Source organism: Erythrolamprus reginae, chromosome 4 (assembly GCF_031021105.1).
Source record: "Erythrolamprus reginae isolate rEryReg1 chromosome 4, rEryReg1.hap1, whole genome shotgun sequence".
Taxonomy (NCBI): Eukaryota; Metazoa; Chordata; class Lepidosauria; order Squamata; family Dipsadidae; genus Erythrolamprus; species Erythrolamprus reginae.
In genome coordinates this window covers 34,771,773-34,884,879 of record NC_091953.1, presented here as the reverse complement: position 1 = coordinate 34,884,879, position 113,107 = coordinate 34,771,773, and the positions used below count along the sequence as shown (strand labels likewise).

General features: G+C 41.2%; 2 protein-coding genes across 7 annotated transcripts; one reads left to right on the top strand and one right to left on the bottom strand.

Moving 5' to 3' along the window:
* Nucleotides 1-4,708: 4,708 nt before the first annotated feature.
* On the bottom strand, nucleotides 4,709-87,197 carry CFAP44 (cilia and flagella associated protein 44). Of its 5 annotated transcripts, none has more exons than XM_070750030.1 (35): nucleotides 87,091-87,195; nucleotides 85,809-85,880; nucleotides 82,491-82,574; nucleotides 79,503-79,677; nucleotides 74,827-74,989; nucleotides 70,355-70,457; nucleotides 68,836-69,052; nucleotides 66,883-66,997; nucleotides 65,030-65,194; nucleotides 64,302-64,457; nucleotides 62,868-62,915; nucleotides 61,077-61,176; nucleotides 59,845-59,939; nucleotides 57,265-57,474; nucleotides 56,236-56,346; nucleotides 53,623-53,775; nucleotides 51,245-51,472; nucleotides 50,356-50,498; nucleotides 47,780-48,050; nucleotides 45,990-46,045; nucleotides 43,508-43,670; nucleotides 40,311-40,441; nucleotides 38,949-39,151; nucleotides 34,928-35,117; nucleotides 28,853-29,030; nucleotides 26,716-27,231; nucleotides 21,860-22,063; nucleotides 19,545-19,740; nucleotides 19,021-19,131; nucleotides 13,744-13,874; nucleotides 12,207-12,323; nucleotides 9,884-10,085; nucleotides 8,176-8,336; nucleotides 6,677-6,811; nucleotides 4,709-5,145 (listed from the first exon to the last, which is right to left on the bottom strand). In XM_070750030.1, exons 1-35 carry the CDS (start codon nucleotides 87,128-87,130, stop codon nucleotides 4,960-4,962), a joined length of 5,529 nt encoding a protein of 1,842 aa, XP_070606131.1. In that variant the 5' UTR covers nucleotides 87,131-87,195; the 3' UTR covers nucleotides 4,709-4,959. The 5 variants fall into 5 exon arrangements, 3 of the variants coding, with proteins under 3 accessions (XP_070606131.1, XP_070606132.1, XP_070606134.1); XR_011558956.1 differs by having other exon boundaries at nucleotides 4,946-5,145; nucleotides 9,884-10,012; nucleotides 87,091-87,196; XM_070750031.1 differs by lacking the exon at nucleotides 53,623-53,775.
* A 1,193-nt stretch (nucleotides 87,198-88,390) lies between these two features.
* Nucleotides 88,391-105,045, top strand: ILDR1 (immunoglobulin like domain containing receptor 1). Of its 2 annotated transcripts, none has more exons than XM_070749950.1 (8): nucleotides 88,391-88,524; nucleotides 92,464-92,634; nucleotides 95,579-95,728; nucleotides 96,257-96,376; nucleotides 97,134-97,280; nucleotides 99,982-100,086; nucleotides 100,762-101,579; nucleotides 104,690-104,912. In XM_070749950.1, the coding sequence occupies exons 1-8, from the start codon at nucleotides 88,416-88,418 to the stop codon at nucleotides 104,729-104,731; spliced, it is 1,662 nt and encodes a 553-aa protein (XP_070606051.1). In that variant the 5' UTR covers nucleotides 88,391-88,415; the 3' UTR covers nucleotides 104,732-104,912. The 2 variants fall into 2 exon arrangements, with proteins under 2 accessions (XP_070606051.1, XP_070606052.1); XM_070749951.1 differs by having other exon boundaries at nucleotides 88,490-88,808; nucleotides 104,690-105,045.
* The last annotated feature ends 8,062 nt before the right edge of the window (nucleotides 105,046-113,107 follow it).

Here is a 113,107-nt window from a genome sequence, read left to right as displayed (position 1 = left end):
CGCCTAAGAATATGGGAAAAGACAAATTTCCCATGGTATTAGGAACTAAAGCTTCTATTCTGGCACCTTGGAACATATTTTTACAATCCAACCAACCAAGTAGGGGTGTCCCTCTGACCTTCCTGCCAATCAGCTTAAAGCTCTGTTGGGAGAATTTGTGCTAGACTTATGGCTGGGGGTCACCACAACATAAGGAACTGTATTAAGGAGTTAGAAAGGTTGAGAACCACTGATCTAAGGGATTTATTTTGGGATTAGTTCTCCCACCATGCTAAAGTTGCTCCCTTTTTCTGCCCCACTGCCTCCCAATACTTGATTGGCTTGTTAGATCTATACCAGTGATAGTGAACCGTTTTTTGCTTGGGTGCCAAAAGGGTGCACACATACACAATAGCACATGTGCACATGCACAGGCCCATAATACAATGGCTTCCCCTCACGCATGTGCAATACACACACACACCACTTCCCCGCCCCCTGCATGTACACAGGGCTCAATGAAGCCTCCAGAGCCTGTGGATGGTGAAAAATGGATTCCAGCTGATTTTCAGACTTCTAGAAGGTGGAAGAGAGGGTAAAAAATGGCCCAACAGCCCAACCGGAAGTTCATTTTTGAACTTCTGGGTGGCCCGTTTGCTTCGCTTTTAGCCATCCACAGGCTCCTGAGGCTCAAAATCATCTGGCCAGCTCGCTAGAGTTGACATAGGGTGACACACCACAAGTCCTCAGATATGGCCCCATGTGCCACCTTGACATGCGTGCCATAGGTTCGCCATCACGGATCTATACTATCTCTATCCCTCTATGCCATTTCAATTCTCTAAGTTAGTTGATTTCCTTTCCAAGTGTCCCCCAACATCAGCTACTCTCCTCTCTCCTTCCATGCCCTTCCTTTCAAGGAACTTGAAAAAACAGAGCTCTGGCTTCCACCTTTCCTCTTTTTCTGAAAAATATTCTAGACCATGTACTGCTCAGCCTAATCGGATCGGAACAATGGGAAAACACGCTGAAATTTCAAATCAAACACTTTTATATGAAAAGCAGGATTTATACAAGCAAGTTCAGGCTTTTTAGTCCATGTTGGCAGCTATCCCGGTTAAATTGGCTTAGAGATAAAGACCCAGGCTGCCGAGAATCAAAGCCAATTAACATTCCTCAGTCAGATAATTGTTTTTTTCAGTCACACATGTGTTATGCCGGGTTTCACGTTAGGAGCCCCCAATTAAGTCCAAAGTAGAAATTCAAACACACACAGTTGTAAACAAAGTTGGTTTATCAAAAGGAAAATATTGTCCAAACGCACTTTAATCAGCCAAAGTGCTCTCCCACAAACCACAAGCTTTGAATGCTGTGAAAAACATAAAACAAAAACAAAGCAGATAAAAGGCAGCTGTGAAGTCGTCACAGCCACCCCCCCTTCAAGAGTCCTCACGCTGCACTTAACTGTGAATTGTTCCACAAAGTCCTTGAAAATCCTGAAGCAGTTCACAAAAGTCTTTGTAAATCCTGAAGCAAACCACAAGTCTCTCCCTCACAAAACGGATAATCTCCCATGCCGAGAGGCAACAACACTGGCAATTTATCAGCAGCCCCATTAGCCTAATTGCCCCAGCCACAGGTATTTCTATACTTCTGCAGTTGTTCCTTCCTTGTCATAAACCTGCATCTGCACGCATCTATGAATCCTTCTTTTTCTGAATCTAATGATGATGACTCACTAATGGGGTAATTAGCTAATAGCCTGTAATTACCTCCTCATCCGATCCTGCTTCACTCCCAGTATCTTCCCCTGACACAGAAGCTTCACTGTCTGAAGCTGTTGGCAGTAAAACCGGCCTCTGATAATGTGAAGATTCTCCCACACCAACCCCAGTCCTTGGAGCAGGAGCTGGCCCAGAGCCAACCACAACATGCATACTCACGGATCTCCATGGTTTCCTCATACAGCTACATCTGGGCTCAATGAATTTAGAAGGATAAGAGCATTTCTGGAACCCCGACTTCCATCATTACAAACATTGGAACTCCACACCTTTTTACCCATGATTCTTCACTCATATACTGTATGAGTGTGGTCAACTGTTTCCTAGAGCTATAACTGTGTAGACTTTCTTTTATAGATTCACCTTCTGAACCTTTTCCCAGAAAGATATTCCTGTCTGCTGCGTGTCCTTCTGACCCGGGCATCTAATAGGGCCTCCTGATCTTCCATGTCTCCCTCCTCCTCTGACATTACCATCATTGGGGTTTCTAGTCTCTGGAGGTTCCTCGGGTTTCTCAGATTCCAAGTCTCCCTCACTCTGACTCTGTCAAAAACATGGCCTAGGGTACCAAGACAGACCTGGTTCATCCTCCTCAGAATCTGTGACTAACTGAGCTGGTCATGGACCACTCACAACAGACCTGGGGGGTCAAATTTGTGGTGTCACATTGACATCACCTGATATATTGTGACTTTACCCTCCTTCACTAAACCAGGCCTGGGCTTGGCCAGTGTGTGACACATCTGGCCTATAGGCCGTGAGTTTGACACTCCTGCTCTAGACCAACATGGAACCAGATTTGCTCCGAAAAGGGAAAGAAATATTGTCTACCAAGATTATTTTTATTTTATTTATTTTTTAAATGGGACTGAGAAATGAGACACCCAAGAGTTAACTGCTTAAAAGTCAGATTACTATAGAGAAGAAATATGGTGAGACTCCGGCTCAACAGTGTGTTTAAAATTTAATTACCCCCATATGCTTTATTACATGATATAAAAGTTAAATTAAAATATTTCCATATGTTAGCTATGAAAATGATAAGCAGTTCACATAGCTGAGCAGCCAGCAAGTGACACTGCCAATTTCAAAGTCTGCAATAGTTTAAGACACTGTGGAAGGACTAGTGATGACATGAGAATCTGCTGATAATTTTTTTCTCAGTGAACTGCATCTCGACAGAATGCCAAGGCATGCCTCCATTTTCCAGGTTATTGGTGCCTTACTTTGGGTCTGGCTTAGTCCAAAGTTTCTAAATGTGCAGCATGCCACCAGGTAGTAATACAGTGATACCTCGTCTTACAAACGCCTCATCATACAAACTTTTCGAGATACAAACCCGGGGTTTAAGATTTTTTTGCCTCTTCTTACAAACTATTTTCACCTTACAAACCCACCGCCGCTGCTGGGATGCTCCGCCTCTGGACTTCTGTTGCCAGTGAAGCACCCGTTTTTGTGCTGCTGGGATTCTCCTGAGGCTCCCCTCCATGGGAAACCCCACCTTCGGACTTCCATGTTTTTGTGATGCTGCAGGGGAATCCCAGCAGGGGAATCCCAGCAGTGCAAAAATGGGTGCTTCGCTGGCAATGGAAATCCAGAGGTGGGGTTTCCCAGCGAAGGGAGCATCAGTGAAATCGCAGCATCGCAAAAACACAGAGGTCCGGAGGTGAGGTTTCGAGGACTTCGCTGTTTTTGCGATGCTGCGATTTCACTGATGCTCCCTTCGCTGGGAAACCCCACCTCCGGACTTCTGTTGCCAGTGAAGTGCTTGTTTTTGCGCTGCTGGGATTCCCCTGCTGGGATTCACCTGCAGCATCGCAAAAACACAGAAATCCAGAGGTAGGGTTTCCCATGGAGGGGAGTCTCAGGAGAATCCCAGCAGCGCAAAAAATTGGCGCTTCAGCTGGCAAAAGGGGTGAATTTTGGGCTTGCACGCATTAATCACTTTTCCATTGATTCCTATGGGAAACATTGTTTCGTCTTACAAACTTTTCACCTTAAGAACCTCATCCCGGAACCAATTAAGTTCGTAAGACAAGGTATCACTGTATATCAGTAATGGTGAAGCATTTTTTGCTAGGGTGGCAAAAGGGTACGGCTGCCCATATCCATAAAAAAATGCCCTCTCCCCAAGCATCCACACAACTCCCCTCCTGGCTGCCCCCTTGTGCATGGGCACAGGCCTCCCTGAAGCCTTCGGACTTCTGGTATGGCTGTTGGGCTGTTTTTTGCTCTCCCCGGGATTCAGAAGCGTCTCCTGAAGCCAGGGGAGAGCAAAACCTGGCTCAACGGGCCAACAGAAATTTGGAAACAAACTTCTGGTTGGGCAGTTGGGCCATTTTTCACTGTCCCTGGGGTTCAGGAAAGCCTCCTAAAGCCTAGAGAGAGAGAAAAACTGCCCAACAGGCCAACCGGAAGTTCAGAAATGAACTTCTGGTTGGGCCGTTGGGCTGTTTTTCACCGTCCCCAGGTTTCAGGAGGCTTTCCTGAAGCCCGGGAAGAGCAAAAACAGCAGAAAAGAAGGCCAAAAATCAGCTGGCCAGCATCGGAATATACACTGGAGCTGATGTAGCTGAGCCTCAGACAAAGCTCCGCATGCCACCTGTGGCATGCATTACTGTTTCAAATTTAATTTAATTTAATTTAATTTAATTTAATTTAATTTAATTATTTATCTATTTATTTATCTATTTATCTATTTAGTTAGTTAGTTAGTTAGTTAGTTAGTTAGTTAGTTAGTTAGTTAGTTATTAGATTTGTAGTATGTATCATAAGTAGTTTTACCATCAAACTGGGAGAACAAATTCCCATTTGCAGACTATTGCTTGTTTGGCATGTTCAGATATGTATGTTGGGTTAGGAAATAGAATTATTTGTAGATTTTTTGAGACCCTTCATATATCCGCAGGAAACCAACTGATTAGTAGAATGAGAGATACAATCTATTTTATCAAGAATGGTTCTATATCTTTAATAACTGTCTTTCAAATGGTACAGGTTTTCTCAATCGCTGTATCTCCAAAGAAGTTATAATCTTAAAGTTCAACCTAAACAATAGTTCAAGGCAGGGCATTTCTTGCAGAATTAAAATAAACAAGGGTAACCACTTGAGAGCACTTAGCTGGTTATATACATGAAATGAGACTAATTTTTTTATTTAAAAAACAACAACAACAACCCAATACTAGGATATTGTTTAATCGATAATCTCATCTCTCTGGAAAAGACTTGGAGAGGCTGGGAAAATACGACCATCCTTTCGACTCAGGAGAGTTATTTCTTCTTTCAAGACTTCAGCTTCTTGGGCTTGCAGCTGAACCAGTGCAATTAATTTTTCCTTTTCCTCAATATCTGCTCTGCGAGGTCCTTGAAATTCTGCTCCCTGTAAAACAAAATCCAGAAACTTTTCTAAATCTCAGTAATAATTATTCGGATTGGTTGTTGTCCAGGACAACAAAGATTGCATTAAAGTCTTGAGTTCCTGAATGTCTGGTGACAAGTGGGCTATGGGACATAGGATTGTTGGCTGACCAGCCAGTGCCAGAAGCTACTGGAAGAAAAGTTGTTTAGTGGTCATAAGCAGATTTTCATAAATCAGAAATACTAATACTGCTAATCATAGTTCCCTCTAAGCTGAGCAGTGAGCAATCGCTCACTTAAAAATCATCATCAACTCAGAGTTTTCCAAACCTGCCCAGAAGCCGAGAGGGAAAGTGTGAGAGGGAAGGAGAGAGAGAGGAAGAGAGGAAGAGAGAGAAACAGATAGAAAAAAGAGAGGAAGGAAAAGAGAAAGAAAAAATGGGAGTAAGGAAGAGAGAAAGAAAATCAAAATCTAGTTTGAAACTAGCTCAACTATTTAAGTGGCATTTTGATATTGATAGAGTTGCCCTATTATGAGCTCACTGTTATAGACACACAGTATTTTATTTTGAAATTCTCTGAGACAAAACAGGGTGGGTTTTTAATTTGTTTGTTTGTTTATTTATTTATTTATTATTTCTGTGCCGCCCAGTCCCGAAGGGACTGCCGCTCAGACACTATACTTTTCCGCCCACCCCCCAAAAAAATTAGAGGGAACACTGCTGCTAATACCAATAAAGTCCAATGAGAAGGCAATATCTGGGGGGGGAAATCTGCACAATTCTGGAAAGAATCACATCCAGAATTAAAAGCAAAGAACAAAAGCTAGAAAATCAATGTTCTTTTACTATATATGTATAACACCAAATAAATATTTACAGGAGTAGAATTGAAAGAACACTTAGGAAATATGAACATTGACAAAATTTCCATCTGTCAATTAAAAAAAGGTATTGGATCTACACGTATACTATACCAATACAGTATAATATGCTAGGTTCTTTGGAAGAACTCAGTGCAAATGAAGGCCAACAGCAGCTAAAGAACTGCCAGTTATAATTTCACATTGCTAAATACACATTTTTCACAACAAAACAATGCAAGTATGCGACCCCCTTTTTGGCTTGATGAAAACTATGTTTTTGTTTGCTTGCAACCTAGATAAAAAGTGCAATGTGTAACTAGATTAAATATCTTAATTATGGTGATTAAACAGTCATATATACGTACAATAGTCTTATATACAATGGTCCTAAATAGTAATAATAATAATAATAATAATAATAATAATAATAATAATAATAATAATAATAATTTATTAGATTTGTATGCCGCCCCTCTCCGAAGACTCGGGGCGGCTCACAACAAGCGATAAACAGTGTTATATAAAATTATAGATCATATATCAATTTGAGAATCTCGAATAGTAGCCGCATCTACAGAACAACAAATAATGGTCAGCCTCTTGTTATAACCATATAGAAATCTTTAAAAATAAAAGAAAATGCTTTCAGGCTTACTACTCATGAATTTCTAAATAAAGTAACACATACCAAGGTGTTCTGCAGTGCATCCAATGTAGCTTCAAGTTTCATCTGTTCCATGCAAAATTCATTCATTTGCTTTAGTTTACTAGTATTTTCTTTTGTCACCATCATCAGCTGCTGACGTATCTCAAAGATTTTATCCTGGAAGAAAGCCAGCATATTAATAAATTTATTAATAACTGCATCCGTATCTCATATTTCCACTTGGGAGCTCAAGATTTCCCTTCACTTATCATAACAGCCAATTTAGTACTGAAGGAGAACTCAGTCACTGTGCATTACTGGTTAGGTAGGGATCTGAAGATGTACCAGATATACTGCTTTTAAAAGCAGTATAAATATTTTTAAATTACACTTAAGTTGACTTCTGAGAAGATCTGTGCAATTTTGGCAATAGGGCAAAGCTCAGAACCTTTGCCTTTCTTGATATTTTTTATTTTATTTTATTCATTTGTCCAGTACACAAATACATAGGAAGAAAAATAGACATGTAGTAATATATATAAGGGTAAAAGTGAACTTAGAGGAGAGGATATATAAAAGAAAGAGAATATATATGATAAGTGAGAGAAAGGAAAGATAATTGGACAGGGGACAAAAGGCACAACAGTGCACTTATGTACGCCCCTTACTGGCCTCTTAGGAACCTGGAGAGGTCAATCATGGAGAGTCTAAGTGAGAAATGTTGGGGGTTAGGGGTTGACACAATTGAGTCCGGTAAAGAGTTCCACGCTTCGATAACTCGATTGTTGAAATCATATTTTTTACAGTCAAGTTTGGAGCGGTTCCTATTAAGTTTGAATCTGTTGCGTGCTCTTGTGTTGTTGCAGTTGAAGCTGAAGTAGTCATTGACCGGTAGGACGTTGCAGCATATGATCTTGTGGGCAATAATCAAATTTTAAGAAATTTATCTTTTTAAATAAACTGTTACAGATTCACAGTCAAATAAATCAGGAAAAACATGGGAAGACTTATGTATTATATTTAATTTAGTAATTGTAGTATTTAATTTAATTTAATTTAATTTAATTTATTGATTATCATATGTATGATTAGGGAGAATTCCTGCTATTGGTGCAAAGCTGGACCCAATTTGGCTTCCTCTCCAGCCGCTGCCTCACACTTGAGTTCTAATTTCTGACAGACCTCAAGTGGGCCAGACAAGGGACAGTTTCGCTCCATTTTTTCAAAAGGTAACAACAACAAATAAAAATTCTTCAAAAAGTTTCTATTCCTATTGTCTTTCACTTTCCTATCAACAGTTCTAACAACTTCTCTGAGCCAATAGTTGACCATTATTATTTTTTTGCTCATGTCATTTCCACCCTTTGCACATAATTTCTGCAAAATAGGAAAATTGCAAATGAAATACAGTTTGTGGTTTAATGCAGAATGAAGTCTTTTTTGACTCCATTTTTTAACCGTGCCTCAAGCTTCTCCCAAGGCCAATCCCTCTGATACTTTTAAAGACTGATTCAGAGTGTTGCTTCAATATCAAGTCATACCTCCCAATGTTTTAATTCTGCGGCTTGAATTCGCTCTTTCTCCATTACTTTCATCCTAAGTTCTTCCAGGTTTGTGTTAACAGAAAGAGTCTGAAGGGCTTCCAAGTCTACAATCCGGCCAAATTTCATCATCATTAACTGATTGCATTTCTCTTCCAGTTCTAAAAGATGAAAGCTTTAGATTGAAGGTATTTGTACATGGTATGTATACAGTACATTGAAATACTGAAGCCCGATATTACATTTTCAATAAGTACAGCAAGCATGCTCATTAACATATCATGCCTAAAATACAGCAAGCATGCTCACTAACATATCATTTATTTATTTATTTATTTATTTATTAGATTTCTTTGCCGCCCCTCTCCGCAGACTCGGGGCGGCTCACAACAAGATACGGCGAATCATAACAAATCCAAATAGCTTTAAAATATTTTAAAATATTTAAAAGGAACCCCATTTACTAACAAACACACACACAAACATACCATGTATAAATTGAACATGCCCGGGGGAGGTGTCTCAGTTCCCCCATGCCTGACAGCAAAGGTGGGTTTTAAGGAGTTTACGGAAGGCAGGGAGAGTAGGGGCAGTCCTAATCTCTGGGGGGAGTTGGTTCCAGAGAGTCGGGGCCGCCACAGAGAAGGCTCTTCCCCTGGGGCCCGCCAACCGACATTGTTTAGTTGACGGGACCCGGAGAAGGCCCACTCTGTGGGACCTAATCGGTCGCTGGGATTCGTGTGGCAGAAGGCGGTCTTGGAGATATTCTGGTCCAGTGCCATGAAGGGCTTTAAAGGTCATAACCAACACTTTGAATTGTGACCGGAAATTGATCGGCAGCCAATGCAGACTGCAGAGTGATGGTGAAACATGGGCATACCTAGGTAAGCCCATGACTGCTCTCGCAGCTGCATTCTGCATGATCTGAAGTTTCCGAACACTTTTCAAAGGTAGCCCCATGTAGAGAGCATTACAGTAGTCGAACCTCGAGGTGATGAGGGCATGAGTGACTGTGAGCAATGAGTCCCGGTCCAGATAGGGCCGCAACTGGTGCACCAGGCGAACCTGGGCAAACGCCCCCCTCGCCACAGCTGAAAGCAAAATAATCATGTCTAAAACAATCCTCAGTTCTCTTTGTAAAAGTAGGAAAGAATGCTTACTATGTGCTATACCATTTTACTGTCTGAGGCAAACTACAAAATGGCATCTTTTCCTGAGCCTCATATAGAAATTGATTATCTTTCTTTGAAAAAGTGAATTCAGCAAGTTTGATGAGAGAGTTAAGTTAGCTAGCAATTTGAGGGGAAACAAAATCACCCAACATCTTTTATTCCTTCAGAGAGCAGTAGACAGTGCAAGACCTGCTAAGCTCAAATTAGATCTAAGCGATTCCTCTTTTTTTAAAAAAATTGAATAAGTGAAATTGACATGCTTGATTAGAAAGTGCAAGGCAGTCCAGAGGATACATAGCCCTGTGCACCAATGTCTTCTCTGGATCGCAAATTAAATATTGCTGGTATTTGCTATCTCATTTTTCTAATGGTTAAGTAAGCCTTAGTGGTTCAATAGCTAGGCTGTATTGAACTGTAGAAGCAATGTTATAAGACATTTCCACCATCCTGTGTCAACATCTACATTTCTAGAAAACAGACCCCGGACCAAAATGAAAAGTCTTTACATACTAATTAATTTGAAATCAGCAACTCACGCTCAATCGTATGTGCTATTTCTCTTCTGTCTCGAATTAGTTGTTTATGCTGTTCCCGTGCCTTCTTATAAAGGGCCCTCTGTTCTAATTTCTCCTTATGCAAAGTTGTAATTCTTTGCTGCAAGTTCACTAAAGATAGATTAGTAAATACCAAAGACTGTGAGAGGTCAGAGGGAATTTCTCCATTTGATATAAATTCCACCTGCAAATAAAAGTAGAATGTACAGTACATAAATCTGGAGAACTCTGTGATATTTTGCTGATTCTCACTGGTTTGCTACAAGAGCGTCCAAGAGTTGCTCATATGCTTCTAGCTGCACAGTGAGTCTAGAGTAGGGGTGTCAAACTAGATTTCATTGAGGGCCGCATCAGAGTTATGTTTCACCTAGTAAAGGGCTGCAAATTTTTTTACTATGACACTGTGGGCGTGGTTTATTTTGTGGGAGTGGCTTGCCAGCCATGTGACCAGGTGGGAGTGGCTTGACGATCATGTGGCCAGGGGTGGCTTAAAGGTCATGTGACTGGCTTAAAGATGGCCAACTTAACATCACTCACGTCAAGGGTTGGGTTTATTTATTTATTTATTTAATTGGATTTGTACGCTGCCCCTCTCCAAGGTCTCAGGGCAGCTCATAGCATAAACACACAATAGTATAGTAAGCCAATTAATATACATAAAAATAATCTTTAAAAATTCTAACTTTAAAAACTTTCCTTAACATTCATTCAATAAAATCATACTAAAAACATTTATTGGTCAGGGAGGAGATCTAATAACCCCAGGCCTGGTGACAAAGATTAATTTTTAAACTCTTTCTAAAGGTTAGGGTACCTGGCCTCACCTGAAAGAGATACAATTTCCATTACTATTACTGAACATCCAAAATATACTATTTAATTTTATGTATATATGCCATATGTGTACATACATTTTATTTATTTATTTTTATTTATTTATTTATTTATTTTGTCCAATACAAAATAATACACAATGAAGGTTATAAAGGATATAATAGAGAAGAAATACAAGATAAAGGAGAGACTATAGGACAGGGGACGGAAGGCACTCTAGTGCACTTATGTACGCCCCTTACTGACCTCTTAGGAATCTGGATAGGTCAACCATGGATAGTCGAAGGGTAAAATGTTGGGGGTTAAAGGATGATACTACGGAGTCCGGTAATGAGTTCCACGCTTCAACAACCCGATTACTAAAGTCATATTTTTTACAGTCAAGTTTGGAGCGGTTAATGTTAAGCTTGAATCTGTTGTGTGCTCTTGTGTTGTTGTGGTTGAAGCTGAAGTAGTCTTTGACAGGCAGGACATTGCAACATATGATCTTGTGGGCAATACTTAGATCATGTTTACACACAGGCGCACAAAAATATACATTATCTATTATAGAAACTGTATGTACACACACGCACACACAGCTCTTCTAAAATTATACACATTCAACCTTATTTACTGTGATAGGAAAAACAAACCCAGAACCCAGAAGGGAAAAAAAGGGAAAAAAAAATCAAAATTTTTCTACCGGTTCTGCGTACTTGACCATAACCATAGGAGCCCATTACTGGTTTGACCTCAGGAGATAGGGTGGGCATGGCCAGTTCAATTCACTCGTGTTGGGGACACCTCTGGTGGCCTGAGCGCTCTGCTAGTAAAAATGGGCTCCCAAACTCCATTTTTAACTGTGACAGCCTCCAGCAATCTTCTACCAGCGAAAACAGAGCTGTGGAGGGCAGCCTGCAGCCCTCCTGAGCTCTGTTTTCATTGACAGAGGCATCATGGGCCAGACCTTTGCTGATTCCAGGGCGGCCTTGCATGCCAGATCTAAGCACCCAGTGGGCCGGATCTGGCCCCCTAGGCCTTGAGTTTGACACCCTTGGTCTAGAGAAGGGGTAGGCAAAGTTGTCTCTTTTATGACTTGTGGACTTCAACTCCCAGAATTCCTGAGCCAATCATGCTAGTTCTTGAATTCTGGGAGTTGAAGTCCACATGTCATAGAAGAGCCAACTTTGCCTACCCCTGGTCTAGAGAAACAAAATAATCATGTTCAATTATTGAAGAAGCTTCTTGAATGAAAAGCAAAATATCCTGAAAGAAAAACAAAGTTTTTCCAAAAGGTGCCTTTTGAAAAAGCACCTTTGGCATAATTCTGTGCAATATTTAAAATAGATCGGCTATGAAGATGGATTGAAAAAGGCTTCAACTGTAACACCAATAGCAATAAAGAAAAAAAAATACAAGCCATCATATACAAAAACAAGGATTTATCAAAAGTTCAATTAGCAGCAGTAAAATCCATCTTAGTCATCACCTGGTGAAGTTTTAAAGGCACTACGACATGCAGCTCATTCAGCCTCTGTTGCTTTTCTCTCTGAAAGGCCTCAAGTTCCCATTCTGCAGCATCAAGGCTGGCTACTACTACTTTCACCTGTTAAGGAATAGCCATATTAGAAAAGAAAGATCTTATAATTTAGGTACTGACCACCACAAAATGATTTACAGTAATACCGCATCTTACAAACTTAATTGGTTCCGGGAGGAGGTTCGTAAGGCGAAAGTTCGTAAGACGAAACAATGTTTCCCATAGGAAACAATGTAAAATAAATTAATACGTGCAAGCAAAAAATAATAATCGCAAAAACGCCCAGCTGTCACCTTTTGAAACAGCCGGGTGCTTCTCAGGGTTCTCCCGAATGCCGAACCCGGAAGTTCAGCAAAAGTTTGGGTTCGGGAGGCTGCCGAGAAGCCCCGCCGCCCGGCTGTCACTTTGCCAGAAGAGCCGCGGAGCTGTCGGCCGGTCGGGAGGCTCAAACGGAAGTGGGTAATTCCAATAGGGAATTCCATGGGTGGAGCTTTGACGTCACGGAGATGTCCTTCCTGGAGTCCACGTTTCGGCCGGCGACAGGGGGTTCTCGACGGCCTCCCGAAGTCAAACCCAGAAGTTTGGCAAAAGTTCGGGTACAGCATTCGGGGGAATGCCGAGAAGCCCCCCAGCTGTTTCAAAAGGCGACAGCCGGGTGGCTTCTCGGTGGCCTTACGAACCCGAACGCCAAACCTGAACTTCCGGGTTCAGTGATCGGGCGGCGGGTTCGTAAGGCGAAAAACATTTGTAAGAAGAGACAAAAATTTTCCGAAGCCCGGATTCATATCTCGAAAAGTTCGTATGACGAGGGGTTCGTATCACGAGGTACTACTGTATTAGATTTAAGGTTAAGCAGGAGGAAGTGATCCATTATTTTTCTGCTATAGAAAACCTTTTTTCCCCTTTTTGTCAGTTTTTTAGCCCTAACGAGTTGCTAACAATCTTCCCCACTTGCAGAATTTTTTATTTCCTATTCCCTCCCAAGAAGTTTTTTTCAGACTAAAGATGTTAGCCAGATGAATACATGGTATGTAGATTCCCCCCCCCCCTTATTTTCCTCCCCCAAAACTAAGATGAATCTTATAGTCCGGTGCATGTTATACTCTGAAAAATATGGTAAGTCTAAGTGCTATTTCTATTTGTTTTCAGAGTCATTTCCTGATTAGAAAGAAGCATGTTGTCACGTAGTCCAAATAGATGTTTACTCTATTTCTAATATAGACCATATTTTTTAAAAAATGTTAATTTAGGCAATAAACATATCAATGATAACTTTGAGGACATCTCATCTGTTATTTCAAATTATGATTCCAAACTTCAATGAGTAGAATGAATAGCGTCCAAAATTTGGTTCATAGAATTGTTCTTTCCATAATATTCTAGTCCTAATATTTTAACCCACATATAAGTAAACAACAAATGTGGGCTTTCAGGAATGTATTACTAGCTAGGGTACAAGCCTAGCTAGTTGAAACAGTCATTGTACCTTCTTTGTCAATGCTTCATATTCTTTCCTGGCATTTTCAATAGCTTTTTTCTCCTCAACTAAAGCCTCCTCAATATCTAGTCGTTTCTCTCGAAGCTGCAGTGTGTTCTCAAAGAGTGACTCATCACAATCTGACATAAAAAATAATTCAAGTTAAATAACTGCTGCAATTTTAACTCAGTCCGAAGTTTAGTTATCTTAAAACAACAATCTAAAAGCTAGATGGCTTAAACATGTAAACTGTGTATAGTTATTTAGAACTGTGCAACCAGGGGTAGGCTGCTGCCCGGAGGGGAGTGGGGGGAATGCCCTGGCCCTCTGGAATCAACTCCCCCTGGAGATCCATATTGCCCCTACGCTCCTTGACTTCCGCAAGAGTCTCAAGACTCACTTATGTCGCCAGGCCTGGGGTCATTAGATTCTTACCCCCTGGCCGATGAATGGACTGAGAATGACTGGTTCTTTAGCGTTTTTAGTTTTAGATTATACAGTGATCCCCCGTTTATTGCGTCCCCAACCATTGCGAACAGGGTACTTCGCTATTTTTCAACCCGGAAGTCAAAAATACCATCTACGCATGCGTGCCGGGCACGCATGCGTAGATGGCAGCGACTTCCCTGGGTCTTCCCCCTCTTGCTGGCGTCAGCGAGGAGTTTCCCCACCGCCCACGCAAACTCCTCGCTGCCGCCCGCCCTTCGCCCGCCCACACCGTTCATTCTCGCGGCCAGAGCGAGCGCGGACAAGCTGTTCGCTGGCGCTAGCTCTCGCCTGCCTGCCCGCTAGCGAGGAGCCGCCTGCCTGCCCGCTAGCGAGGAGCCGAAGATTGGGGGCGGCGCGACGTCGCCACCGGCATGGGGGGCTTACCAGCACCCCCCGGACCCCCAACCCGGGTTTGGGGGGCTGCTAGGAAGCCCCCCATGCCGGCGGGGACGTTTTAAAACACCCGCGCGACTTTCCAATGAGTCCCGAAGACAAACGCGTTGTCTTCGGGACTCATTGGAAAGTGGCGCGGGTGTTTTAAAACATCCCCGCCGACATGAGGGGCTCGCTAGCACACCCCCAAACCCGGGTTGGGGGTTCGGGGGTGTGCTAGCGAGCCTCCCATGTCGGCGGGGATGTTTTAAAACACCCGCGCGACTTTCCAATGAGTCCCGAAGACAAACGCGTTGTCTTCGGGACTCATTGGAAAGTGGCGCGGGTGTTTTAAAACATCCCCGCCGACATGAGGGGCTCGCTAGCACACCCCCAAACCCGGGTTGGGGGTTCGGGGGTGTGCTAGCGAGCCTCCCATGTCGGCGGGGATGTTTTAAAAACACCCGCGCGACTTTCCAATGAGTCCCGAAGACAAACGCGTTGTCTTCGGGACTCATTGGAAAGTGGCGCGGGTGTTTTAAAACATCCCCGCCGACATGAGGGGCTCGCTAGCACACCCCCAAACCCGGGTTGGGGGTTCGGGGGTGTGCTAGCGAGCCTCCCATGTCGGCGGGGATGTTTTAAAACACCCGCGCGACTTTCCAATGAGTCCCGAAGACAAACGCGTTGTCTTCGGGACTCATTGGAAAGTGGCGCGGGTGTTTTAAAACATCCCCGCCGACATGAGGGGCTCGCTAGCACACCCCCAAACCCGGGTTGGGGGTTCGGGGGTGTGCTAGCGAGCCTCCCATGTCGGCGGGGATGTTTTAAAACACCCGCGCGACTTTCCAATGAGTCCCGAAGACAAACGCGTTGTCTTCGGGACTCATTGGAAAGTGGCGCGGGTGTTTTAAAACATCCCCGCCGACATGAGGGGCTCGCTAGCACACCCCCAAACCCGGGTTGGGGGTTCGGGGGTGTGCTAGCGAGCCTCCCATGTCGGCGGGGGTTTGGGGGTGTGCTAGCGAGCCCCTCATGTCGGCGGGGATGTTTTAAAACACCCGTGCCACTTTCCAATGAGTCCCGAAGACAACGCGTTTGTCTTCGGGACTCATTGGAAAGTCGCGCGGGTGTTTTAAAACATCCCCGCCGACATGGGAGGCTCGCTAGCACACCCCCGAACCCCCAACCCGGGTTTGGGGGTGTGCTAGCGAGCCCCTCATGTCGGCGGGGATGTTTTAAAACACCCGCGCGACTTTCCAATGAGTCCCGAAGACAACGCGTTTGTCTTCGGGACTCATTGGAAAGTCGCGCGGGTGTTTTAAAACATCCCCGCCGACATGGGAGGCTCGCTAGCACACCCCCGAACCCCCAACCCGGGTTTGGGGGTGTGCTAGCGAGCCCCTCATGTCGGCGGGGATGTTTTAAAACACCCGCGCGACTTTCCAATGAGTCCCGAAGACAACGCGTTTGTCTTCGGGACTCATTGGAAAGTCGCGCGGGTGTTTTAAAACATCCCCGCCGACATGGGAGGCTCGCTAGCACACCCCCGAACCCCCAACCCGGGTTAGGGGGGTGCTAGCGAGCCCCCCATGTCGGCGGGGACGTTTTAAAACACCCGCGCCGCCCCCAATCTTCGGCTCCTCGCTAGCGCTGCGGAAGTAAAAACACCATCTGCACATGCGCAGATGGTGTTTTTACTTCCGCAGCGCTACTTCGCGAAAACCCGCTCGTTGCGGGGGGGTCCTGGAACGGAACCCTCGCAAACAGCGGGGGATCACTGTATATTTAATTAATTGGACCCGAAATATTATGTTTTGTTTTATTATATATTGTGAGCCGCCCCGAGTCCTCGGAGAGGGGCGTCATAAAAGTCCAGTAAATAAATAAATACATACATACACACATAGATACATAAATGACGGGGAGGGGGGGTCTCCTGATTCAAGTTTCAAGTTTCAAGTTTTATTGGATTTATATGCCGCCCCTCTCCGAAAACTCGGGGCAGCTAACAACAATCATGAACAATATACAATAAAATCCAATACTAAAAGCAAATTAAAACCCCTTAATATATAAAAACCAAACATACATACAAACATACCATGTATACAGTTGTAACGGCTCATAGCTTCTACTAAAAGAATAAAGCTGCCACTGGCTTATCTTTAGTTGCGCTCCTACCTGGACCACAAATATGATGGTACCGATAACTAATGTCTTGATCATCACACATTGCAAACTTAACACAACTCACTATACTTGGGCAGTCTTTGGAGGTGATTTTGAAGGTTCAATTGATCTAGCATCTAGTGGTCGAATTGCTGCAAAACAATCCAGCCGCTGCAAGATATTACTAATTTTGAGATCAGTTAATGGTTAGCAATAGTCTCCTGGGCCCAGTTGAAGCCCTATGTGGCAAAGCACTGAGTTACATTGTGTACTGCTTTGCCAGCATTAATTTTGCCAAGTCTTAATATCTTAGGCTGCTAAAATCTCTCCTCCCCAGAAACTTGGGTCAGGCAATAAGCTTTCTCTATAGTGGCCACATGCCCTGGAACATTGTACTTATAGAGTAGTAGAATTACTAACAATGTCCTTTGTCCTAATGTACTACAAGGCAATGTGGTTTATATATATAAAATTATTCTAGAGAACGTGTTTTTGCAATATAAATATGGCTCAGGCTCTTGCTATCCTTAGTTCACATTATGGAAATTTCTGTTTAGGAAGTTATGGATTAAACTCACAAGATGGCAGCAAAAGGCTTAGTTTGAATTTTGACCTCAAAGGGGATTTAGAATTTAGAATAAAACCCATTACAATATGGATTTTTTCCCCAGGGGCTATTCTGTACTCTTAGAAAAAGCCATCAGCAAAATATATATACAGTGGAACCCCGACATAAGAGCTGCTCTACTTAAGAGCAACTCGAGATAACAGCTGGGAGGGGAGAGATATTTTTGTTCTACTTACAAGCCCAAATTCGAGATACAAGCGCCAAGGAGCTGTCTCCTGAAGCCAAACGCTAACTTCCGCGTTCGGCTTCAGGAGACAGCTGCGAAGCGGCGCGCGTGTTTTAAAAGGTTGCAGCCGGCCTGGGGAGCTCGGGGGGGTGCTTGCAGCTTTCTTTCTTGCTCTTTTTCTTTCTCTCTTTTACCTTCCCTTCCTCTATTTCTTCTTTTCTTTCTCCTTCCCACCTTCTTCCCTCCCTCCCTCCCTTCACTCATTCCTCTCTTACTCTCCCCTTTCATAAGTTTCCTTGCTTCCTTCCTCTGTTCCTGTCCCTTCCCTCTTTCCTTCCTTCCTTCCCACCCTCCGTCCATTCATTCACCCATTCCTCTCTTGATCGCTTAAAGCCGGTCCCTGGTGCAAAAAGGGTTGGGGACCTCTGTCCTACAGGATTGGGTGGCAGAGAAGTTGAACATATGTAAATTTAAAAGTTTAAGAAAGTTTACAAGTTAAGTGAAAGAAACTTCATTATTCATTTATATGTACATGTACATTTCTTCATTAAAAACATGTCTTTCTGCATAATTTAGACTAACTTTGTGAGTTTTTTGAGGGCTGGAACCAATTAAAATTATTTACATTAATTCCTATGGGGAAAAGTCGTTCGAGATAAGAGCTGCTCGACTTAAGAGCCCAGGTCCGGAACGAATTAAACTCGTATCTCGAGGTACCACTGTACACTAAGCAAGCAGGGATACAATCTGTGTTGCAAAGGATAAATGAAGCTATGTTTTGGGACTGTTATTTTTTTCTTGTTACATAAGAACATTCTGACAATATGGATGGAGCTGGCATATATACAGTGGTATTTCTGCTTACAAACTTAATTCATTCCGTGACCAGGTTCTTAAGTAGAAAAGTTTGTAAGAAGAAGCAATTTTTCCCATAAGAATTAATGTAGAAGCAGATAATGCCTGCAATTGGGGAAACCACAGGGAGGGTGGAGGCCCTGATTCCTCCCAGGAGATTCCTAGAGAGACCTCACGGAGGCTTCTCTCTGCCTTTCCCCGCCCTGTTTCCTCCCAGATTCCTAGAGAGGCCCCATGGAGGCTTCTCTCTGCCTTTTCCAGTCCTGTTTCCTCCCAGATTTCTAAAGAGCCCCATAGAGGCTTCTCCCCACCATGTCCGGCACTGTTTCCTCCCAGGAGATTCCTAGAGAAGCATCACGAAGGCTTCTCCCCGCCTTTTCTGGTTACAGTTTCGGAGCCCCGGGTTTGTAAGTGGAAAATGGTTCTTGAGAAGAGGCAAAAAAATCTTGAACACCTGGTTCCTATCTTAAAAAGTTCGTAAGTAGAGGCATTTGTAGGTAGAGGTACCACTGTACTATCAAAATTTGAAGTTTCTGCTTTTGAAAAAAAAAAGTATTTTATTCTTTCAAAATATTGTATTTGCAGAAGAGATTAAGATATTTACTTTTTGGGCAAACAGAATCATCAAAGACTTCATCCTCAGATCCTGATTCTTCTTCATCACTCTCTAAACTAGACTCCTCTTCACTTTCTTCCTCACTTTCTTCATCTTCATCTGGAATTAAACAATGTGATCACAAAACAGAACATCAACATCTAATTTATTGATTATAGTTTGACTAACCTTTCAGCTAAGACAAGTTCAAAAAACATGGCAGATATTATTAAGAATTGGGGTGGGGGAAACCAGGACATACACAATTTGGTATAACCTGGATTATATTAATTTCCACTAGCAGTACATGTAAGTGGATTTGGGTAAGAGAAAATAATAATAAAAAGTAAAGTTATAATAATAATTACTATAATTTATCTAACTTTTCTCTATAGAAAACAGTACAGACGCTCTTTCTTAATAACTTAGACACACAGAAGAATGGTAGGTGGAACATGCAGTGTTTACTTTCATCTGCACTGTAATGTGGAATTTTCTAAAAAGTAAAAAGATAATCAAGATACTATGCTTACCTCCTTCACCTTCCACTTCTTTCTTCTTAACCCGTTTGATCTTCTTCTTGAGAACTTTAGTAAGGAATGCAGCAAACTTGTTATTTTCTCCCAAGGATGCTTGAAAAGTGGCATAGAGGATTTTTTCTCGTTCTTGGAGCTTTGCAATTTCTGTTTTTTTATTCTCTATTAGCGCAAGCCAATCATTTAACCTGTTCTTTTATTTATAAAAAACATTGAAAACAACAAAGCTAATTAATATTGTTATTAGTACAGTGTTCCCTCGATTTTCGCGGGTTCAAACTTCGCAAATAACCTATACCACGGTTTTTCAAAAAATATTAATTTAAAAATACTTTGCAGTTTTTTTCCTATACAGTGATCCCTCTATTATCGCGAGGGTTCCGTTCCAAGACCCCTCGCGATAATCGATTTTTCGGGATGTAGGGTTGCGGAAGTAAAAACACCATCTGCGCATGCGTGCCCTTTTTTCTATGGCCGCGCATGCGTAGATGGTGGAGTTTGCGTTCCCCGCCGCCCACGCAAAGGGGAAACCCCATTCGGCTCCTCGCTGCTGCTGCGCTACCGAGCAGATCAGCTGCTGGGCGGCCGAAGGAACCTTCCCTGGGTCTTCCCCCTCTTGCTGGCGGGTGGGCGAGCGGCGGGCATCAGCGAGGAGCCGGGGTTTCCCCTTTGCGTGGGCGGCCGGGAAGACCCAGGTTGGGGGTTCGGGGGGGTGCTGGGAAGCCCCCCAGGCTGGCTGCGACCTTTTAAAACAGCCACGCCGCTTCCCAGCTGAGTCCTGAAGCCAAACGCGGAAGTTCGCCTTTGGCGTTTGGCTTCAGGACTCAGCTGGGAAGTGGCGCGGCTGTTTTAAAGGGTCGCAGCCGGCCTGGGGGGCTTCCCAGCACCCCCCCGAACCCGGATTGGGGGTTCGGGGGGGTGCTGGGAAGCCCCCCAGGCCGGCTGCGACCTTTTAAAACAGCTGCGCTGCTTCCCAGCTGAGTCCTGAAGCCAAAGGCGGAAGTGGTTTTTTTTTTAATAAATATTTTTTAAAAAATCGCGATATAGCGTTTCGCGAAGATCGAGATCGCGAAACTCGAGGGATCACTGTACCACGGTTTTTCCCACCCAAGGACATCATTCGTCATCACCAAACTAATAATTTTTGCAAATAAAAAATAATTATTATTCTTAATAAATAATTATGTTTATAAATATCAGGATCACTAAGTGTCTTATTCAATGGTGAGTACCAGTAATAATGGTGAGTAAATGGTTGTTAAGGGAATGGGAAATGATAATTTAGGGGTTTAAAGTGTTAAGGGAAGGCTTGTGATACTGTCCATAGCCAAAAATTGTGTATTTACTTCCGCATCTCTACTTCGCGGAAATTTGACTTTCATGGGCGGTCTTGGAACGCATCCCCCGCGAAAATCGAGGGAACACTGTATTAACAATATGATATATATGGAACTTGTTTTAAATTCTTAAAGTGAAAATGTCATTGCTATTCTCCACCCCAAAATATTAACACAAGGAATGGAAAACTGGAACAAATTCCTCCATCTTCAAATTATTTTAGTCAGAATGCATTAAGGAAATAAATCCAGACAGTGTTTGTCCAACACTTCCATTGATACACTATCTCCATCTTTCCAGACTATATAAGAACAGCCTATGTACATTGAATCTTCAGAATGTAAACCATGACACAAGAGCTAAACAGTTTCACCCCAATCACACAATTATCTTTTGGAGTAAGTAATGCTAGACAAACCTCATAAAAAGTAGGGAAGCAAAAGAAATTAAATAAAAGAGAAAAGAAAAACACCTCAATCTATTTTATATGATGCTATTTGCTACCGTATCTTTCCAAACCATTCTTGCTTCCAGTATGTCCATATACCAAATTTTAAATCACGTTTAATCAACTTTACCCAATCTTCCTGTCTATCTTTTTACTATTCCTTACATTTTGCAACACAATCCTTATTCAGCTACCCAGACTTGGTCTGGAGTTGTCTGACACCAAAACCAAACCAAACCAACCAACCAACCAACCAACCAACCAACCAATCCTCTTTAAATTAATATTTCTTCCATACTGATAATTCACTTTTGTGTTCAGTCTACATTCATTCGACACCCACCCATCCTAGGATTCTGTCTTTAAGTATCTCAAGTATTCTATTCTGATTGTATTCTATTTATTTATTTATTTATTTTCTGACAAGAGTTCCAATAATATTTCTCAACAAAACACATTTTTGTAAGTATTTCCTACTTAACAATAGGCTAGTATGAGGACCTATATTCATGCATATATTACATACTTGCATTTCGTCTTCTTCACTGACAAGGGCATTGACACGTTCTTGGAGAATGTCCTCATGTTTTTCAAAATTCTTCAGGAGAAGCAGTTCTTCGAACCAAGTGATGTGGCGCAGATCAGCTGTTTTCATTAGTATGTCAAGTTTCATCTTTTGGTGACGGAGAAGGCAAAGCTCAGCATCAAAAGTGATCATCAGCTCATCTATCTGTAAAGCAAATAAAGAAAGAAATCATGGGACAAAAACAATTGTATAAATTAGACAACACACACTCTAAAAACTCTATTCTGAGTCATTCCATGTGAAGTGGACCTGTTTTTTTTGCAAAGTTTGAGCCCGAACCATATAAAAAGTAAGAGGACTAGGTACATGGGTTTTGCCAGTTTATAAAGCCTTACAAGGTGTGCACGTTCTCCAAATATATCCAACATACTACTGAAACTGCCGCGTTTACAGCTTCTAGAATTTGGCCCAAAATGTCATTTTTGCCGACTCAGCATTTTGCAACCCTTTATTTGAGGTCTCCTAGAACTCCCAACTTTTAGTCTTTTGAACTAAAATTTTGCACAGCATAGTTTTATATCATAAAGAAACTATGTGCCAAATTTCCTCAAAATCTGAGATGGTAAGGTGGGGACCATTGGTCCACTTGACACGGAATGACCCTTCTATGAAGGTAATAATTTCAGATAGTGTTATTTGAATTTAATTGGGAGCCACCCAGAGTTGGTTGAAAGATGGGCAGCTGTATAAATGTTTTAAAATAAATAAATGGCATTAATATTGTATTTATTATTTGTATTTATTTATTTGAATTATGTTTATTACTTGTATTTATTATCAAAGTATAATATCTTTAATTTTATTATTTTTTAATTATTTATTTATCTAGTAAATTTGTTTTCCACCCATCTCACCACGTTGTGAAACTGGGCAGCTTACAGTGATCAAAAGAATAAAACAATATAAAACATGTACAGTGATCCCCCGCTCGTTGCGAGGGTTCCGTTCCAGGAGCCCCCGCAACGAGCGGGTTTTCGCGAAGTAGCGATGCGGAAGTAAAAACACCGTCTGCGCATGTGCAGATGGTGTTTTTACTCCCACAGCGCTAGCGAGGAGCCGAAGATTGGGGGCGGCGCGGCTGTTTGCCGCCGGCATGGAGGGCTTCCTAGCAGCCCCCCAAACCCGGGTTGGGGGTCCGGGGAACGCTGTCTCTTGGCGCTTTCGAGCCGAGTCCGGGAGCGAACTCGCTCACGGACTCGGCTCGAAAGCGCCGAGAGAGAGCGTGGACAGGCCCGTTCCTTGGCGCTGTCTCTCGCCGCCTTCGAGCCGAGTCCGGGAGCGAACTCGCTCACGGACTCGGCTCGAAAGCGCCGAGAGAGAGCGTGGACAGGCCCGTTCCTTGGCGCTGTCTCTCGCCGCCTTCGAGCCGAGTCCGGGAGCGAACTCGCTCACGGACTCGGCTCGCAAGCGCCGAGAGACAGCGTGGACAGGCCCGTTCCTTGGCGCTGTCTCTCGCCGCCTTCGAGCCGAGTCCGGGAGCGAACTCGCTCCCGGACTCGGCTCGAAAGCGCCGAGAGACAGCGCCAAGGAACGGGTCTGTCCACGCTGTTTCTCGGCGCTTTCGAGCCGAGTCCGTGAGTGAGTTCGCTCCCGGACTCGGCTCGAAAGCGCCGAGAGAGAGCGTGGACAGGCCCGTTCCTTGGCGCTGTCTCTCGCCGCCTTCGAGCCGAGTCCGGGAGCGAACTCGCTCACGGACTAGGCTCGCAAGCGCCGAGAGACAGCGTGGACAGGCCCGTTCCTTGGCGCTGTCTCTCGCCGCCTTCGAGCCGAGTCCGGGAGCGAGTTCGCTCCCGGACTCGGCTCGAAAGCGCCGAGAGAGAGCGTGGACAGGCCCATTCCTTGGCGCTGTCTCTCGCCGCCTTCGAGCCGAGTCCGGGAGCGAACTCGCTCACGGACTCGGCTCGAAAGCGCCGAGAGAGAGCGTGGACATCGCCCGTATCTAGAAGAAGTTGCCACCCGAGCGCTCTTGCCCGGCGGGAGGCGAAGCATATGGGTGGGGGGGCTGTCAGGACACCCTCCCACCCCAGCACTTTGCATCCCGCCGGCAAAGAGCAATAAGGCAGCAGCTTCTGCCGGACACGGGCAATGGGCGGGACAGAGAAGCGGGAAGAATCAGGAGGTTCCTTTGGCGGCTGGAGGCTGCCTGGCACCCGCTGCAGCCAAAACAACAAAGCCAGGCAGCCCCCAGCTGCCAAAGGAGCCTCCTGATTCTCCCCGCTTCTCTGTCCCGCCCATTGCCCATGTCCGGCAGAAGCTGCCTCCCATGCCGATGTTCCCCGCCAACCCCAGTTCGGCTTCCCTGGCTGCTTGGCCGGAGGGGGGGGGCTCGGCCAAAAGGGGCTGGAGACGCAGCGATTTGCCTCCCGCCCCTCGCCCCTGTGCCACCGGCACGTCATCTTCCCTCCCAGACAAAAAGGCCGGCCTTTGGGGATGAAGGGGTGTGTTCAGCTCTGCGTCTCCAGCTCCTTTCGGCCGAGCCCCCCCCCCGGCCAAGCAGCCAGGGAATCCGAGCCAGGCTTGGCAGGGAACATCGGCACGGGAGGCAGGAGACGATCGGGCGACCGGAGCAGCAGCCAGGGAAGCCGAGCAGCGGGCGGGACCAGGTGGGGGCTGGAATTTCTCCGCCAGGGCGAAGGGCGGGCGAGCGGGTGCTGGGGAGGGCTTCTCGCCCTCCCGACAGCAAGAGGGGGGAGCGAACGGCGTGGGCAGGCGAAGGGCGGGCGAGCGGCAGCGAGGAGTTTGCGTGGGCGGTGGGGAAACTCCTCGCTGACGCCAGCAAGAGGGGGAAGACCCAGGGAAGCCGCTGCCATCTACGCATGCGTGCCCGGCACGCATGCGTAGATGGTATTTTTGACTTCCGGGTTGAAAAATAGCGAAGTACCCTGTTCGCAATGGTTGGGGACGCAATAAACGGGGGATCACTGTATACCATAAGAATAAAATACTATAAAAATACAGCTTAAACTAAAAAGTTGTTTTTAAAAAGGTACAAGTTGTTTAATTTGTCTGCAAACATTTTATTTTCTCAAGGAAAAATAATATGAAAGTTTCAGTTACGGTATTCTAAAACACTAATTGATGTTTGATGCAATATTGATTGAAAATATTGATGCAATATTACAAATTCTGTCAGGTCTAATCACAAAAGTGGTATAGGGCAGCCTTTTTCAATATGTTCATGCTCTGTAGAATTTCAGCTATTGTAATCCTTCCCAGAACTCCTTTCTAATAATGATTATAGGTGCTCCAACTGTATACATCTTAGGGAGGTCTGTGTTAAGACCAAATTTAGGTCCAAATGTTGTTAATGAAAAACAAAATGCACAGGGATAGTATATGTGAAACCTTGCTCAACCTTGCATCGGACCAGAATATCTCTGGGACCGCCTTCTGCCGCACGAACACCAGCGACCGGTTAGGTCCCACAGAGTTGGCCTTCTCCGGGTCCCGTCGACTAAGTAATGTCATTTGGCGGAACCCAGGAGAAGAGCCTTCTCTGTGGTGGCCCCGACCCTCTGTAACCAGCTCCCCCCAGATATCAGAGTTGCCCCCACCCTCCTTGCCTTTCGCAAGCTCTTTAAAACCCACCTCTGTTGTCAGGCATGGGGGAATTGAAATTTCCCTTCTCCCTAGGCTTATAGAATTTATACATGGTATGCTTGCATGTATGAGTGGTTCTTTAAATTCGGGTTTTTTAGATTATTTTTAATATTAGATTTGTTTACATTGTCTTTGTATATTGTTGTTAGCCGCCCGAGTCTTCGGAGAGGGGCGGCATACAAATCTAATAAATAAATAAATAAAATAAATAAACAGTAGTAACTGTGAAATGGACCCTGGAATACTAGTGGATAACCATTTAAATAGGAGACAGCAGTGTCCAGCAACTGCCAAAAAAGCCAACACAGTTCTAGGCTGCATTAACAGAGGGATAAATCAAGATCATGTGAAGTGTTAATACCACTATATAATGCCTTGGTAAGGCCACACTTGGAATACTGCATTCAGTTTTGGTCGCCACGATGCAAAAAGGATGTTGAGACTCTAGAAAGAGTGCAGAGAAGAGCAATAAAGATGATTAGGAGATTGGAGGCTAAAACAAATGAAGAATGGTTGCAGGAACTGGGTATGTCTAGTTAAATGAAAAGAAGGACTAGGTAAGACATGATGGCAGTGTTCCAATATCTCAGAGGTTGCCACAAAAAAGAGGGAGGCAAACTATTCTGCAAAGGACCTGAGGGTAGAAGAAGAAGCAATGGTTGGAAATTAATCAAGGAGAGAAGCAACTTAGAACTAAAGAGAAATTTTCTGACAGTTAGAACAATTAATCCGTGGAACAGCTTGCCTCCAGAAGTTGTGAATGCTCCAATACTGGAAGTTATTAAGATGTTGGATGACCATTTATCTGAAGTGGTGTAGGGTTTCCTGCCTAAGCAGGGGTTTGGACTTGAAGACCTCCAAACGTCTCTTCCAACTCTGTTATTCTATTCTATTCTATTCTATTCTACTCTACTCTACTTTACTCTATTCGTATTTTCTGAGCTGCATAAATGTGAATATTGCATACAAAGACATGAATGTGATACTATATGAACCTTGATTTCAAAATCTTACCAGAAATGGACCAGTTGCTGACATCATATAAGATTTCTTCATTTTAAAATATTGTTTGAAACAAGTCTGCTTCAAAATATATACAATAGATATTGCTACTGTAATATTTTAATTAGCAGAAACAAAAATATAGAAACAGGAAATAAGTTTGTACGTATAATATCTTCAAAGCAACTTCTCACCCTCTTGATCAAAATTTCCTGCAGATGTACATTTCTTATCTCCTCCCTCTGTCTGATTTCCAGTTCAAGATCTGTTGGTTCTGCCTGCTGAATTTCAGATGGTTTAGCTGATTCCTCAGAAATTCCAGACGGTTGTCTCCCTGGCCTTAAAGGTGCAATCCGACCACTGTCTACTTCCTTAATTGAATGACTATGAATAAATCTTCCACCAAATCCTCCTAAACCTCCAAACTCTACAGAAGGAACTGATGACGTTATTTTTTTTAACTTTTCTTGGTCTTCTATTTCTTGTTTGAACTTTAAAAGCACATCATGGTCATACTGGAAATTTTTTTCTGGTGTCTCTTCTGGAAGTAGTTGAGGAACCGAAGGTATTGGCAGATGTTTGGATGTATCCAGAGATGACTGTATATCTTTCAATTCTTGTACTACACACTGAATCTCTTCTATAATAGCAACTTTAAGATCTCGGAGAGACACAATCCATTTGTTCATTGTTAGCTTTTTCTCATGTATCTGCAGAGAACAAGTCATTTTATTAGGTAGCATATGCTTTATTAGGTAGTTATTTTTAATTATTTAATGCAATAATTAAAACGTAAGCTGCTCCGAGTCTGCGGAGAGGGGCGCCATACAAATCTAATAAATAAATAAATTAATTAATTAATTTAAAAATAAATAAATAAATAAATAAAATAATTAACTAATTAAAAAACACTAGGCAAATGAAAACCCTGTTGCTTTCAGTTATCTTTTAATGGATATCATAGAAAGTCAAGTACAGTGATACCTCGTCTTACAAACGCCTCGTCATACAAACTTTTTGAGATACAAACCCGGGGTTTAAGATTTTTTTGCCTCTTCTTACAAACTATTTTCACCTTACAAACCTACCACCGCCGCTGGGATGCCCCACTTCCGGACTTCCGTTGCCAGCGGAGCACCCGTTTTTGCACTGCTGGGATTCTCATGAGGCTCCCCTCCATGGGAAACCCCACCTCCGGACTTCCATGTTTTTGTGATGCTGCAGAGGAATCCCAGAAGGGGAGTCCCAGCAGCACAAAAACTGGTGCTTCGCTGGCAACGGAAGTCTGGAGGTGGGGTTTCCCAGCAAGGGGAGCCTCAGTGAACACCTTCTCGGTGTTCTCCCAAATGCCAAATCCGAAAAGTTTGGCAAAAATTCGGGTTCACAAGAACGCTGAGAAGCACCGCCGCCCGTCTGTCACCTTCCGAAACAGCCAGGGGGCTTCTCAGCGTTCTCCTGAACGCTGAACCCAGAAGTTTGGCAAAAGTTCGGGTTCGGCGTTCGGGAGAACATTGAGAAGTACCGCTGCCCGGCTGTCACCTTCGCAAAAGAACCGTGAAGCTGTTAACCGGTCGGGAGGCTCAAACGGAAGTGGGGAATCCCAATAGGGAATTCCAGGGGCGGAGCTTTGACGTCACAAAGACGTCCTTCCTGGAGTCCACGTTTCAGCCGGCCATGAAGGACATCTCCATGACATCAAAGCTCCGCCCCTGGAATTCCCTATTGGTATTCCCCACCTCGGTTTGAGCCTCCTGACCGGACGACAGCTCCACGGCTCTTCTGCGAAGGTGACAGCCGGGCGGCAGCGCTTCTCGGCGTTCTTCCGAACCCGAACTTTTGCCGAACTTCCGGGTTCTACGTTTGCGGCGGTGGGTTCGTAAGACGAAAAAAGTTTGTAAGAAGAGGCAAAAAAATTCCGAACCTCAGGTTCGTATCTCAAAAAGTTCATATGATGAGGGGTTCATATCACGAGGTACTACTGTATGTACTGGAAATACATACACATGAACAACTGCAAAATGTTTGCGTTAGGTAATTATATATAAGATTGTAACTGTTCACTTTTGCAATAAGATACAGTATATACAGTATATTTAAATGTATTAATTTTTTCCTCTTGTATTTTTCATTGATTTTTAAAAATAATCTCTCTTTCTTTTTCGTTTTCATGTGTTCTTCTCTTTTCCTGTTACTACATTAAGAGAAATTTTTTAAAATATATGAAAAAACAGTCAATAAACATACATGTGTTACAGTTTAATTTCACCACAGTAAATGCTTTCCTGGGAGAAGAAGAGAAATCATATGATTCCGATCAATTCTTCTACTTACAGCTGCTTCTAAAGCTTGCAGTTGGCTTGATTTTTTATCAGCATTCATCCTCATATGCTCAGGAATTTTGTAATTAGTGGCAGTTTTTAATTTAAAGTCACCCATGTTCTCTTGAGCATCTTTGATATTGGCTACATCTTGAGGATCCTCATAGTTATCACTTGGTTTGCCCTTGAACCTGCCAAATTACAATAAAAAAGGGGGCTGTGAAAATCTCTACAGACCCCTCACATCCTGGACATAAACTGTTTCATCTTCTTCCTTCAAGGCACTATACGCCAAAACAGCCAGGCACAAAGACAGTTATTTCTCCCATAGAAAGTACTCCCATAGAGTGCTATCACTCTGCTAAACAACTAATTCCCACAATGCCGTCTATGTCCTAGGAGAGTGATGGCGAACCTTTTTTGGTTCACGTGCCAAAAGGGGCTATGTGGGTGTGCTAGCATGTGTGCATGTGACCACACCCCTTCTCTCCCCCATGCATGCGTGCGCGCACACACACACACACTGCCCCTGCACATGAGCACAATCTCCCCCTCCTCATGCATGTGCATAGGCCTCATCGAAGCCTGGGATGGTGAAAAAACAGGCAAACTGGAAGTTTGGAAAACGCACTTCCAGTTTGGCCATTGTGCTGGGTTTTTTTCACTCTGGAGGGTTCAGGGAAGCTTCCTGAAGCCCCGGAGTGCCAAAAACAGTACAACAGGCAAACTTCCGGTTTGCCCGTTTGGTATATTTTTGCACTCCGGGGTTTCAGGGAAGATTCCCTGAAGTGTCCGGCAGTCGAAATGGCCTTCCCCAAAAGCCAAAAATCAGCTGGCCAGCGAGTGCATGCATGCTGGAGCTGACATAGGGCAACATCTTGCGTGTGCTCCGATATGGCTTGGGGAAAGTGATATACCCCTCAGCTATTATGATTTATGTATGGTTTATGTGGGTTGTATGTTTTTTATTATAAGGGTTTTAAATGCTGCTTTTAATATTGGATTTGTACTCTGTATATTGTTTGTTGTGAGCCGTTCCGAGCATACAAATCTAAATAATAATAATAATAATAATAATAATAATAATAATAATAATAATAATAATAAGCGGCACAAGAACAGGCCATTAAAACAAATGCTGTCAAAGCCAGAATTGAAAAATCAACAGACGATCCAAAGTGCAGACTCTGTAAAGAAACAGATGAAACAATCAATCACATACTCAGCTGCTGCAAAAAGATCGCACAGACTGACTGCAAGCATAGACATGATGCTGTGGCACAGATAATCCACTGGAACTACCATCTACCAGTGGCAAAGAACTGGTGGGATCATAAGCCCGAAAAAGTGGTCGAAAATGAGCAAGCAAAACTACTGTGTGACTTCCGACTTCAGATTGACCGAATTCTGAAGCATAACACACCAGACATCCTGATCGTGGAGAAAAAGAAAGTATGGACCATCGACATCGCAATCCCAGGGGACAGCAGAATTGAGGAGAAGCAGCTAGAGAAATTAGTGAAATATGAAGATATAAAATTCGAGCTGCAACGGCTCTGGCATAAGCCAGTAAAAGTTGTCCCAGTGGTACTTGGCACACTGGGCGCAGTGCCAAAGGATCTTAGCGGACATTTGAAAACCATCGAAATTGACAAAATCTCCATATGTCAATTGCAAAAGGCCGCTTTTCTGGGATCCGCAAACATAATTTGCCGCTACATCACGCAATCCTAGGTGCTTGGGAAGCGCCCGACTGGTGATGAAATAAGAAATCCAGCATAGTGATCTCGTTTGTTGTGTTGTATTGACATAATAATAATAATAATAATAATAATAATAATAATAATAATAATAATAATAATAATAATGGCTCCATGTGCCACCTGTGACACATGTGCCATAGGTTCACCATCATGGCCCCTAGGATGTCAAACCACCTAGTAGGACTGCATTACTGATTATCCTCTTATCTGTTCTATGACCTATTTCCTTAGATTCTTATGAGAATAGAACAGAACAGAACAATGGAAGGGACCTCAGAGGTCTTCTAGTGCAAACCCCTGCTTAGGCAAGAAACCCTATTCCATTTCAGACAAATTATTACCAAAATATCTTGTTTAAAACTTCCAATGTTGGAACATTTACAAGTTCTGGAGGCAAGTTGTTCCATGACTAATTATTCTGTCAGGAAATTTCTCCTTAGTTCTAAGTTACTTCTCTCCTTGATTAGTTTCTACCTATTGCTTCTTGTCCTATCCTCAGGGCCTTTGGAGAATAGCTTGACACCCAGGGGTGGGCTGCTGCCCAGACAGGGGGGAACGCAGTGGGGTAGCAAAAATGGAGCTCCACCTCAGAGCATCCAATTTGCACTGAAAGATGTTGAAAGAAAATGCAGGGCGTCCTGCATAAGCCACACCCAGTGTGATAGTAAAAAATTTGGTAGCCCTTCACTGTTGACACCCTATTCTTTGTTGCAGTCCCTGAGTTATTGGAACATTGCTATCATGTCTCTCCTAGTCCTTCTTTTCATCAAACTAGACATATCCAGTTCCAGCAAACATTCTTTATATGTTTTAGCCTGCAATCCCCTAACATCTTGTTGTATCTCATGATTTATGTTGATTACTCCTATTCAGTATGCTATTATGATTTAGGTTGATTGCTTATGTTGATTGTTACCGTGTGTTGTATATATGATTTATGATGATTGTATTTTATGATTATGATTATCATTGATTGCTTGTATATAAACTGACAGCTTATGCACCAGAGACAAATTTCGTGGGTATATCACATGGTCAATACAGAATTAAAATTCTAATTCTAAAAGTATTACATAATAATAATTGATCTGTTTTTTATGTTTCAATCATCCAAAAAACAATACTAGCATAATTACTTAGCTCCTTTTTTTGTCTCTATGAAAACATATTCAAATTTCAAATTTCTTCAAATTTCTAGGTCCTACCATATCTCAAGAACTAAATTGGATACCCAATATCAAAAAAGCACAACAATGAATGTTGTTTCCCTGCCAATTCAGAAAGCTCAAACTGCCCAAGGAGCTGCTGATTCAGTTCTACAGAGGAATTATTGAGTCTGTCATCTGCACCTCTATAACTGTCTGGTTTGGTTCTGCAACCCATCAAGTCAGATACAGACTTCAGAGGATAATTAGAACTTCAGCAAAAAACAATGACTACCAATCCGCTTTCCATTGAGGATATGTATACTGCATGAGTCACTAACTGAAAATATTTACAGACCCCTCATATTTATTTATTTATTAGATTTGTATGCCGCCCCTCTCCGTAGACTCGGGGTGGCTAACAATAATAATAAAACAGCGTATAACAAATCTAATATTTAAAATAACTAAAAACCCTTATTAAAACCAAGCATACATACAAACATACCATGCATAAATTGTATAGGCCTGGGGGGAAAGGAGTATCTCAATTCCCCCATGCCTGACGACAGAGGTGGGTTTTAAGGAGCTTACGAAAGGCGAGGAGGGTGGGGGCAATTCTGATCTCCGGGCAGAGCTGGTTCCACAGGGTCGGGGTCGCCACAGAGAAGACTCTGGGCATAAACTATTTCAACTCTTACTCTCAAAACAACACTATGGAACAGTGATGGCGAACCTATGGCACATGTGCCACAGGTGGCATGCAGAGCCATATCTGAGGGCACACGAGGCATTGCCCTATGTCAGCACCACCAGCTGATTTTTGACCTTCTTTTCAGCTGTTTTTGCTTTCCCTGGGATTCAGGAAAGCCTTCTGAACCCTGAGGATGGCGAAAAATAACCCAACCGGAAGTTCATTTGTGTGCTCAGCCCCAGCCTCCCTTTCAGTGTCAGAGGTCTTTAAGAACTTCTTCTCCTTTGGACAATTGCAGCCAGGCCTCTCACACCTCAGCCCATTTCTTCTGTAGCCAGCAAGCCTTTCCTGAAGGCCACTGCAGCTGATAACAGAGCTCTGGATTGCAAAATGCAGAATAAATGGGCTGAGGTATGCTAGACAACTATTTAAATAGTAGGGCAGCTCTACTGAAGGTAAGTAGTTGTTGTGGCCAACCAGCAGCCTGTGCAGCTCATAGCTGATTCCGACAATGAAGAGGCTGATGTGGTGATGCGCCAGTGGCTGTTAAGCTGGCACCCAAGTCAGACAGTGAGGAGGTTGAAGATGACTCAGCGCCACCCCCAGCCTCTTTCACTGCCAGAGGTCTTCACGAACTTCTTCTCCTTTGGACAATTGGAGCCAGGCCTCTCGCACCTCAGTGCCAGAGGCAGAGATTCAGCCAAGGCCTTCAGAAGCTCCAGAAGCTTCCATTAGTGATGAAGAAGAAGAGGAGGAGCCTATTCTCAATGCATCGGCATGCAGTGCTGCTAAAAGGCAGGAATGGTTCCTCAGGAGGAGGTCTCCTTGGGAGTAAGGTTTGGGGCTAATTTGCCACTCCCCTTGCCTATTTAAGGGAGCCAATTTGCAGGAAATAACTTTATTCATATTCCTTTGTGTCTTGACTCCAGAAACATCTGACTGGCTCTTGTTCTCTCTCTTGTCATTTTTCCTGCAATTGCTTTTGGGCGTTTTGCCAACCACCGTAAGATTACTGTTATCTACAAGTCTGTTTACTCAGAATTGAGTTATTATTTTGTGGACTCATGTTTTAAATTGTATTTGTGTTTGACAACTACTAAGAAAGCTCATTAGTAGTCCTTAATTAGTAAACTAAGGTTTGTCCAGACTTTGTGGTTCGTACCTGGAATAGAACAGTAGTAGGGCAGCTCCACAGCGTGGAGGCATTGTGCGAATGCATCGGGGAGGGCACTACATTATGTGAATGGGCACCCATGTGCATGCTATTGTGCACAAGTACACCCTTTTGGCACCTAAGCCAAAAAGGTTTTGCCATCACTGCTATAGAGCACTGCACTCCACAACAACTAGACACAAGAACAGTTTTTCCTTGAACGCCATCACTCTGCTAAACAAATAATTTCCTCAACACTATCAAACTATTTGCAAAGTTTGCACTACAAGTAATCTTCTCATCATTCCTGTCACCCATCTCCTCCGAGTTTTGACTGTATGACTGTAACTTTGTTGCTTGTATCTTTATGATTTATACTGACTGTATTCTAATGTGATTTGATTGCTTATTTGTACCCTATGACTATCATTAAGTGTTGCACCTTATACATTCTTGATGAATATATTCTTTTTTATGTACATTGAGAGCAAATGTATCAAGACAAATTCCTTGTTCGTCCAATCACACTTGGCCAATAAAGAATTCTATTCTATTCTGTTCTGTTCTGGTCTGGTCTGGTCTAGTCTATATTAATGTTCAAAGCAGAAAGTAGTTGAAAATATTCAAGTATTTGTAGAATCTACTGCCATGAGCATGTAGAAATCTTCTGCCAGCACTATGGAAATAACAGAGAAATTCCAACGAAGCCTGTATGGCCAAATCTTTGTTAAATTCTGTTTTATTGGAACTGTCTATTCTCACCCAAAATCTATTATCACCCAAAATATACAGCTTGATGTGATACGCTACTTAGGATGCTCAACTGCAACATCTAGCCCAATATAGATTTTTAACCAGAGTCAAAGACTTCTCTATGATTTCCCATGCTCATTTTTAATTTATGTTAATGCAAAATGTTGGCCATTCTTCATTGAGTGATATAAATAACCATAAAGAATTTTTCAAACTTGGTTTAAGACTTTGTTTCTTGCTTAAGTGAACTTTCAGTGGTGGTTTAGCATGTTATACATTTTGGCATTTACTTATAATTTATTTTGTCCTATTGCTGTTGTTTTCAATTATGAGCCACCCAGGGTAACATATACAAATCTAATAAATAAATAAAATCTAAATTACAGAGATTAGCTCTGTGTTGAAACAGAATGCTTTCAGTCTTTAAGTGCTTCAAATCAAATAACTTCAGATCAAATTGCCAAGTTGGGAACCACTGTATTTCGATATTATTATATACAATTCATAATTCATAAACTATTCCTATTTTAAGAAACATGTTTTTAATCATGCCTCAAAGAGAAGATTGTGCTTGACTCACAATTCATCCCACTCCATCTTTCTTTTTTCGATTTTAGCTTTGGCTTTGTCTGCTTTTTCAATAATTTTCCTAAGTTTTTCCATTCGATTTTCAACAATACGGCTTGCTGCTGAATGAGGTTGGGATTTTTTCCTTGTTTTATCAGGTTCTGGTTCTTCATCAATGGCAGCCTGGGCTGTAATTATTGATCCTGGAAAAATATATATTTAAACAGAATATAAGGTGCTTTTGCAGGCATCCCCAAACAAGATACCATTTTAGCATTATATTAAACAGTAAGGAGACTTTCTTTGAATTCATCTTAAAAATAAATCAATGAAAAGCCTACTAGGGTTCCATTACTGCTTTCCCTATTTCAGAGATAGTACTATCTGGATCGTGTTTCTTTGCAGAAGAGAGCTCTGGAGAATTTGTGAATTTGTATAATGCATATTAAATAACCCAAGCTTTGTGGGGTCATTGTTTTAGAGATATTTCCTTACCTAAACAGGATGCCCATGGTTGGTTTAAAAAAATGTGCAAGTGACTTCAGATTCTCTGGCAACTTTGAGTTACCACGGAGTTTCCTTGTGGAAATTTATAGGGAACAGGGAACAGCAGAAACCAATCTTCCTTCCTTCCTTCCTTCCTTCTTTCTTTCCCTTCCTCCCTCGCTCCCTCCTCCCTTATAAGGGATGTTGCAGAAGACGTGCTATGCAGATCAGGGAAGGCACATTGGGGAGGGCGATTGCACTGGGTCAGGGAGGGTGTATGGGGGCAATTCAGGAGATACTATAGTGATCATGGAAGACATGCTGGGGTGTAGTGTGCATTAAACGTCATGTGAAAGTGACACAGGTCAGGCAAGCATGTGTGGGTGGCATGAGTCATGAAGGGGGAGCATAGTTCTTCCTCCCTGTTGTTCCATTCCTCTTTCCTGTTCTTCCCATCCTCCCTTTCTTCTATCCATCCATCTACCCACCCATCCTTCCCCCTTTCTTTTCTAGCAGGAAGGTAAGTGACTGCTGCTGTGGGGGAGAGGAGGAACTAGGGCAGTGATGGCGAAGCTAAGGCATGGGTGCCACAGGTGGCTTGTGGAGCCATATCTGTTGGCACATGAGCCGTTGCCGTAGCTCAGCTCCAACGTGCATGTGTGTGCCAGCCAGCTGATAGTTGGCTTGCACAGAGGCTCTGGGAGGGCATTTTTGGCTTCCGGAGAGCATCCAGGAGAATGGGAGAGGGTGTTTGTACCCTCCCCAGGCTTCAGGGAAGCCTTTGGAGCATGGGGAGGGCAAAACACGAGCCTACTGGGCCCACCAGAAGTTGGAAAATAGGCCGTTTTTAGCCTCCAGAGGGGCTCTGGAGGGTGGAGGAAGCTGCTTTCGCTCTACCCAGGCATTGAATTATGGATGGGGGCACTTACAGCTGCACAATAGCGTATGCACACGCTCTTTCAGCATCCGAGGAAAAAAAGGTTTGCCATCACTGATCTAGGGATTGCAAAACTGATTGGGAAACTGTCACCAAACATTGAAAATCAAGATCACATTACTGCAACAGCTGCCCAACAGTGCAGCAGCACTCAATTATTTAATTAGTATGACTTCCATGCCGCCCAATCCCAATGGGACTCAGGGCGGATTACAACAGTAAATAATACATACCCTATAACAAAAGTCAAATATTAGTTAATAAAGAAAGTAAAACCATAATAAACCCAATGAACTATCCAAACAAACAAGCACACATGCATTCAGAATCAGTTACAATTTGGCCGTGATAAAATATTACATTTACACACCCCAGGCCTGCTGACAAAGCCAGGTCTTCATGGCCTTTTGGAAGGACAGTAGGGTGGGACAGCAGTATAGACAGGCGGGGGGGGGGGAGCTGGCACCATAAGGTCGGGGCAGATACAGAGAAGGCCCTCCCCCATGGGCCCATCAACCTGCATTGTTGAGTTGACAGGACCTGGAGAAGGCTAGCTACTTGTTGATCTAATAGGTCTTTGAGAGGTATATGGGAAAAGACAGTCTTGTAAATAGTCTGGTTCTAAGCCATATAGGGCTTTATAGGTAATAACCAACACCTTGAATTGTGACCAGAGACCAATTGGCAGCCAGTGCAGTGTGCAGAGCATTGGTGATATATGGGTGTACCTAGGTACGCCCACAAAAGCTCGTGGGCTGCATTCTGACTATCTGTAGTCTCCGAACACTCTTAACGGGTAGCCCCATGCACAGTGCATTGCAATAATCTAGACGGGAGATGATGAGGGCCTGAGTGACTGTGTGCAGATTCTCCTGGTCCAAATAGGGCCTCAACTGGTATACCAGGTGAACCTGGTATATAGCACTGAAGTAACCACTTTCCAAAATGTCATCCTTTCAGAGTCATAGATTCCGGATTTTGGACACATTCTGTAATTTAGTCCATTTGAGGTCCCTTGATTCAAAAATGTTCTACGATGCACTGTTTTGTCCAGGTAAAAATTATAATAACAAGAATTTTAATGTACAGTGATACCTCGTCTTACGAACCCCTCGTCATATGAACTTTTTGAGATACAAACCCGGGGTTTAAGATATTTTTGCCTCTTCTTCTGAACTATTTTCACCTTACGAACCCACCACCGCCACTGGGTTGCCCCACCTCCGGACTTCCGTTGCCAGGCGAAGGCTCCCCTCATTGGGAAACCCCACCTCTGGACCTTCCGTTGCCAGCGAAGCACCCGTTTTTGTGCTGGTGGGATTCCCCTGCTGGGATTCCCCTGCAGCATTGCAAAAACACGGAAGTCCGGAGGTGAGGTTTCGCATGGAGGGGAGCCTCAGGGGAATCACACCAGCACGAAAACGGGCGTGTCGGCTGGCAAAAGGGGTGAATTTTGGACTTGCATGCATTAATCGCTTTTCCATTAATTCCTATGGGAAACATTGTTTCATCTTACGAACCTTTCACCTTATGAACCTTGTCCTGGAACCAATTAAGTTTGTAAGACAAGGTATCACTCTAAATGGATATAATTTAATGAAAGCTAACCATGCATGCTTTCTTCCCAGGTAGCAGATCTACTACCCAAAAATACTACTCTAGAGACATGCCCAAGACATCTCAAATCCTTTTAACTTTTCTATGTCTCACACCTAAAACTTCTACTCTTTTGAAAACATATGCCCTTTCCAGTTTAGATACTTAGTATAAATCTAAAAATATTACTTCACCATTAGCTCCGATTAACATTCCCAAACAAGCCATTTCCTGGATAATGAAGGTTACAGAGTTGCTAAAACAATAATTAACAATCTGTTTGCAATGTAAGTTCCACAATGTTTAGACAAATTCAACCATAGGTGTGAGTTGGCAAGAAGTTCCTGCTGTCTTTATCCTAAATTCAAATATACTATTTTTAACAAAAAAAATATTTCCAGCTCATGCCGTAACAAAGCAACTTTCTTTCCAACAGCGAGACTGAACAAAGCTTCAAAAATTACAATTTCCTCCTCAAATTACCCCATACTTCCATTTATTGCTTTAAAATACTATCACATTATCAAAATTATTTCCCTCCTTAGCCCCATCTCTCTCTGTCTCTGCCTCTAACTCCCTCCCTCTATCTTTCTTTTATATAGAGGGGATGCATGAAGTAATTTATTATTACCTGTTCCAGCCCCTTAGGAATAATTCAGTTTATGCAGGGAAATACTGAAATAACATATAATGCAATAAATGCAAAAAAAATATCACGCAATAAAACCTTTAAAAGTTCATCATAATAATAAAAATAAAAAACCATGTCAATAGGAAAAATGTAAATAGGAGCCACAACTTGCTATCTCAGTACATACTTGCAGGAAGTAACTCACATTAATCAAGGCTTGAATAATACTGCAAAATTACATTCTAAGCAATGTTAGAGAAAAGTTGCATGATAGAACAAATCCATCTGACAAAATGTCTGCTGATAAAGAACCATGAAAAAGAATGCAACATATTGTGTTCATTATGATTGCAGTACTTCTGCCACACTTTTGTAAATCCTTACTAAGATCTCTTTGGCTCTCTTTTCTTTGCTCGCCTTCTTTTCCTTTCCGATCAAATTTGCTTAATCTCTTTTTCCCTGGGTGAATTTGTTTTCTGGCTCTGTATAAACTCTCTGAGATTGCCAGTAGTTTGTATGTGGAGATTCGGTGACTGCTTCTCATGGCACAGACCAAAATGGTGTCATATTCCAAATTGCCGCGGTATCTGTAGGACCACAACAAAGATAGCAATCTTGTTTTGTTCTCCTTACATATTTAAGCAGTTTTAGTTACATCATTTTAACAATACACTAAATAACAAAGATACGTACCTAGAGGACCCAGAGTTATATGTTTTCCAAAAGCTCAAATTGCAATGCCCAGAAATCTCTAATTCTGGTATTGTTACCAAATTATTACAGTATTGATGTGATATAAGTTATAATTATTAAACGGTAATGACTACATTTAATTTTAAGTTAACAGAAATTTAATTTAATTTTTATTAGGATTTCATTTATTACTTATTTTATTTATATGGCTGCTCATCTAGCAACAGCAACCCTCAGCTGCTAATACAGTGGTACCTCTACTTAAGAACGCCTCTATTTAAGAACTTTTCTAGATAAGAACTGGGTGTTCAAGATTTTTTTTGTCTCTTCTTAAGAACCATTTTCCACTTACAAACCCGAGCCCGGACAAATTTCCCAGGAAATTTGAAAGCAGCACGAAGGCCCGGCCAGTTTCCTGCCATTCCCCCTGGGTTTCTCTCTCTGGCGCAGTGTATGGGAGGCAGCCTCGTGCCAGGTGTATGGGAGGCGCGTGCTCTTCCTTGCCATCTCAGAGTCTCTCTTTTTCTTTTAAGCCTTAAAGTTTTGGATTTTTTTGATTCCCCTCCCCTCCCCTTCTTCCTTTGGCTGCGACTGTCTTCCTCCTCTTCTTCCTCCTCCTCCTCCCACCCAAATTCCGAGCTTTTCTTTCTTTCCTAATGGGGTTGCACACATTATTGCTTCTACTTACAAACTTTTCTACTTAAGAACCTGGTCACGGAAAGAATTAAGTTCTTAAGTAGAGGTACCACTGTACAGCTTAAGCATCAATACAAATTACAAATTGCAGAAAGCCATTACAAATTGTAATTACAAATAAACAAAAAGCAAATAATAAAATAAAAACATCTTATACTGTTTGGAACGTATCCTCCAATGCCTTTTAAAACTGGAAAAAAGTGGACTTTATTTATTTATTTAAAGTTGTTATTATTCCATTTTGTTTCCCATATTTTGTACAAAGCACTATACATGGGTCTCCCTTCTTTTTCCTAAGCAGAAAAATCTTAGGAAATAAAAACATCTCAAAAGAAAAGAAAAGAAAAGGGTCCTTACCGTTCCTGTAGTTTTCGCAACCCAATGTGATGTTTTTCCTGTTCCCAGGCCAGTTCTCTCATTACTTGCCTAATAGTTTTTGCAGTCTTTCTATCCATTTCTGCACGAATTCTCTGATCCATTTCAAATTGCTATATATTGTAAAAGATAAAATCATATTTGTCTGCCACGTTTTACTTTATCTTGGTGGAAAGCATACACTATTTTAATTGTCTTTGGATTTTGTCAGCTAACCTGAGTGATCAGAGTAAGCAAGGAAAATAAATGTAAATAAATAAACACATCTGGAAACTTTTTTTTTTTTTACTGTACATACATTCCCAAAATACAAGGTTTGGGCTACTTTATATATTGCAATATCAGAGAAAGAAGTCCTCCATCCATGGATATGAATTTCACACTTTGTGAAGAAGCTTCTACATTTCAAACTTCCATTTATATTCTGTACCATATTCATCCACTGTACTCCAGTCTCCTTTTTCTTCAGCTGGGTCTATCAAGTATGTCATCCTTTTACATTTTTATTTTTTTTTATAGATCTTAAGTTAAAAATTAGACTCTGCCATATTAAACCCTTAAATGTATTAATATTTATTTGTCAGGCTTTGCTTTAGCCACAGTATATCTTCCCCAATTTGGTATTTATAAAGTTTTATTGTCAACTAGAAAGGTCAATAGTAATGGAAGATGGGTGCTGTGATCCACGGCATTGAAAGACCCACACTAGGGAAGACTGCTTTGTAGTTCAAAGGCTCACACAAATGGTTCATTAACACATAATAAGTGAACAGCTTGAGAAGTTTTAGATGTTCTGTCATAGGGTTTAGGTTTATTTGGCAAAGATACTTATTCATTGGCTGCCATATTTCATCTCTTGCTTTAATCAAACTATACCTACTAAATTTCAAATATCTCACTAAATGCTCACATTTCCACACTAGCCTAGTATCTCCCATTATGTTTCTATTATTATCTTTCAAAATTCATAACGTACATTTTACTTTGCAAATATAGTGGTACCTCTACTTACGAACTTAATTAGTTCTGTGACCAGGTTATTAAGTTGAAAAGTTTGTAAGAAAAAGCAATTTTTCCCATAGGGATCAACGTATAAGCAAATAATGTGTGCGATTGGAAAAACCACAGGGAGGGTGGAGGCCCTGTTTCCTCCCAGGAGATTCCTAGAGAGGTCCCATGGAGGCTTCTCCCTGCCTTTTCCGGTTACAGTTTCGGAGACTTGGGTTTGTAAGGGGAAAATGGTTCTTGAGAAGAGGCAAAAAAATCTTGGAACACCCGGTTCTTATCTAGAAAAGTTCGTAAGTAGAGGCGTTCTTAGATAGAGGTACCATTGTATGGTTAAAAGACCAAGGGCATCACAGAGGAACCAAGGCACTGTCATCATACAAGTGACTTGAATTACATCAAGCTGCTAAGATCAATGAACTTTACACTATCATATATTTATTTATTTGTCCCAAAGAGCTTAAACATACAATATTTGATTATATGTCAAATGCTGAAACAATTCATATGCAGCTTATACATCTGTCAAATTCTGACAAAATTGCACAGTGCAGTCATCAACAGAAAGTCTTTTTTCATCTAAGAAGACTCTGGATAGTGAAGAACAAATTGAACAGCAAAGCAAACCACGCCCGGGACCACAAAAATATCAATAAGAAACCCACAAATAAACAGGTTCCCTTAACTTTCTGGCCTAGTGTCCTGGAAGAAAATCCATATTTTTAACACCTTCGGTAAGACCTGCAGGATTGGAGCCATCTGACTTTCAGGAATTCTGTTCCGCAAGAGAGATACTGTACAATAACAGAGAAAACATACTTTCCTAGATCCCATCTGATTCTTTAATTAGAGGAACCCAGAGTATGCTCACCGTGCCAGATTCCCCGAGATAAGCAGTTAGATAAAAGCCTGCCCTTTGCTGTGAAGGGTTTTGTATATAATTACCAGCATTCTGGATATCTATTTGAAGTCAATGAAATTCTCCCATTAATAATGTTACATAGTACACAAAGGTGTCCATGCCACAACATTCTGGATCAGTTGCAATTTCTGAGTGTCTTTAAGGACTACCCCATGCGAACACATTGTAATAATCCAGATGGGAAGTAACCAATAAGCAGGCTTCTGATCCAGAAATGAATCCAACTGGTGTCCAATAAAAAATTGTGCAAAAGTCCTTGTTGCCACAGTTGCCTTTGAACAAGGACTAAGTGAAAAATATGCAAGCTGTATATCTGTTATTACAGTGATTTTCAACCTTTTTTGAGCCGCGGCACATTTTTTTACATTTACAAAATCCTGGGGCACACCACCAACCAAAATGACACAAAATGACACCCTAAGACACTCTTCTCTCTTTTCCCATCCCTGTCTCCTCCCCCCGTCTCTCTCTCTGTGTATGTGTATACACACTCTTGAACCATTTCCAAAAACAGGTGAGGGCTGGGGGATTTTAATCATATGCTTTAAATCAAGAGTCACTTCTCTCTCTCTTTTGTTTCTCTCTCTCTCCTCTCCTCTCATTCTCTGTCTCAATCATTTTCTCATTTCTCTTTTTTCCTCCCCTTTTTTCTCTCATTACTCTTTCTCTCTCCCTTCCTCTCCTTTTCTCTCTCTCTCTCTCTTGTTTTCTTTCTCTCTCTTTCGCTCTCTCTCTCTTGCTTGCTTTCTCTCTCACTCTTGCTTTCTCTCTCTTTCTTTTCCCTATCTCTCTTGCTTTCTCTCTCTCTCTCTCTTGCTCTCACTCTTGCTTTCTTTCTCTCTCTTTCTCTCTCTCTCTTGCTTTCTCTCTCTCTCTCTCTCACTCTCTCTCTCTCTCTCACTCTCTCTCTCTCTCTCTCACTCTCTCTCTCAGCAAAAAGTTGCGAGACCGGAACCTGAGCTTCCTTCTTCGCGGCACACCTGACCATGTCTCGCGGCACACTAATGTGCCACGGCACACTGGTTGAAAAACACTGTGTTATTATACTGTACCTGGGTATGGAACAAAACTGAATAACTTTGTCCAACAATGTTAAGGTTGGTTATTTTATGTATGCTAAAACAATTTAAGCAGTTAAAATAGAGAGTGGAACCCAACAATAAAGAAATAAACACTAATTCATCGTAAAACTCAAGGTTTAACACCATATTAACCCCTATTCCCTTTGAGGAAAAGAAATCAACGTACATACTTCTCTAAGGAGCTGCATGTGTTTGGGCAGTTCACTATTGATCCGGAGCAATTCCTGAAACTCCTGCCTCAATAAAATCAGTTCTTGTCTCTTCAAATATTTCTTATATTCTGCATTCCTCATTATTTGATCATATTCTTTTTTTTGCTTGGCATTCTCAATGCTAAAAATGTGAGAAAAACATGAAACAATTAATCTATCGAGGAACCAATATACAGTGAAATTATGAAGCTTGACTAAAGAAAAGCAACATGTTTCATAAGATGGAAAGGAATCTATAATTATTTTGAGTGGAATCTTTTAGACAGAAATTTATTTATTTACCACATTGTAGAAACAAAAAATGTGTTTATATAGTGTTGATTAGGCTGGCCATTAACACATGAACTTAGTTAACATAATTAAATGTTTGCAATAGTGATGAATATCTGTAGCTCAGGTGGAGGATGACGGTGGGGACAAACATCATGTCAACTGAAAACAAGACTCCATGAACATCAGCTGGTGGTTAATTGCTATGATTCCAAATTCCTAATCTCTACCCAATGACACTGAATAGCACCAATCTGATAGGAGCAATACAAGAATCATTGGCCACATTACCACCCACTAAACACACAAGTCTATCGAAGCCTGGCACTCCATAAGCAATTCCATCAACAGGCACATCGACCTACAATCAGCCTACAAACCCTTTAGAATTCAAATCAACTGCATAGCCAACCAGCAATGGCACCGACCCTCAACCAACCCATGCAACCTTCCACAACCAACACTTCACCTCCAAATGACCATCACCTGTTCTCACCTCCCCATCACAAAACCCTCACCTGACATGACCCTCACATGATGTGACTTCCCTATCATAAGATCTATTGACCCTACAGAGCCCTTATAAGCAGAAGAACACTTACATTGACAACCCCTAAATTCTGTAGAAAATGTTATTTAGTCTGGTAATGAAATGTTTGGAAACTGTTGTGGTTGGCTCTGGCCCAGCTCCTGCCTCAGGGAATGTGGAGGTGGAGGCAGGGGAAACGTCAACATGTCCTAGGCCTGTTTTGTTGCCGGCAGAGTCAGGGAGTGCAGTTTCCTCGGACAAAGAAGAAGGTGGGGGTAACTTGGAAGAGGGGGGCTTGGCACACAGCCCAGGAAGCCAATCACCATGATCTTCGGTCGATTCGGATGACGAAGTGTTAGACCCACACAGGCGCAGACTTATGCATCAAAGAGACCAATTGAGGAAATATTACAGGAGATAAGAGAGGCCACCTGTGTTTGGGTGGGGCTCCAGTAATTACAGCTGCTGCTATAAATAGCAGTGTGCTAGTTTGGCCGTTGTGGAAGATTATCTGATCACAGTTCTTCAGGATCGTGCCTCGCTGTGTCTGAACTTTGTGGATTTTTCACGCCTTTGACACCAAAGCAGAGTAAAGTGTGTGTGTGTTTCACTTCGTGGGAAGAAAGAGAGCTGTGACGTTTCTTCACAGCTACTAGCTAAGTACTTAAGGACTGGTTAAGGGACTTGTACAGCCGACAAGGTTGTTTTGGGGAAGAGTGCTCTTTGCAATACAAAAAGGGTGCTTTGTTTCTTTTGAATTTTGTGATAAAGGACATTGTTTTGAATTTTCAAACATTTGTGTGTCTGAAATTTGTACTCGTGAATTTTCGGGAGGCTTCTACCAGAGAGCCTGGCAGAACAGAAACCAACCCACAAGCTTAGAGAATGAACTTCTACCCTCGTAATTAAATGTGAATGTAAAGGCCAAAAAATGCAAACCAAGATGTCTCCAAGTAGCATTCAGAATCTTCATGCTTTGGCCCTTCCTTCTAGGGCAGGGGTGGGGAACTTTGGTCCTTTTATGACTTGTGGAGTTGTGAGCATGGCTGGCTCAGGAATTCAAGAAGTTAAAGTCCACAAGTCATAAATGGACCAAGGTTCGGTACCCCTTTTCAAGGGTTAGTGGCTTGATAGTCTCTCGGGGATGCATTTTACTTGGCATCCGTCCATAAACCTTGGCATTTAAGAGAAATAGGATTCTCTTAACCTAGTAATTAAATGTATTACTGGTAATTAAATGGTCAAAATATAAAAGTAGTTTTATAATGTTAGTTCCTGGACATATAGTGTATAGGTATGTGGCCAAAAAAAATAGCATTTCCCCTTCCATCTCTGGAGATAGATTAATTTTTAACAAGGTAGAATCTTTAAAAATTCTCATATTTTAATATTAAAATGCAAATATTCAAAATTATTGATCACTAGATGTTATCTTCAGAGAAAATTGCAAAGGAAAGTGTAATGCTTCAGATAAAACTCCAGATTGGAGATGCAAGTGCCAATAAACTTACTTTATTAAAATTAGATTTGTTTTGGAAATGTATTTGTTTCCAAGGGATTGATTCAAAATAAAAATAATTATCATTAAAAAAGCTAGGTATCCAACAATGAAGCTCACTGTCTCACTTTTAGCAACCTTACCTGTAGGCATAAAGATCTTCAATATCATCTGCCGCTTCTTCTTTATCTAATCCACTCTGCAGAAGAATAAAATTAAATAATCAGCACTCTTTCTATAAGTGGCATGGATTCAATTAAAGCTCAAATAGAATTCCAGATAAGTTCTCAAAATGTTTTATAAATCATAGTATTTTTTCTAATAATCTTCTGTTCCCACTTTCAAAGCAAGCTAATATATACTGCTCAAAAAAAATAAAGGGAACACTCAAATAACACATCCTAGATCTGAATGAATGAAATATTCTCATTGAATATTTCATTTGAACAACAGCATGTGAAATTGACTATCAGTCAGTGTTGCTTCCTAAGTGGACAATTTGATTTCACAAAAGTTTGATTTACTTGAATTTATATTCTGTTTTTTAAGTTTTCCCTTTATTTTTTTTGAGCAGTGTATATAAGCTTGCTTTGAAATAGATCTATAGTAGTCCCCCTTCCTTTTCATTATCAGCAAAAATGTTACACATACACACACACACACACACACACACACACACACACACACATATATATATATATATATATATATGAATAGGTATAGTTATAGGCATAGTTCCCTCTAAGCTGAGCAGTGAGCAATCGCTCACTTAAAAATCATCATCAACTCAGAGTTTTCCAAACCTGCCCAGAAGCCGAGAGGGAAAGAGTGAGAGGGAAGGAGAGAGAGAGGAAGAGAGGAAGAGTGAGAAACAGATAGAAAAAAGAGAGGAAGGAAAAGAGAAAGAAAAAGAATGGGAGTAAGGAAGAGAGAAAGAAAATCAAAATCTAGTTTGAAACTAGCTCAACTATTTAAGTGGCATTTTGATATTGATAGAGTTGCCCTATCATGAGCTCACTGTTATAGACACACAGTATTATTTTGAAATTATCTGAGGCAAAACAGGGTGGGTTTTTTATTTGTTTGTTTGTTTATTTATTATTATTATTATTATTTCTGTGCCGCCCAGTCCCGGAGGGACTGCCGCTCAGACACTATACTTTTCCGCCCCCCCCCCCCCAAAAAAATAGAGGGAACACTGGTTATAGGTATAGTTCTAGTTATATATGTTTATCCCAGGCATGTTTAAATTCAGTTACATGGTTGGTAAATCCACAGTAACTGAATTTAAACATGCCCGGGATAAACATATATCCACTGTAAGATAAAATACAGGAAATAGTATAAGGGCAGACTAGATGGACTATGAGGTCTTTTTCTGCCGTCAGTCTTCTATGTTTCTAGGTAGTCTTTGACCTGTAACGGGTAGCTTAATTATTATTCATAGATGATAGACTTCAAAATAGTTGCTTATGAACTATCTTTGAAGTTACAACTGCCAAACCCCTCCTGCAGTCACATTGCATTCCAGGAAATTGGCAAATGGCTCACCTTGTGACTATTTGCAGCACTCTATTGTCTTATGACTGCAATTTGAAAGTTTTGCTGTTTTCCAGTGGAAAACTATAAAAAACACCCATTGGATATGCTTAATTCATTCAACAACCAAAGGGTTCACTTCACAACTGTGGTGACTTCATGACCCTCATAAAAATGGTTATAAAATCAAGTTTGGTCACATGTATGTTGATTTATAAATTACAACTGAAATTCCAGGCTTTGCTATAATGGTAAATCAAGGACTACCTATATGTACATCTATATGTTTATGTACTGTGTGTCTAGGTTATGGAGAAAATTGTGAATATTTCCCAATCAAAAAGTACTTCAATGATACGGGGAAACATACTGAGTAATCCTGTTTGTTACTTACTCTTGGAGAGGGCACTTTAGTCCTCAGGACTTTCTTAACTTCCTCAGCAGAAAGAATGTTATATGCAAAGATATTGCCATCTGCTCCACAAGTTACTAGAAATCGATCATCAAAACTTGAATATATCCCTTGAATTTGCCCATAGTCATTATCATGCAAACCAAATGACCACTGTCCAGCTATGTTGTCCACAGAGAGTTCTTTGTTGTGGAGGGGATAAATCCTTATTATTCCATTCTGCATCCCACAAAACATGAGTAAACCTGTAGAGCTGAAAAAATTAACACATGAACATGATGGTTTTTCTTCATATACTTTGCCGATATCTATGTACGTCTGTTTATGCTGGGGATAAAATAGAAGACATGAGACAGTTCCACTAGGGAGACTAGATCAGAAAAAAAAAACCCACTGGAGTTCTAAAACTACTTGTCTAACTGAGCTTTGCCTCCTATCCCCTCTACGCAACCTTGTGATACTTAGTGAATCACAAACCTCAAAATGTTTCTCAGGGCTTAAAAAATATTTAACTGACCTTTGCATAGGTAACATTTACAGTGTTCCCTCGATTTTCGCGGGTTCAAACTTCACGAAAAGTCTATACCACGGTTTTTCAAAAATATTAATAAAAAAATACTTTGCGTTTTTTTCCCTATACCATGGTTTTTCCCGCCCGATGACATCATATGTCATCACCAAACTTTTGTCCGCCTTTAATAAATATTTTTTTAAATAAACTTTAATAAATAAACATGGTGAGTAATAATCTAAATGGTTGCTAAATTGTAATTTAGGGGCTTAAAGTGTTAATGCAAGGTTGTGATACTGTTCATAGCCAAAAATAGTGTATTTACTTCCGCATCTCCACTTCGCGGAAATTCAATTTTCGCAGGCGGTCTTGGAACGCATCCCTCGCGAAAATTGAGGGAACACTGTATTGAGTATTTCCATCAAGACAATATTTAAGAGCTGAGGTGACGCAGTGGGTAGAGTGCAGTACTGCAGGCCACTAAAGCTGACTGCTAGATCTGTAGGTCAGCGGTTCAAATCTCATCACCAGCTCAAGGTTGGCTCAGCCTTCCATCTTTCCGAGGTGGGTAAAATGAGGACCTGGATTGTGGGGGTAATAGGCTGGCTCTGTTAAAAAGTGCTCAGCTGCCTTGAGTCTAAGGAAAAGGGCGGCATTTAAAAAATAAATGAATGAATGAATGAATGAATGAATGAATGAATAAACGAATAAACAAACAAACAAATAAACAAACAAACAAATAAATAAATAAATAAATTTCTTATTAGTCACAGCAGATGAGAAAAGAAATATCCTATGATGATAAAACTGGCAGAGAACTTCATTGCAACTCTTGATAAGAGACAGAATCTATAGCAATGATGGCGAACCAATGGCACGGGTGCCACAGGTGCCACAGGTGGCACACGGAGCCGTATCTGCTGATACACAAGCCATTGCCCTACCTCAGCTCCAATGTGCATGTGCATGCCGACCAGTTGATTATCGGATCACAAGGAGGCTATGGGAGGGCTTTTTAGCTTACAAAGGGCCTCCAGGGGAATGGGGGAGGGCATTTTTGCCCTCTCCAGGCTCCAGGAAAGCCTCTAGAGCCTGGGCAGGATGAAAACAGGCCTACTGGGCCCACCAGAAGTTGGGAAATGGGCCATTTGTGGCCTCCAGATGGCCTCCAGGGTGGGGGAAGGCCGTTCTCACCTTCCCCAGGCATTGAATTATGAGTGTGGGCACTCGCACATGCACTTTCAGCACCCAAGGGAAAAAAGGTTCACAATCACTGAACTATAACAATATTATTTCTCTGCCAAAAAACAGATTGCCATATTCTACTCCCTGCACATTTGAGGATGTCACCTGAATAATTTATGAGCAGGTAGGAAGTTTCTGCATCCTGAAAACTCTTAAATTCCATATTCAATTTGATATCAAGTATACAAAGTCACTACTGTACTCACTACTTTTGTCTCTCCTGTTACCAACAGTGGGCCACAAAGAGACTTGAAATCTGTGACCTTGCAAGTAATCCACTGCTTGCTAAAAAACAATATTTACCTCTATAAGCAGAAAAATTATATCTTGGGGAGGGGGGTGAAATCTGAGATCACCTCCACGTTAGTATAGCATCATATTTTTCATATCTGGTTTTTATAGATAAAATGAATTTGAATCATGACCGAGAGGCTTGGATTTGGATGTAGCATAAAAAGGAGAAAAGTATATTTTGCCCTTCTATATGCTTGATCAAATAAGTAGAACTGGGAAAATAATTTGTGATTTCAAAATAACTCATCTTTGGCTCAGGTTAAATAAATGTGAGAGTAAGGAAAAAGAATACTACCCAATCAAACACAGTATCAGTAACCTCCATAATATCCGCAACAAAATCAAATGGGTTTGGTTTTTATCATAATTTATCTTCCATTGTATTTTTACATTATTTACAAGTACATTTTAATGAAGATCTACATGCTAAAAATAAGCCCCAAAAAATGTTTTTTAACATCGGCCCTAAAATTCTTTCTTCTTTTACAGGCTGAAAAAGCTTTGTTACCAAAACGTGATGCGGTTAATGGGAATGTCATCTGCATCTTCAATAGGGATAACATCAAAGGGTTCATCCTGTCGAGTCTCAGGATCTTTTTGCTGCTGAGAGGAAAATTCACAGTGATACAAAAACCCTGTGTCATATTCTCCCTGGGGGGGAAAAAGACAATGTTGTAAGAAGTTTCTGGAACAGTTTTGAGTTGAGTTCCAAGATCTGACATTATTTAATTTATGCCTACCACAGGAGAAATAAAAATACATTAATAACTATAATTTAAATGTAACAATTTAACATTAAATGTAATAATTTAACATTAAATGTAATAATTTAACATTAAGTGTAATAATTTAACATTAAATGTAATAATTTAACATTAAATGTAATAATTTAACATAACCTTCTGCCGCACGAATCCCAGCGACCGGTTAGGTCCCACAGAGTTGGCTTTCTCCAGGTCCCGTGGACTAAACAATGTCGTTTGGCGGGACCCAGGAGAAGAGCCTTCTCTGTGGCGGCCCCGACCCTCTGGAACCAGCTCCCCCCCGGAGATCAGAACTGCCCCCACCCTCCTTGCCTTTCGTAAAGTTCTTAAGACCCATCTCTGCCGTCAGGCATGGGGGAACTGAGACATCTCCCCCGGGCCTATACAGTTTATACATGGTATGTTTGTGGGTATGCTTGCTTTTAATAATGGGGGGTTTAGTGTTTTTTAAATTATTAGATTTGTTCTTACATTGTCTTTGTTATTGTTGTGAGCCTCCCCGAATTTATGGAGAGGGGCAGCATACAAATCTAATAAATAATAATAATAATAATAATAATAATTATTATTATTATTATTATTATTATTATTATTATTATTATTATTATTATTATGTAAATGAATAACATTTACCAATGATAACCAGAATCTCCCTGGACTGGAGTAAAACCCACAAAGAATGGGACTTGGAGTTTCTGGGATGTAGATTTCTGGAAGTGGTTCCTCTTCAACAGGCACTTCTTCAGGCATCTCTATTTCTTCAAGTGTTTTCCCCTGGTCCAGCTGTTGATTGATCCATTGCTGCTTTTCTTTCTCTTTCTTTTCTTTAATTTTTTCTCTGCGTCTAATTTCATCTTCTCTCTTTATAGAACCAATGAAATTCAGTGTAAGATTAGGTTCTTGAAGGAAGGGGAAACATGTGGTTCCATATATTAAGTTATAACAAGACACAACAGAAGATGCTGTTCAAACCTTTTTGTTTATTTCATTAAAAAATATAAAACATGTTTCCTCTGATCAATCCTATTTCATGTAACATACAATACAGTACTGTATTTGGGTCTTAAATTACATGTACGACAGAAAACATGTACAGTGGTACCTCGGTATTCGACCATAATCCGTTCCAAAAGTGTGGTCGAGAACCGATTTGGTCGAATACCGAATTAATTTATCCCATAGGAAATAATGGAAATGGGTTTAATTGGTTTCCAGCTCCTATTTCCTTTATTTCCTATGGGATAAAGATCTGAGGAAGGGTGGGGGCAGCTGCAATGCCGGCAGTTTCGGGGGTTCCTTCTTCCCTTTAAGCAGCTACACCAACTTTCTCCTTCTCGGCGAGGGTGGCTTTCCTTCGAGCAGCAGCAGCGCCGGGAACGTCAGCAGCTTCCCTTTCTCGTGTGACGTTCCCGGCGCTGCTGCTGCTTGAAGGAAAGCCGCCCTCGCTGAGAAGGAGAAAGTTGGTGTAGCTGCTTAAAGGGAAGAAGGAGCCCCCGAAACTGCCAGTATTGCAGCTGCCCCCACCCTTCCTACACCTTTCCGCTCCAAGCTGTAGGCAGCTTCGGGGGCTCCTTCTTCCCTTTAAGCAACTACACCAACTTTCTCCTTCTCAGCGAGGGCGGCTTTCCTTCAAGCAGCAGCAGCGCCGGGAACGTCACATGAGAAAGGGAAGCTGCTGACGTTCCCGGCGCTGCTGCTGCTTGAAGGAAAGCCGCCCTCGCTGAGAAGGAGAAAGTTGGTGTAGCTGCTTAAAGGGAAGAAGGAACCCCCGAAACTGCCGGCATTGCAGCTGCCCCCACCCTTCCTACACCTTTCCGCTCCAAGCTGTAGGGAGTGGGGGGGGGCTGCAATACCGTCAGTTTCGGGGGGGCTCCTTTCCTTTAAGCAGTTACACCAACTTTCTCTTTCCCGAGAGTAGCGACGGCAGCAGAGGCTTTCCTTAGAGCAGCAGCAGCGCCGGGAACGTTCCCTGCTGAATGAAAGGCATTCGGCTCGGCTCGGCTCGGCTGTTTGAATTCCGAAGCTTTGTTCGAATTGCAAGGCAAAAGTTTTTGGATTTTCCTGGTCGAAAACCGATTTGTTCGAGCTGAGAAGCGTTCGAATACCGAGGTACCACTGTATTTAGAATAATTAACTCCTAGTCCTACTGTTAATCTATTAAATTTTCAAAAAATAAGTTTACAAACTATTAGACAAAACTGAAAATGTTATATCTTGATACTACATTTTTAATACATAAATCACCTCCAGAATTTTTAATTAGCCTGTTTTTATATATATAAATCTACGAAAACAAATATATATATATATATATATCCTAGTCTCCCTTAATTTTCAAATTCAGCTAAAAAACATGTTATATATCTATATCTATATCTATATCTATATCTATATCTATATCTATATCTATATCTATATATATATATATATATATATATATAGAGAGAGAGAGAGAGAGAGAGAGAGACAGACAGACAGACAGACAGACAGACAGAGAGAGAGACAGAGAGACAGAGACAGACAGACAGACAGACAGACAGACAGAGACAGGCAGACAGACAGAGAGAGAGAGACAGAGAGAGACAGAGAGAGAGAATAGGACAGGATGTTCTGGAAGCAAGGGTGGCTTTAGGCTGAGGTTAACTAGATGCTGCCCTAAACCAGGGATAGGCAAAGTTGGCTCTTCTATGATATGTGGACTTCAACTCCCAGAATTCCTGAGCTAGCATGATTGGCTCAGGAATTCTGGGAGTTGAAGTCCACAAGTCATAGAAGAGCCAACTTTGCCTACCCCTGCCCTAGACTATGCCATAGCTGATTGGGTGCCAATGCATCCCTCACTCTCAATCATTCTAAAATGCAAATCTTTGCATTGGTGAGATATAATGTACCCCTACGAATTGCGTGACATAAACCCTTGAGCTGCTACTGTCTGGAAGGCAAACAGAATGTTTCCCAAGCAGATTACTCTATCATGGAAGATTTTCCACTGTGTTAGCACAATATTTTACCAATATCCGAGATTTGATGCTCCGGAAACGAAAATATTCTGCAGGTAGATCTTTGATCCTATAGGTAGTTACTGCACTGTAGGCCATAGGGTTTGGGGCAGGAACCTGAACAACGATGCCATTCTGACAGAGGATAAGAAGCTTGCTCTCTGGCTGTAGATCAGAACATGAAATACAACTAGCATATATAAACACATACACACACACACATATTACATTTCCAGATGTAATAACAAAACAAACCTCTTCCAGTTAAATAAATTGGAAAAAGACAGATCAAATATAAAAACACATGAAAATAAATGCACATTGGTCCAATATTTATAATCTTTACTATCATTAAAATGTTCATCACATCACTTAGAATATATAGTGGTATCGCTACTTAAGAACTTAATTCGTTCCGTGACCAGGTTCTTAAGTAGAAACGTTCTTAAGTAGAAGCAATTTTTCCCATAGGAATCAATGTAAAAGCAAGTAATGCATGCAAACCTATTAGGAAAGAAATAAAAGCTCGGAATTTGGGTAGGAGGAGGAGGAGGAGGAAGAAGACAAGGAGGAGAGTTGCTGCCGAAGGAAGAAGGTGAGGTGAGGTGAATCAAAAAAATCCAAAACTTTAAGGCTTAAAAATAGAGGGACACTGAGGCGGTGAGGAGAAGCACATGCCCCTAATACACCCGGCGCGAGGCTGCCTCCCATACACTGCCTCCCATACACTGCCTCCCATACACTGTCTCCCATACACTGGCTGCTGCTGCTGCTAGTTGCTGCCTCTTCCTTCCCATGCTGAAGGGCTACCCCCTCCTCTCGCTCACTCGCTTTGTAGCCGGCGCCTTTCCATCGCTATATCTACATGAAACCGCTGGGTGAGATCATCCAAGGGCATGGGGTGAGGTATCATCAATATGCAGATGATACCCAGCTTTACATCTCCACCCCTTGTCCAGTCAGCGAAGCAGTGGAAGTGATGTGCCGGTGCCTGGAGGCTGTTGGGGTCTGGATGGGTGTCAACAGACTCAAACTCAACCCTGATAAGACGGAGTGGCTGTGGGTTTTGCCTCCCAAGGACAATTCCATCTGTCCGTCCATTACCCTGGGGGGGAATCACTAACCCCCTCAGAGAGGGTCCGCAACTTGGGCGTCCTCCTCGATCCACAGCTCACATTAGAGAAACATCTTTCAGCTGTGGCGAGGGGGACGTTTGCCCAGGTTCGCCTGGTCCACCAGTTGTGGCTCTATTTGGACCGGGAGTCACTGCTCACAGTCACTCATGCCCTCATCACCTCGTGGCTCGACTACTGTAATGCTCTCTACATGGGGCTACCTTTGAAAAGTGTTCGGAAACTTCAGATCGTGCAAAATGCAGCTGCGAGAGAGTCTTCGGAGAGGGGCGGCATACAAATCTAATAAATTATTATTATTATTATTATTATTATTATTATTATTATTATTATTATTATTATTATCATGGGCTTTCCTAAATATGCCCATGTCACACCAACACTCCGCAGTCTGCATTGGTTGCTGATCAGTTTCCGGTCACAATTCAAAGTGTTGGTTATGACCTATAAAGCCCTTCATGGCACCGGACCAGAATATCTCCGGGACCGCCTTCTGCCGCACAAATCCCAGCGACCAGTTAGGTCCCACAGAGTTGGCCTTCTCCGGGTCCCGTCAACTAAACAATGTCGTTTGGCGGGACCCAGGGGAAGAGCCTTCTCTGTGGCGGCCCCGACCCTTTGGAACCAACTCCCCCCGGATATCAGAGTTGCCCCCACCCTCCTAGCCTTTTGTAAGCTCCTTAAAACTCACCTCTGTCGTCAGGCATGGGGGAATTGATACTTTCCCTCCCCCTAGGCTTATAAAAATTTATGCATGGTATGCTAGTATGTATGATTAGTTTTTAAATTGGGGTTTTAAATTAAGTTAAACTTAAATATTAGATTTGTTTACATTGTACTATTATTGCTGTGAGCCGCCCCAAGTCTGCGGAGAGGGGCGGCATATAAATCTGATAAATAAATAAATAAATAAATGAATGAATGAATGAATGAATGAATAAATAAATAAATATATGGTGACTCCTTGGCTGCCCAGAGCGAAGGGAGCGTTTCTTTTCTCTGGGCACTGCAGAGGTTTATTCCCTGTCCAAACACCCAGAGAATGGAAAAAGCTTCATTCGCTCTGGACTGCCAAAGCCTTGTTAAGCACCACCAAAATGCTCCTCTGGCAGCCCAGATGGCCAGGATTAAAGGGGAAATGGCAGGAAACTGGCCGGGCCTTCGTGCCGCTCTCAAATTTCCTGGGAAATTTTTCCGGGCTCGGGTTCTTAAGTAGAAAATGGTTCTTAAGTAAAGGCAAAAAAACCTTGAACACCCAGTTCTTATCTAGAAAAGTTCTTAAGTAGAGGCGTTCTTAAGTAGAGTTACTACTGTATATAGATATTATATAGATATGAAATATATATAGATATATTTAATATATTTATATCAATATTTAAATGTATATTTATTTAAATAATATAACTTAATTCTTACAACACTAGATCATTGTACATAGAAAAATTAACAAACATGAGGTTCATATACAAATCAAAGCAAAGTAGCTACTCACATGGGAATGGGGTGACCATTGCAATGCCTGTACTGGTCCTGGAACACTAATGAATCCAATAGGATCATATTTGTCGTCAACAGTAAAGAAGAAAACAGTTTTATCTTTGCTCTGAAATAGAAAAACTTGATTGTTAGCAAAATAATGGATTGCATATTTTGCATATTGGTCCAAGACCAATCATTAATCAATTTTCTTTGCAATAGAGGATCATCAGAAATATGCCTCCATTACCTTAGCAAACTGCAAAGTAATACATATGAAATCATTGCTTCCCTTAAATTCATTCCAGGCCAAACTTTGAAATCATTTAAAATCCGCTATAAAATCAACATAAATTAGGTCTAAGGCTACAGATCCTACTTTAGAACTTGATCATAAGTTCTTGACATACAAATCTAATAAATGAATGAATGAATGAATGAATGAATGAATAAACAAACAAACAAACAAACAAATAAATCATAAGGCATAAATATCAAGTCCTGCTTTTCTCTGCATGCTTTCTCATGCAGCTTATTATTATTATTATTATTATTGTTGTTGTTGTTGTTGTTGTTGTTGTTGTTGTTGTTGTTGTTTATTAGATTTTATTAACAAGTACAATGGTACCTCTATTTACGAACTTAATTCATTCCGTGGCCAGGTTCTTAAGTAGAAAAGTTTGTAAGAAGAAGCAATTTTTCCCATAGGGATCAATGTAAAAGCAAATAATGTGTGCGATTGGGGAAACCACAGGAAGGGTGGAGGCCCTGTTTCCTCCCAGGAGATTTCTAGAGAGGCCCCACAGAGGCTTTCCCCCCCCTTTTCCAGCCCTGTTTCCTCCCAGGAGATTCTTAGAGAGGCCCCATGGAGGCTTCTCCCTGCCTCTTCTGGTTACAGTTTCAGAGGCTCGTGTCTTAAGTGGAAAATGGTTCTTGGGTAGAGGCAACAAAATTTTGAACACCTGGTTCTTATCTAGAAAAGTCCGTAAGTAGAGGCGTCTGTTGGTAGATGTACCACAGTATTCACATTAAAGTCAATACATACCCCTGTGGCTAGTATTTCCCCATTACGTTCATAGGCCAAAGCTGTAACTACTGACACATGAGGTTTAAAAGCCTGTTTCAGACGCAAAGCCGCATCGCCTACATTTTCCCGTCCAGCAATGACAGGCAGTCCTTTGGGATTATAAAGTTCAATTATGCGAATAATGCCATCCTGGAAACCTATAGCAATTATACCTCCTTTAGGATTCACCTTAGACAAAAAAAATTGTTGCATTAATATAAGGTACTTTGAGAAAACATCTACTAAATCTGTGAAAATTTGATACATAAAGTAGTTGATATGGATAAAGAACAATTTTGCATGATTGTGATTGACATTTTATTTCCAAAAGCAGTATAAGTTGAAAGATAATGTGGAATACAAGCTGTACTCTGCATAAATACAGATCAAACTACTCAAACCACTCAAATGGCTATCTAACATCTGTTCGAAATACATTGAGAGGAGATCTACTCCTTCTCTGGATAATTAGTTCTATTATTTATTTATTAGATTAGATTATTAGATTTATTTATTTATTAGATTTGTATGCCGCCCCTCTCCGTAGACTTGGGGCGGCTCACAGCAATAATAAATAACAAATCTAATAATTTAAAAGAAACACTAAAAGCCCCATTATTAAAAGCAAACATACACACAAGCATACCATACATAACTGTATAGGCCCGGGGGAGATGTTTCAATTCCCCCATGCCTGATGGCAAAGGTGGGTTTTAAGGAGTTTACGAAAGGCGAGGAGGGTGGGGGCAGTTCTAATCTAATCTAATCTCTGGGGGGAGCTGGTCTTTTTTTCCCCCAGGGAGAATATGACACAGGGTTTTTGTATCACTGTGTATTTTCCTCTCAGCAGCAAAAAGATCCTGAGACTTGACAGGATGAACCCTTTGATGTTATCCCTATTGAAGATGCAGATGACATTCCCATTAACCACATCACGTTTTGGTAACAGAGAAGGTTCTTCCCCTGGGTCCCGCCAAACGGTATTGTTTAGTTGACAGGACCTGGAAAAGGCCAACTCTGTGGGACCTAATCGGTCGCTGGGATTCGTTTGGCAGAAGGCGGTCCCGGAGATATTCTGGCCTAATGCCATGAAGGGCTTTATAGGTCATAACCAACACTTTGAATTGTGACCGGAAACTGATCGGCAACCAATGCAGACTGCGGAGTGTTGGTGTAACATGGTCATACCTAGGGAAGCCCATGATTGCTCTCGCAGCTGCATTCTGCACGATCTGAAGTTTCCGAACACTTTTCAAAGGTAGCCCCATGTAGAGAGCATTACAGTAGTCGAACCTTGAGGTGATGAGGGCATGAGTGACTGTGATCAGTGAGTCCCGGTCCAGATAGGGCCGCAACTGGTGCACTAGGCAAACCTGGGCAAACGTCCCCCTCGCCACAGCTGAAAGATGGTTCTCTAATGTGAGCTGTGGATCAAGGAGGATGCCCAAGTTGCGGACCCTCTCTGAGGGGGTCAATAATCCCCCCCCAGGGTTATGGACGGACAGATGGAATTGTCCCTGGGAGGCAAAACCTACAGCCACTCCGTCTTATCCGAGTTGAGTTTGAGTCTGTTGACACCCATCCAGACCCCAACAGCCTCCAGGCACCGGCACATCACTTCCACTGCTTCGTTGACTGGACATGGGGTGGAGATGTACAGCTGGGTATCATCAGCATACTGATGATACCTCACCCCATGTCCCTGAATGATCTCACCCAGCGGTTTCATGTAGATATTAAATAGCAGGGTGGAGAGGACCGACCCCTGAGGCACCCCACAAGGGAGTAACCTTGCGGTCGACCTCTGAGCCCCCACTGACACTGACTGCGACCGACCGGAGAGGTAGGGGGAGAACCACTGAAGAACAGTGCCTCCCACTCCCAACCCCTCCAGCCGGCGCAGAAGGATACCATGGTTATCAAACTGCTCCCTGTCATTTTATTCCTACTGTAGTCTCATTTCAACTATTTAAGTTTGTTTAAATGTTTTCCTGTTCCTCTGTTTTCTTCAACGTTTTTCCTTTTCTGGAAGACTGAGTATGCTGGCATTCACCACCATTTACCCCTCCTGAGGGATGGATACATGGCTAACACAGACTAACAGATATCAGCATTCTGAAAGGCACACATGGCATTCGCCAATGTTTTTGTCAGATTTGAGGTACGTTCCTCCACCGTGTGGGAGGATTTCCAACTTTCTTTACAGAAGTTACAAGTAAATTTGTCATCTATCCTTTCTCTTTGAGATTATATCATTTCCCTTCTTCTAACATTTTTCCATTTTAAATCATAAAATCCATAAACTATCAGGTCTTTTTCCATTTTTAGGAAAAAAGTGTTTCCTAATAAACAAACTCTCTCCAATGTTTTCTGTAAATCCAAACCATTTCTCCAAAATTAAGGTACCAATAGTTTCTAGATCCAGATAACGAGAACAAGATTTGGAGAAAAAACAAAGTCTCTTCTTAATTTTATTCAGCCCCATTGTTATAAATAATTGATATTTAACAATTTACAATCAGATATAATCCATGTATTCTTTTTTCTGTGTGTACTTACTATTGTTGGAGCCCAGGTAATTGCTGTTCCTCCCTGTTTAAATTTCATATCAGCCAATTGAACGTTGCCAATGAAATCATAAATACGCACTGAACCTATGTTACATAGTTGACAGATCAAGAGAAAGTAAAGATCACAATGAAATCTGAGTTACTTATTATCTATACATTAAATAGATAAATAGATTAAAAAAAATATATACAGTACAGTAAATGTATATGGTCTACTTGGTTTATATATTAGGAGTAAAACAATAATAGAATAATAAAATATAATAGTAATACATACTAAGTGCAGTACTTATACATAATCCTTTTTGTTAGTATTTTTACTACCGATTTACCTGAACAGGTAGTAAAAAAAATGCTATAAAAAGTTTTTTAAAAGTTCCAATGATCAGCTGTGCCGTGATCGTTGGATTTTTTTTTCCACTTTCTAAAGCATTTCAAAAAAATGCAATTCAATGGCAAGAAAAGTAAGATTACATTGAGGCAAGAAAAAAACAAATGCACAGGTAGAGAACAGATGATACCTGGCTCAATAATTATGACTGTGAGAGGGATCCAGCTGTCCTAGTGTACAACCACTGAAGTATGAGTTAGCAGTGTGCTGCAGCTGCCAAAAAAAATCTATGCAGTCCTAGGCTAAATCAACAGGGATAGTATCAAGATCACATTAAATGTTAATGCCAGTGTATACAGTTTTGGTAAGGCCAGAATTAGAATACTGTGTCCAGTTCATCATAATATAAAAAAGATGTTCATTCCAGAAAGAGTGCAGAAAAGAGCAACAAAGATGGTAATTGGTCCTGGAGACTAAATGATACAATGAACAGTTGTGGGAACTAGCTATAGCAAAGAGAAGGACTAGGGGTGACATGATAGCAATCTTCCTGTATTTGAGGGGCTATCACAGAAAAGAGGGGATCAACCTATTCTTCAAGGCATCTCAGGGCAGGATAATGAGTAACGGGTGGAAAATTGTTAAAGAAAGATCCAACCTAGAATTACGGACAAATTTCCTGACATTGAGAACTACTATTCAGTGGCTCCAGAAGTAGTAGGTGCTTCATCACTGGAGGTTTTCAAGAAGAAATTGAACAACATTTGTTCAAAATGATATAGGGTGTCCTGCTTGGGCAGGGGAGTTGTATTAGAAGACCCTCAAGGTCCCTTCCAACCTTATTACTCTGTGTTCTAAAAGCAAAATTAGAAGAAAGAAGGTATACTTACGGTCAAGAGCAGTAGTTGCCATGATATATGTAACTGGAGATACACTTACGGCTTCTATCTTTCCAGAATGAAAAGTAAACAGGCATTCTGGATCACGTGTCTATAATGGAAATAATTAAAAAGGCCTTTAAAGGGCTATTGATAAAACAATTTAACAAGGTACATGTATTTTCTTTCAATCATTTTTGTCTCCTAGCACATCTTTTATCCTAAACGTAACTCTTATTTTTAGTAATTAGTATAAAAGTTTGTGTGTTTATTGTCTGGATGCAATTCCCCTTAAAATTTCATTACATACAAACACTGCCAAAGAACAGGGACAAGAAATAGAATGAGATTTTCTCAATAATTGTTTATTTCCCATAACCTGAATCTATTGTAATGTAGAATCTTAACTTGTTTTTCATGCAGTAGACGAAATGCTGAGCCAGAAACCAGAAAACCTAAAGTTCTAGTCTTCCCTTAAGCATGGAAGCCAATTGGGTGACTTTGGGTGAGTCATTTCTCTCAGCCCAACTAAACTGTTAGGGTTGTTATATAAAAAAAATAGGATATCACATATATTGTGCACATCTGGACATGTATGTATTTGAAGTTATACAGTCTTTTAAAACAGTGTTTCCCAACTTTGGCCACTTGAAGATATCTGGACTTCAACTTCCAGAATTCCCCAGCCAGCATTCGCTGGCTGGGGAATTCTGGGAGTTGAAGTCCAAATATCTTCAAGTATCTAAGATTGGGAAATACTGTATTAAAACATATACTATTTCTCTTTGGCCTGTCACTCTTTCTCAGCACAACCCACTCACAGGGTGGTTGTTTTGAGAAAAACAATAGGAGGAAGGAGTATTAGATATGTTTATTGCCTACAGTTATTTATAAAAAAATAACAAAGGATATAAAACAAACAAACAAAAATAAATACATTACTCATTTTACCTTAATTCTAACTGTAGGTTTGATTAATTTATTCATATACACAGAAACATGTGTTTATAGAAACATATTCTATTAAATAGATTTGTATATTTAAAAAGGTATTTCTGTCATTTAGTATCTCATAAATTATTATTGTTATTAAATTCCATATTGCACATAATTGCATGAAACTGGAGCTTTGGCAGAATTGATACATCTTCTAAACTTTTAAAGAAAAATGTCCATCAATTGTAAAATATCTCATCTGTTATTATTTATATCTTATTTTTCTACCAATAGGACCCTAAGGATTTATATTCATGTTATAATACAGTTACTTCACAAAAAAACCTGATTTTCTATTATTTTTTGTCCTTTCCATTACAGGTTGTAATCAGGGGTGGGTTCTACATGCCTTCTCCACCGGCTTGCATCGCGATGGAAGTGCATTTTCTGCGCACATGCAAAGCAAAAATTAGCTTCTGCACATGCGCAGAAGTAAAAATCCAAGATGACAGAATCCACGGACTGGTACCGACAGAACCAGCTCCATGACATCATCATCAATTTACTAACAGTTCTAAAGAACTAGTTAGAACCAGTAGGACCCCACCTCTGGTTATAATGTAATGGCTTGACAGGGCGTAGCTTTAAATTTGGTACTTCTAACTTCTATTACTTTTGTCCATTTTCCATTTTTATACTATAAATATAAAATACTAATCATGTCTCTTAAAATTACTAGTGGTTTTAAACACGTTTTAAAATAACACTAGTTACTAGTGATATTGTAAAAGTAATTTTACTTATTCATCACATATATCATATAATAGAAGGATACAGCGAAGAAAGGAAATATGAAGTAAAACTTACAACATTCGAGAAACTTAAATCAAGCTTCCATATAGCTCCATTGAAATCCTAAAGAATCATAATTATAATAATATTTGGTTATTATTCCATTTTTCCTTTTTTAAAAGCATAGCACTGGTTTTGAAAAAAATAACTGCAAGTTTGTGATTTGTATACATTAACTATATGTGTTAAATATTGTCCAAGGCAATTTCTCTTCACTCAATGAGGCCTAGGTAAGCCAAAAGGTTGGACACCCATAATTAAAAAGCTTTTTTAAAATTATAAATGTGAGGGTAAAATGTCTTGTCTTATACAATTTCACTCTTCATTCCAATTAAATACTTCTTTATTAAAAGAAATATAAAACACAGAATATAGAACCATCTAACATTTCTCATACTGATGCCATGGTAGAACTGTAAATTTTAATATCAAATGAAGTACTGTACAGTGATACCTCATCTTACGAACTTAATTGGTTCCGGGAGGAGGTTCGTAAGGTGAAAAATCCGTAAGACGAAACAATGTTTCCCATAGGAATCAATGGAAAAGCGATTAATGCATGCAAGCCCAAAATTCACCCCTTTTTCCAGCCGAAGCGTCCATTTTTGCGCTTGTGGGATTCCACTGAGGCTCCCCTCCATGGGAAACCCCACCTCCAGACATCTGCGTTTTTGTGATGCTGCAGGGGAATCCCAGCAGGGGAATCCCAGCATCGCAAAAAAGGGGCGCTTCGCTGGCAACGGAAGTCCGGAGGTGGGGTTTCCCAGCGAGTGAAGCCTCAGCGAAATTGCAGCATAACAAAAACACCGAAGTCCTCAAAACCCCACCCCTGGACTTTGCGATGCTGCGATTTTGCTGAGGCTTCCCTCGCTGGGAAACCCCACCTCAGGACTTCCGTTGCCAGCGAAGCGCCCCTTTTTTGCGATGCTGGGATTCCCCTGCTGGGATTCCCCTGCAGCATCGCAAAAACACAGAAGTCCGGAGGTTGGGTTTCCCATGGAGGGGAGCCTCAGGGGAATCCCACCAGCACAAAAACAGGCACTTCCCTGGCAGCGGAAGGTCCAGAGGTGGGATTTCCCAATGAGGGAAGCCTTTGCCTGGCAACGGAAGTCCGGAGGCGGGGCATCCCAGCGGCAGCGGGTTCATAAGGTGAAAATAGTTCGGAAGATGAGGCAAAATAATCTTAAACCCCAGGTTCGTATCTTGAAAAGTTTGTATGATGAGGGGTTCGTAAGACGAGGTATCACTGTATTGGTTTTAATATGCATTAGTCTGATAGTACAAGTCAGTGGAGTTTCTAGAACCTGTTTTATGGTTGTGTGAACAAAGCCAATGGGAGTAAAAAGCTAGTGATATTTCAATTGATACTAAAAAAACCTATTCCCTTTGGCATTCTTGACATCATCAGTGCTGAATTGTCTATTCACTAATTATTAGAATATCTCTCACCTGAGCATACCAATATGGTTCTCCCCGTTCATGAATTTTCATCATAAAATTCAGAATGACATTTTTGCCTACTAAAAGTTCATTTATGTGTTCCATCTCTACAAGTCCAGTGTCATCCACAACATCAGCTGTGTCTATTGTTTCAAAATCCCAAACCTTCACAAAAGATTTTGAGGGGAAAGGAAGTTGTTATTGTTTTAAAATGCTAAAACATCATGACAGAATAATCTCAAAAAACTGATAATTCAAAAAGACTTTTGGGGTATGAAAAACTGTGCAGAAATAAAATAAGCAAGCAATCAGACTGATAGATAGATGTTATTCATATGTCCCAATTAACAATGGTTGAGGCCAACAGAAGATCAAGAGCCAGAATTTGGTATTAGGAGGAGGAGAAGGAAGAGGAAAGGAAGGATGTGAGAAGAAGGAGGATGAGGAGGAGAAGAAAAGATCCATGTGTCCACTGATATAAAACAGCAATATTAGATCTGGTCCACGGGACTGCCCTGGAAACAGCAAAGGACTGGCTCATGGTGCCTCATATTTTGTCAGAATGCTGGCAAAATAATTGAGATTAGTATTTATAGAATATAAATGTATAGTTGTAAATTTATTAAATTTATATAGCTGCCTAATGATTCCTGCTTTTAAATTATAAATAAGCTTGAGTACAAGATACTGTAGTTTTGTACCATTAGCACACTTATTTTTTTATAAAAACACCTTACCCTGATGTATCCATCTGTTCCAACAGTGATCAATTCTCCTTCATCCAGAATTAGCTGATTAATAGGACCATTATGACAATTTTTACGGCCAGGTCGGCAGAGTTCCACTTTTATGAGTCCTCCTTCCCAAAGAAGCAAATTACCCCATTCTGAACCTGAAAGTACCTTGAGTACAAATGAAACAATATTAATTAGTATCGTAAATCCAGATGTGTATTCCAGTAGGGACATTGTAAATAATGTAGTGCTTGCTATTACTAAAACAAATCTTTTTTAAATAATTTTCCTATAAAAAGTACTGTCTTTGTGTGCTAGAAAAATTCTAAGAAGAAAAAGACCTTGGATATTTCCAGTGGAATATTTTCATTTTTTTCCCCATGATATGCACACTCCGTATCATAAGACAACCTGCTTTGAAAATTTCCCCACATTTTAGTACATATTTATTGAGTTTCAGTTGCTATATTTCCTCAAAAGTATTGTTAATAGCATTCTTGCTCTCAGATTTCAAGGTTAGAAGGGAAATATAGCTGGAAATATAAACAGAAGAGCATCCTACTGCACAACTACAGTATTAGAATTTTGATTTGTCAAATACATTGTCCTAAAGAGGGATATATGGGAAGGGAAACCCCAAGGAGTAAATTTGGTTCATGGACAAAAGATAACTTTTATCTGCTCGGCAACGTTATATTATATAGGAGAAATAATACCGGCAGTAATACTAATCTCCATCCTAATGGCCTAACATTTTTATCTGAGTTTCTTCTCTAGATGTTTCTACCTTCAGAGATGGACCCGGATTGTGGGGGAAATAGCCTAGCTCTGTTAAAAAAGTGCTATTGCTAACATGTTGTAAGCCGCCCTGAGTCTAAGGAGAAGGGCGGCATAAAAATTGAATAAATAAAATTGAATAAATAAAGTGCTGATGAATGTGGCAAGAAGCTTTTCTATTTTAGAGACCTAGAAAGAATTATTTATTTATTTATTTATTTATTTATTTATTTATTTATTTATTTATTTATTTATTTATTTATTTATTCAATTTTTATGCCGCCCTTCTCGTTAGACTCAGGGCGGCTTACAACCTGTTAGCAATAGCACTTTTTTAACAGAGCTAGGCTATTGCCCCCACAATCCGGGTCCTCATTTTACCCTCTTTGGAAGAATGGAAGGCTGAGTCAACCTTGAGCCGGTGATGAGATTTGAACCACTGACCTTCAGATCTACAAGTCAGCTTCAGTGGCCTGCAGTACAGCGCTCTACCTGCTGCGCCACCCCGGCTCAATTATTTCAGCTAGGTAGCCTTATTAGGCAATCTAGTTTTCATTTCAAGGAAAATGATTATATTATGGCTGATGTACTGGAATGCTATTATTTGGTGTCATTTTTAGTGCAAATTGTCAGCATTGAAAGCCAACATACTATATCCAACAATGCATTATCACATCAGAAAGTGCATTCAATCATGCAAGGTACTGTACATCATGCAATGTGGCGCCAACCCTCCTTACTTACTGCAGCCATTTCTATGATATTCAATATAGTTCAGCATTTGCTTTGGAAAGCAGTAGTAAATGGGAGGAAGTTAACAATAAAATACTGCAATATAAGTGTGCCATCTGCAGGCAATATAATTCCTGACTGAAGTCCAATACGCTTTAGGTGGTAAATTTTCAAAATAAATAAAAATGCCTCCTCATCCAAATGTTACTTTATAAAACTAATTAAAATTACATTGTTTAAGTCTAATTTTTAGCCATACTAGAAAACAAAAATATCTTTCTTCACTGAAATCTGGATTCTAAGGGTTTCATCAGGTGGAAAAGTTTAAGGAAGGAAATGTTTCTTACCTTACCATCTGGCAGTTCCACATATCCTTCAATATCTGTCAAGGATGTCTTTCCAAACCTACCCAATGCCCCTTGTAATTTCAACCCAGTAAAAGTGAGAGCCATTCTCCAAAACCTGGATAAATAACCATGAAAATTAAGGTTTTTTTCAGTAGAATTATGTCAGCCTTTTTGTAGGCACCAAAATAATTGTAAAGATAGATCATTGTTTACAAAACAACCCTAATTCCTCTACATACTTCTATACAGTTGTGAGGAATGATAAAAAATAATTTTTAGTCAACCACTGTACTATTTCAACCAAATCAATAAATGCACTTACAGCTAAATATTATTTCCTCAAAATCTGATTTGGGAAAACAATCCAAAGTTTTAAATACAACTAGAGTAGCTTTGTTTTTCCATATTATTGTTAAAGATAGTATTCCTAGGATCAGACTAAAAAAAGTTTTAATTAAATATTTAATTATATTTAAACAAACAAGTGGGGTAAAAAAGCTTAAGAACACAAAAGTCTAGAATGGACTTTCACCAACTGTAAGCAAAAAAATTATATGAATCAAATCCATTGCATATGTTTGTCATCAATCAATGGGAATTAGGAGCATTTTCATTTATATCTTATATGTTAGTACTGTTATGCTAAGAACTAAGAGTAAAAATCACTGTCTATCCCAGTTATTGCACATTATACAGTGGTACCTCAAGATACGAACCCCTCGTCTTACGAACAACTCGAGATACGAACCCAGGGTTCAGAAAAAATTTGCCTCTTCTTACGAACTTTTTTCGTGTTACGAACGCCAAACCCGAACTTCCGGGTTCGGCGTTCGGAAGGCTGCTGGGAAGCCCCCCGGCTGTTTTAAAAGGTGACAGCTGGGCGGCGGAGCTTCCCAGCAGCCTCCGAACGTCAAACCCGGAAGTTCGGGTTTGGCGTTCGTAACACGAAAAAAGTTCGTAAGAAAAGGCAAATTTTTTCTGAACCGTTCGGAGGCTGCTGGGAAGCCGCGCAGCTGTTTTAAAAGGTGACAGCCAGGCTGGGGGGCTTCCCAGCAGCCTCCGAACGCCGAACGCGGAAGTTCGGGTTTGGCGTTCGGCTTCGGGAGATGGCTGGGAAGCCGCGCGGCTGTTTTAAAAGGTCACAGCCGGGCTGGGGGGCTTCCCAGCAACCTCCTGAACCCCAAACTTTTGCCGAACTTCTGGGTTCGGGGTTCATCTTTCTGCGATTCAAAATGTCTTTTATGTATACAATTCCCATATCCACACAATGATTTTCTGTGATATATACCAAATAAACAAACCTATTTCTCTTTTGAAAAAAATCAGGAAAAAGCCCACTGTATTCTATGCACAAAAGATCATTTAATCCAATGCTGACACTGCCCTTGAGTATCTGCACAAAACCAAATGGGTTTTCAGTTATCTTATAAACTGATTAATTTACACAGTTAATTAGCTAGGCTCCTGCTACAAAGCAATAATTGTGCAGTTTTCTTGGTTGGGTGGACTAAGGCTTCCAGTTAGCAAGCATTCCTGCTTTGTGTTACTTCTGGGTTTTCCACTTCATATTGCATTTTCACTTCTTTGGGTTTTCCACTTCATATTGCATTTTCACTTTCATATTGCATTTCCCCCTTGTCAATGAATAGGAGACAAGTTCTTCCAGTTCCTGGCTTTATTCCCACCCCCATCCCCCACAAAAGAACTAACACTATAAAAGAAAAAGCAAGGACTAGAGTGGGATTCTGTTTTGGCTTTTGCTGATTGGCTTGGTGAAAGAATACTGTACTAGATTCTGCTAGAAATAGATGTTGGGGGGTAGTAACAGTATATGAAGTATTAGTATCATTGGGGGAGAGGGACAAAACCTACAGCTGCTGAATCAGATTCATATCATTTCCTCTATGGATGCCCATTTGGTCATCAGTTTTAAAAATTGGGTAGTTGGCTTACTTGATGTGGCCTGAACCAGATGTAGTAAGCTGTTCTTCGTTGTCAGGAGAAAAAGTGACTTTATAAACATCTTGTGAAAATGCTTTTGATCTTAATATAATCTTTTCCTGTTTCCAGTCCCAGACTGTCAATGTAAAGTCAGGGCTACTCCCTACAGTGGCTATCAGGGTGCCAGAACGGTTAAAGTCAGCAAATGCATATGCCTGTTCTGTTCCACCTAGAAATAAAGCAAAGTACATCAGTTTCTCACCATAGAATATGTGACCAAGAGAATATCCCCATTTACCAGTCCTATCAGCTATTAGGTTTTATAAATGGCACATACAATCTTGAAATAAGAATTTTGAAAATACAAATAAGCCAAAATGAGAAATAATCACTTGATTTTAAAGCTTGTATGTGAGTATGGGGTGTGCATGAGTGAGTGGTGTGAATTAAAAGTACCTTTTTTTAATAGGAATGTGAAAACGATCTGATGAGATAATGCTAATGGGAAAAATATTCTTGATTCTGCTCCTTGATATAAAATAAATATATCGTAGCTTGAAGGCTTGGCATGTCCTAGTTTCTACACTTTGTTCTCAGAATTAGCACTCAAAGAATTTTAATTTTAAATGAAAATGATTTTAAATGAATTCTATTTTAAATGAAAAGTTATGAGAAAAACCTTCAATTAACTGTTGGCTTGTTTGGAGTTCTTGTCAACTAGTTATGGTTTCCCCCAAATAATATTGTTAATTCCAATCCTCTTTTCCCCTTCCCCCACTCCCATCTTTCCAATCATTTTTTTCCAGAAATGAAGAATACCCAGTCTACTGAAATTCGGGTGTCGTGAGGGGTACCCCATTAGGATTTACTTTTTGAGCTTTCCCTGTAGGACTAGGAAACTTTGATTCGTGCCCAGAGGTGTTGCCATTTTTATTACAAAAAGTTCAGCACTTTGAAAATGAGTTCATTACTAATACATAAAACTGAATATAACTTATGGGACATGATATATTTTATGTTCAGTTCTATATAGTAATATAATTGTAAAATACATTGATTTAAACAAATAAAAATAAATATAATAACTTCTAGAAGATGCTACAAAACTTGATGTGTCAGCTGCAAAAAGTCAGATATATCCTTTGCATATTTTAAATTTTAAATTTAAAAACCCTGAAATGAAGTAAAATACACACATTGTCTCTTTTCTGTTTTTGGTTAAATAACAAATCAAATAACAAAAAATATACTTTGAAAGCAGGAGACACGCTTTTAAATTATTACTATTCTTTCAATATTTACTTTTTTATCCAATCTCCTTTTTTTTTTTTGAAGAAAGAAAGAACAAGAGTTGTGGCAAATGAATTGTAAATTGAAATTATACAGTACTCATCTTTAAACAAAAGTTGGCTGCTCTTTGCAAAAGAGCATATATTTATACAACAAATTAAAATATAATATTGTTTTGAGTACTAAAACAGTTTATTCTTCTATTATTTCAAACTGTGGAAGTTGTTATATTTTAACCTACCTCGTAATATCCTGTATGGTTTTAGAGAAGGATATTCATAAATAACCATGTTGGGCTTCGAACCTTTTTCTCCTACTGCAAAATGAGTTTTGTCTGGGTGTACCTAATTGAAGATATTTTTCATTTAATCATAATCTTCTTGCAATCTGAAAGGGTCCCATATTTAGCTCACAGAAAACAACAAAATTAGCAAAATCAAACTGTTACTTTATTCTTTCAGCAACCAATATACATCCATTATTATTATTATTATTATTATTATTATTATTATTATTATTATACAAAACATACAACAACACTAATTCATTTTTTAAAAAGAAAAAGAAAAAAAGAAAAAACAAAGAATAACGAAAAACAAACAAACAGTATTTGGACAGATTTGCAGCATATTCTATAGGAAAAACGGTTCCAACTATGGTAACATTCTATTATAGCTCTGTTAAGTTATTTGCATATGCCAGTTTTGGAAAAAAATACACATCTTAAATTGTAAAAAAACATTCTGTAACTTTATATTAACAATAAATTCTAATATCAGGCAGTAGTTTTGTCAATTAAATATTATTCTGATTGTATATTAATCACGTTTTTTTCTTTTTCTCTAACCCCCAATAGAATCTCTCCCAACACTTGTAAAAGTCAGATTCTTCCCATTTTTCACTCTCCTCAGGCTTCAGAGCCTTTCTAGGAACCTGCGGACGGCGACAACGGTCTTCCCCACACCACGGAGGCTAGAAATGGCCTGCTTTCCAACTTCCGGAGGTTGGCAAAAAGGCCATTTCCAGCCTCCTCAGGTCTTGGGGGAGTGGGGGGGTGAGGAAGGCCATTTTTGCCCTGCCCAGGTTCCCAAAAAGGCTCTGGAGCTTGGGGAGACCAAAAAACAGGCCTTCCCCGCCCCTTCTAGAGGCTGGAAACAGCCTGTTTCCCGATTCCCATTGGGCCCAGTAGGCCCAAAAATCAGCTGGCTGGCATGCCACATGCACGCCAGACCTGAGCTCACATGCCCACCTATATGGCTCTGAGTGCCACTTGTGGCACATATGCCATAGGTTTGCCATCATTGGTATGTAACACACACACACACACACATGTGTGTGTGTGTATGTATAAATAAATGCACAAACATACAAATGGAAGACATTTTCAAAAACTCACGATGTTTCTAATTTTGAATCCTATGCAAAATACTCCTAGAAATTATATTCATGATGACTGCTTATCTACGTGGAGTAAAATTTAAGCTCCAATCAAGCAATATCCAAATAAAAATAATTATACATCTTATTCATATTTAATGTAATCATTTGAGAAATAAGTACCAAATCTTATTATTAAAAATCCTAAAATCAGTTTTCTAAATACTTGTTATTAATAAATATGCAAATTGTAAAGAATTAATGAAATACACTGTAGGAAATTCCCATTATATATTTAAAAATATTTTTTACTACATGGAAATTAACACCTGGACAACACAATTGTGTTCTTTATATCCTTTATACTCCTAGAAATTTCCACAACAGAAAAATAAATAATCAATGGAGTTGAGATATGACTTTTGAATGAGATGTTTACAGATGTAAACTACATATGGAAGATTATTTTAAATACAGTATGACAGTTCCTTATTGAAACCATTGAGTAAAACTCTGCCTGTGTATGTATGTATGTATGTATGTATGTATGTATGTATGTATGTATGTATGTATGTATGTTTGTGTGTGTGTGTGTGTGTGTGTGTGTGTATATATATATATATATATATTACAGTATTCCCTCTAATTTTTTTTGGGGGGGAGGCTGAAAAGTATAGTGTCTGAGCGGCAGTCCCTTCGGGACTGGGCGGCACAGAAATAATAAACAAACAAACAAACAAACAAACAAACAAACAAACAAATAAAAAACCCACCCTGTTTTGCCTCAGAGAATTTCAAGATAAAATACTGTACTGTGTGTCTATAACAGTGAGCTCATAATAGGGCAACTCTATCAATATCAAAATGCCACTTAAATAGTTGAGCTAGTTTCAAACTAGATTTTGATTTTCTTTCTCTCTTCCTTACTCCCATTATTTTTCTTTCTCTTTTTCTTCCTCTCTTTTTTCTATCTGTTTCTCCCTCTTCCTCTCTCTCTCCTTCCCTCTCACTCTTTCCCTCTCGGCTTCTGGGCAGATTTGGAAAACTCTGAGTTGATGATGATTTTTAAGTGAGCGATTGCTCACTGCTCAGCTTAGAGGGAACTATGTGTGTATGTATATATATATATGATGGTCTTGGTATATTCGGGTTTCTTCCCGTGTAGGATTTGGAAATTTCTGGCGACGTTTCGATGAGGTCCCACTCATCATCTTCAGGCTGGTGTTTCTCTCCTTGATCTCAAGTGAGCACTGATCTCAAGTGCTCACTTGAGATCAAGGAGAGAAACACCAGCCTGAAGATGATGAGTGGGACCTCATCGAAACGTCGCCAGAAATTTCCAAATCCTACACGGGAAGAAACCCGAATATACCAAGACCATCATACCTGTACCCGTGAAAATCTACGAAAACATATATATATATATATATATATATATATATATATATATATATATATGTATGTATGTATGTATGTATGTATGTGTGTATATATATATATACATATATATATGTGAATGATGAGGCAGCAGCCATCTCGATCACCGGAACATAAAAACTTTAATAAAACAACTTAGCTTTCGTTAGCGTGCTGCTAACTTCGTCAGAGTTTTAAAATGCCGTGGGAGACAAACACATTTATAAAGCATTACTCAGTCTGCTCATAGCCCGCGTCACTGGGCCACACCCTTCCCTCCCCTCTGCAGCAAGCCTAATTGTAGGCTTAATCATGCTGGTTAAAGGGGGAACTACCGCTTTTACTCGTGTCTGTTGCTTATTTCCCTCCCCAAGGGAGGAGGTGGAGTTACGAGGCAATGCTTTAGAGGTATTTGATATTACTTCCTTCCACCCATTACCGTTGTTACTTTCTATGGTGGTACATGTCTGCTCTTGCAATTTTTTTGCCCATGCCCTCGTCCTAGGTCTGCACTGTTCTAATCCCCCCTTGTCCCCTGCGTTAAACCTGCATTGTGCCCCTCCCCCTCTACCTCCGTGTTGCTCCAGTATGTTCCCTTGTTTCCCACTAGGGGTTGCTCCACCCTCATTTAGCTGGTTTCTATGCCTGACCTGGAGAATTCTGTTAGGGGCTTTATCCAATCCTAATGACCTATCTCCTTTAAGTCGTTGTTGGTGCCTTAAAGCCTGGTATGCTGATGGCATATCAATATGTCTATTTAAAGAATTTTCGTTGGAGAACCAGGCTTCTTTTAGGAGGCGACCTCCCTTGGTTTCATCTCGCGCCAGAATCTCAGTTCCCTGGAAATCAAAGCCATGCTCCTGCTCCTCCATGTGTGTCCAAATCTGGGAGCGTTGTTCCTGACGTCGGACCGCCAATTTGTGTTCGTGTATACGAGTTCTCAATCTTTTAGCCGTTTCACCCACATAGTGGTGCGCACAATTATTGCAGTTTATACGGTAAATTACTGAGGAGGACTCCTCCTTCACTAAGGTTTCCTTCGGGCGCATTACTGATTTTCTCAAAGTTTGATCCGGCCTGTGCGCTACTTTGACCCCATGGGGTGCCAGTATGCGTGCGGCTGTTTCGGATACCCCTTGTATGTACGGGAGTACCCTCCACGCTGATGTTTCATTTGCGCTTTCAGTAGGTTGTCGGGGTCTGGGTGTGGTGCACCGTTGAATAAAAGCTCTCGAGTAGCCATGACGTATAAAAGTTTGGTAAAGATACGCTCGTTCTTTTTGTTTGGCTGCCCGTGTGCTACAGTGAGTATTGATTCTGTTAAATAATGTCCGTATACAGCTGACTTTATGTGCGTTGGGGTGATTGCTTTCGTTGTGTAACATGCGGTCCGTGCTGGTGGTCTTCCGGTATACCTCCGTGTCGATGCTTCCATCTGGGTTCCGGTTGATCTGTACATCCAGAAAGGCCAGTTTACCATTGGCCTCCTCCTCCATCGTGAACTGAATATCCGGATATATGGAGTTGAGAATTCCCATGAACCTAATTTTATCACGTTGTTTAATGATGGTAAACGTGTCATCGACATAGCGTGTCCAGAACTTGGGTTTGTATATTTCCATGGCTTCTCTTTCCAATTGCTGGAGAACTGCTTCTGCAATCACGCCCGAAATTGGGGATCCCATCGGTGTGCCCTTTACTTGTTCGTATATATATATATACACACACACACACACACACACACATACATACATACACACACACATACTGCTGAAACACTACTATATGCTTTTCCTTTTTTCTATTTGTTCTCTTAAACAAAAGCAAAAAATATAAAGGGGAGCAAATGACATTAAAAAGTCTGCATATTTTTCTGCCAAAAAGAATTAAAATGAAAATTCTTCAAGATATATGTCATACCGTTATTACACCAATCCCTCCACCACCTGTGCTTCGAAGGTATCTCTGGTAGCTCGATTTCATATCCAGGAGAACTAACTGACTGCCAGCTACGTAGAGGAGAATCTGACTATCCAGGATCTGGAGGTTTGCTCGTCTAGTGCAGTCATATCCAAAAGAATGCCTGAGGAATGCAAGCTAAGGAAATAAATGATGATGGGACCTAGCTTTATTGCATTTGAATAATAAATGTACTGTACCATTAATGAAAAACAGTAATATAGTATACATAATGAAAAAAGCATGTTTAATGGACTAGATTAGGACAAGGAAATACCAAGATGTAGCTCATTGTAATCTGGAAAAATCATTTGGTGAATTTCAGTTAGTCACTCATTTTAGTGCAGCCTGCAATATAGGGTTGTTGTAGATGAGAAAAGTGGAGTAAAAAATTCCTATATCCTAGAGCAGTGATTTTCAACCTTTGAGCCACGGCACATTTTTTACATTTACAAAATCCTGGGGCACACCACCAACCAAAATGACACAAAATGACACTCTAATTGTGATGCACTGTGATGCATTGTATATCACCCTCTGCGGGGGCCTCTTATAAAAAGAAAAAGGTCAAATATCTATATACACCATCAGGATAGACATAACCTCCAGTCCTGCCCAGGATTAGAAATCGGGACCATGGGGAGGAGTAGCAGCTTCAACTACTCACCGTAATGGCAAGTGCACGGCTGCCAGAGCGGGGATCTTCCTGGGTGTGGATGAGAGGTGGCCTGCTATTGGTTCATCGATAGTGGTCGGGATGAATCCTAGAAGGTGATTGGTCAGTGAGCTTCCCTGTGCCTCCACTCTTCCTGTCGCTGATAGCTGGAGGAATTCTGAGGGGAATGTTTGTGTTCGGATGGAGGCAGCTGGCGGCGGGCCGGATAAATGGCCTCCATGGGCGGTATCCGGCACACGGGCCATAGTTTGGGGACCCATGTTTAATTTCCCCACGGCACACCTGACCATGTCTCATGGCACACTAGTGTGCTGAGGCACACTGGTTGAAAAACACTGTCCTAGAGGCATAGTATTTGAGTGGACCTTGAGAATAGGATAGGATAGGATAGGATAGAACAGAACAGAATTCTTTATTGGATAAATGGCCTCCATGGGCGGTATCCGGCACACGGGCCATAGTTTGGGGACCCATGTTTAATTTCCCCACGGCACACCTGACCATGTCTCATGGCACACTAGTGTGCTGCGGCACACTGGTTGAAAAACACTGTCCTAGAGGCATAGTATTTGAGTGGACCTTGAGAATAGGATAGGATAGGATAGAACAGAACAGAATTCTTTATTGGTCAAGTGTTATTGTCTTTGGAGCATATGCTCTCAGTGTACATAAAAGAAAAGATATGTTTGTCAAGAATCATAAGGTACAACAGTTAATAATCGTCATAGGGTTCAAATAAGCAATCAGGAAACAATCAATATTAATATAAATCATAAGGATACAAGCAAAAAATTACAGTCATACAGTCATAAGTGGGAAGAGATAGGTGATAGGAACCATGAGAAAAACTAAGGGTAATAGCAATGCAGCCTTAGTGAATAGTTTGACAGTGGTGAAGGAATTATTTGTTTAGCAGAGTGTTGGCGTTCGGAAAAAAACTGTTCCTGTGTCTAGTTGTCTTGATGTATAGTGCTGTATAGTGACGTTTTGAGGGTAGGAGTTGAAACAATTTATGTCCAGGGTGCGAGGTTCCATAAATATTTTCAGGGCCCTCTTTTTGACTTGTGCAATATACAGGTCGCTACTGGAAAGCAGGTTGGCAATAATTGTTTTTCTGCAGTTCTGATTATCTTCTGAAGTCTATGTCTAATCCAGTGACTCACTGCAGGAATCCAAAATAAATCATCTTCAAAAAAATGACTTAAGTCTCCACCTTTCGATACCATCGATACCATCTTTCGATACCATCGACCATGGTATCCTTCTGCGCCGGCTGGAGGGGTTGGGAGTGGGAGGCACTGTTCTTCAGTGGTTGTCCTCCTACCTCTCCGGTCGGTCGCAGTTGGTGTTAGTGGGGGGTCAGAGGTCGACCCCGAGGTTTCTCCCTTGTGGGGTGCCTCAGGGGTCGGTCCTCTCCCCCCTGCTATTTAATATCTACATGAAACCGCTGGGTGAGATCATTCAAGGGCATGGGGTGAGGTATCATCAATATACCGATGATACCCAGTTGTACATCTCCACCCCATGTCCAGTCAACGAAGCAGTGGAAGTGATGTGCCAGTGCCTGGAGGCTGTTGGGGTCTGGATGGGTGTCAACAAACTCAAACTCAACCCAGACAAGACGGAGTGGCTGTGGGTTTTGCCTCCCAAGGACAATTCTATCTGTCCGTCCATTACCCTGGGGGGGGGGAATTATTGACCCCCTCAGAGAGGGTCCGCAACTTGGGCGTCCTCCTCGATCCACAGCTCACATTAGAAAAACACCTTTCAGCTGTGGCGAGGGGGGCGTTTGCCCAGGTTCGCCTGGTGCGCCAGTTGCGGCCCTATTTGGACCGGGAGTCATTGCTCACAGTCACTCATGCCCTCATCACCTCGAGGCTCGACTACTGTAACGCTCTCTACATGGGGCTACCTTTGAAAAGTGTTCGGAAACTTCAGATCGTGCAGAATGCAGCTGCGAGAGCAATTATGGGCTTCTCCAAGTATGCCCATATCACTCCAACACTCCGCAGTCTGCATTGGCTGCCAATCAGTTTCCGGTCACAATTCAAAGTGTTGGTTATGACCTATAAAGCCCTTCATGGCACCGGACCAGAATATCTTCCGGACTGCCTCCTGCCGCACGAATCCCAGCGACTGGTTAGGTCCCACAGAGTTGGCCTTCTCCGGGTCCCGTCGACTAAACAATGTCGTCTGGCAGGACCCAGGGGAAGAGCCTTCTCTGTGGGGGCCCCGACCCTCTGGAACCAGCTCCCCCCTGAGGTTAGGATTGCCCCCACCCTACCTGCCTTTCGTAAACTCCTTAAAACCCACCTTTGCCGTCAGGCATGGGGGAACTAAAACACCTCCCCCTTGCCCATGTTGTTTTGTTGATTGATTGACTGTGTGCCTGTTTTTTATATATACTGTTTTTATGAGATTATTAATTTTAAATTGTAACTAGATGGGTGGGCATTGGATTTGGTATTATGTACTGTACTGTTTTTTATTATTGTTGTGAGCCGCCCCGAGTTTGCGGAGAGGGGCGGCATATAAATCCAATAAACCTAACCTAACCTAAACCACCTAAATTTATCCAATGAAGAGGACTGCAATGCTTTTCTTGGTTTTGATTTGATTTGATTTGATTTGTATGCCACCCCTCTCCGTAGATTCGGGGTGGCTCACAACAACAATAGAAAACAGTTCATAACAAATCTAATAATTTAACGATTAAAAAAGATAACATTAAAATCTCCGTTATTAAAGCAGACATATACACAGACATACCATACTTACGGTAAATTGTATAGGCCTGGGGGAGATGTCTCAATTCCCCCATGCCTGACGGCAAATTGTTCCATCACTGAAATACTGCTAGTTTTTTGTTACATATAGTTAAAATCTTTCATTCTTATCTTTAAGTACAGTACTTTCAAACCGTAGGAAATAGGTTTTGCTGATTCTGATATCTATAGCGCATTGTGTACATATTTGAACAATAGTATAACAAGCTCCCTCAATAAAATTTTCTGAAAGCTAAATATTCCCAATTACCTCTCTTTCTCAGTAGGGTTTAGATTCTAGTCCTCCAATAACTCTTATTGCCTTTGGCTTAATCTGTTCAATTTATCTGGATACTTCTTAAAATGCTGTACTCAGAATTGTACAGTGCTGAAGCAAATGTAAGCAATTCGTTCCACTCTATGCTGCTTTGTCAGCCTTAACCTGACTTAACTCTGGGGGGTTTTTTTCAAAACAAAACCAATATCTTATTTACTAAATCTGTAACTAATTCCACCATTATATACTGAATGTACTACAGTGATCCCTCGATTATCGCGAGGGTTCCGTTCCAAGACCCCTCGCGATAATCGATTTTTCGTGATGTAGGGTTGCGGAAGTAAAAACACCACCTGCGCATGCGCGCCCTTTTTCCATGGCCGCGCATGCACAGATGGTGGAGTTTGCGTGGGCGGCGGGGAAACCCCGATCTTCGTCTGCTCGCTGCTGCTGCGGTCGCCCAGCAGCTGATCTGCTCGGCGGCAGCAGCGAGGAGCCAAAGATCGGGGTTTCCCCGCCGCCCACGCAAAGGGGAAACTCCGGCTCCTCGCTGATGCCCCCGCTCGCCCGCCCGCCTGCCCGCCGCCCGCCGCCCGCCGCCCGCCGCCCGCCAGCAAGAGGGGGAGAGATAGAGAAAGAGAGAGAAGGAAAGAAAGAGATGAGAGAGGGAGGAAGAGAGTGTGAGAGAGGAAGAAGCAAGATAGAGAAAGAGAGAGAGAAAGATGAGAAAGGAAGGAAGAGAGTGACATCATCGGGTGGGAAAAATCGCAATATAGCGTTTCGCGAAGATCGAGATCGCGAAAATCGAGGGATCACTGTATTTCCAATGCTGTTTTTAAAAGCAAATACTGTGCATTTGTTTTTTACTTTGGTTTATGATGGGAAACTCAAATCCTAAACACATGGCAAAAATGGATACATAAGAGAAAGCAGGTTCACTGGGATGCCAGAATTTGGAGTTATATATGGATTTGAGCACAGTTCTTCATAGTTATAAAAAAAATTTTCAGAGATGATCTTCTCTACTACAACTTTTTTCTTCTTCTTCACCGGTTCTGGAGGTTTTTCTGGTTCTGGTGGTGGTTCTTCTTCTTCTGTATTTCAAAAATACCATCATAAAAACAATATATATTGCTAGGAAAGAAACATTCATTTTAAAAACAATTCCAGCGGACTCCTCAAATCTGTCTGTGCTTGGTTGTTTCCTTACACATGTTTCATTACCAACTAGGTAACACCATCTAAATATTGTTACTGAGTATTTTCTGGAGAGGATCCAGAAGCCAGAACTGCTGGCTACACAACTGGATAAACACCAGACAATTAATGCCCTAATCAAGAAACTACCAAAGAGAAAATTACACCAACATCAGCAATGGCAGGTATTGTGAGTGAGCCTAGATCAACTTTGATAATGTCAGATGATGAGGATGGGGAAGAACCACTGGCCCCATGGCCTTGCCAGCTGAGGCAGAAAGTGAATGGGAGGAAGACGAAAATGGAAAGGTATTGATGCACACTATTTCTGAGTTAGAGGAGGAGAGAGATTGTGGAAGTGATGTGCCGGTTCCTGGAGGCTGTTGGGGTCTGGATGGGTGTCAACAGACTGAAACTCAACCCTGATAAGACGGAGTGGCTGTGGGTTTTGCCTCCCAAAGACAATTCCATCTGTCCGTCCATTACCCTGGGGGGGGGGAATTACTGACCCCCCCAGAGAGGGTCCGCAACTTGGGTGTCCTCCTCGATCCACAGCTCACATTAGAGAAAGATCTTTCGGCTGTGGCGAGGGGGGCGTTTGCCCAGGTTCGCCTGGTGCACCAGTTGCGACCCTATTTGGACTAGGAGTCACTGCTCACAGTTACTCATGCCCTCATCACCTCGAGGCTTGACTACTGTAATGCTCTCTACATGGGGCTACCTTTGAAAAGTGTTCAGAAACTTCAGATTGTGCAGAATGCGGCTACAAGAGCAATCATGGGCTTTCCCAAAAATGCCCATATAACACCAACACTCCGCAGTCTGCATTGGTTGCCGATCAGTTTCCGGTCACAATTCAAAATGTTGGTTATGACCTATAAACCCCTCCATGGCACCGGACCAGATTATTTCAGGGACCGCTTTCTGCTGCACGAATCCCAGCGACCAGTTAGGTCCCACAGAGTGGGCCTTCTCCGGGTCCCATCAACTAAACAATGTCATTTGGCGGGGCCCAGGAGAAGAGCCTTCTCTGTGGCGGCCCCGGCCCTCTGGAACCAACTCCCCCCGGAATTGCCCCCACCCTCCTCGCCTTTCATAAGCTCCTTAAAACCCACCTCTGCCGTCAGGCATGGGGGAACTGAGATACTCTTTCCCCCTAAGCCTTTACAATTTATGCATGGTATGTTTGTTTGTAGGTATGATTGGTTTTAAAATAAGGGTTTTTTAGTTGTTGTAGTATTGGATTTACATGCTGTTTTTATTATTGTTGTTAGCCGCCCCAAGTCTACGGAGAGGGGCGGCATAAAAATCCAATAAATAAATAAATAAATTATGGAAAACAAACCTCTGTTAGATCCTAAATATGGAAGATTCCATAGCAGTGAGCAGAAATTGTATGGGAAAGGGAAATGATTCTGTATTATGTGTAGTTTAGAGGGTTGTTTCATCACTAGAGTTATAAAGAATGGGAGTCTGGGCAAATTCTTTGTGAAGCACGACTATTCTCGTAAAACACTGTTTCGTACAGGGTGCTCCGATGCAGTCTCAGAAAACACAGCTTTTAGTTATTCAGAACTGTCAACCGAGAACAAGATGAAAGGTATTTCAATGTGTGGGGAAAGCTGTCAAGTTCTTGATATATAAGGAATCTTATCTATCTTGGACAATAACAATTTCGAGCGGTTGCCCGAGCCATTAAAGTAGAAGTGAATTTTGGAATGCAGAACTGCTGAATTTAGCTGGAAATGAGATGATATTTTGATACTTTGGATGAAAACGTTAGAATAAAAGTTGTTACATATGAAGATGAATATTGCAATCTGTGTGATTAAGGGACAGAATAGCATGGGAAATTACTGTAATACCAGAATATCTCCAAGACTGCCTTCTGCTGCACGAATCCCAGCGACCGATTAGGTCCCACAGAGTGGGCCTTCTCCAGGTCCTGTCAACTAAACAATGTCGGTTGGCGGGCCCCAGGGAAAGAGCCTTCTCTGTGGTGGCTCCGAACCTCTGGAACCAGCTCCCCCCAGAGATTAGAACTGCCTCTACCCTCCTTGCCTTTCGTAAACTCCTCAAAACCCACCTTTGTCGTCAGGCATGGGGGAATTGAAATATCTCCCCCGGGCCTATACAATTTATGTATGGTATGTTTGTATGTATGTATGCTTAATAATGGGGTTTTTAAAATATTTTAAATTGTAAATTATTAGATTTGTTATGAACTGTTTTATTGTGTTGTGAGCCGCCCCGAGTCTATGGAGAGGGGCGGCATACAAATCTAATAAATAATAATAATAATAAATAATAAACAAGGAGCAAACCCCATACTCAGTAGCACTGATGTCATCTTAGCTGGGCAATGAAAAGTCTGCAAACAAACCAAGCTCAGACAGCACCAAGGACTCCACTGTTCAACTCTGAGTTATATACATATATTCTCTTCTATTGGATCAAATCTAATCTCAGGTGCCTGGAGAAGAGGTCATGGAATAAAGGGAAACTCTGACTTTGCAGTCTCAACCATAATGGATTTGAATTTCATTGAAATATCAGTCTGGGCAACAAGGAACAATGTCTAATGTTCATAAGATTTCAAAAGAAAGAAAGAAATGATAAAAGGAGATCACATAATATTAAGAATTAATTGATAAGCAGATAGCAGTATAAAATACACTTTTCAAGTTTACAGATTTCTATCAACACAAACCTTCACTTCCTGCGCTTCCCAAATCCTCATATTCATCTTCAGCTAGTTTTTCTACTTCTTCTCCTTCTGGAGATGTTTTAGTTCCTGCAAATAAGAAAATTACTTTATGCATATGTACAGCGTATATTAACATACCCAAGCCCACCTGAATTCACACAAAGATTTTTCACTCCTCTTTAGGGGGGTTCTAAAGTGCCTTATACTGGAAAACATTAATTAATGAAAAATATTAAAATAATGTTCACATGCAGAGAAGCATAAGTGACAAATATTTTTAAAAACATAGAAAAGGCTCAGGGTACTTAAAATCATGCAATGATTCATCAGTAAGTACAGGTTTGCTTTCTTTAGAAAAACTAGTCCAATGTGCCATCACAGAAAAAGTTCTGAAGTGATATAAGTTCCCTTGGCAGTGGGTCATAGAAATAGCCATGTTAAAATGTTTTCTCGGAAAAAAAAATACAGTACAGTGGTACCTCAAGATACGAACCCCTCGTCTTACAAACAACTCAAGATACGAACCTGGGGTTCAGAAAAAATTTGCCTCTTTTTACGAACTTTTTTCGTGTTACGAATGCCAAACCCGAACTTCCGGGTTCGGCGTTCGGGAGGCTGCTGGGAAGCCCCCCAGCCCGGCTGTGACCTTTTAAAACAGCCAGGCGGCTTCCCAGCAGCTTCCCGAAGCCGAACGCCAAACCCAAACTTCCGCATTCGGCATTCGGAGGCTGCTGGGAAGCCGCCCGGCTGTTTTAAAAGGTCACAGCCAGGTTGGGGGGCTTCCCAGCAACCTCCCGAACCCCGAACCCAGAAGTTCGGCAAAAGTTCGGGGTTCGGGAGGCTGCTGGGAAGCCCCCCAGCCCGGCTGTCACCTTTTAAAACAGCCGGGCGGCTTCCCAGCAGCCTCCCGAAGCCGAACGCCAAACCCGAACTTCCGCGTTCGGCGTTCGGAGGCTGCTGGGAAGCCCCGCCGCCCGGCTGTCACCTTTTAAAACAGCCTGGGGGCTTCTCGGCAGCCTCCCGAACGCCGAACCCGGAAGTTCGGGTTTGGCGTTCGGGAGGTCACTGAGAAGCCCCCAGGCTGTTTTAAAAGGTGACAGCTGGGCGGCAGCGTTTTTTTTTGCAGGGCTTTTTTTTGGTTGCACGGATTAATTGACTTTACATTGTTTCCTATGGGAAACAATGTTTCGTCTTACAAACCTTTCGTCTTACGAACCTCACCCTGGAACCAATTAGGTTCGTAAGACGAGGTATGACTGTATATGTCTTATGGACCTAGTCAATGCATATTTGAGAGCAAGACAGATATAAAAAACAAAGCACAACCTGCCACTAGTAAAGGTTATCTAGGATATATACTGAGTTGAAAAATAAAAATCTGCCTTAATTAGGCTAAAAATGATTTGTGCCTAAGCTTTTCCATCCAAAGAAAATCTGTAGCAATTGGTACTACATTCCAAATATAGACTGACTAAAGCAGTGGTTTCCAATCCTTTTTTTGGCCATGCCCCACCTAAGCATCTCTAAAATTTTGAGGCCTCCCCACCCCCATCCATAATAAGAGTAATAATTCTTATTATTCAAAAAGTGAACTACTCACACGCAGGAAGCCTAAAAAGCCAGTAACTAGGTTTAAACAAGGTTCCAATTGTCCCCCCACCCACAATAAAAATGAAATTGTCCCCCTAAAAAGCCAGTAACTAGGTTTAAACAAGGTTCCAATTGTCCCCCCACCCCCAATAAAAATGAAATTGTCCCCCTGTAAACATTGTTACAACTATGTTTTTATAAACTGATCAATAATTTGAGAAGCTGGTAGCCTTCAATCTTCTCAAACCTATCACAAAACATATTGACAAGAACTATAGATAATTCTTGATTTATGACAGCAATCGGGACTAGAATTTCCATTGCTAAGCACCGTGGTTGCAAAGTATGACATATTGGTAAGTGATGGCAATTACTGAATTACTGTTAACTAAATGAATCCCTCTGTTGGCATCGCTGGATGAGGCAACTTCCTGCTGGCTTCCCATGTCCATGTCTGTGAGGAAGCCGGCAGGAAGTTGTTAAATCTCAGGCACAGGGGTAAAATGCTCCTGGTCCCATCGTGCTTGAAAGTCGTTGGAAAGCTGGTCGCAACAGGAGCGCAAAGCTCTGCCAACTGCCCATTTGGATTATTTTGCCCTCTGTACATCCAGAGAACACTTTGCGCATGCACAGTGGGTAAAATAAGCCAAATGGCGGCATCCGGGCAGGTGAACAGAACTTTGCACTTCCTTCACGACTGGCTCTCTGACGACTGACAGAGACGAGCAAACTGGGAGCATTTCACCCCTGCTCAGTCAGCTTGTAATCAGGCTACCAGACAGGTAAGCAGCTGCTATTTTGTGGGGGAGGGTGCAAGGGGATGCATGTGGATGCAAGAGAATCACAGCAAGGCTTGAGAAGGATGCACAAAGGGGAGGGTTTGTGTGAAGGTGGAAGGAGGAAGGGTAAAGATATGCAGGAAGTCTAGGTGTCAACGAGATTGCATGGTGGTGCAAGGATGTGCATGAGGGTATGAAGATGGGAGTGCATAAGGTGTACGAAGGTGTGAAAGGAGACAGAGTTCAACGGGGTGTGCAAGAGTGCAAAGGAGGCACAGTGAGGCTCATGGAGATGCACAAATGTAAATGGGCTAGGAAAAGGTTTGCAGGTAATGGAGACTTACCAAGCAACTTGTGACCTTCCCTGCCAGTTTCCCCATTGACTTTCTAGAGGGACTGAAAGGTTGCAGATGGCAGTTAGTTAGTTAGTTAGTTAGTTAGTTAGTTAGTTAGTTAGTTAGTTAGTTATCTTATATGCCACCCCTCTGATTGTGAGTTGCTGCAACTAGTTGTAAGTGCAAGCTGGCTGCCAAACATCCAAATCAAGATCATGTGACTTGAGGAGGCTAGGACAGCCAGATCTCCAAGGATCAATAATAATCAACATTCATTCAGTGCCATTGGACTTTGAATGGTCACTGAGTGAATGGTCTTACGCCAAGGACTAACTATGGAGCAAAACAGTTTACTGATTCATTTCTGAGTTAGTACATGCATTAATTCCATCACCTACATCAACAGAACAAAAATGATAGCAATATGTAGTTTAGCTTTTTGAATTTTCTTAAGACTAAATAGACCTACAAGAGAAATATTTAAACTAGCAGCTCTGTATTATCATCTATTTACAAATGATTCCTAAAGAATTGCATATTTCTATTTGCGGTATATCTTTATTTTAGTAGACATGTCAGTTGAAATGACCCTGTAATAAATGGTTAGCAATACACACCAGGTGATGCTTCTTTGATCTCTTCCTGCTGTTCTGCTACTGGTGGTGCCTCTTCTGATTTTTCACTTTTATCTGTAATATCACAAATATTTAAATATGCATTTAATAGGGCACATTTTATTCATCAAATCCACAAATTCAACATTTAACTGTCCAATTTGCTAGATGGTATATAGAACATAATATATATATTTACTCTATACATTATTAGTTATATTAATGGAACTTTTAAAAATCAATTTTCAATCAAGTTGAAGGATTTCATGGAGCATTTCTGACAAAAACATTAGCGTAGTTAAAACTTTTACTCATATTACATATTTAGAAAAATATATAATCATCCTTACTTTCAAATAAACATTTGCATTAACAATTTATGTATTACTGTATTTTAAAATCACAATTTGATTCTAGTGCGTAACATGATTCTAGTGCATAACATGAATTTATACATATTCATCACTTTACTGATTGTTAAAAATTCATAGCTTGCTACTTGAAATTTCATGAAAACCACAAGTACATTTTGAGACTGAAGTTCTATAGAATTAAAGAAATTGTTAAATCGACTTAGTATTTCTTGCACAAACATTTGAAGACATGGGAAATTATTGGGGAAAACATTATGGTTTTTAAATAGTTTCCATGAAGAACTCTTTATAAGCTTTATAAACTCTTTAGCAGCCCTCCTTCCATTTGGGTTTCAAAACTGGTCATGATACCAAGTGGCATTGATCCCATTAGTACAGTACTTCTCAATTATTTTCTGTTATGCCTCACCCCTCCCAGGAAGAAATAAATATTTTGCACCCCACCCCATACTCTCTGCCGGGACAATTGCAATATTTAGCACGTTTTCGCTGAAAAAACTCAAGCAGCCTATCAGCATGATTGGAATGTAATGTGTTTAAGTGATGCCTTAATTTATTGCTTGGTACACCTCTGGACAGTAACCACACTTCCTAGGAAATGCCACTCATTTATCTGCTAAAAAAATAAAGCGAAAGTACCAAATGTTGCATTTAGCAAAAGTCAAAAAGCAACATCAAGAAACGTTAAGTTAAAGCTATGCTGCGTTTTTACACCAAATCTGATTTCTGGATTCTGCGTCCAGAAATCTGAACCTATTATTTCAATAAATGCGTTTGCCTCTTTCACTCTGCTTTACTAATAAGCAGCTCTTTGCTATGAGAAAGAGACAGTTTCGGGGGTGGGGTATTTCCAGATCAAGGGAAGTCAATTCCAAGTTTAACGCCTTGCATGGAGAAACCGGGAAAGTTACCTTTTGCATCGGCGCCCTCCTGTTCCCCACTCGGCTCCATTGTAGGTTGACACTGGTTGCTGAGCAACCAAAGATGGGCACCCGAAGATATCTGGGAAATGGAGTTTCAAAATTGCGCGTGCTTAAGGCGCCTGCGTGGAGTAATAGGATCCTAGTGGCGGTTTTACTGGATATTTTCTCTTAGCGATTCGGTACTTGTAAACTTTGCTCCTGTATTAACTGAAGGTAGGAAGTCATTTCGTACAGGAAGGAGACGGAAGAAGCATAAGCCGGTTTAGAATTTTAATTTGGGACAACCATGACATGGATGGCTGAAAGTCTCCAAAGACAATTGTGGTAATAAATTGAAGATTGAGGAAAGCATATGATTTGTGGGTCGAGATCCTTCTTGCTTACTTTCTACTTTTGCTGGACTGCAACTCCCATAATCCCCGGCCTCTTACTCCATTGAGATTTACGGAAACGCGAAAGCTGTTACTGTATTTGATTAATCCGAAAATGCCTCCGCGTTCAATAAATTTCCTCTTTAGCAGCGCGTTAAAAAGAGGGCGATTGTTCAATTGGTTACCCTTGGGATATACCACCGACTACCGAAGTCTCCCAGTTTTAACAGTTGCTGAACGAATTTTTTTAAAAAATAAAATAAATCCCAACACATTCCTAAAAAAGGAACGGCTGGTTTATAAATTCCCATCACCCACAGAGGTTGCCGCCATTTCCCAGTCGACAGGCTCGTAAACTTTCAAGAGCTGCCTAATACTCAGCAATGCAAATACAGTAAATGGGAGAAAGCTGCACCTGTTGGATTTCTTCACTCAGTTTAAAAACATGCTGGAAACTTAAAAGCGGGACGGGAGGAGCAAGCAAATGAACTAATTTCTTCTACAAGTGCCAAAGGCGTGGTTGCTGCAACTCTGCGCTGGCAATTGCATTTTTAATTTTACTAGATCAGTGTTTCCCAACCTTGGCCACTTGAAGATATCTGGACTTCAACTCCCAGAATTCCCCAGCCAGTATTCGCTGGCTGGGGAATTCTGGGAGTTGAAGTCCAAATATCTCCAAGTAGCCAAGGTTGGGAAACACTATTAGATTAATGGCAAGTGTCACGCTTTATGGCAGTTAAGAAAATATTATGAATGCCGCCCCGAGTCTTCGGAGAGGCACACAAATCTAATAAATTATTATTATTGTTGTTGTTGTTGTTGTTGTTGTTTTGTTATTAATCAGCCGCTGCAGAAGCAGCAAGCGAGGACGGTGCTATTGCATTCCAATCTTCCTCGCTATTTTCCCTTCGGCGTCGGGCTAGCCGTAGTTGGAACAGAATAATGGACGGCGGCGCCCTTCGGCGTGCTCCAGCAGAGGTCTCTGCTCAGGCTTTTTCCCAGCAAGCTTCAAGGAAAGGAGGGACCCTGAGGGCGAGCGCGGCACCTGCAGGTATTCGCCGCGGAGTGCACCTACAGGGAATGGGAAAGTGCCTCAGCAACAGGTGCCGGAGAAGCCTGAACGGAGGAAGTGGGTTCTGGCCCGCTCCTCCCCCGGCAGAAAGGTTCGAGGTTCCCTTCCTCGGCTGCGGAAAAAAACAAAATTCGTGGAAATTGAAGTTAGGAAAGGGCGGACTGAGGTTTACCTAGAGAGGCTCCGGGCAGTGGGAGGAGACGCCATGGCCTGGATCTGGCAGTGGCAATTTCAAGCGCTTTTTATCGGCCTCACCTCGACAGGTGAGTCGACAAGGGGAGAGAAGCTGGTTAGCTCAACAAAACGGAGTAGTAACTGTTAGTAACCTCGATCTTTCCTCTTGCTTTTATCTAGTAAATTGACCCCCCCACACACACACTTTTTGTGCTTCCTTACCTGGTTCTTCCCCGCTTGTCTTTTTTTTTTCTAACCAATTTCCTCATCAGACAATCCTAGAAGGCTGAGCAATTGATCAACCCCATTCAGATATTTCTCAACTGTTTTAAATTATTTAAACTTTACTTGAAAGAAGGAAACATTTGCTGGTGTAAAATCGCAGTTTGGAGTCTGGAGGAAGTTTAGATAGGAACTAAATATCTGGTTAATGTCGCCTCCCTATATTTCAGTTGTAAACCTGCCTGTATTTGTGATATAGGACATACGCACATAAGTTTTGTCTAAGTGAAAATTGTTAGAAATTTATATATTATATAGAGTATTTTTTGTCTAGATGAAAATTGTGAGTTAACTGAATGCATATGTTTGGATTCACAGAAATACAATATATGTGCAGTTTATTTTGTTTTAACTATTGCTGCTCCTGGGTGAAACTTTTCTTGAGAACAATACAATAATTTGTTTAAGGTAAATTTTGGGTTTCCCCCAATAGTGAAATAACTAAAGTTACCATACCCTCTTAATGTTGTACATGCATCACTTTTATATTTCTTATTTCTCACAAATTCTTGCTTACACATCATATTTGCAAATACAGCATGCAAATGAGTTTGTATAAAACATAGCTTAAAAGTTTGGTGGTGGCTAATGGGATTAGAATATGTGCCAAGGTATTGTGCTTTGTCAAGTGGTAGGAAAACAAAATATGTTACTAGTTCTAAAGATTACGTACTTTCTTCCATAGAGAGAAATGTCAAGAGAATGGAAGAGTTTTGGAAAATGACTTCTTTCTGACCATTATCTTATACAGAGGACTAATAACTACAATTTTTTTCAGAGTCACTACAGAGATCTTTTGAGGTGTCATTTCCTCAATAGTTTTATAATATCACCAGCCCAAGCTGTTGTGATATAAAATCTGTTTGTTGATAAATTTGTTACCATAGCAATATTAAATGATGCAGTGAATTCTTTAAATCACTAAATAAAGTTAGTCTATGGATGGACTTCCATCTCAACCTAAAAAGAGTGTCACTATAGTCTATTTTTTCAAGAATATTCTTTATGGAATTGACTTTTTGGATCATATATGGAGGCCTGAAGTCCTTCAGATAATATATAATTATGCCTTCCAATAGCTGTAGTTTCAATAGAGAATAATGCAGGTAGATTAACAGTGTCTAGAAAGGAGACATATTCTACTTCGGTACTGTTTTTTAAATCATGTTCCAGTCTACTATAATAATATACAGAATTTTCTTCATAATGGTTATTTTTGTTAAGCCCCACCTTAAAAAATATTTCCCCCCCCCCAATTCATTAGAACTTCCCTGCAGGTATAATATTTAGATTATTTGCTCTGTGAATGTAAAATATTCTGTAATATGCAAAGACTAGGCTATTGAGGTATGCAGGTGTTCCAGTTCAACAGCTGTAATAGTCACTCCATTGGAAAAGCGCAATGTTCTCCACAGACTACATAACACAGAAACTGCTTTAATATCTCTCATATAAAATTACTTTGTTCTATTTGGAATTCAGAAGAACAAAACTGCCAAAATAAAATGAAATCCTCTTCTACTTTCTGTAGTCAGTACTATTTGAGTTATTCCATATAAGGCACCAAATATTTATATTACGTTATCACAAGTACTGTGATAGCTTTCATACTGGAATATTTATTTTATGTTATCTCGTATACATACGTGATAGAGAGTTCATGGGATTATAGCTAAGATAATAAGTATATCTAATATAACACTATTAGTATTAATATAATAATAAAAATAAATAATATTTTTCTTGAAAACATAATAAAACCACCCAATTCATACTTTATGACTTTGGGCAGTGTGGATCGATACTTTTAATATCTTTTAAGGCATTGCAAAGTTTAAAGCATTCCCTTTTTCAGTGCTTCTAGAACAGTGATGACAAACCTTTTGGGCACAGAATGCCCAAACCGGAAGGCGCGCATGCATGTGTGCACCAGAGTGCCAGAAACAACTAGCAGGTCAGCGCGCATGCGTGGAAACCCAATGACCAGTTGGCTGAGCTGGGGCGACGACACACATACCCAAAGAGAGGGCTCTTGTTTGCCACCTGTAGCCATAGGTACACCATCACTGCCCTAGAATGATACATATTACATCTGTGTTCTACATGCATTGGTTATGAGTTTGTTTTGGGATCCAATTCAAGCTGCCAATTTTGACTTTTAAAGGTGCTAATTTTGATTTTCATGGCATAGGTTATTTGAGGGACTGCCTCTGCCTGATCACATTTGCCTGCTCCATCAGATCTGGCAGAAAAAGCATGCTGCAAGTCCCATTTGTTAGAAAATCACATTTGGTGATCCCAGGAGGCAAACCTTCTCTGCTGCTGTGCCTTTTTTTTTTTTTTTAATTATTATTATTATTATTTCATTAGATTTGTATGCCTCCCTTCTCCAAAGACTCAAATATCTCCCCCTCCCCAAATAAGCTTAGCTCCTTCCCTTTCAACATTCTACAAATCTCAAGACCTAGCTATGTTATCAGGTTGGGGATGGGTGAAGGAGTTGTTCCAGGAACCAGCGAGTTTTTGGAATGACTCCTTTATTTGCAGTGTAGCAAAAAAAATCTATAGGAAGAGATGAAATGGTGATTTCAAAGATGCAACAGCTATTCAATGATGCTGCTAATATTTTTGTGGGTAATGTTGTAGGACCATGATGGCGAATCAATGGCACGTGTACCACACATGGCACGCAGAGCTATATCGGAGGGCATGCGAGGAAGTTTGGAAAAATGGCCTTCCGGTTTTCCTATTGTGCTATGTTTTACACTCCGGAGGCTTCAGGGAAGCTTCCTGAAGTCCTGGAGTTGAAAAACAACCCAACGGCAAACCGAACGTTTGGAAAACAGATTTCCGGTTTCCCCGTTATGCTGTTTTTCACACTCCAGAGGCTTCAGGGAAGTTTTGGAGTGCAAAAAACAGCCCAAGAGCAAACCAGAAGTCCATTTTTCTGAATTTCTGGTTTCGTTGTTTTTTCTCATCATCCCAGGCCTCAGTGAGGCCTATGTGCAAAGAATTGTGCATGCGCCAAGGGTGCACATTTGTTGGGGAGGGGATGGGTGTGAGCACATACATACAGGCTAGCACGTGCACACACACCTTTTTGGCACATGAACCAAAAAAGGATCACCATCACTGTTGTAGGAGATGGCCAGGCTGAGCCTGAGAATGGGGTCAAATGTATCATCAGTCTGGAGTGAAAGAGATCTATGTCCAACCCAGCTTGTAGCCCTTTGACTCTTACATAGCACCAATTTGCCTTCACCGTTATAACCCTATGCTGGTTTCTGATTTCTTGAACCTGTCAAATATTAGGAGACAAAACACTTGAAGCTTCTTTTTTTGCAGACACTAAAACTGACTTCACTTCTACTTTCTCTTCTTCACATCTCTTTCCTAATCTGCAACTATAATATTCAATTAATATCACAGAGTGTAATGTGATGTTTGTTTGTACCCGTATAGGTTGTTTCTCTGTTCTTGTGACAGTGCCAGATACTGAGAGATATACAACTTTATTTGCATCTGTGATCCTCCGATGTGACTATAGTACTTCAGCACCACTGCAGGATGTAGTTGTTACTTGGCGCTATAAATCTTTTTGCAAGGATCCCATTCTTGATTACTATACTATTGGTGAGTACTTCTGCTAAGGGTCAGCCAAGGATTACCATCTAGCATGATATAAGGAAATTTTTTAAAAATACCATGCATAAAATCCCCAATTAGTTCCCCTGGACACGGCAACAAATTGCTCAAAGAAAAAGATCTGAGCTCAAAAATGAGGATGGGACTTTGAAAAGGAATGACAGAATTTGAAATTCCTATATGGAATCAACCATTTACTAGGCTGCTGAGTTGGGTATGATGTGATAAAACATGCATGACAAATCAGATGCAACATTTCAGAGAAATAGCCCCAATTTGGTGGTGGGAAGAATGGTAGAACACATCTATAAAATGACTCCAAGCTATTGTTTGAGAGAGAATTGGTATAAAAATTTTACAGGTAGTATTTAACTTCGTCAATAATTGACAAAATAGAAAACATAGTAAATAAATATTGAAAATGCTATGAAACAGAAGAAATAGTCTACTGTATATGATGGATATCTAGAAAATCCCCTAAGCACAGGTATTCCTTGACTTACAAAGTTCATTTAGTGACTGCTTAAAGTTACAACAGCATGGAAAAAGTGACTTGTGACTATTTTTCAAAGTTACAATCTTGGCAGCATCCCCATGATCATGTGATCAAAATTAAGTTGCTTGGCAACTGGTTGATATTTATGACCATGGCTGTATCCCAAGGTCATGTGATCAATTTTTGCTATCTTTTGACAACAAAATCAATAGGGAAATCAGATTCACTTAATTGTATTATTAAAAGCTGCAGTGATTCACTTAACAACTGTGGCAAGAAAGATTATAAAATGGGACAAAATTCACTTAACAAATGTCTCTCTTAACAACAGAAATTTGGGGCTCAATTGTCATAGGTCAAGGACTATCTGTATTGGAAAAAATCCTCTTATTCAGAAATTTTAGGGATCAAAATAAAACTACATTTTTATTAAGCATAATCACAGAAAAAGTCAATAAAGATAACATAATAAATAATTATTACAGCTGTAAAGATAAATATTGGACAACACTGGAAGAAAAACAGTACGATTTAGAACTTAATTTTGAGCATTAATTTTAATTTTAATATGCAACATTGATGAAATTAACATTAAATATACATAACAAAAGCTTAACTAAATTTAAGCAAGAAAGGTTTCTAATACCAAGTTACTGTAAATCAGCTGAAATACAAAGGGAAAGGTCAGAAATTAACTATTTATCTATACTGTATTACTTTAACGGTGATTTATTCTCTTTTTTAACATTTATGTACAACACAGTGAAAAAATTGGTGTTGAGCATAAACATTTATGCTAGTTTTGGTATCATAAAAATAATGTTATATGCCCTGCTTGTATTTTTTATTGAGCAGTTGTATAACTTCAGTAATTATCTCTTCATTCATAGATTTTTTTTAAAAAAAGCTTTATTTTAAATAAAATAATGAGCACAAAGTACTGTTAATGCCCATTTTAAAATGGGGAAAGGAATATACGTATATTTGTATATATTGTATTATTGCTAAATGAAGTTTTAGCTGTTAAAAAAATAGCCACTTCCCTGCATTACAGTTCAGAAGTTACAGCCAGGGGTTTTTGTCTAGCCAGGTAATGCAAGCCAGTTTGCTTGTCTCCAGAATGAGAATTTGAATGATGATATATAATAAGCTAACCTAAAATTAAGCAGCCGCTGCCTTCAGCAACAAAGTAATCAACACCTGGAATGTACTACCTGATTCTGTGGTTTCTCCTCATAACCCCAAAACCTTTAACCCTAGACTATCTACAATTGACCTCTCCCCCTTTCTAAGAGGTCTGTAAGGGGCGTGAATAAGCGCACCACTGTGCCTACTGTCATTACTTATCTAATATTTTATTTGTACAAATTACCACCCTATAATTGTTTGACAAAATAAATAAAATAAAAAATAAACATTCCAAGAATCTAATGACTGTTCCTTGGATTTGAGAATAGAGGAGTAAAAGATAGGAGCATACAAGACACCAAGAGTGCCTGCTTTCTGAGCAGTCTATGCACCCTTCCTCCCTGTATTCCAGTGTATGTGGGTCTGCTTACCATACCCAGAATGCTACTCCTCACCCCCAACAAATTACTCACCTCCAAATTTTACCAACTCAAATACAGTACAAGATAAAGGATCCCATCTCCAAAATTTCCAAGTCAGGATTAGGAGACCTATACAAGTAATGAATCAAATTAAAATGAAACTCATTGTTTATTATTACTTAGAATTGTAATGGTCATTGTTTAAAAAGCCTACTGGGTCCATCATTTTCTATTTCCATTTATTGACAGATCCCAAGAGCTTGGCCTTTATTCAGTTATTGGTATGGTTGACATAAGATACTATTCCATAATGTATTTGCTTGTTTGATACGCTCTATGAACCCATCAATTGTTTGTTTAGCAACACATGTTTCAAATGTATGGCTTATATGACATAAGAGACTCGCTCTGTTACAGGTTTGCCAGCTCTTGTTCCATTTTTGCCTACCAATGACTTTGGCAGACGGTTGTTTACATCTGCTTATTTCAGTTGCCTTCTGCCTTTTTTGCACCAATGGGATATGGTTAGGATTACCGATCATTGGGTATCTGTTTCCTTTAAAAACAGCAACAAGGATATTGTGCCAACTGCTTAATTCATCAATGAGCAAAAATGTTTTGGAAGTGAGATTTTAATGCTAGTGTGGTCGGAAAAGGCAGAAGTGGTAGTTTGTTGTCTTTCTAAATCTGTTGTAAAGATTAGAACTTGATACAATCAAACCTAAAAATCAAAACTAAAGAACTTCTTCAGGAAGTGTTGTTACTTAATGTAATCCCTTTTCATTGCTGCCTTCCACTATTAAAGGAAATTACTGTATACAAAAGTGCAAGGAGAGGGGGAAATTGGTTCCCAAATAGTGTAAATAATTTGACATTTCATTTACAGCCTATCAGGCAAGTATAGACCTTGGCCAGGATCCTTCCAATGACTGCAATGACAACCAACGGGAAGTGCGCATTGTTGCTCAGAAAAGAGGTCAGAATGAACCAGTGTTGGGTGTTGATTACAGGCAGCGAAAGATCACAATTCAGAATAGTAAGTGGTCTTTGGATATGTTAGCAGTCTCAAAAATCTCTTCCAATATAGTCTAACAAATTATGCATTATTATGTATAGTATGTTTTTAACACTCCTTCTTTCTAATGCTTTATGCAATCCTCATTTAATTCTGTCATTATATCATGAAATATACAGTAGCAACATTTGAATTTCTAATTTGAAGGGCACCAGATTAAAATAAGATGTTTAAATTAGTATTCTTACCAATAAGAATTTACCAGATCAGTGTTTATATAGCTTAAAATTCTTTAGCACTGTTTTATGTCCATTATACAATAAACTTTCCCTAAGATTCTTTTCTTTGTCTGCATTAATGCAAATTAGCACAGTGTAATATAAGCCTCCATGGCAAGGCACTGAGTCTTGCCATGCCTGAGCACTGCTCGGGATTACAGTTGCTGACTTTTTATTGCTGTAAATAATTATTTTGTTATTCAGAAATTTAGGTCATTGTCTAAAACCAACATTGGTGGGGCTTCATTATGTTTTTTTCCCCATTTTATAGGAGCAGATCTTGTAATTAATGAGGTTATGTGGTGGGACCATGGAGTCTATTATTGTACCGTTGAAGCTCCAGGAGACACAACTGGCGATCCAGACAAAGAAGTCAAGCTCATTGTTTTGAGTATGTAGCATCAATTTGGGGGGGGCGGACCACAAATTTTAGGATAATTCTCTCTTTTTCGGTTCCAACCATGAATGTTTTTGAGTAAATAACGGAAATAACACAAAAATTGTACAATATCATCAATTACATGATGTGAAGTTCAGCTAGAAATACAGCTGGATTCCAGCTTTCAATTAACTGAGGGTGTGTGGTTTAAATATGGACATTTAAAAAAAAAAATCACATCTCATTGCTATGGGTGGTAGATGAATAAAAATGTATATTGCTATTTTGATATGTTGGAACAATATCATCTGGCTCTTCTATGAGTATTACTTATAAAAAGGCCTTACAATAGAAAAGATAATGACAGAACTGAAACGAATTAATCCTGGAAAGAAATTTTTAAAATAATATTAGTTGCAGTAAATTATCACAATAATGTTTCAGGATATTTTCATGGAACCTTAGGTTGAACACCTTCATATTTGGTTTATCAAATTAGCTAACTTTAATAATACTAAACTCTGTACAATTGAAGAAGAAAGGAATCCATTTCTTTATTTTCCTTGACAACCAAACAGAAAGATGTTGATTTGAATTATTCTGAGATTTGAATTATTCTGTCTGAATATAAGCACTTCATGTGAAAGATAACATCAGGAAAAATTGGGAACGTTTTCTCTCAGACTGCAGGATGAGGTACCTAGTTATGGAGAAAACAATGAATACTGAATAATATTTTTTTGTGCGGGGGGGCTTTTACGTGATGCAGATTGGCTTACAGTACTGTTCATCATCCTTGGTGCCCTCCTCCTCTTCATGCTAATTGGAATATGCTGGTGTCAGTGCTGCCCACAGTATTGTTGCTGCCATTTGCGCTGTGCCTGCTGTCCAACTCGTTGCTGCTGCAATGAAAAAGGTAATCCAGAATCCTTACAAATATAATTCATAAGAGAGGCGTGCAAAATGTATGTTGCTTCCATATGCACTTTGGTGACTTCGGGAAGTCGGAACCAAAAGAGATACAGCACAATTATGCCAAGAAGATTTTTTTTCCAGATTTAATATCCCTCAATGTTTCATTTATCCAGTAGTTTTCTATTTAAAAAAATATTTAGAAGACACTTATGTGTTTTTAAAAAGTAGCTCATATAAAAATAGAATAGAATAGAATTCTTTATTGGCCAAGTGTGATTGGACACACAAAGAATTTTGCTTTTTGTTACACATGCTCTTAGTGTACATAAAATAAAAGATACATTTACCAAGAATCATGACATACAACACTCAATGATTGTCATAGGGTACAAATAAGCAATCAGGAAACAACCAAAATTAATATAAATTAAGGATAAATACCAATTACAGGAAATACCAATGCTGCACGAATCCCAGCGACCGATTAGGTCCCACAGAGTGGGCCTTCTCCGGGTCCCGTCAACTAAACAATGTCGGTTGGCGGGCCCCAGGGGAAGAGCCTTCTCTGTGGCGGCCCCGACCCTCTGGAACCAACTCCCCCCGGAGATTAGAACTGCCCCTACTCTCCTTGCCTTTCGTAAGCTCCTTAAGACCCACCTTTGTCGTCAGGCATGGGGGACCTGAGACATCTCCCCCGGGCATATACAATTTATGAATGGTATGTCTGTATGTATGTTTGTTTAGAAAATGGGGTTTTTAAAAATATTTTTAAACTGTAATTTAGATTTGTTGTAAATTGTTTCACTTTGTTGTGAGCCGCCCCGAGTCTGCGGAGAGGGGCGGCATACAAATCTAAATAATAAACAAATAATAAATAAATAAAATAAACAGGAAATTTCATATAATTAAAGTTCAGCCACCACATAAAATACTTTAATTTCTGTGTCCACCCATCTAATTCAATAAGCAATATGAGGAGGACCTTTGCAGATTTTAAAGTACAGTGTTCCCTCGATTTTCACGGGGGATGCGTTCCGAGACCACCCGCGAAAGTCGAATTTCCGTGAAGTAGAGATGCGGAAGTAAATACACCATTTTTTGGCTATGAACAATATCACAAGCCATCCCTTAACACTTTAAACCCCTAAATTACCATCTCCCATTCCCTTAACAACCATTTACTCACCATTATTACTGGTACTCACCATTGAATAAGACACTTAGTGATCCTGATATTTATAAACATATTTATTTATTAACAATATGATGTCATCGGGCGGGAAAAAACGTGGTTTAGAATAAAAAACCGTGAAGTATTTTTTAATTAATATTTTTTTAAAAAACTATGATATAAGCTATTCACGAAATTCGGACCCGCGAAAATGAAGGGAATACTATATAATTAAGTAGCATGAAGGGAATTTGAGTACCTTGATCTCTATGTCTTGCAACTATGTTTTATTTGCCATTCCCTCTATATATATATATGTATACCATTTGTAGTTCTAATCAGAGCTTTTGTCTCATGTGAGGCAGCTTTTTGAAATAATGGTCTAATTTTTAAAAAACTTGCTTGTGGTGAATGTTTGTAGTATTAACATAGAAGTAATGCAGCAGGTGTCCTCCGATATGGTGTGGACATTCTAAGGACTTCAGAAGTAATGTTTGCCGAGGCCTCAGAAATTCTGTAACACTTCCTTTAATCCTTAGGTATATAGAACAGCTTTTTTCCAGCCTTTCTACCTTGGAAGAATCCTTGAAATAATGTTCAGGCTTCAGAAAACATCCAAATAAAAGTTGCAAAAAACTTACATTGTTTATACTGTTTGCAATGACAACAAAGTGGAACACCAGTGGTTGAATTACAATACATAAAAATTCTCACCACTGTGAACACTAGCATTGTGTAACAAAGTTTGATAAATCCTTGGGGGGGGGGTTCATAGTGTCTGATGGGACCCTCACCAATATGTCATAGAACCCCAGACTGTATTTTCTGCAGTTCCTACCATATAATTGCGACCTAATCATAATTGTTCCTTCAATTAGATAGATTCCCATGAAAATGATGTAAGGGGCTTTGGAATACAAAACTTGAAAGACCTGTCACTTTTATATTGATAAAGTGAACATTTGATCATGTATGTTAAATCTACAGGCAATCCTTCACTTAAACAAGTCAGTTGAGCCCAAAACTTTTCTTGCTAAGCAAGACAGTTAAATGAATTGCATCTCATTTTATGACCTCCCCCCCCCTCCAGCTGCTAAGGAAATCACTGCAGTTGTTAAGCGAATCTGGCTTCCACCTTTAACTTTGCTTGCCGAAAGCCAGCTGAAAAGGTTACAAATGTAATCACGTGACTCCAGGACAGTGCAACTGTCATAAAAACATGCCGATTACCAAGCACCCAAATTTTGACCATGTAACCATGGGGATGGTACAATGGTTTTAAGTGTGAAAGTCACTTATAAGTCTCTTTTTTCAGTGCCATTGCAATTTCAAATAGTTATTAAATAAAGGGCTATAAGCCAAGGACTACCTGTACTTTAAGTGAGAAAGGAACCGGATAATGATTACCTTTGAAGTGCAATGATTTATTATTGCAACTCTGCAAAACACAAAGCTATTCAATGAACTTGACAGTTCTGTGAGATTTAAATTCATAAATTCGTAATGCCAATTTTATTTTTCTATTCTCTAGTCCTGGAACGGCACCACTTTGTGAAACAAGCTCAACATCTTCTTCCATGGATGACACACCACTCCCAGTCATCTTCGTACCAATTAAACCCACTTTTACAGAGAGGTAGGAGCCCCAAGGGATGCTGTCCCTTTGTTGAAGCATTTGGTTTTTCACTTGATTTAGAGTGTTCCTTCTATGACATTATAATGCTTCTTTTCCCAGAGGCACAATAATACAGTGATGGAAAATTTATGGGCAGTTAAGGGATTTAAAAAAAAAATCAATTGAAGCCATTTGTCCATGGAGATAAGATAATATTAAATGTTCAGTATAACTATCTGGGACAGTTACAGTGTATCTACTGTCTTGAATTTTGGCTTTCTTTTTCGTGAGCTAAATTTCTAACTTTTATAACTATTATACTTGAATATAACCAGAAAATATCCTGCTATTGGCTTTTTGCACCCCAATACTGCAGTGTTATGTACAAGTTTTAAAAACATTGATCCCTTTGAGACTTTAGCATAGACATGATTAAGCAGCACAGTGCTGAATCAATTGAGAGAAGCTGCCCTTTTCAGTTTGTGTTACAAAAGTGCCTTGTATTGCAGAGATCCTTTGCACACTGTGCAAAAGTAACTCTTTAAGTGTGCTGCATTGAGAAGCATGCCATTTTTCAAAACAGCACAGAGATGAATTGATCATTCAGATATTTATATCTTGCTTTTCTATCCAAAGGCACTCCCTGTAGCTAGAATTCAATTTAAACATATGTTTTCTATTATTTATGTCCTTTAGAAGTTTCTCTCCAAAGCAGCCAACCATCAATGCCTCCAATTGCTCACGGGCGCTCTAGCAACAAGATTTTGGATCATCTTGAATCCGAGATCAGGAACCTTAATCTGTCTCAGCCTTTACTACCTTCACATCACATTGGAAGCAGTCAGCATCCTAGCATTCTCTCTTCTTTGGGCTCAGAGATTGTGGAACGCAGAGTAATCCAGTTGCCTCCTATCGTGGAGAGTATCCCATCCTCTCGGAGATCTAGCAGTTCATCACGACCAGGAAGGTCTACACATATTCAAAGACCTCGGAGAAGCACAAATGAAAACCACAGGGAGGAGAGGAGATGGCGTCGTCCTTCATCTTTGGAGGATGATTCTCCTTCCAGCTATGATCAGGAACTATGGGATAGGTATAGAAACAGAAATGAATCACAGAGATATGGCAGCAATCAGGATAGATACCGGAGTTCTGCAACAGATGAAGTGCCCCCTTCACGAGGCAGAAATACTTTTGATTCCCATCTTGAGACAAGAAGAGGGTATTCTGGACAGCAACATTCCCAGAGAGAAAATCGACATTCACAACAAAGAACGAATCAACACAACAACAATTTTGCTCACCAGGATCGACGACGGCATCGCAGCTATTCTCCTCCATCCTCTGCGGAGTCATGGAGTTCCTCTGGAGAACAGGACTATTCCCGGAAAAACAATAGGCCTCAACGTCAGCATCGGTCCTCAGACTGGCAGTACGAAAAACCACCTAGTTATTGTTCTGTTGAAGCTACCCCAACCAAGAACAAGAAATTCAAAAAGTTGACAGAACAGTCGGTAAATTGTGATATCATGGTTTTTATGATTACTTGAATTATTCTGTCCTTAAACATACTGGTCTGTAGCAGAGACAGGAAATAGAGAATGGGATACAGATGGAGGGTGGTGCTTCATAGAGGAGATGTGGCCACCACAAGTGCACAACTACAGGGTCCAACAAGGTATTGTTGTTTGATAGAAGGGATCCAGGGCATGTCCTCTCTACTAGATCTGGTGGGGCAAATACAAACTTGAAAGAAAGGTGGAGTCTCAAATTAGCCTGGCCCTATGCCATGTAGGGCTTTATAAGTAATAACCGGCACCTTCACTAGGATGGGAATAGAGAGAATAGAGTAGAATAATTTTTTATTGGCCAAGTGTGATTGGACACACAAGCAATTTGTCTTTGGTGTACAGTGATCCCCCGTTTATTGCGTCCCCAACCATTGCGAACAGGGTACTTCGCGATTTTTCAACCCGGAAGTCAAAATACCATCTACGCATGCGTGCCCGTTTTTTCTATGGGCACGCATGCGTAGATGGCAACCGGGAGATCAGCTGCTGGGCGGCTTCCCTGGGTCTTCCCCCTCTTGCTGGCGTCAGCGAGGAGTTTCCCCACCGCCCACGCAAACTCCTCGCTGCCGCTCGCCCGCCCTTCGCCTGCCCACGCCGTTCGCTCCCCCTCTTGCTGGCGGGAGGGCGAGAAGCCCTCCCCAGCACCTGCTCGCCCGCCCTTCGCCGCTCGCCCGCCCTTCGCCCTGGCCGCTTCTTCCAAGCGGAGAAATTCCAGCCCCCACCTGGTCCCGCCCGATCCTCCTCCCTGAGGCAGCTCGCCCTCCCATGGCCGCTTCCTCCACCCTCCATTGCAAGCCCTCGCCACCGCAGCCAACGCGCGCTGCGATCTTCAAGCCCGGCTCCTTTCGGCCCAGCATCCCGGGCCAAGCAGCTGCCTTCCGTGACTGAGCCTGGCTGGCCCGGAAGATCGTAGCGCGCGTTGGCTGCAGCGGCGAGCGAAGCCAAGCCGGCAGCAATGTCGCCGCCGCTGCAGCCAACGCGCGCTACGATCTTCCGGGCGAGCCAGGCTCAGTGACGGAAGGCAGCCGCTTGGGCCGGGATGCTGGGCCGAGAGGAGCCGGGCTTGATCCGCTGAGCCTGGCTGGCCCGGAAGATCGTAGCGCGCGTTGGCTGCAGCGGCGAGCGAAGCCAAGCCGGCAGCAATGTCGCCGCCGCTGCAGCCAACGCGCGCTACGATCTTCCGGGCGAGCCAGGCTCAGTGACGGAAGGCAGCCGCTTGGGCCGGGATGCTGGGCCGAGAGGAGCCGAGCTTGATCCGCTGAGCCTGGCTGGCCCGGAAGATCGTAGCGCGCGTTGGCTGCAGCGGCGGCGACATTGCTGCCGGCTTGGCTTCGCTCGCCGCTGCAGCCAACGCGCGCTACGATCTTCCGGGCCAGCCAGGCTCAGCGAATCAAACCCGGCTCCTCTCGGCCCAGCATCCCGGGCCAAGCAGCTGCCTTCCGTGACTGAGCCTGGCTGGCCCGGAAGATCGTAGCGCGCGTTGGCTGCAGCGGCGAGCGAAGCCAAGCAGGCGCGCCGTTTTTCACTGACTCCTAAAGCGGGGAAGTTCGCCCGGAGTCAGCGGAGAACGGCGCAACTGTTTTAAAACGATCGGAGCTTTCCAATGAGTCCCGAAGACAAACGGCAAACTTCTGCGTTTGTCTTCGGGACTCATTGGAAAGCCGCGCGGGTGTTTTAAAACATCTCCGCCGACATGGGGGGCTTGCTAGCACCCCCCCAAACCCGGGTTGGGGGTTCGGGGGGGTGCTAGCGAGCCCCCCATGTCGGCGGTGACGTTTTAAAACACCAGCGCCGCCCCCCAATCTTCGGCTCCTCGCTAGCGCTGCGGAAGTTTAAAACACCATCTGCACATGCGCAGATGGTGTTTTTACTTCCGCAGCGCTACTTCGCGAAAACCCGCTCGTTGTGGGGGGTCCTGGAACGGAACCGTCGCAACGAGCGGGGGATCACTGTATATACTCTCAATGTACATAAGGAGAATAGCATTTAGTATTTAGACTGATATACCGCTTTGCAGTGCTTTATAGCCCTCTGTAAGCGGTTTACAGAGAATAAGCATATTTTCCCCAACAATCTGGGTCCTCATTTTACCGACCTCAGAAGGATGGAAAACTGAGTCAACCTTGAGCCTACTGAGATTCGATCTGTCAAACTGCTGGCAGCCGTTGATCAGCAGAAGTAGCTTGCAGTACTGCAGTCTAACCACATTGATGAGTAAAATACAGTAATACCTCGTCTTACGAACCTAATTGGTTCCAGGGGGAGGTTCGTAAGATGAAAAGTTCATAAGACAAAACATTGTTTCCCATAGGAAACAATGTAAAATCAATTAATCTGTGCAACGGAGGGGGAAAAACGCTGCCGCCCGGCTGTCACCTTTTGAAACAGCCGGGGGTGCTTCCCAGCGTCCTCCTGAACCCGAACGCCAAACCCGAACTTCTGGGTTCGGCGTTCGGGAGGCCGCCGAGAAGCCCCCTGGCTGTTTTAAAAGGTGACAGCCTGGCGGTGGGGCTTCCCAGCGGCCTCCCGAACGCCGAACCCAGAAGTTCGGCAAAGGTTCGGGTTCGGGAGGCCGCTGGGAAGCCCCACCGCCCGGCTGTCACCTTTTAAAACAGCCGGGGGGCTTCCCAGGGTCCTGAACCCCAACGCCAAACCCGAACTTCCGGGTTCGGCGTTTGGGAGGCCGCCGAGAAGCCCCCCGAGAGGGAGAGAGAGAGAAAAGGAAGAGGAAGTAAGAGAGAGAGAGAGAAAAAACTCGGCAAGGAGTTGGGGACTTGCTCCACTTCACCTCCTCCTCCCCCAGGGTGGCGTTAAGAAAACCGCAGGGTTTTTTTATAGTCCAGCCCTCCAACAGTCTGAGGCACAGTGAATTGGCCCCCTTTGTAAAAAGTTTGGGGACCCCTGATCCTAAGGATTGGATGGTTTCAAATCAGGCAAGTGTAAAATATACTTTTAAATTAATCAAAAAATAATGAAGTGCATTATAAATGGCTGCTGCTGACCTGTCATCTTTCCTGGCGCCTTACTAATAGCAGTTTACTTTTCTCTTCTAGGAAAAAGGCAGTTCTCGCAGTGGGATGAGTGTCGTCATTTAGCCTCTTCACTCTAATACTGTGTAAAATGGGATTTTTGTGGCTGCCTGAAGATCAGATTTTCATTCTGGCTTTTAATATTATTCATTAAGTATAGCCGTCAGTAACAGGTTTATTTCTCCATCACCATCAGACTGCACTTTTTTATATTAAAAGTTTTTAATCGTTTTTGCACTTTGAAAAATGCAGTAAGATTTTTTTTTTTTTTACAAAACAATTACTGTAACAATATGGAAATGATTCCCTTGCCTGGACCTTGAGGTCTTACCTGGATCTTAGTACTCTTACTAAGAATACAAAGCTGCAGTGCAGACTAATCCAGTGGTCTCCTTAATCGTTCATTAACTGGTGGGGTAGTTACTCCAAAAGAGAACACTTTTAATCTTGGATAATTTACAGACACCTCATATCCTGGACACAAACTGCTTCAACTTTTACCCTCAAAATGTGTCTGTAGAGTACAAGCCAGAATAGCTAGACACAAGAACAGTTTTTTTTCCAAATGCCATCACTCTGGTAAACAAATGATTTCCTCAACATTGTCAAACTATTTACTAAGTCTACACTACTATTAATCTTCTCATCATTCCCATCACTCATCTCCTCCCACAAATGACTGTGTGACTGTAACTTTGTTGCTTGTATCACAGTTTATATTGACTGGCTCCTAATATAATTGGATTGCTTATTTGTACCTGGACTATCAAGTGTTGTACCCCAGGACAGTGTTTTTCAACCAGTGTGCCGTGGCACACTAGTGTGCCATGAGACATGGTTAGGTGTGCCATGGGGAAAATTAAACATGGGTCCCCAAACTACGGCCCCGCGTGCCGGATACAGCCCGTGGAGGCCATTTATCCGGCCGGTCGCCAGCCGCCTCCATCCAAACGTAAACATTCCCCTCACAATCCCTCCAGCTATCAGCGACAGGAAGAGTGGAGGCACAGGGAATGCTCACTGACCAATCACCTTCTAGGATTCATCCCAACCACTAGCGATGAACCAATAGTAGGCCGCCTCTCATCCACACCCAGGAAGGTCCCCGCTCGGGCTGCCGCGCACTTGTCATTCTGTGGCTGTGGCGAGTAGTTAAAACTGTTACTCCTCCCCATGGTCCCGATTTCTAATCCTGGTCAGGACTGGAGGTAAATGTTGCCACCAGTAGATGAAGCCTCAGCCTCAGCTGGTTATGTCTATCTTGATGGGGTATATAGATATTTGACCTTTTTCTTTTTATAAGAGGCCCCTGCAGAGGGTGATATACAATGCATCACAATACAGTGATCCCCCGCTCGTTGCGAGGGTTCCGTTCCAGGACCCCCCGCAACGAGCGGGTTTTCGCGAAGTAGCGCTGCGGAAGTAAAAACACCATCTGCGCATGCGCAGATGGTGTTTTTACTCCCGCAGCGCTAGCGAGGAGCTGAAGATTGGGGTTCCTGTTTTAAAACGTCGCCGCCGGCATGGGCGGCTTGCCAGCACCCCCCCGGACCCCCAACCCGGGTTTGGGGGGCTGCTAGGAAGCCGCCCATGCCGGCGGCGACGTTTTAAAACAGCGGCGCGGCTTTCCAATGAGTCCTGAAGACAAACGTCAAACTTCCGCGTTTGTCTTCGGGACTCATTGGAAAGCCGCGCCGCTGTTTTAAAACGTCGCCGCCGGCATGGGCGGCTTGCCAGCACCCCCCCCCCGAACCCAGGTGAGCAGCGAGCGAAGGGCGGGTGGCCGGGCGAAGGGCGGGCGAGCGGCGAAGGGCAGGCGAGCGGGTGCTGGGGAGGGCTTCTCGCTCTCCCGCCAGCAAGAGGGGGAGCGAACGGCGTGGGCAGGCTGCGGACAAGCCGTTCGCTCGGGCCGCTTCCCAGCTGAGTACTCAGCTGGGAAGCGGCCCGAGCGAAGCGGCAGCAGCGAGGAGTTTGCGTGGGCGGTGGGGAAACTCCTCGCTGATGCCCGCCAAGAGGGGGAAGACCTAGGGAAGCCGCCCAGCAGCTGATCTGCCCGGCGCCATCTATGCATGCGTGCCCATAGAAAAAAAGGGCACGCATGCGCAGATGGTGTTCTGACTTCCGGGTTCAAAAATCGCAAATTAGCCTGTTCGCAATGGTCGGGGACGCAATAACCGGGGAATCACTGTATTATCTATATTGTATATGACCTCCTGAGGGGTCATCTTAAAGAGCTCAAATCTCTATATACACCATCAAAACAGATGCTGAGACTGAGAACTGTGGAGGAAGAGCTTTGTATGTGTCTTTCTACCATTCCTGCCAGAATATCCCTTTTGTGTTCATCGAAACAGGCCCAGGTTTCCCACTAAGTGAACTATATTATTAACTATATGTATAATATGTACTATGTTAGAGTGTCATTTTGTGTCATTTTGGTTGGTGGTGTGCCCCAGGATTTTGTAAATGTAAAAAATGTGCAGCGGCTCAAAAAAGGTTGAAAATCACTGCCCTCTGATTCTAGACGAACCTATTTTTTATCTACACTCAGACAAATTCCTTATGTGTCCAATCACATGGACAATAAAATTCTATTCTATTCTATTGAATTACAGAATTCAGTCTTGCCCATTACACATATTGTGTAATAGGATGTTTTTTTTAAAAAATGGAGTCAGGAAGATTTCTATAAATTTTTGAGTGAAAAAACTTTTGGATACTAGTGCATATATCTAGTATCCACAGTTTGCAGAAGTCTTTGCACTGCATTATTTGATGTCAACAAAAATGTAGCCTAATCTGTGAGGTTTGCATATTCAAAGAAACCAACAAGTTGATGAGTGAAGAAAAAATTGTTATAATGTTAGGCAGTAGGCAATAAAAATAAAACACCAGTGTAGCTCTGGTATATCAAGGAAAGGGCTAGAAGGATTTATCTAATGAGCACTTCCAGTCACATTTAGACTTCAGTCATTCTAAGTCTGAGGCAGCTATTCAGAACTGCTCAAATTACTTTTGTCATTGGGGAATAAGGTATACAGTAAAACACTGCTGGGAGTAATTGTTGGAGTGATGCTGTTCATTGTTATTAATGATTTACATGAGAAGTTGTGACTGATCAGATTTGCAAATGTTAAAAAACTAGGTACGAATTACTAATATGCGTAAGGAAAAAATTCAAAATGATTTGTATAGGTAAAGCAAGTAGATAATAATTGAATGATTCTAAATTATGGCAAATGCAGAGTTATTTATGAAACAAATCAAATGCACAAGTGTAAGATATGTGAAACTGAGCTTGATTGATCAAGGAATAATTGATTAAAATCTAATTGTGAGTCAATTCAATTCAATTTATTAGATTTGTATGCCGCCCCTCTCCGAAGACTCAGGGTGGCTCACAACAATAATAAAAACAATATTCCAGCGAAAACAAATCTAATATTAAAAAGCACATAAAACCCTATCATATTTAAAAAAGCAAACAACGTATACATACCCAAACATAAATATAAAAAAGCCTGGGGAAAAGGTGTCTCAACTCCCCCATGCCTGGCGGTATAGATGGCCCATGAGTCTTGAGTAATTTACAAAAGACAAGGAGTGTGGGGGCAGTTCTAATCTCTGGGGGGGGGGAGTTGATTCCAGAAGGCCGGGGCTGTCACAGAGAAGGCTCTTCCCCTGGGGCCCGCCAAACAACATTGTTTGGTCAACGGGACCCGGAGAAGGCCAACTCTGTGGGACCTTATCGATTGCTGGGATTCGTGCGGTAGCAGGCGGTTCCGGAGGTACTCTGGTCCAAGTCAGCAGTATTATTACATTGAAAACTAGGCAATTGGATGTTGAATTTCATTAAGTACAGTTTACAAATTAGGGAATTTACTCATTTTGTTACATTGAAATGCTCAGACTCTGTCTTGATTACTATGTTAATTTTGGGCACTATGCTTTACAAAAAAATAAAAGAACCAGAAAAGGTCAGTGAGGATGATAAGTTGTCTAAAACTAAGTCTTTACAAAGGGGATGAGAGGAGCCTATTGCACCTGGAAAGAATAGATAAATTTGATGTATGCAAGAACTAGACAAGATACTACAAGGCAAAACAGAAAAAAAAACTGGGAAGAGGGGTATAAATGTTTTATTTTTTTTCCTCCACACCTTACAGAAATACAAATTCACATACCTTCAAATTAAAATACAATACAATATAGTATCAATTGCCAAATTCTTAATCAAAATTCTTATTTATCTGTTTTGTTTTGGTATACATCATTTATCTTGTGCTACTTCCTTTTCTAATTTTGTCATCCGGATTTCAAAGATTGTTTTCTGTTCTTATTCAGGGTCAAAATGCTATTAGATATCAAAATTTCTCTTGGTTATTTGCTTTTTTCTACTAAAACTATGCCATAGTGCATCAGTCCATTTCTTATACAGTATTTGTACTTATTAAGGTTTTTTAAACCCTCATTTTAATATGACTGCCCTTTACAAGGAAAGTTTCATATTTACTTCTCTTCATACAACAAGAGAAAGAAAAAAAATGGTTTGATCTAATCATAACAATAGCAATACAAGGGGGAGGAAAGCTTATTAAGAATTTAAATTATATTATCTTCTTTCTGTGTTTAAACATATCATTCCTTTCATTTTACAAATACAGTGATACCTTGTCCTACGAACTTAATTGGTTTCAGGACGAGGTTTGTAAGGTGAAAAGTTCGTAAGATGAAACAATGTTTCCCATAGGAATCAATGGAAAAGCGATTAATGCGTGCAAGCACCAAATTCACCCCTTTTGCCAGCCAAAGCGCCCGTTTTCACACTGGTGGGATTCCCGAGGCTCCCCTTCATGGGAAACCCCACCTCCGGACTTCCACATTTTTGTGATGCAGCAGGGGAATCCCAGCATCGCAAAAACGGGTGCTTCGCTGGCAATGGAAGTCCGGAGGTGGGGTTTCCCAGCGAGGGAAGTCTCAGTGAAATCGTAGCATGCCGAAGTGCCCGTTTTCGTGCTGGTGGGATTCCCTTGCAGCATCACAATCCGGAGGTGGGGTTTCCCATGGAGGGGAGCCTCAGGGGAATCCCACCAGCCCGAAAACGGGTGCTTTGGCTGGCAACGGAAATCCGGAGGTGGGGTTCGTATCTCGAAAAGGTCGTATGACGAGGGGTTCGTAAGACGAGGTATCACTGTATATGAAAATGTTAATACGAGCTGGCTCGGGTAGAGCAAGTCTGTAATCTAGTATGTGGAGGCTGAGACTGCTGTGGATAGCTTGAGCTATCACAGGTTTGGGATGCAATCCGGGCTACCACCTATCAGCCACTGAGGAGTCGAGGGATTGCTCCCTATAGTGGGATAGGCGCTGTGAATAGCCGGTGTAAGTCTGAGCAATTCAGTGAGACCCAGTCTTAATTAAATAATTTTTAAAAAAATTAAAAATGGGGAAAAAGAGGAAATGTTAATATGACCTGGGGGAGGGGCTGTGAATGTATTAAAAAAATAAGGTATTTTTAAAAAGAGGCGCATGTCCCATATATAGGCTCAGTTGTGGGATGCAAAAGATGATTTGAGGAGGGGGGGTGACTGTAGATTTTAAGGCACAAAAGTGAAACTAGCCCAGATTGTTCATATGCCCCTATTTATCTTACAAATCAATGCAGCCAAAGTGATCTTTTAGGCAACAGGAACCAGTTCCATGAAGAGAAGTTTTTCCACAGGTCAGAATGGGCGTAGTTTCACATTTTATTTTATTTTATTTATTTATTTTTTATTTATTTTGTCCAATAGTGAGTATATATCAATATACACATAGTAAAATACATGATGAAGGTTATAGATTGGGCTTTGTTTGTTTGTTTGTGCAGCCGGATATCTGACATGCCATGAACCAGTGCTGGTCCATAGTCCGGGGGTTGGGGACCCCTATTATAAATACAGTGATCCTTCACCACTTCGCGGTTCTCCTTTCACAGACTCGGTGCATCGCGGGTTTTTATAAAATATTAATGGGAAAATATATCGCAGATTTTCGCTACTTTGCGGGTTTTCTAACCAACCAGAGAGTGCTGCTTTGCATCCCAGAGCCTGCTTGGCTCAGTACAGTAGCGTGTTGTTTACTTTTTATCTGCGCAGCTTCCCCATCTCTGAGTCTACTCCTACACTCGACCATTTCAAGTGGAGCATCATTTCATCACTTAGGTTTAGGAATTCAAAACATTTTACAGTACGTTTAAAGGAACAATACATGCACAGAACAGTGGGAATAGTTATTAAGGGAATGGGAAAGGTTTAACGTAAAAGTGTGGGGGAGAGTTTATAAAGCCTTAAAATAGTGCATAAATACTTAAATAAATATAGTGTCCCCACTTTGCGGATATTTCTTTATCGCGGGTGGTCCTGGAATGTAACACCCACGGTAAACGAGGGATCACTGTAGAACATTACTACTTCATGATGAATCACTTCAAAGTGAACAGCACTAAATCTTCATAATTTTTTCCTGAGTGCATTGAATCCTGAATATCTACAATGTAATTTGAGTAATATACAATTCTTGTGCTAGGAAACAATTCTACAAAGAATCTGTGAATCATTAATGATATTTATTGCAAGACAACTAGAAAATGGTCTAATACAAGTCCTTAACTCCATATAAAACAAATACTGCAAGTGAACTATACACTCAAAGTTAATATGTGCCGAATTTCTTTGGCATATACATAGTTTAATAATCAATAGTGCTGGACTGCAGGACACATTCAAAACAACATCTGCTTGAGCAATTATTAAATGAACGATGTAAAATAAGTTACACAAAAGGTTTCAAATTCAATTGAACTGAAATAAAGATTCTGCAGTTTCATGCCTATTTGTATAAAATTGGTCCACATGTCTATATATGTATCACTTGTTCATTAGTACACAATCTAAAAATGGTTCACTTTAATTTGGCATCAGAAGATGTGAAAGTTCTGTCCAAGAAGAATAATGATGTTGATTACTATATCTCTCTGGCTAATAAGGTTTTGTAGTTAAAAAGTATACTCAAATGCACTATCTTAGGTTGCCTCTAGGAAAGTGTGTGTGTGTGTGTTTGCTATTACCTCATATATTAAGATTATATACATAATGAACAACATATACGAAGCAGCCCTGAACAAGCAAAAAGGAGACATTTTGAATCTTATGTATAATATATAGAAAAAAGATTTCATTATAAAAACTATTGTCAGATATCAGAATGAGGTTTTGCTTGCTTTAGATGTTTTATACAACTAATTTTATCTTTTACACAATTTGTTTATCAATTGCATATTATATAAAACCCATATTTTGTCATAACTAGCAAACGGATATGTTAAGGAGATGTAAAATAAAGCTAAGAAAATCATGTTCTAATAATGTTTATGAATTGTGCTTAGATTAGGTTTTGAAACAATTATCTGCTCTAAAGCAGATCTAGATATGAAACAGTTTTAGAGCGCATTGAAGTTACTTAAATAGAAGTTACTATCGTATACATATATTTATTTTGGGTCAATTGCATAGGAATTATGTTTCAGCTATTAATTTTTTTCATTCAAGTGTAATAAAGAATATACAGTGATACCTCTACTTAAGAACTTAATTTGTTCTGTGACCAGGTTCTTAAGTAGAAAAGTTTGTAAGGAGAAGCAATTTTTCCCATAGGAATCAATGTAAAAGCAATGTGTGTGATTGGGTAAACAACAGGGAGGGTGGAGGCCCTGTTTCCTCCCAGGAGATTCCTAGAGAGGCCCCACAGAGGCTTCTCCCCACTTCTTCTGGCCCAGTTTCCTCTCAGGAGATTCCTAGAGAGGCCCCACAGAGGATTCACCCTGCCTTTTCCAGTTACAGTTTCGGAGACTCAGGTTTGTAAGTGAAAAATGGTTCTTGAGAAGAGGCAAAAAAATATTGAACATCCGGTTCTTATCTAGAAAAGTTCATAAGTACAGGCGTTTGTTAAGTTCTACTTAAGAACTTAATTCGTTCCGTGACCAGGTTCTTAAGTAGAAAAGTTTGTAAGTAGAAGCAATTTTTCTCATAGGAATCAATGTAAAATCAAATGATGTGTGCAAACCCATAAGGAAAGAAATTAAAGCTCAGAATTTGGATGGGAAGAGGAGGAGGAAGAGAAAGACAGTCACTGCCGAAGGAAGAAGGTGAGGTGAGGGAAATCAAAGAAATCCAAAACTTTAAAGCTTAAAAAGAAAAAAGAGGGACTCTGAGGCCACGAGGAGGAATACTCCCTTTCCATACACCAAAAGGCTCTTCTGGCAGCCCAGAAAAGCCTGAGATGGCCTGGATTAAAGGGGGAATGGCAGGAAACTGGCCGGGCTTTCATGCCACTCTCAAATTTCCTGGGAAATTTTTCCGGGCTCAGGTTCTTAAGTAGAAAATGGTTCTTAAGAGGCAAAAA

Bases quoted from the DNA above. Each gene is read 5' to 3' on its own strand.
- ILDR1 (XM_070749950.1), top strand. From the start codon at position 88,416: ATGGACGGCGGCGCCCTTCGGCGTGCTCCAGCAGAGGTCTCTGCTCAG. The intron at 96,377-97,133 runs GTATGTAGCATC...TACGTGATGCAG, and splicing joins AGTCAAGCTCATTGTTTTGA to ATTGGCTTACAGTACTGTTC. The intron at 101,580-104,689 runs GTAAATTGTGAT...TTTCTCTTCTAG, and splicing joins AAAAGTTGACAGAACAGTCG to GAAAAAGGCAGTTCTCGCAG.
- CFAP44 (XM_070750030.1), bottom strand. From the start codon at position 87,130: ATGGAGCCGAGTGGGGAACAGGAGGGCGCCGATGCAAAAG. The intron at 50,499-51,244 runs GTAAATGTTATT...TTTCCCCCCCAG, and splicing joins GGAGATTCTGGTTATCATTG to GGAGAATATGACACAGGGTT. The intron at 40,442-43,507 runs GTATGTACGTTG...TACAATATATAG, and splicing joins ACATGCAGCTCCTTAGAGAA to CAATTTGAAATGGATCAGAG.